General features: G+C 38.9%; 2 protein-coding genes and 4 non-coding genes across 6 annotated transcripts; 4 read left to right on the top strand and 2 right to left on the bottom strand.

Annotated features, from left to right (window-relative positions):
• Positions 1 to 37,659: 37,659 nt before the first annotated feature.
• On the bottom strand, positions 37,660 to 56,259 carry LOC147942405 (uncharacterized). The gene is made up of 6 exons (XM_087456049.1): positions 55,686 to 56,259; positions 53,469 to 53,822; positions 52,380 to 52,859; positions 51,885 to 52,234; positions 51,540 to 51,756; positions 37,660 to 38,156 (listed from the first exon to the last, which is right to left on the bottom strand). The coding sequence occupies exons 1-6, from the start codon at positions 56,257 to 56,259 to the stop codon at positions 37,660 to 37,662; spliced, it is 2,472 nt and encodes an 823-aa protein (XP_087312175.1).
• LOC147942406 (small nucleolar RNA R71) lies at positions 47,488 to 47,594 on the top strand. The gene has a single exon (XR_015560495.1). It is a non-coding gene; the product is annotated as a small nucleolar RNA R71 (small nucleolar RNA).
• Positions 56,260 to 62,884: 6,625 nt separating the features above from the next.
• On the bottom strand, positions 62,885 to 67,352 carry LOC147942404 (uncharacterized). The gene is made up of 6 exons (XM_087456048.1): positions 66,348 to 67,352; positions 65,716 to 65,744; positions 64,190 to 64,661; positions 63,817 to 64,114; positions 63,239 to 63,708; positions 62,885 to 63,010 (listed from the first exon to the last, which is right to left on the bottom strand). The coding sequence occupies exons 1-6, from the start codon at positions 67,350 to 67,352 to the stop codon at positions 62,885 to 62,887; spliced, it is 2,400 nt and encodes a 799-aa protein (XP_087312174.1).
• A 13,492-nt stretch (positions 67,353 to 80,844) lies between these two features.
• LOC147942403 (small nucleolar RNA R71) lies at positions 80,845 to 80,951 on the top strand. Its single transcript, XR_015560525.1, has one exon. It is a non-coding gene; the product is annotated as a small nucleolar RNA R71 (small nucleolar RNA).
• An 8,629-nt stretch (positions 80,952 to 89,580) lies between these two features.
• On the top strand, positions 89,581 to 89,687 carry LOC147942402 (small nucleolar RNA R71). Its single transcript, XR_015560660.1, has one exon. It is a non-coding gene; the product is annotated as a small nucleolar RNA R71 (small nucleolar RNA).
• An 18,127-nt stretch (positions 89,688 to 107,814) lies between these two features.
• On the top strand, positions 107,815 to 107,921 carry LOC147942401 (small nucleolar RNA R71). The gene has a single exon (XR_015560524.1). It is a non-coding gene; the product is annotated as a small nucleolar RNA R71 (small nucleolar RNA).
• The last annotated feature ends 36,258 nt before the right edge of the window (positions 107,922 to 144,179 follow it).

Here is a 144,179-nt window from a genome sequence, read left to right as displayed (position 1 = left end):
TGGTAAGCTCTAGATCTAGCCTTATCTATGCTTCCTAAACATTGGTGTGATGCTAAGAAGCTTGAAATCAGACTCTACCCTCTCAGATATAGAATCAGCATTAAGATCATCTACCCTAGAAGAGATCTACAACAATCAAGCTTGACCAAGTCACACAAACCACAAGATCAATCCATCCTAACCCATCCTCAAGATCCTAAGGAAACTACTCACAACAATACATGATGATCAAAGTCAAAAACCCAGAAAATATTGAAACTTGCATTATTAGAAAGATTAAACAAAGATCTTCAATATTGATGAAAGGATGAAACTCAAATTCTCAATATCTTGAAAGTTATAGAACCAACAAAATATAAGAATCTAGTCTTCTTTTTTTAGGAAGTACAAGATCTTAAAAATAAAAATGCAAAAGGAATAAAACTATAAAAGGTAAAAACTAGGTTTAGGGAATATCTAAAAAGTTGCACACTTTGGTGGCTGCAGGTACAAGGCCTTATATATGTGAGGAGGTGGAAGCCCTAAAAATAGAAAAAGTCAAAGTAGTCAACGGCTCGGTCAACTCGACCAGTGCTCGGTCGAGTCCATGGTCGAGCTGGCTTCTCTCGTGCACACTCCACTCGGTCGAGTCCATCTACCCACTCGTCGAGTCCATCTACCCACTCGGTCGAGTGCTTGGTCGAGTTGGACTCTGGACCTTGGTTCTTCAGCCTTAACTCTCTTGCTTTCCCTTCAAGATTGCTTCACTTCTCCTCAGGATTGTTTCCATGCTCCTTAAGCTCCAAAATCACCTGTTTATGCATGAAAAGATGAAAATGCAATGCAACTAAACTCTAATGAATGATTAGTCCTAAAGCTACACAATAATGATGAAAATGGCTAGAAAAAGATGCAAAAGATGTGAATAAACTAAGGGAAAACATGGTAAAATATATGAACATCAGACCCTAGAAAGAGTAACAAAGCTGTTTACTGCTTTGAATCAATGTTTTCTCGGTGTTAGCCTGTTTCGGGATAAAATGGGTATAAGTGGTGTCTAAACACTTCAAATTAAACTTGAACACTTTAATTAGTCAAATGCATTGGATTGTTACATATTTTGACCCTATAAAGAGTAACATAGCTGTTTACTGCTTTGAATCAATGTTTTCTCTCGGTTTTAGCTTGTTTTCTTGGTTTAAGCCTGTTTTGGGATAAAACGGGTTTAAGTATTGTCTAAACATTCCAAATTCATCTCGAACTCTTACTATTAGTAAAATTCATTTGACTGTCACACATTCTGACCCTAGAAAGAGTAACAAAGCTGTTTACTGCTTTAGATCAATGTTTTCTCGGTGTTAGCCTGTTTCGGGACAAAATGGGTATAAGTGGTGTCTAAACACTCCAAATTAAACTCGAACTCTTATAATTAGTCAAATGCATTGGATTATTACATATTTTGACCGTATAAAGAGTAACATAGCTGTTTACTGCTTCGAATCAATGTTTTCTCTCAGTTTTAGCCTGTTTTCTTGATTTAAGCCTGTTTTGGGATAAAACGGGTTTAAGTGTTGTCTAAACATTCCAAATTCATCTCGAACTCTTAATATTAGTAAAATGCATTTGACTGTCACACATTCTGACCCTAGAAAGATTAACAAAGCTGTTTACTGCTTTGAATCAATGTTTTCTCGGTGTTAGCCTGTTTCGGGATAAAATGGGTATAAGTGGTGTCTAAACACTTCAAATTAAACTTCAACACTTTAATTAGTCAAATGCATTGGATTGTTACATATTTTGACCCTATAAAGAGTAACATAGCTGTTTACTGCTTTGACTCAATGTTTTCTCTCGGTTTTAGCCTGTTTTCTTGGTTTAAGCATGTTTTGAGATAAAACGGGTTTAAGTGTTGTCTAAACATTCCAAATTCATCTCGAACTCTTAGTATTAGTAAAATTCATTTGACTGTCACACATTCTGACCCTAGAAAGAGTAACAAAGCTGTTTACTGCTTTAGATCAATGTTTTCTCGGTGTTAGCCTGTTTCGGGACAAAATGGGTATAAGTGGTGTCTAAACACTCCAAATTAAACTCGAACTCTTATAATTAGTCAAATGCATTGGATTATTACATATTTTGACCGTATAAAGAGTAACATAGCTGTTTACTGCTTCGAATCAATGTTTTCTCTCGGTTTTAGCCTGTTTTCTTGATTTAAGCCTTTTTTGGGATAAAACGGGTTTAAGTGTTGTCTAAACATTCCAAATTCATCTCGAACTCTTAATATTAGTAAAATGCATTTGACTGTCACACATTCTGACCCTAGAAAGAGTAACAATGCTGTTTACTGCTTTGAATCAATGTCTTCTCGGTGTTAGCCTATGTAAGACTTTGTAGAATAAAGAAGAGAATCAAGAGATTGATGAGAGATATCGGTAGACAAAGAGAATGAGGAAGAAGAAAAGATTAGGTTATTGTTCCATAAGAATACATATTACAATGTAGGCTAAAGTCTATATATATCAAGGGAAAATTAGGGCTACACCCTCTACCAACCGATCGTATAAGTGATAGGGACAAGGAGAGAGATAGAACTAATCCCAACGGTGATAGTGACCCGTCCTAGTCTCCTTAAACACAACATAACCCGTGACTCCACTTGTTCCTCCTCTCTAACGGCTACAAGCGACATTCTAGATCCTTCTCATGGGCCTAAGGAGAGCAGGCCTCCTCATTGTCTTTACACACTTACATGACTCGGCCTTATTGCTTGGTTGTACGGACGGCCCCATAATTGTACGGACGGCCATGGCTGCCTTAGGCTTATTCTCTTGATCAATACTCCCCCTCAAGCTTAGCCGAGTGAAATGGCTAAGCTTGGAACCCGTGAAGCAGCACCTCATTAAAAAAACCTTGACTTAGAAAACCTCATGGGACAAAACCAAGTCAAGGGAAAAAGAGTGTGCTGTCCACGGATTAGGGAAGCTTGATCATGGCCGTGTAATGTCTACAAGTCCAAGTTTGCTGTAGATGTGATCACAAACCTTGGAGCTTGCAGACTTGGTGAAGATGTCAGCTAGCTGATCTTGACTCCTTGTGTGGCATGGTAACACCACTCCTTCTTCAATCTTCTCTCTCACCTTGTGGCAATCGCTTTCTATGTGCTTGGTCCTCTCATGAAAGACTGAGTTTGTGGCAATGTGGATAGCCGCTTCATTGTCGCAGTGCATGGTCATGGGCTGCTTTGTCTCGATGCCTAAGTCCTTGAGTAGGCCCTTCAGCCATGTCATCTCGTTAGTGAGCTTCCTCATAGCTCTATACTCGGCCTCGGCGCTAGAGCATGAAACCACCTTTTGTTTCTTAGACCTCCATGTAACCAGGTTGCCTCCAACAAACGTGCAGTACCCAGTGGTGGATCTCCTATCCAGCGTGTCGCCATTGTAATCCGCATCACAATAGCCAACGATTTCGGTGTTGTCATTCTTGCCCATCCAAATACCTTGACCCGGACTGCCCTTGAGATAGCTTAGGATCCTTTCGACTTGACTCCATTGGTACTTGCTTGGTGCCTTCATATGTTGGCTAACCTGATTCACAGCATAGGATATGTCAGGTCGTGTGATAGTAAGGTATATCAGCTTACCTACAAGCCGGCGGTAGCGTGTGACGTCTAAGAATGGCTCGTCCATTGGTTCCTTAGGTCGGCCTTCTTTTGCCCGTAAGCTCTCCCCCTTTCGCTTGAGCTGGTAATCTTCATCAAGGGGCGTAGCAGCCGGAGACACACCAAGCTTGCCAGTCTCCTCTAACAAGTCAAGAGTAAACTTGCGTTGTGAGAGGAAGAGTCCTTCCGGTGAGCGACAAATCTCAATACCAAGAAAGTATTTGAGTTCCCCAAGGTCCTTGATGTCAAATACCGACTTGAGAGAGTCCTTGGTGTCCTGAATGGCCGCCTTATCATCACCAGTCACGATGATGTCGTCGACGTATATGAGCACCACCACCCAACCAATAGAGGTGCGACGCGTGAAGAGAGTATGATCAGCCTCCGATCGCGTAAAACCATCAGTCTTGAGAGTGGAGCTTAGTTTGTGGTACCACGCTCGTGGGGACTGCTTAAGGCCATAGATGGCCTTACGTAGCCTCAAGACTTTTCCGGGTGTAACCATGTCTTCAAGGCCGGGAGGAGGCGTCATGTACACTTCTTCATCAGGTTCACCTTGAAGGAAGGCGTTCTTCACATCCATCTGCCATAAGTCCCATGAGAGGTTAACAGCAAGAGACAGCACAACCCGAACCGTATGGAGCTTGGCCACGGGTGCAAAGGTGTCCGTGTAGTCCGCGCCATAGGTTTGGGTGAAGCCACGGGCCACTAACCTGGCTTTATGCCGTTCAATGTCACCATTGCTCAAATACTTTATGGTAAACACCCATTTGGAGCTAACTGCCCGCTTGCCTTGAGGAAGATCCGATTCGTCCCACGTATGATTCCGGATCATGGCGCCAGTTTCATTCTTGACCGCATCTAACCAAACTTGATGTTCCTTAGCTTCATCATATGTCTGCGGGATCCAATTGGCGTCCACTTGGCCGAAGAAAGCTTGGTGATCAGCAGGTAACAGCTCAAGGGAACAAACGGACTGAATGGGATGAGCGACAGCTTGGCTGTTGTAATAGACACGCTTGTTCTTCCAAGTGGAGGGATCTGATCGAGGTCTGGTGCTCCGACGCAGGACTGGTGCCGGAAGTGGATCCACGCTAGGCAACACGGTGGACGTACCGTCCGTAGGAGCCGTCTCCGTGTTTTCCTCGGTAGAGGCCGCCGCCGGAGCATGCGTGTCCGTTGTAGGGCCAGGGACGGGAACACCGGTTATGGGTAGGCCAGACCCGAGAGATTCACCATCTTGGGCTGAACCATTGTCATTTGCATCTCCTTGGTCAGACCCACCATCGGTAGAATTTTGACTTAGTGTTGGCCGCACGGCACCCGTTGGTGGAGATGGGTTGCCAAGGTGATCAAGAAGGAACCGTAGACTCGAAGCTCGGTCATTAGGTGAGTGAGAGAGATCTTTAAGGCTGTTCCAATCCCTCTTGTCATGGTAGCCCACATGTTCTAGAAACCGGACGTCTCGAGAGACATATAGTCGACTTGTGGCCGGATCATAACATTTGTACCCCTTTTGTGTGGTGGAGTAGCCAATGAACATACACTTTGTACTTTTGGCATCCAGCTTACTCCTTTGTTCTCCTGGTACTAACACAAAACAAACACAGCCGAAAACTCGTAAGTGATCAAGAGATGGTTTAAATTTGTTTAGTACTTCAAATGGAGATAAGTCATGAAGAACTCTAGTTGGTGTTCGGTTGATTAGGTAGCATGCAGTCATCACGGCATCACCCCAATATCGTTTAGGAACACTCGAATGGAACATGATTGCCCGCGCCACTTCCATGAGGTGCCGGTTCTTCCTCTCGGCCACACCATTTTGTTGTGGCGTGTAGGGACAACTAGTTTGATGGAGAATGCCATGCTTGGAGAGATGTTCTTTGAACTTGCAACTTGTGTATTCCCCCCCATTATCAGACCTAAGTACCTTAAGTTTAGCATTGAAGTGATTAGTCACATAATTTTGAAAATTGATAAAGGCATCAAATACTCTATCTTTAGATGGCAACAAGGTAATCCAAGTGTATTTTGATTTTTCATCAATAAAAGTCACAAAATACTTGTTATTATCTCTAGATAGGCATGGTGATGTCCAAACATCTGAGTGAACCAAATCAAAACAATTCTCATAAATAGTAGTTGACTTAGGAAAGATAGACTTGCAATGTTTTCCAAGAATACAAGGTTCACAAGTAGAATTATCAAAAGAAATATTAGGAAACATCAACCCTAAAGCACGTGAATGTGGGTGGCCTAGCCTAGCATGCCACACCATATTCGAATCAACAACAAAACAAGACTTAGTAGAGGATAAATTTGGATCGGTTTTCTCTAGGACATAGAGATCTCCACTCCCTTGCCCTTCTCCAAGAACCTTTCCAGTCTCAATATCCTGAAAATAAACATTGTTAGGACCAAAGATTGCATAACAATTCAAATCATTTGTGGCCCTCTTAACCGATAGTAAATTGGAGGTAAAGGTAGGCATAAAGAAAGCTTTTGAGGTTTTATCAAATAGTTTCAAGTCCCCTATTCCCTTTACTGGTATTTGTTCTCCATTTGCAATAACAACATTTCCTAAGGCCGGTTTTATGTTGTCAATTAAACTAGGGTTACTAATCATATGATGTGAGGCTCCCGAGTCAATAACAAGCGATTTGCTAGGCCTAGAAGTAAAGAAAGAGATACCAGACTCCTTAAGTGAAGCAATGGAGCGGATGAGAGCCTCAAGGTCTGACTTCCTCACCACATCTCCGTAGGCTGCGGTCATGGCCACCTCATCTCCCTGCTTTGATGATCCGGCTCCTTTATCGCTAACTGCTTCCTTTGAGAGGTTGGCTTTGAACTTGGCCGGCTTGAGATGAGGATGGAGAACCCAGCACTTGTCTTTCAGATGACCCCGCTTCTTGCAGTAGTCGCACACCAACAACTTCCTCTCCTCTTGCTTGTACATTCCTTTGTTGGCCGAAGCAAGCTCCCCCTTACCGCTAAACAAATCAAGGGATCCTTGCTCTTTCTGAATTTGGGAGCAGATATCCTCAAAGGAGGGGAGCTTCTCTGCCCTTAGGATGTGCTTCAAGAGGTCGTTGAAGGACGGGTTCAAGGTAAGTAGGAGTCCGAAGACTTTGTCTTGCTCCTTTCTTTCGTTTAGCACACTTGCCTCAAGTGTACTTGGCCGCAACATGTCAAGCTCGGACCATAGTGCACGGAACTTACCAAGATGCTTAGTGAACTCCACATCATCTTGGTTAAGATCATTTATGGCCTTCTTGACCTCAAAGACTCTAGTCATGTTAGAGACATTACCATACACGCCTTTAAGTGTTTCCCACAGTTCCTTGGCCGTCTCGCAATATGAGTAGGCCTCAAGGATAGGCGTGTCCAGAGAGTTTTGGAGAACAGATAGGACAACTTGGTCTTCTTGGAACCATTTGGCCTTCCTCTCGCTCTCTTCCTCCGCTTCCGCCTCGGAAGCGTCCTCTCCTTTGGGGTTTTTCTTTGGGACATAGTCGGACTCGACATGACTCCAAAGGCCACGACCTCCAAGGGCGGTTCTTGTGGTTCTTGTCCACAGCAAGTAGTTTGTCCCCTTTAGGACAACCGGTGAAACAATGGGCTTGGCGTTTTCCATGGTCGGATTTCTATGGACCGATGGGTAAAGCTTTTACCCGGAGAATAAATGGGATGCGAGTAAGAAGAAACGAAGATAAGGAGACTAGAGTGTAGAAATGAGTAGGAGAATGAGATTAGACTGTAGAGAATCGAAGAACTTGCTCTGATACCATGTAAGACTTTGTAGAATAAAGAAGAGAATCAAGAGATTGATGAGAGATATCGGTAGACAAAGAGAATGAGGAAGAAGAAAAGATTAGGTTATTGTTCCATAAGAATACATATTACAATGTAGGCTAAAGTCTATATATATCAAGGGAAAATTAGGGCTACACCCTCTACCAACCGATCGTATAAGTGATAGGGACAAGGAGAGAGATAGAACTAATCCCAACGGTGATAGTGACCCGTCCTAGTCTCCTTAAACACAACATAACCCGTGACTCCACTTGTTCCTCCTCTCTAACGGCTACAAGCGACATTCTAGATCCTTCTCATGGGCCTAAGGAGAGCAGGCCTCCTCATTGTCTTTACACACTTACATGACTCGGCCTTATTGCTTGGTTGTACGGACGGCCCCATAATTGTACGGACGGCCATGGCTGCCTTAGGCTTATTCTCTTGATCAATAGCCTATTTCGGGATAAAATGGGTATAAGTGGTGTCTAAACACTTCAAATTAAACTTGAACACTTTAATTAGTCAAATGCATTGGATTGTTACATATTTTGACCCTATAAAGAGTAACATAGCTGTTTACTGCTTTGAATCAATGTTTTCTCTCGGTTTTAGCCTGTTTTCTTGGTTTACGCCTGTTTTGGGATAAAACGGGTTTAAGTGTTGTCTAAACATTCCAAATTCATCTCGAACTCTTACTACTAGTAAAATACATTTGACTGTCACACATTCTGACCCTAGAAAGAGTAACAAAGCTGTTTACTGCTTTAGATCAATGTTTTCTCGGTGTTAGCCTGTTTCGGGACAAAATGGGTATAAGTGGTGTCTAAACACTCCAAATTAAACTCGAACTCTTATATTTAGTCAAATGCGTTGGATTATTACATATTTTGACCGTATAAAGAGTAACATAGCTGTTTACTGCTTTGAATCAATGTTTTCTCTCGGTTTTAGCCTGTTTTTTTGGTTTAAGCATGTTTTGGGATAAAACGGGTTTAAGTTTTGTCTAAACATTCCAAATTCATCTTGAACTCTTACAATTAGTCAAATGCATTGGATTGTCACACATTCTAACCCTATAAACAGTAATAATGCTGTTTACTGCATTGAATCAATGTTTTCTTGTGTTACCCTGTTTCGGGACAAAATGGGTATAAGTGGTGTCTAAACACTCCAAATTAAACTCGAACTCTTATAATTAGTCAAATGCATTGGATTATTACATATTTTGACCGTATAAAGAGTAACATAGCTGTTTACTGCTTCGAATCAATGTTTTCTCTCGGTTTTAGCCTATTTTCTAGATTTAAGCATGTTTTGGGATAAAAAGGGTTTAAGTGTTGTCTAAACATTCCAAATTCATCTTAAACTCTTACAATTAGTCAAATGCATTGGATTGTCACACATTCTAACCCTATAAACAGTAATAATGCTGTTTACTGCATTGAATCAATGTTTTCTTGTGTTACCCTGTTTCGTGACAAAATGGGTATAAGTGGTGTCTAAACACTCCAAATTAAACTCGAACTCTTATAATTAGTCAAATGCATTGGATTATTACATATTTTGACCGTATAAAGAGTAACATAGCTGTTTACTGCTTCGAATCAATGTTTTCTCTCGGTTTTAGCCTATTTTCTAGATTTAAGCATGTTTTGGGATAAAACGGGTTTAAGTGTTGTCTAAACATTTCAAATTCATCTTGAACTCTTACAATTAGTCAAATGCATTGGATTGTCACACATTCTGACTCTATAAACAGTAACAACGCTGTTTACTGCATTGAATCAATGTTTTCTTGTGTTAGCCTGTTTCGGGACAAAATGGATATAAGTGGTGTTTAAACACTCCAAATTCAATAGGAACTCTTATAATTACTCAAATGCATTGGATTGTTATATATTTTGACCCTATAAAGAGTAACATAGCTGTTTACTGTTTTGAATCAATGTTTTCTCTCGGTTTTAGCCTGTTTTCTTGGTTTAAGCCTGTTTTGGGATAAAACGGGTTTAAGTGTTGTCTAAATATTCCAAATTCATCTCGAACTCTTAATATTAGTAAAATGCATTTGACTGTCACACATTCTGACCCTAGAAAGAGTAACAAAGCTGTTTACTGCTTTAGATCAATGTTTTCTCGGTGTTAGCCTGTTTCGGGATAAAATGGGTAGTAGTGGTGTCTAAACACTTCAAATTAAATTTGAACTCTTATAATTAGTCAAATGCATTGGATTGCTACATATTTTGACCCTATAAAGAGTAACGTAGCTGTTTACTGCTTCAAATCAATGTTTTCTCTCGGTTTTAGCCTCTTTTCTTGGTTTAAGCCTGTTTTGGGATAAAACGGGTTTAAGTGTTGTCTAAACACTCCAAATTTATTCCAAACTCTTACAATTAGTCAAATGCATTGGATTGTCACACATTCTAACCCTATAAACAGTAATAATGCTGTTTACTGCATTGAATCAATGTTTTCTTGTGTTACCCTGTTTTGGGACAAAATGGGTATAAGTGGTGTCTAAACACTCCAAATTAAACTCGAACTCTTATAATTAGTCAAATGCATTGGATTATTACATATTTTGACCGTATAAAGAGTAACATAGCTGTTTACTGCTTCGAATCAATGTTTTCTCTCGGTTTTAGCCTATTTTCTAGATTTAAGCATGTTTTGGGATAAAACGGGTTTAAGTGTTGTCTAAACATTCCAAATTCATCTTAAACTCTTACAATTAGTCAAATGCATTGGATTGTCACACATTCTAACCCTATAAACAGTAATAATGCTGTTTACTGCATTGAATCAATGTTTTCTTGTGTTACCCTGTTTCGTGACAAAATGGGTATAAGTGGTGTCTAAACACTCCAAATTAAACTCGAACTCTTATAATTAGTCAAATGCATTGGATTATTACATATTCTGACCGTATAAAGAGTAACATAGCTGTTTACTGCTTCGAATCAATGTTTTCTCTCGGTTTTAGCCTATTTTCTAGATTTAAGCATGTTTTGGGATAAAACGGGTTTAAGTGTTGTCTAAACATTTCAAATTCATCTTGAACTCTTACAATTAGTCAAATGCATTGGATTGTCACACATTCTGACTCTATAAACAGTAACAACGCTGTTTACTGCATTGAATCAATGTTTTCTTGTGTTAGCCTGTTTCGGGACAAAATGGATATAAGTGGTGTTTAAACACTCCAAATTCAATAGGAACTCTTATAATTACTCAAATGCATTGGATTGTTATATATTTTGACCCTATAAAGAGTAACATAGCTGTTTACTGTTTTGAATCAATGTTTTCTCTCGGTTTTAGCCTGTTTTCTTGGTTTAAGCCTGTTTTGGGATAAAACGGGTTTAAGTGTTGTCTAAATATTCCAAATTCATCTCGAACTCTTAATATTAGTAAAATGCATTTGACTGTCACACATTCTGACCCTAGAAAGAGTAACAAAGCTGTTTACTGCTTTAGATCAATGTTTTCTCGGTGTTAGCCTGTTTCGGGATACAATGGGTAGTAGTGGTGTCTAAACACTTCAAATTAAATTTGAACTCTTATAATTAGTCAAATGCATTGGATTGCTACATATTTTGACCCTATAAAGAGTAACGTAGCTGTTTACTGCTTCAAATCAATGTTTTCTCTCGGTTTTAGCCTCTTTTCTTGGTTTAAGCCTGTTTTGGGATAAAACGGGTTTAAGTGTTGTCTAAACACTCCAAATTTATTCCAAACTCTTACAATTAGTCAAATGCATTGGATTGTCACACATTCTAACCCTATAAACAGTAATAATGCTGTTTACTGCATTGAATCAATGTTTTCTTGTGTTACCCTGTTTTGGGACAAAATGGGTATAAGTGGTGTCTAAACACTCCAAATTAAACTCGAACTCTTATAATTACTCAAATGCATTGGATTGTTATATATTATGACCCTATAAAGAGTAACATAGCTGTTTACTGCTTTGAATCAACGTTTTCTCTCGGTTTTATCCTGTTTTCTTGGTTTAAGCCTGTTTTGGGATAAAACGGGTTTAAGTGTTGTCTAAATATTCCAAATTCATCTCGAACTCTTAATATTAGTAAAATGCATTTGACTGTCACACATTCTGACCCTAGAAAGAGTAACAAAGCTGTTTACTGCTTTGAATCAATGTTTTCTCGGTGTTAGCCTGTTTCGGGATAAAATGGGTATAAGTGGTGTCTAAACACTTCAAAATAAACTTGAACTCTTATAATCAGTCAAATGCATTGGATTGTTACATATTTTGACCCTATAAAGAGTAACGTAGCTGTTTACTGCTTCAAATCAATGTTTTCTCTCGGTTTTAGCCTGTTTTCTTGGTTTAAGCCTGTTTTGGGATAAAACGGGTTTAAGTGTTGTCTAAATATTCCAAATTCATCTCGAACTCTTAATATTAGTAAAATGCATTTGACTGTCACACATTCTGACCCTAGAAAGAGTAACAAAGCTGTTTACTGCTTTGAATCAATGTTTTCTTGGTGTTAGCCTGTTTCGGGATAAAATGGGTATAAGTGGTGTCTAAACACTTCAAAATAAACTTGAACACTTTAATTAGTCAAATGCATTGGATTGTTACATATTTTGACCCTATAAAGAGTAACATAGCTGTTTACTGCTTTGAATCAATGTTTTCTCTCGGTTTTAGCCTGTTTTCTTGGTTTAAGCCTGGTTTGGGATAAAACGGGTTTAAGTGTTGTCTATACATTCCAAATTCATCTTGAACTTTTACTATTAGTAAAATGCATTTGACTGTCACACATGCTGACCCTAGAAAGAGTAACAAAGCTGATTACTGCTTTGAATCAATGTTTTCTTGGTGTTAGCCTGTTTCGGGATAAAATGGGTATAAGTGGTGTCTAAACACTTCAAAATAAACTTGAACACTTTAATTAGTCAAATGCATTGGATTGTTACATATTTTGACCCTATAAAGAGTAACATAGCTGTTTACTGCTTTGAATCAATGTTTTCTCTCGGTTTTAGCCTGTTTTCTTGGTTTAAGCCTGGTTTGGGATAAAACGGGTTTAAGTGTTGTCTAAACATTCCAAATTCATCTCGAACTCTTACTATTAGTAAAATGCATTTGACTGTCTCACATTCTGACCCTAGAAAGAGTAACAAAGCTGTTTACTGCTTTAGATCAATGTTTTCTCGGTGTTAGCCTGTTTCGGGACAAAATGGGTATAAGTGGTGTCTAAACACTTCTAATTAAACTTGAACACTTTAATTAGTCAAATGCATTGGATTGTTACATATTTTGACCCTATAAAGAGTAACATAGCTGTTTACTGCTTTGAATCAATGTTTTCTCTCGGTTTTAGCCTGTTTTCTTGGTTTAAGCCTGGTTTGGGATAAAACGGGTTTAAGTGTTGTCTAAACACTCCAAATTTATTCCAAACTCTTACAATTAGTCAAATGCATTGGATTGTCACACATTCTAACCCTATAAACAGTAATAATGCTGTTTACTCCATTGAATCAATGTTTTCTTGTGTTACCCTGTTTCGGGACAAAATGGGTATAAGTGGTGTCTAAACACTCCAAATTAAACTCGAACTCTTATATTTAGTCAAATGCGTTGGATTATTACATATTTTGACCGTATAAAGAGTAACATAGCTGTTTACTGCTTCGAATCAATGTTTTCTCTCGGTTTTAGCCTATTTTCTAGATTTAAGCATGTTTTGGGATAAAACGGGTTTAAGTGTTGTCTAAACATTCCAAATTCATCTTGAACTCTTACAATTAGTCAAATGCATTGGATTGTCACACATTCTAACCCTATAAACAGTAATAATGCTGTTTACTGCATTGAATCAATGTTTTCTTGTGTTACCCTGTTTCGGGACAAAATGGGTATAAGTGGTGTCTAAACACTCCAAATTAAACTCGAACTCTTATAATTAGTCAAATGCATTGGATTATTACATATTTTGACCCTATAAAGAGTAACATAGCTGTTTACTGCTTCGAATCAATGTTTTCTCTCGGTTTTAGCCTATTTTCTAGATTTAAGCATGTTTTGGGATAAAACGGGTTTAAGTGTTGTCTAAACATTTCAAATTCATCTTGAACTCTTACAATTAGTCAAATGCATTGGATTGTCACACATTCTGACTCTATAAACAGTAACAACGCTGTTTATTGCATTGAATCAATGTTTTCTTGTGTTAGCCTGTTTCGGGACAAAATGGATATAAGTGGTGTCTAAACACTCCAAATTAAACTCGAACTCTTATAATTAGTCAAATGCATTGGATTATTACATATTTTGACCGTATAAAGAGTAACATAGCTGTTTACTGCTTCGAATCAATGTTTTCTCTCGGTTTTAGCCTGTTTTCTAGATTTAAGCATGTTTTGGGATAAAACGGGTTTAAGTGTTGTCTAAACATTTCAAATTCATCTTGAACTCTTACAATTAGTAAAATGCATTGGATTGTCACACATTCTGACTCTATAAACAGTAACAATGCTGTTTACTGCATTGAATCAATGTTTTCTTGTGTTAGCCTGTTTCGGGACAAAATGGATATAAGTGGTGTCTAAACACTCCAAATTAAACTCGAACTCTTATAATTAGTCAAATGCATTGGATTATTACATATTTTGACCGTATAAAGAGTAACATAGCTGTTTACTGCTTCGAATCAATGTTTTCTCTCGGTTTTAGCCTGTTTTCTTGGTTTAAGCCTGTTTTGGGATAAAACGGGTTTAAGTGTTGTCTATACATTCCAAATTCATCTCGAACTCTTACTATTAGTAAAATGCATTTGACTGTCACACATTCTGACCCTAGAAAGAGTAACAAAGCTGATTACTGCTTTGAATCAATGTTTTCTTGGTGTTAGCCTGTTTCGGGACAAAATGGATATAAGTGGTGTTTAAACACTCCAAATTCAATAGGAACTCTTATAATTACTCAAATGCATTGGATTGTTACATATTTTGACCCTATAAAGAGTAACATAGCTGTTTACTACTTTGAATCAATGTTTTCTCTCGGTTTTAGCTTGTTTTCTTGGTTTAAGCCTGTTTTGGGATAAAACGGGTTTAAGTGTTGTCTAAACATTCCAAATTCATCTCGAACTCTTACTATTAGTAAAATGCATTTGGCTGTCTCACATTCTGACCCTAGAAAGAGTAACAAAGCTGTTTACTGCTTTAGATCAATGTTTTCTCGGTGTTAGCCTGTTTCGGGACAAAATGGGTATAAGTGGTGTCTAAACACTTCAAATTAAACTTGAACTCTTATAATCAGTCAAATGCATTGGATTGTTACATATTTTGACCCTATAAAGAGTAACATAGCTGTTTACTGCTTCAAATCAATGTTTTCTCTCGGTTTTAGCCTCTTTTCTTGGTTTAAGCCTGTTTTGGGATAAAACGGGTTTAAGTGTTGTCTAAACACTCCAAATTTATTCCAAACTCTTACAATTAGTCAAATGCATTGGATTGTCACACATTCTAACCCTATAAACAGTAATATTGTTGTTTACTGCATTGAATCAATGTTTTCTTGTGTTAGCCTGTTTCGGGACAAAATGGGTATAAGTGGTGTCTAAACACTCCAAATTAAACTCGAACTCTTATAATTAGTCAAATGCATTGGATTATTACATAGTTTGACCGTATAAAGAGTAACATAGCTGTTTACTGCTTCGAATCAATGTTTTCTCTCGGTTTTAGCCTATTTTCTAGATTTAAGCATGTTTTGGGATAAAACGGGTTTAAGTGTTGTCTAAACATTTCAAATTCATCTTGAACTCTTACAATTAGTCAAATGCATTGGATTGTCACACATTCTGACTCTATAAACAGTAACAACGCTGTTTACTGCATTGAATCAATGTTTTCTTGTGTTAGCCTGTTTCGGGACAAAATGGATATAAGTGGTGTCTAAACACTCGAAATTAAACTCGAACTCTTATAATTAGTCAAATGCATTGGATTATTACATATTTTGACCGTATAAAGAGTAACATAGCTGTTTACTGCTTTGAATCAATGTTTTGTCTCGGTTTTAGCCTGTTTTCTAGATTTAAGCATGTTTTGGGATAAAACGGGTTTAAGTGTTGTCTAAACATTTCAAATTCATCTTGAACTCTTACAATTAGTAAAATGCATTGGATTGTCACACATTCTGACTCTATAAACAGTAACAATGCTGTTTACTGCATTGAATCAATGTTTTCTTGTGTTAGCCTGTTTCGGGACAAAATGGATATAAGTGGTGTCTAAACACTCCAAATTAAACTCGAACTCTTATAATTAGTCAAAGCATTGGATTATTACATATTTTGACCGTATAAAGAGTAACATAGCTGTTTACTGCTTCGAATCAATGTTTTCTCTCGGTTTTAGCCTGTTTTCTTGGTTTAAGCCTGTTTTGGGATAAAACGGGTTTAAGTGTTGTCTATACATTCCAAATTCATCTCAAACTCTTAATATTAGTAAAATGCATTTGACTGTCACACATTCTGACCCTAGAAAGAGTAACAAACCTGTTTACTGCTTTGAATCAATGTTTTCTCGGTGTTAGCCTGTTTCGGGATAAAATGGATATAAGTGGTGTTTAAACACTCCAAATTCAATAGGAACTCTTATAATTACTCAAATGCATTGGATTGTTACATATTTTGACCCTATAAAGAGTAACATAGCTGTTTACTGCTTTGAATCAATGTTTTCTCTCGGTTTTAGCTTGTTTTCTTGGTTTAAGCCTGTTTTGGGATAAAACGGGTTTAAGTGTTGTCTAAACATTCCAAATTCATCTCGAACTCTTACTATTAGTAAAATGCATTTGACTGTCTCACATTCTGACCCTAGAAAGAGTAACAAAGCTGATTACTGCTTTGAATAAATGTTTTCTTGGTGTTAGCCTGTTTCGGGACAAAATGGATATAAGTGGTGTTTAAACACTCCAAATTCAATAGGAACTCTTATAATTACTCAAATGCATTGGATTGTTACATATTTTGACCCTATAAAGAGTAACATAGCTGTTTACTGCTTTGAATCAATGTTTTCTCTCGGTTTTAGCTTGTTTTCTTGGTTTAAGCCTGTTTTGGGATAAAACGGGTTTAAGTGTTGTCTAAACATTCCAAATTCATCTCGAACTCTTACTATTAGTAAAATGCATTTGACTGTCTCACATTCTGACCCTAGAAAGAGTAACAAAGCTGTTTACTGCTTTAGATCAATGTTTTCTCGGTGTTAGCCTGTTTCGGGACAAAATGGGTATAAGTGGTGTCTAAACACTTCAAATTAAACTTGAACTCTTATAATCAGTCAAATGCATTGGATTGTTACATATTTTGACCCTATAAAGAGTAACGTAGCTGTTTACTGCTTCAAATCAATGTTTTCTCTCGGTTTTAGCCTCTTTTCTTGGTTTAAGCCTGTTTTGGGATAAAACGGGTTTAAGTGTTGTCTAAACACTCCAAATTTATTCCAAACTCTTACAATTAGTCAAATGCATTGGATTGTCACACATTCTAACCCTATAAACAGTAATAATGCTGTTTACTGCATTGAATCAATGTTTTCTTGTGTTAGCCTGTTTCGGGACAAAATGGGTATAAGTGGTGTCTAAACACTCCAAATTAAACTCGAACTCTTATAATTAGTCAAATGCATTGGATTATTACATAGTTTGACCGTCTAAAGAGTAACATAGCTGTTTACTGCTTCGAATCAATGTTTTCTCTCGGTTTTAGCCTATTTTCTAGATTTAAGCATGTTTTGGGATAAAACGGGTTTAAGTGTTGTCTAAACATTTCAAATTCATCTTGAACTCTTACAATTAGTCAAATGCATTGGATTGTCACACATTCTGACTCTATAAACAGTAACAACGCTGTTTACTGCATTGAATCAATGTTTTCTTGTGTTAGCCTGTTTCGGGACAAAATGGATATAAGTGGTGTCTAAACACTCGAAATTAAACTCGAACTCTTATAATTAGTCAAATGCATTGGATTATTACATATTTTGACCGTATAAAGAGTAACATAGCTGTTTACTGCTTTGAATCAATGTTTTCTCTCGGTTTTAGCCTGTTTTCTAGATTTAAGCATGTTTTGGGATAAAACGGGTTTAAGTGTTGTCTAAACATTTCAAATTCATCTTGAACTCTTACAATTAGTAAAATGCATTGGATTGTCACACATTCTGACTCTATAAACAGTAACAATGCTGTTTACTGCATTGAATCAATGTTTTCTTGTGTTAGCCTGTTTCGGGACAAAATGGATATAAGTGGTGTCTAAACACTCCAAATTAAACTCGAACTCTTATAATTAGTCAAATGCATTGGATTATTACATATTTTGACCGTATAAAGAGTAACATAGCTGTTTACTGCTTCGAATCAATGTTTTCTCTCGGTTTTAGCCTGTTTTCTTGGTTTAAGCCTGTTTTGGGATAAAACGGGTTTAAGTGTTGTCTATACATTCCAAATTCATCTCAAACTCTTAATATTAGTAAAATGCATTTGACTGTCACACATTCTGACCCTAGAAAGAGTAACAAACCTGTTTACTGCTTTGAATCAATGTTTTCTCGGTGTTAGCCTGTTTCGGGATAAAATGGATATAAGTGGTGTTTAAACACTCCAAATTCAATAGGAACTCTTATAATTACTCAAATGCATTGGATTGTTACATATTTTGACCCTATAAAGAGTAACATAGCTGTTTACTGCTTTGAATCAATGTTTTCTCTCGGTTTTAGCTTGTTTTCTTGGTTTAAGCCTGTTTTGGGATAAAACGGGTTTAAGTGTTGTCTAAACATTCCAAATTCATCTCGAACTCTTACTATTAGTAAAATGCATTTGACTGTCTCACATTCTGACCCTAGAAAGAGTAACAAAGCTGATTACTGCTTTGAATAAATGTTTTCTTGGTGTTAGCCTGTTTCGGGACAAAATGGATATAAGTGGTGTTTAAACACTCCAAATTCAATAGGAACTCTTATAATTACTCAAATGCATTGGATTGTTACATATTTTGACCCTATAAAGAGTAACATAGCTGTTTACTGCTTTGAATCAATGTTTTCTCTCGGTTTTAGCTTGTTTTCTTGGTTTAAGCCTGTTTTGGGATAAAACGGGTTTAAGTGTTGTCTAAACATTCCAAATTCATCTCGAACTCTTACTATTAGTAAAATGCATTTGACTGTCTCACATTCTGACCCTAGAAAGAGTAACAAAGCTGTTTACTGCTTTAGATCAATGTTTTCTCGGTGTTAGCCTGTTTCGGGACAAAATGGGTATAAGTGGTGTCTAAACACTTCAAATTAAACTTGAACTCTTATAATCAGTCAAATGCATTGGATTGTTACATATTTTGACCCTATAAAGAGTAACGTAGCTGTTTACTGCTTCAAATCAATGTTTTCTCTCGGTTTTAGCCTCTTTTCTTGGTTTAAGCCTGTTTTGGGATAAAACGGGTTTAAGTGTTGTCTAAACACTCCAAATTTATTCCAAACTCTTACAATTAGTCAAATGCATTGGATTGTCACACATTCTAACCCTATAAACAGTAATAATGCTGTTTACTGCATTGAATCAATGTTTTCTTGTGTTAGCCTGTTTCGGGACAAAATGGGTATAAGTGGTGTCTAAACACTCCAAATTAAACTCGAACTCTTATAATTAGTCAAATGCATTGGATTATTACATAGTTTGACCGTATAAAGAGTAACATAGCTGTTTACTGCTTCGAATCAATGTTTTCTCTCGGTTTTAGCCTATTTTCTAGATTTAAGCATGTTTTGGGATAAAACGGGTTTAAGTGTTGTCTAAACATTTCAAATTCATCTTGAACTCTTACAATTAGTCAAATGCATTGGATTGTCACACATTCTGACTCTATAAACAGTAACAACGCTGTTTACTGCATTGAATCAATGTTTTCTTGTGTTAGCCTGTTTCGGGACAAAATGGATATAAGTGGTGTCTAAACACTCCAAATTAAACTCGAACTCTTATAATTAGTCAAATGCATTGGATTATTACATATTTTGACCGTATAAAGAGTAACATAGCTGTTTACTGCTTCGAATCAATGTTTTCTCTCGGTTTTAGCCTGTTTTCTTGGTTTAAGCCTGTTTTGGGATAAAACGGGTTTAAGTGTTGTCTATACATTCCAAATTCATCTCGAACTCTTACTATTAGTAAAATGCATTTGACTGTCACACATTCTGACCCTAGAAAGAGTAACAAAGCTGATTACTGCTTTGAATCAATGTTTTCTTGGTGTTAGCCTGTTTCGGGACAAAATGGATATAAGTGGTGTCTAAACACTCCAAATTAAACTCGAACTCTTATAATTAGTCAAATGCATTGGATTATTACATATTTTGACCGTATAAAGAGTAACATAGCTGTTTACTGCTTCGAATCAATGTTTTCTCTCGGTTTTAGCCTGTTTTCTTGGTTTAAGCCTGTTTTGGGATAAAACGGGTTTAAGTGTTGTCTATACATTCCAAATTCATCTCGAACTCTTACTATTAGTAAAATGCATTTGACTGTCACACATTCTGACCCTAGAAAGAGTAACAAAGCTGATTACTGCTTTGAATCAATGTTTTTTTGGTGTTAGCCTGTTTCGGGACAAAATGGATATAAGTGGTGTTTAAACACTCCAAATTCAATAGGAACTCTTATAATTACTCAAATGCATTGGATTGTTACATATTTTGACCCTATAAAGAGTAACATAGCTGTTTACTGCTTTGAATCAATGTTTTCTCTCGGTTTTAGCTTGTTTTCTTGGTTTAAGCCTGTTTTGGGATAAAACGGGTTTAAGTGTTGTCTAAACATTCCAAATTCATCTCGAACTCTTACTATTAGTAAAATGCATTTGACTGTCTCACATTCTGACCCTAGAAAGAGTAACAAAGCTGTTTACTGCTTTAGATCAATGTTTTCTCGGTGTTAGCCTGTTTCGGGACAAAATGGGTATAAGTGGTGTCTAAACACTTCAAATTAAACTTGAACTCTTATAATCAGTCAAATGCATTGGATTGTTACATATTTGGACCCTATAAAGAGTAACGTAGCTGTTTACTGCTTCAAATCAATGTTTTCTCTCGGTTTTAGCCTCTTTTCTTGGTTTAAGCCTGTTTTGGGATAAAACGGGTTTAAGTGTTGTTTAAACACTCCAAATTTATTCCAAACTCTTACAATTAGTCAAATGCATTGGATTGTCACACATTCTAACCCTATAAACAGTAATAATGCTGTTTACTGCATTGAATCAATGTTTTCTTGTGTTAGCCTGTTTCGGGACAAAATGGGTATAAGTGGTGTCTAAACACTCCAAATTAAACTCGAACTCTTATAATTAGTCAAATGCATTGGATTATTACATAGTTTGACCGTATAAAGAGTAACATAGCTGTTTACTGCTTCGAATCAATGTTTTCTCTCGGTTTTAGCCTATTTTCTAGATTTAAGCATGTTTTGGGATAAAACGGGTTTAAGTGTTGTCTAAACATTTCAAATTCATCTTGAACTCTTACAATTAGTCAAATGCATTGGATTGTCACACATTCTGACTCTATAAACAGTAACAACGCTGTTTACTGCATTGAATCAATGTTTTCTTGTGTTAGCCTGTTTCGGGACAAAATGGATATAAGTGGTGTCTCAACACTCCAAATTAAACTCGAACTCTTATAATTAGTCAAATGCATTGGATTGTTACATATTTTGACCCTATAAAGAGTAACGTAGCTGTTTACTGCTTCAAATCAATGTTTTCTCTCGGTTTTAGCCTCTTTTCTTGGTTTAAGCCTGTTTTGGGATAAAACGGGTTTAAGTGTTGTTTAAACACTCCAAATTTATTCCAAACTCTTACAATTAGTCAAATGCATTGGATTGTCACACATTCTAACCCTATAAACAGTAATAATGCTGTTTACTGCATTGAATCAATGTTTTCTTGTGTTAGCCTGTTTCGGGACAAAATGGGTATAAGTGGTGTCTAAACACTCCAAATTAAACTCGAACTCTTATAATTAGTCAAATGCATTGGATTATTACATATTTTGACCGTATAAAGAGTAACATAGCTGTTTACTGCTTCGAATCAATGTTTTCTCTCGGTTTTAGCCTGTTTTCTTGGTTTAAGCCTGTTTTGGGATAAAACGGGTTTAAGTGTTGTCTATACATTCCAAATTCATCTCGAACTCTTACTATTAGTAAAATGCATTTGACTGTCACACATTCTGACCCTAGAAAGAGTAACAAAGCTGATTACTGCTTTGAATCAATGTTTTCTTGGTGTTAGCCTGTTTCGGGACAAAATGGATATAAGTGGTGTCTAAACACTCCAAATTAAACTCGAACTCTTATAATTAGTCAAATGCATTGGATTATTACATATTTTGACCGTATAAAGAGTAACATAGCTGTTTACTGCTTCGAATCAATGTTTTCTCTCGGTTTTAGCCTGTTTTCTTGGTTTAAACCTGTTTTGGGATAAAACGGGTTTAAGTGTTGTCTATACATTCCAAATTCATCTCGAACTCTTACTATTAGTAAAATGCATTTGACTGTCACACATTCTGACCCTAGAAAGAGTAACAAAGCTGATTACTGCTTTGAATCAATGTTTTTTTGGTGTTAGCCTGTTTCGGGACAAAATGGATATAAGTGGTGTTTAAACACTCCAAATTCAATAGGAACTCTTATAATTACTCAAATGCATTGGATTGTTACATATTTTGACCCTATAAAGAGTAACATAGCTGTTTACTGCTTTGAATCAATGTTTTCTCTCGGTTTTAGCTTGTTTTCTTGGTTTAAGCCTGTTTTGGGATAAAACGGGTTTAAGTGTTGTCTAAACATTCCAAATTCATCTCGAACTCTTACTATTAGTAAAATGCATTTGACTGTCTCACATTCTGACCCTAGAAAGAGTAACAAAGCTGTTTACTGCTTTAGATCAATGTTTTCTCGGTGTTAGCCTGTTTCGGGACAAAATGGGTATAAGTGGTGTCTAAACACTTCAAATTAAACTTGAACTCTTATAATCAGTCAAATGCATTGGATTGTTACATATTTTGACCCTATAAAGAGTAACGTAGCTGTTTACTGCTTCAAATCAATGTTTTCTCTCGGTTTTAGCCTCTTTTCTTGGTTTAAGCCTGTTTTGGGATAAAACGGGTTTAAGTGTTGTCTAAACACTCCAAATTTATTCCAAACTCTTACAATTAGTCAAATGCATTGGATTGTCACACATTCTAACCCTATAAACAGTAATAATGCTGTTTACTGCATTGAATCAATGTTTTCTTGTGTTAGCCTGTTTCGGGACAAAATGGGTATAAGTGGTGTCTAAACACTCCAAATTAAACTCGAACTCTTATAATTAGTCAAATGCATTGGATTATTACATAGTTTGACCGTATAAAGAGTAACATAGCTGTTTACTGCTTCGAATCAATGTTTTCTCTCGGTTTTAGCCTATTTTCGAGATTTAAGCATGTTTTGGGATAAAACGGGTTTAAGTGTTGTCTAAACATTTCAAATTCATCTTGAACTCTTACAATTAGTCAAATGCATTGGATTGTCACACATTCTGACTCTATAAACAGTAACAACGCTGTTTACTGCATTGAATCAATGTTTTCTTGTGTTAGCCTGTTTCGGGACAAAATGGGTATAAGTGGTGTCTAAACACTCCAAATTAAACTCGAACTCTTATAATTAGTCAAATGCATTGGATTATTACATAGTTTGACCGTATAAAGAGTAACATAGCTGTTTACTGCTTCGAATCAATGTTTTCTCTCGGTTTTAGCTTATTTTCTAGATTTAAGCATGTTTTGGGATAAAACGGGTTTAAGTGTTGTCTAAACATTTCAAATTCATCTTGAACTCTTACAATTAGTCAAATGCATTGGATTGTCACACATTCTGACTCTATAAACAGTAACAACGCTGTTTACTGCATTGAATCAATGTTTTCTTGTGTTAGCCTGTTTCGGGACAAAATGGATATAAGTGGTGTCTAAACACTCCAAATTAAACTCGAACTCTTATAATTAGTCAAATGCATTGGATTATTACATATTTTGACCGTATAAAGAGTAACATAGCTGTTTACTGCTTCGAATCAATGTTTTCTCTCGGTTTTAGCCTGTTTTCTTGGTTTAAGCCTGTTTTGGGATAAAACGGGTTTAAGTGTTGTCTATACATTCCAAATTCATCTCGAACTCTTACTATTAGTAAAATGCATTTGACTGTCACACATTCTGACCCTAGAAAGAGTAACAAAGCTGATTACTGCTTTGAATCAATGTTTTTTTGGTGTTAGCCTGTTTCGGGACAAAATGGATATAAGTGGTGTTTAAACACTCCAAATTCAATAGGAACTCTTATAATTACTCAAATGCATTGGATTGTTACATATTTTGACCCTATAAAGAGTAACATAGCTGTTTACTGCTTTGAATCAATGTTTTCTCTCGGTTTTAGCTTGTTTTCTTGGTTTAAGCCTGTTTTGGGATAAAACGGGTTTAAGTGTTGTCTAAACATTCCAAATTCATCTCGAAGTCTTACTATTAGTAAAATGCATTTGACTGTCTCACATTCTGACCCTAGAAAGAGTAACAAAGCTGTTTACTGCTTTAGATCAATGTTTTCTCGGTGTTAGCCTGTTTCGGGACAAAATGGGTATAAGTGGTGTCTAAACACTTCAAATTAAACTTGAACTCTTATAATCAGTCAAATGCATTGGATTGTTACATATTTTGACCCTATAAAGAGTAACATAGCTGTTTACTGCTTCAAATCAATGTTTTCTCTCGGTTTTAGCCTCTTTTCTTGGTTTAAGCCTGTTTTGGGATAAAACGGGTTTAAGTGTTGTCTAAACACTCCAAATTTATTCCAAACTCTTACAATTAGTCAAATGCATTGGATTGTCACACATTCTGACCCTATAAACAGTAATAATGCTGTTTACTGCATTGAATCAATGTTTTCTTGTGTTACCCTGTTTCGGGATAAAATGGGTATAAGTGGTGTCTAAACACTCCAAATTAAACTCGAACTCTTATAATTAGTCAAATGCATTGGATTATTACATATTTTGACCATATAAAGAGTAACATAGCTGTTTACTGCTTCGAATCAATGTTTTCTCTCGGTTTTAGCCTGTTTTCTTGGTTTAAGCCTGTTTTGGGATAAAACGGGTTTAAGTGTTGTCTAAACATTCCAAATTCATCTTGAACTCTTACAATTAGTCAAATGCATTTGACTGTCACACATTCTGACCCTAGAAAGAGTAACAAAGCTGTTTAATGCTTTGAATCAATGTTTTCTCGGTGTTAGCCTGTTTCGGGATAAAATGAGTATAAGTGGTGTCTAAACACTTCAAATTAAACTTGAACACTTTAATTATTCAAATGCATTGGATTGTTACATATTTTGACCCTATAAAGAGTAACATAGCTGTTTACTGCTTTGAATCAATGTTTTCTCTCGGTTTTAGCTTGTTTTCTTGGTTTAAGCCTGTTTTGGGATAAAACGGGTTTAAGTGTTGTCTAAGCATTCCAAATTCATCTCGAACTCTTACTAATAGTAAAATGCATTTGACTGTCACACATTCTGACCCTAGAAAGAGTAACAAAGCTGTTTACTGCTTTAGATCAATGTTTTCTCGGTGTTAGCCTGTTTCGGGACAAAATGGGTATAAGTGGTGTCTAAACACTCCAAATTAAACTCGAACTCTTATATTTAGTCAAATGCATTGGATTATTACATATTTTGACCGTATAAAGAGTAACATAGCTGTTTACTGCTTCGATCAATGTTTTCTCTCGGTTTTAGCCTGTTTTCTTGGTTTTAGCCTGTTTTGGGATAAAACGGGTTTAAGTGTTGTCTAGACATTCCAAATTCATCCCGAACTCTTACTATTAGTAAAATGCATTTGACTGTCACACATTCTGACCCTAGAAAGAGTAACAAAGCTGTTTACTGCTTTGAATCAATGTTTTCTCGGTGTTAGCCTGTTTCGGGACAAAATGGGTATAAGTGGTGTCTAAACACTTCAAATTAAACTTGAACTCTTATAATTAGTCAAATGCATTGGATTGTTACATATTTTGACCCTATAAAGAGTAACGTAGCTGTTTACTGCTTCAAATCAATGTTTTCTCTCGGTTTTAGCCTCTTTTCTTGGTTTAAGCCTGTTTTGGGATAAAACGGGTTTAAGTGTTGTCTAAACACTCCAAATTTATTCCGAACTCTTACAATTAGTCAAATGCATTGGATTGTCACACATTCTGACCCTATAAACAGTAATAATGCTGTTTACTGCATTGAATCAATGTTTTCTTGTGTTACCCTGTTTCGGGACAAAATGGGTATAAGTGGTGTCTAAACACTCCAAATTAAACTCGAACTCTTATAATTAGTCAAATGCATTGGATTATTACATATTTTGACCATATAAAGAGTAACATAGCTGTTTACTGCTTCGAATCAATATTTTCTCTCGGTTTTAGCCTGTTTTCTAGATTTAAGCATGTTTTGGGATAAAACGGGTTTAAGTGTTGTCTAAACATTCCAAATTCATCTTGAACTCTTACAATTAGTCAAATGCATTTGACTGTCACACATTCTGACCCTAGAAAGAGTAACAAAGCTGTTTACTGCTTTGAATCAATGTTTTCTCGGTGTTAGCCTGTTTCGGGATAAAATGAGTATAAGTGGTGTCTAAACACTTCAAATTAAACTTGAACACTTTAATTAGTCAAATGCATTGGATTGTTACATATTTTGACCCTATAAAGAGTAACATAGCTGTTTACTGCTTTGAATCAATGTTTTCTCTCGGTTTTAGCCTGTTTTCTTGGTTTAAGCCTGTTTTGGGATAAAACGGGTTTAAGTGTTGTCTAAACATTCTAAATTCATCTCGAACTCTTACTATTAGTAAAATGCATTTGACTGTCACACATTCTGACCCTAGAAAGAGTAACAAAGCTGTTTACTGCTTTGAATCAATGTTTTCTCGGTGTTAGCCTGTTTCGGGACAAAATAGGTATAAGTGGTGTCTAAACACTTCAAATTAAACTTGAACTCTTATAATTAGTCAAATGCATTGGATTATTACATATTTTGACCCTATAAAGAGTAACATAGCTGTTTACTGCTTCAAATCAATGTTTTCTCTCGGTTTTAGCCTCTTTTCTTGGTTTAAGCCTGTTTTGGGATAAAACGGGTTTAAGTGTTGTCTAAACACTCCAAATTTATACTAAACTCTTACAATTAGTCAAATGCATTGGATTGTCACACATTCTGACTCTATAAACAGTAACAATGCTGTTTACTGCATTGAATCAATGTTTTCTTGTGTTACCCTGTTTTGGGACAAAATGGGTATAAGTGGTGTCTAAACACTCCAAATTAAACTCGAACTCTTATAATTAGTCAAATGCATTGGATTATTACATATTTTGACCGTATAAAGAGTAACATAGCTGTTTACTGCTTCGAATCAATGTTTTCTCTCGGTTTTAGCCTGTTTTCTAGATTTAAGCATGTTTTGGGATAAAACGGGTTTAAGTGTTGTCTAAACATTCCAAATTCATCTTGAACTCTTACAATTAGTCAAATGCATTGGATTGTCACACATTCTGACTCTATAAACAGTAACAATGCTGTTTACTGCATTGAATCAATGTTTTCTTGTGTTAGCCTGTTTCGGGACAAAATGGATATAAGTGGTGTCTAAACACTCCAAATTAAACTCGAACTCTTATAATTAGTCAAATGCATTGGATTATTACATATTTTGATCGTATAAAGAGTAACATAGCTGTTTACTGCTTCGAATCAATGTTTTCTCTCGGTTTTAGCCTGTTTTCTTGGTTAAAGCCTGTTTTGGGATAAAACGGGTTTAAGTGTTGTCTAAACATTCCAAATTCATCTCGAACTCTTAATATTAGTAAAATGCATTTGACTGTCACACATTCTGACCCTAGATAGAGTAACAAAGCTGTTTACTGCTTTGAATCAATGTTTTCTCGGTGTTAGCCTGTTTCGGGATAAAATGGGTATAAGTGGTGTCTAAACACTTCAAATTAAACTTGAACACTTTAGTTAGTCAAATGCATTGGATTGTTACATATTTTGACCCTATAAAGAGTAACATAGCTGTTTACTGCTTTGAATCAATGTTTTCTCTCGGTTTTAGCCTGTTTTCTTGGTTTAAGCCTGGTTTGGGATAAAACGGGTTTAAGTGTTGTCTAAACATTCCAAATTCATCTCGAACTCTTACTATTAGTAAAATGCATTTGACTGTCACACATTCTGACCCTAGAAAGAGTAACAAAGCTGTTTACTGCTTTAGATCAATGTTTTCTCGGTGTTAGCCTGTTTCGGGACAAAATGGGTATAAGTGGTGTCTCAACACTCCAAATTAAACTCGAACTCTTATAATTAGTCAAATGCATTGGATTATTACATATTTTGACCCTATAACGAGTAACATAGCTGTTTACTGCTTTGAATCAATGTTTTCTCTCGGTTTTAGCCTCTTTTCTTGGTTTAAGCCTGTTTTGGGATAAAACGGGTTTAAATGTTGTCTAAACACTCCAAATTTATTCCGAACTCTTACAATTAGTCAAATGCATTAGATTGTCACACATTCGGACCCTAAAAATAGTAACAAAGCAGTTTACTGCTTTGAATCAATGTTTTCTTGGTGTTAGCCTGTTTCATGACAAAATGGGTATAAGTGGTGTTGAAACACTCCAAATTCAACAGGAACTCTTATAATTACTCAAATGCATTGCAATGTTATATATTTTGACCCTAGAAAGAGTAACATAGTTGTTTACTGATTCGAATCAATGTTTTCTCTCGGTTTTAGCCTCTTTTCTTGGTTTAAGCCTGTTTTGGGATAAAACGGGTTTAAATGTTGTCTAAACACTCCAAATTTATTCCGAACTCTTACAATTAGTCAAATGCATTAGATTGTCACACATTCTGACCCTAGAAATAGTAACAAAGCAGTTTACTGCTTTGAATCAATGTTTTCTTGGTGTTAGCCTGTTTCATGACAAAATGGGTATAAGTGGTGTTGAAACACTCCACATTCAACAGGAACTCTTATAATTACTCAAATACATTGGATTATTATATATTTTGACCCTAGAAAGAGTAACATAGTTGTTTACTGATTCGAATCAATGTTTTCTCTCGGTTTTAGCCTCTTTTCTTGGTTTAAGCCTGTTTTGGGATAAAACGGGTTTAAATGTTGTCTAAACACTCAAAATTTATTCCAAACTCTTACAATTAGTCAAATGCATAAGATTGTCACACATTCTGACCCTAGAAATAGTAACAAAGCAGTTTACTGCTTTGAATCAATGTTTTCTTGGTGTTAGCCTGTTTCATGACAAAATGGGTATAAGTGGTGTTGAAACACTCCAAATTCAACAGGAACTCTTATAATTACTCAAATGCATTGGATTGTTATATATTTTGACCCTAGAAAGAGTAACATAGTTGTTTACTGATTCGAATCAATGTTTTCTCTCGGTTTTAGCCTCTTTTCTTGGTTTAAGCCTGTTTTGGGATAAAACGGGTTTAAGTGTTGTCTATACATTCTAAATTCATCTCGAACTCTTACTATTAGTAAAATGCATTTGACTGTCACACATTCTGACCCTAGAAAGAGTAACAAAGCTGATTACTGCTTTGAATCAATGTTTTCTTGGTGTTAGCCTGTTTCGGGACAAAATGGATATAAGTGGTGTTTAAACACTCCAAATTCAATAGGAACTCTTATAATTACTCAAATGCATTAGATTGTTATATATTATGACCCTAGAAAGAGTAACATAGCTGTTTACTGCTTCGAATCAATGTTTTCTCTCAGTTTTAGCCTGTTTTCTTGGTTTAAGCCTCTTTTGGGATAAAACGGGTTTAAGTGTTGTCTAAACATTCCAAATTCATCTCGAACTCTTAATATTAGTAAAATGCATTTGACTGTCACACATTCTGACCCTAGAAAGAGTAACAAAGCTGTTTACTGCTTTAGATCAATGTTTTCTCGGTGTTAGCCTGTTTCGGGATAAAATGGGTTTAAGTGGTGTCTAAACACTTCAAATTAAACTTGAACACTTTAATTAGTCAAATGCATTGGATTGTTACATATTTTGACCCTATAAAGAGTAACATAGCTGTTTACTGCTTTGAATCAATGTTTTCTCTCGGTTTTAGCCTGTTTTCTTGGTGTTAGCCTGTTTCATGACAAAATGGGTATAAGTGGTGTTGAAACACTCCAAATTCAACAGGAACTCTTATAATTACTCAAATGCATTGGATTGTTATATATTTTGACCCTAGAAAGAGTAACATAGTTGTTTACTGATTCGAATCAATGTTTTCTCTCGGTTTTAGCCTCTTTTCTTGGTTTAAGCCTGTTTTGGGATAAAACGGGTTTAAGTGTTGTCTATACATTCTAAATTCATCTCGAACTCTTACTATTAGTAAAATGCATTTGACTGTCACACATTCTGACCCTAGAAAGAGTAACAAAGCTGATTACTGCTTTGAATCAATGTTTTCTTGGTGTTAGTCTGTTTCGGGACAAAATGGATATAAGTGGTGTTTAAACACTCCAAATTCAATAGGAACTCTTATAATTACTCAAATGCATTAGATTGTTATATATTATGACCCTAGAAAGAGTAACATAGCTGTTTACTGCTTCGAATCAATGTTTTCTCTCAGTGTTAGCCTGTTTTCTTGGTTTAAGCCTCTTTTGGGATAAAACGGGTTTAAGTGTTGTCTAAACATTCCAAATTCATCTCGAACTCTTAATATTAGTAAAATGCATTTGACTGTCACACATTCTGACCCTAGAAAGAGTAACAAAGCTGTTTACTGCTTTAGATCAATGTTTTCTCGGTGTTAGCCTGTTTCGGGATAAAATGGGTTTAAGTGGTGTCTAAACACTTCAAATTAAACTTGAACACTTTAATTAGTCAAATGCATTGGATTGTTACATATTTTGACCCTATAAAGAGTAACATAGCTGTTTACTGCTTTGAATCAATGTTTTCTCTCGGTTTTAGCCTGTTTTCTTGGTGTTAGCCTGTTTCATGGCAAAATGGGTATAAGTGGTGTTGAAAAACTCCAAATTCAACAGGAACTCTTATAATTACTCAAATGCATTGGATTGTTATATATTTTGACCCTAGAAAGAGTAACATAGTTGTTTACTGATTCGAATCAATGTTTTCTCTCGGTTTTAGCCTCTTTTCTTGGTTTAAGCCTGTTTTGGGATAAAACGGGTTTAAGTGTTGTCTATACATTCTAAATTCATCTCGAACTCTTACTATTAGTAAAATGCATTTGACTGTCACACATTCTGACCCTAGAAAGAGTAACAAAGCTGATTACTGCTTTGAATCAATGTTTTCTTGGTGTTAGCCTGTTTCGGGAAAAAATGTATATAAGTGGTGTTTAAACACTCCAAATTCAATAGGAACTCTTATAATTACGCAAATGCATTAGATTGTTATATATTATGACCCTAGAAAGAGTAACATAGCTTTTTACTGCTTCGAATCAATGTTTTCTCTCAGTTTTAGCCTGTATTCTTGGTTTAAGCCTCTTTTGGGATAAAACGGGTTTAAGTGTTGTCTAAACATTCCAAATTCATCTCGAACTCTTAATATTAGTAAAATGCATTTGACTGTCACACATTCTGACCCTAGAAAGAGTAACAAAGCTGTTTACTGCTTGAGATCAATGTTTTCTCGGTGTTAGCCTGTTTCGGGATAAAATGGGTTTAAGTGGTGTCTAAACACTTCAAATTAAACTTGAACACTTTAATTAGTCAAATGCATTGGATTGTTACATATTTTGACCCTATAAAGAGTAACATAGCTGTTTACTGCTTTGAATCAATGTTTTCTCTCGGTTTTAGCCTGTTTTCTTGGTTTAAGCCTGGTTTGGGATAAAACGGGTTTAAGTGTTGTCTAAACATTCCAAATTCATCTCGAACTCTTACTATTAGTAAAATGCATTTGACTGTCACACATTCTGACCCTAGAAAGAGTAATAAAGCTGTTTACTGCTTTAGATCAATGTTTTCTCGGTGTTAGCCTGTTTCGGGACAAAATGGGTATAAGTCTAAACACTCCAAATTAAACTCGAACTCTTATAATTAGTCAAATGCATTGGATTATTACATATTTTGACCCTATAAAGAGTAACATAGCTGTTTACTGCTTTGAATCAATGTTTTCTCTCGGTTTTAGCCTCTTTTCTTGGTTTAAGCCTGTTTTGGGATAAAACGGGTTTAAATGTTGTCTAAACACTCCAAATTTATTCCGAACTCTTACAATTAGTCAAATGCATTAGATTGTCACTCATTCTGACCCTAGAAATAGTAACAAAGCAGTTTACTGCTTTGAATCAATGTTTTCTTGGTGTTAGCCTGTTTCATGACAAATGGGTATAAGTGGTGTTGAAACACTCCAAATTCAACAGGAACACTTATAATTACTCAAATGCATTGTATTGTTATATATTTTGACCCTAGAAAGAGTAACATAGTTGTTTACGGATTCGAATCAATGTTTTCTCTCGGTTTTAGCCTCTTTTCTTGGTTTAAGCCTGTTTTGGGATAAAACGGATTTAAGTGTTGTCTATACATTCTAAATTCATCTGGAACTCTTACTATTAGTAAAATGCATTTGACTGTCACACATTCTGACCCTAGAAAGAGTAACATAACTGTTTACTGCTTTGAATCAATGTTTTCTCTCGGTTTTAGCCTGTTTTCTTGGTTTAAGCATGGTTTGGGATAAAACGGGTTTAAGTGTTGTCTAAACATTCCAAATTCATCTCGAACTCTTACTATTAGTAAAATGCATTTGACTGTCACACATTCTGACCCTAGAAAGAGTAATAAAGCTGTTTACTGCTTTACATCAATGTTTTCTCGGTGTTAGCCTGTTTCGGGACAAAATGGGTATAAGTGGTGTCTAAACACTCCAAATTAAACTCGAACTCTTATAATTAGTCAAATGCATTGGATTATTACATATTTTGACCCTATAAAGAGTAACATAGCTGTTTACTGCTTTGAATCAATGTTTTCTCTCGGTTTTAGCCTCTTTTCTTGGTTTAAGCCTGTTTTGGGATAAAACGGGTTTAAATGTTGTCTAAACACTCCAAATTTATTCCGAACTCTTACAATTAGTCAAATGCATTCGATTGTCACACATTCTGACCCTAGAAATAGTAACAAAGCAGTTTACTGCTTTGAATCAATGTTTTCTTGGTGTTAGCCTGTTTCATGACAAAATGGGTATAAGTGGTGTTGAAACACTCCAAATTCAACAGGAACTCTTATAATTACTCAAATGCATTGGATTGTTATATATTTTGACCCTAGAAAGAGTAACATAGTTGTTTACTGATTCGAATCAATGTTTTCTCTCGGTTTTAGCCTCTTTTCTTGGTTTAAGCCTGTTTTGGGATAAAACGGGTTTAAGTGTTGTCTAAACATTCCAAATTCATCTCGAACTCTTAATATTAGTAAAATGCATTTGACTGTCACACATTCTGACCCTAGAAAGAGTAACAAAGCTGTTTACTGCTTTGAATCAATGTTTTCTCGGTGTTAGCCTGTTTCGGGATAAAATGGGTATAAGTGGTGTCTAAACACTTCAAATTAAACTTGAACACTTTAATTAGTCAAATGCATTGGATTGTTACATATTTTGACCCTATAAAGAGTAACATAGCTGTTTACTGCTTTGAATCAATGTTTTCTCTCGGTTTTAGCCTGTTTTCTTGGTTTAAGCCTGTTTTGGGATAAAACGGGTTTAAGTGTTGTCTAAACATTCCAAATTCATCTCGAACTCTTACTATTAGTAAAATGCATTTGACTGTCACACATTCTGACCCTAGAAAGAGTAATAAAGCTGTTTACTGCTTTAGATCAATGTTTTCTCGGTGTTAGCCTGTTTCGGGACAAAATGGGTATAAGTGGTGTCTAAACACTCCAAATTAAACTCGAACTCTTATAATTAGTCAAATGCATTGGATTATTACATATTTTGACCCTATAAAGAGTAACATAGCTGTTTACTGCTTTGAATCAATGTTTTCTCTCGGTTTTAGCCTCTTTTCTTGGTTTAAGCCTGTTTTGGGATAAAACAGGTTTAAATGTTGTCTAAACACTCCAAATTTATTCCGAACTCTTACAATTAGTCAAATGCATTAGATTGTCACACATTCTGACCCTAGAAATAGTAACAAAGCAGTTTACTGCATTGAATCAATGTTTTCTTGGTGTTACCCTGTTTCGGGACAAAATGGGTATAAGTGGTGTCTAAACACTCCAAATTCAACAGGAACTCTTATAATTACTCAAATGCATTGGATTATTACATATTTTGACCGTATAAAGAGTAACATAGCTGTTTACTGATTCGAATCAATGTTTTCTCTCGGTTTTAGCCTGTTTTCTTGGTTTAAGCCTGTTTTGGGATAAAACGGGTATAAGTGTTGTCTATACATTCCAAATTCATCTCGAACTCTTACTATTAGTAAAATGCATTTGACTGTCACACATTCTGACCCTAGAAAGAGTAACAAAGCTGATTATTGCTTTGAATCAATGTTTTGTTGGTGTTAGCCTATTTCAGGACAAAATGGATATAAGTGGTGTTTAAACACTCCAAATTAAACTTGGACACTTTAATTAGTCAAATGCATTGGATTGTTACATATTTTGACCCTATAAAGAGTAACATAGCTGTTTACTGCTTCAAATCAATGTTTTCTCTCGGCTTTAGCCTCTTTTCTTGGTTTAAGCCTATTTTGGGATAAAACGGGTTTAAGTGTTGTCTAAACACTCCAAATTTATTCCAAACTCTTACAATTAGTCAAAGCATTGGATTGTCACACATTCAAACCCTATAAACAGTAATAATGCTGTTTACTGCTTCGAATCATTGTTTTCTCGGTTTTAGCCTATTTCATGACAAAATGGGTAAAAGTGGTGTTTAAACACTCCAAATTCAATAGGAACTCTTATAATTACTCAAATGCATTAGATTGTTATATATATTTTGACCCTAGAAAGAGTAACATAACTGTTTACTGCTTCGAATCAATGTTTTCTCTCGGTTTTAGCCTCTTTTCTTCGTTTAAGCCTGTTTTGGGATAAAACGGGTTTAAGTGTTGTCTAAACACTCCAAATTTATTCCAAACTCTTACAATTAGTCAAATGCATTGGATTGTCACACATTCTGACCCTATAAACAGTAACAAATCTGTTTACTGCATTGAATCAATGTTTTCTTAGTGTTAGCCTGTTTCAGGACAAAATGGGTATAAGTGATGTCTAAACACTCCAAATTAAACTCAAACTCTTATAATTAGTCAAATGCATTCGATTATTATATATTTTGACCGTATAAAGAGTAACATATCTATTTACTGCTTCAAATCAATGTTTTCTCTCGGTTTTAGCCTGTTTTCTTGGTTTAAGCCTGTTTTGGGATAAATTGGGTTTAAGTGTTGTCTAAACATTCCAAATTCATCTCGAACTCTTACTATTAGTAAAATGCATTTGACTGTCACACATTCTGACCCTAGAAAGAGTAACAAAGCTGTTTACTGCTTTAGATCAAGGTTTTCTCGGTGTTAGCCTGTTTCGGGACAAAATGGGTATAAGTGGTGTCTAAACACTCCAAATTCAACTCGAACTCTTATAATTAGTCAAATGCATTGGATTATTACATATTTTGACCGTATAAAGAGTAACATAGCTGTTTACTGCTTCGAATCAATGTTTTCTCTCGGTTTTAGCCTGTTTTCTTGATTTAAGCCTGTTCTGGGATAAAACGGGTTTAAGTGTTGTCTAAACATTCCAAATTCATCTCGAACTCTTAATATTAGGAAAATGGATTTGACTGTCACACATTTGGACCCTAGAAAGAGTAACAAAGCTGTTTACTGCTTTGAATCAATGTTTTCTCGGTGTTAGCCTGTTTCGGGATAAAATGGGTATAAGTGGTGTCTAAACACTTCAAATTAAACTTGAACACTTTAATTAGTCAAATGCATTGGATTGTTACATATTTTGACCCTATAAAGAGTAACATAGCTGTTTACTGCTTTGAATCAATGTTTTCTCTCGGTTTTAGCCTCTTTTCTTGGTTTAAGCCTGTTTTGGGATAAAACGAGTTTAAGTGTTGTCTATGTTAAACTTAAGCGGAAATAAAGTGATAAACATGAAGGGAGAATCGACAAAGAGAATTGTATTACATAAGTGTTATTGTTACAATGTAGTCTAATGTCTTTAAATATCAAAGGAGACTAGGGCTTTCCCTTCTACACTGGAGAACTAGGTGATAGGGACATAGAGAGAGAGAATAAGCAAATCCCAATGGTGAAAGTGACTTGTCTTGGTCTCCTAACATGAAGCAACCCGTGACCTTATCCATTAACGGCTACAAGGAGACTTCGAGATCCTTCTCTTGGGCTTTAACATATGGTAAGGCCTCATCTCTACTCCATACGTCGATGGTAGTCGGCCTTATTGGACACACGTACGGACGGGCCTTATTGGACACACGTACGGACGACTGTACGGACGGCCATACGGACATAGCTAGAACATGATCAATACTCCCCCTCAATCTTAGCCTTATGAAATGGCTAAGCTTGGAACCCATGAAGCATCACCTCATTAAAAAAACCTTAACATAGAAAACCTCATGGGACAAAACTATGTTAAGGGAAAAAGAGTGTGATGTCCATGTGTTAGAGAAGTCGATCATGGGCGAGTGAGGTCTACAAGTCCAAGTTTACTATGGATGTGTGCACAAACCTTTGGACATGCAGCCTTAGTGAATATATCGGCCAGTTGATCCTCACTCCGAGTGTGGCATAGAAGTGTTATCCCCTCTTCAATCTTCTCTCGAACTTTGTGGCAATCTACTTCAATGTGCTTAGTTCTCTCATGGAAGACTGAGTTGGTTGCGATGTGAATAGCCGCTTCATTGTCGCAGTGCATGATGATTGGGTTCTTCGACTCAATACCAAGATCCTTGAGGAGTGCCTTTACCTTGGCCCGGACTTCCTTTGAGATAGCCTAGGATCCTTTCCACCATGCTCCAATGATATTTGGTTGGCGCCTTCATGAATTGGCTCACCTGGTTCACAGCATAACATAGATCAGGTCGTGTGATAGTAAGGTAAATCGACTTACCTACAAGACGCCTATATCGCGTCACATCATCATATGGTGCATCCAATGGATCAAGCGGGGCCCTCCGAGGAGCGATATATTTCAATGCCAAGAAAATATTTCAGCTCACCAAGGTCTTTAATATCAAATTGAGAATGAAGAAAAGCTTTAGTTTCCTTAATACCGTCCTTATCATCACCGGAGACAATAATATCATCAACATAGATAAGGACCACCACGAGACCACCGGTACTGCGGCGAGAGAAGAGAGTATGATCAGCTTCAGAACGACGAAAACCATTACTCCGAAGAGTGGAGCTGAGCTTGTGATACCAGGCACGTGGAGACTGTTTCAGGCCATATATGGCCTTGCGTAGCCGGAGAACCTTGCCTGGAGCGACTATGTCTTCTAGGCCAGGAGGTGGACGCATGTATACTTCATCCTCAAGCTCCCCCTGAAGAAAGGCGTTCTTGACATCCATTTGCCAAAGATCCCTAGACAAATTGGTGGCCAAAGAGACGACAACTCGAACAGTGTGAAGTTTGGCGACTGGAGCAAAGGTGTCCGTGTAGTCGGTGCCATACGTTTGAGTGAACCCCCGAGCCACCAGGCGAGCTTTGTGACGCTCAATATCACCGTTACTCAAATATTTGATAGTAAAGACCCATTTAGAACTGACAGCCTTCTTTCCTTTAGGGAGGTCGGCTTCGTCCCACGTATGGTTCCGGACCATAGCGCCAGTTTCATCCGCCATAGCATCAACCCACACTTGGTGTTCTTTTGTTTCATCATACGTCTGAGGAATGAAATGGTCGTCAAGTTTGCCTAGGAAGGCCGCATGATCAGGAGGGAACAGGGCAAGTGAACAAACAGCCTGAATTGGATGAGGGACCGCTTGATTGTTGAAGTAGACGCGCTTATTTTTCCAAGTAGATAGGTGAAACTTGAGGCGTTCACTTCTCGGAGGTACAAATTTTGGCTGTGGTCTCATAGTCGTTTGTTGGGGCCTCATGGTCGTTTGTTGGGGCCAGCTCAGCTGCTGGTGTCGTGGTGGGTACATCTGTTATTGGTACAAGTTCAGATGGAAAGATGTCCTCCATCGGTTGAGATGGAACATCCTCATGAACATCAATGTTCCCTGGTTGGGATTCACTAGGAGCCGATGAGAAGGCTGGGGAGAACTGTGTCGGATCAGGAGGTGTAGTGAGACCAAGGTGATTGAGAAGAAAGCGTAAGTTGGTGGCCCGGTCCGAAGTAGAGTGAGATAGGTCCTTCAAGCTTTCCCAATCTTTCTTTTCATAGTAACCTTGACCTTCAAGGAATTTCACATCCCTAGAGATAAGAGTACGGCCAGTGGAGGGGTCATAGCACTTATACCCCTTTTGGCTTGACGAGTACCCTACAAACATGCACCTAGTGCTCTTGGCGTCGAGCTTACTCCTTTGTTCACCTGGGATAAGAACAAAACATATGCAACCAAATACACGTAAGTGCGTAAGAGAGGGTTTAACCTTGTTCAGTACCTCATATGGAGACAGGTCTTGTAAGACTTTTGTTGGTGTCCTATTGATTAAATAACACGCCATCATCACGGCATCACCTCAAAACCGTTTGGTGACATTGGTATGGAACATCATCGATCTTGCCACCTCCATGAGATGTCGATTTTTTCTTTCAGCTACACCATTTTGTTGGGGCGTGTAGGGACAACTTGTTTGTTGGAGTATGCCATGCTTTGCTAAATGTTCTTTGAGTTTGTGACTTGTGTATTCTCCTCCATTATCTGATCTTAGTACCTTTATTTTAGCATTAAAGTGATTAGTCACATAATTATGAAAGTTAACAAAGGCATCATAGACTCTATCTTTGGAAGGTAACAATGTAAGCCATGTGTACTTAGATTTTTCATCAATAAAAGTCACAAAATACTTGTTATTATCTCTAGATAGACAAGGAGAAGTCCACACATCAGAATGCACTAAATCAAAGCAATGTTCATAGATAGTAGTAGATTTAGGAAAAATAGACTTGCAATGTTTTCCAAGAATACAAGACTCACAACTTGAATTATCAAAGGACACATTAGGCAACATTAATTCAAATGCTCTAGAGTGAGGATGGCCTAGTCTAGCATGCCACACATCACTAGAAATACTAATAAGACTCGATATAAGCGAAAATAATGTAGGTGAATTTGATGAAGCATTCTCTAAGACATAGAGATCTCCTCTAGCATCTCCTATCCTTTGAATCTTGCCAGTCTCAATATCCTGAAAATGTACACTATTAGGTCCAAAGATAGTATAACAGTTTAAATCAGTAGTTGCTCTTTTAACCGATAAGAGATTAGAGGTAAAACTAGGCATAAAGAAAGCTTTTGAATTCTTATCAAACAGTTTCAAGTCTCCTATTCCTTTAACGGGTATGCAATCCCCATTAGCAATAATAACATTTCTGAAACTGACTTTCTTTGTGGTGTATGAATGAATGATGTATGGAATGATGATGTATGGAATGAATAGAAGTCAGGGTGTTTCAATTCACCTTATGCAGTTGCAGGATAAGAGGTGTCAATCCTATCTGAGTGATTGTGAACAATTAAGATGTGCATATGAGTCTAAGTCAAGCCAATTGTAAAGATTGTTTGTCACTAACAATCCTAAAATGAGATATGAAATGCAGAAAGTAAAAACAACTAGAACAAGATACTAAATGCAAACAGAACAGACAAATTAAAGCTATAATGAAACTAGAACAGAGATAGAAACTATGCTAATGAACTAATGCAAGACAAGTAATGAACAGGAAACTACGTGAATGCAATGGAAATGAAATAGGAATGAAACAAGACAATCACAAATCAAAAACACAAGTTCTGGGGATGAACTCGAGCAGCACTCGACCGAGTGTAGGTCGAGTACATGGTTGAGCTAGACTTAAACGTGAAAACAGAGCAACACAAGAAAAACAGAGCAATGCTAAAACTAATTAAACAACAAGCAAGCAATGATATTTAGACTAAAATTTCAATAAACAAAGAAGGCCTTGAGGAGGGATTCATGGGCTGAGCTAATCATTGTGGTTATCTAACTTGGTCAACAAATCTCAAGCAAACTTTGAGCTGATCTCTAGACATACTATTCTAATACATGTTTAATCCACTCTCATGGCAAGAAACAATCAAACCTATGCATTTCTAGACTTGTTCTCACAAAGAAAAGAATCTACACAAGCAGGCATTAAGCAATACATCTCAAACCAAACAAGACTTCTAATCTCTTAGCAAGCCTAATGGTAAGCTCTAGATCTAGCCTTATCTATGCTCCTTAGACATTGGTGTGATGCTAAGATGCTTGAAATCAAACCCTACCTTCTCAGATATAGGATCAGCATTAAGATCATCTAGCCTAGAAGAGATCTACAACAATCAAGCTTGACCAAATCAAACAAACCACAAGATCAACCCAGCCTAACCCATCCTCAAGGTCCTAAACAAACTACTCACAAGAACACATGGTGAAATATGTCAAAAACCCAGAAAATAATGAAACTTGCATCATTAGAAAGATGAAACAGAGATCTACAATATTGATGAAGGAATAAAACTCGAAATCTTAATACTTTGAAAGTTATGAAACAAACAAAATATAAGAATCTAGTCTTTCTCTCTCAAACAAGTACAAAATCTAAAATAAAAGAAAAGTGCAAAAGGAATAAAACCTAAAAAAGGTAAAAACTAGGTTTTAGACTCTCTAAAAAGCTGGACTCTTTGGTGGCTGCACGTACAAGGGCTTTATATAGGAGATGAGGTGGAAGCCCTAAAAAATACAAAAAGTCAAAGTAGTCAACGGCTCGGTCAACTCGACCAGTGCTCGGTCGAGTGGCTGGTCGAGCTGGCTTCTCTCGTGCATTCTCCACTCGGTCGAGTCCTCCTCAGCACACGGTCGAGTGGTGGTCGAGTGGTGCGGTCGAGTTGGACTTCGGACCTTGATTCTACAGCCTTAACTCTCTTGTTTTCTCTTCAGGATTGCTTCACTTCTCCTCAGCATTGCTTCCATGCTCCTTAAGCTCCAAAATCACCTGTTTATGCATGAAAAGATGAAAATGCAATGCAACTATACTCTAATGCATGATTAGTCCTAAAGCTACACAATAATGGCCTAAATGGATAGCAAAAGATGCAAAAGTTGTGAATAAACTAAGGGAAAACAAGGTAAAATATATGAACATCAACACCCCCAAACTTAGTCTTTGCTTGCCCTCAAGCAAATAATCAAGACAAAAGAAGGTAGGTGAGGTTTGAAAGTGGGATCTCAGCTCCTAAAGCTTGCAAATAGACTATGTAGAATCAATGTCCAAGTTACTAGTACTATGATGCAAGTTGAATGAGCTATACTTAAAGACTTTAGACAAGCATATCACAACCTTCACTGATTTGAGCCTTAGACATCCACATGCATTCAAATCAACCATTTCCTTTAACATTCATTAATCAAGAACATGAATCAATTCTATGCAATGCTTAAACTCATTTGGCTTGGCACTAAAAGGTTTAGAGACAATGACGGTCGCTTTTTAGAGTAGGGCTTATCAATATCAAGGTTCTCTCATAAAAAATGAATTGAGCTTTAGAAGAATGCTAAAGGTAAGAACACTTAGACACATACAAGAACAAAACCTTGTCTACCCAAAGGCACCCAAAGTGTTTATCCTATCAATCTAAACCCAATTGGTCCTAGTGCTACCCTTTAACTTCTTTTCTTCTTTTTCACCCTTTTCTCTTTTGGTTTTAAAGTCTTAGGAGAGGTTTCTTATTTGATCTTTCTAGTGGAATGGGGGATTCTTACTTATTTGCTATGGTTCTCTTTTCTTCTTATTCTTAAGACATATAAGCATTTTGCTAGACTTCTCTTTCCTTTCTTTCTTTTCTTTAACTAGAACCATCTTTAAACAACCTTATTCTTCCCATTCTTTCACTAGACTTTAAATTTACTTAAACACATTCCCCTCCTAAAGACTCTAACCTTTTATTTCTCTTTTTCCTCTTTTCTTTTCATGACAGCCAAGTCCCAAACCCAACAAGTGAACCACCTAGTCCTATCTAGTTTGAAAAATGCAAACTAGAACTACACAAGGCTTTACTCTTGTCAGTTCAAACCTAACACTTTCTACCAAGCTCAATCCCAAAAATAGGCCTCACACACACAAGAATAAACATGGCTTGAAAGAAGGTTTGGTTTAGGGGTAGGGGAACTGATTCTTAATGAGGAAATCAGCTACTTGGATCAACAAGAGTGGTAAAAAGGAAGAAGATGATCCAAATATGTATGTGGTATCCATGAGTTTAAAGCATTGCACACATTGATAATTGAAAGTCAATATTAGGTTCTTATAAATAGGAAATGGTTTCAAATCTCAATATGCTTCAATTTAGACCAAATGCAATGTAGGAATTCAAGGCTTGGTTCAATCTTATTCTAACCACTCAACTAGCATCAAAGTACTATTAACTTGGGCATTGATCCTAGTCTAGTGAATAAACAAGCTAATAAGGGAATACTCATCATAGATCCCTAATGCAAGTACTATACAATCCTACCTGAAACATGCTAAACAAGATCCTAATGTGCAGTGCAAACTACATGAACACTCTTTTTTTATAAAGATTTTTGCAAAAATTTTCAAATTTTTAGGGTTTTTCTATGCCTTAGATGCTATGCAAGTATTAACATGATGATGCTAAAAATTTGAAATAAGAATCACAAAACACAATGTCAAATGCTATCTCAAACCCTCCCCCAAACTTAAATCACATAGTCCCTATGTGAAAGAAATTTGATTGAGGATTCAAGATGAAAAACAAAAAAACAAAACACAATGTCAAATGCAATGATATCTACAAGGGAAGGTGATAGTGGTACCTTAGGGATTGTGGAAGTAGTTGTCCACATCCATCTGCATGCTGTCATAGGAGTAGTTGGGGTCTTGTTGGTGACTTGGAGGTGGAGATTGGGGCAGCTCGACGATGGGGATCGACCGGGACTCGGTCGAGTACGTGCTCGAGTGGGGGGATCGAGCTGGACCACGAGTGTCAAAATGTTGACCTTGCTGCTGGTAGAACTGCTGGTAGAGTGCTGGATCCATGAAGTACTGGGGTGGGATGGGAGGGTAACCTTGATATCCTGGATAAGCAGCTGGAGGTGGGAAACCATAGGGTGATCTGGGCTGGAACTCGGCCGAGTGCATTGGGGGTGCTCGGTCGAGTGGGTGCTCGAGTGACCCGGTCGAGTACCTTGAAAAGGGTTGTTCTCGGGTACTTGAGCTCCTCTTCCTCTGATTTGGCTCATACATTGAAGCCCTAGCTGGTTCCACAGGGTTCACAACTCTAGAAAGTGCTCTAGTTGAGCTACTCCTCCTCAAAGGGCTTGATGGTGTAGGTGAAGAATTCCCACTCTTCAACTCAGCAATCTCCTTCTTTAAGCCCTTGATGGACTTAGCCATGTTGGTCACCTTCTTCTTCAGCTTATCAAACCTCTTCCCATGCCATTTGTTCCATTTTTGCAGAAGGGTTAATCTCTTGGTAGCCTCCCTCACTCCTCTACTATCTCTTGGGTTGAGCTCATAATCCTCAAAGTAAAATTGCTCCTCCCCATCAGCCATTTGCACATCTCCAGCTTCATCAACTCTAAGTTGAACTATCCCATCAAATAAATGCTCCTCAGTTGGCCAAAAGTCAATGTTGGCTCCTTCTTGAATGGTGGTGAGCTCTTGGTTAGGCAAAATCAGTTGCTTTTTCCCAAGTGTTGGAAGTTCAAAGTTGAAAATGTGATTCCCTTGATGCATCTCCTTGGCTAGGATGAGAGTAGAGGTGAGGTAGCTAGAGTCAATCCATCTTGGTGAAACCCTTTCTCCTCTAAGTGGAACCTTAGCAGCTTGAAGGATTGGAGTAATGATGCCTCCAATGGTTAGTGCTCCTCTTGATCCTTTGTTCTCCAACTTGCCTACCCAACTTCTCAAGTAAATCATGTGTTCAATGAGCACCATTGCTAGGTCAGTCTCCACAGTGCTCCCAAGAATGATGGTGCCATTTCTTGCTTGGAAGATGACTCCATTGAGAGCCAAATCAATCATTTTTAGCTCCCCCTCATTAATATTCCCAGTTTCCTTCCTAGCAAAGAAGGTGTTGGCAAGAGCTTTGTGGAAGTACCTTAGGACTGGGCTCCTTATCCTTGAACTCTTGGAATTGGAGGATGAGTAGTATTTGTTGTCCCCAATGGTTTCCCACACAGCATAGAGCTCTTCTCTTGGAATCATCAAACTCCTATTGCTCCCAACCTCAAAACCAAACACATTGGCTATCTTCTTCATTGAAAGTTCATACCTTTTCCCATTGATTGTGAAAGCAATGTGACCAGCTCCAAACTCAGCATCCTTCCTTGCATATGTATGCAGCTTGACTGTGGCTAGAAACTCACAACTCTCTTCTTTGTAGCCCTCCATGCAAAGCCCCATAAACTTTGTTAGGTTGCTCTTCTCAAAGAGATACTCCACATCTTCACCAATGGCTAGCTTCTCCATGGTTTCCTTGTGTGGATATCTAGTCCCTAAGAACTCCATTCTCATGAAAGCATCATAGAGTTGCCTCTTTGACAACCCACAGGACTCAGCTTCTCCATCATCCTCTATCTCTTCTTTTTCACTTTCTTCCTCACTCTCATTCTCACTCTCCTCTTGTTCAACCTCAACTGCTGGCCTCTTCCCTTTGGCCTTGTGTCTCCTCATGAACTCATTGAGAGTTGACTCCTTTTCCTCCTCACTTTCAGTCCTCTCAGGATCTTCCTCAACTCTCTCTCTCCTTGGACGCGGCATCTGGCTCGACCGGCTGCTCGAACCACCACTCGGTCGAGTGCATGATCGAGTGGGTCGTCGAGTGGCCCTTCCAGCTTCTCCTCTTGATTCAAGGCTAGCATCATGACGTTCCATGGAGGTTGCAGCGGTTTGTTGAGACTTCCTAGTGATTCTTGAAGACATTTTTCAAATAGAACTGAAGGGAATAGACTCAAAGCTCAAAGTTAATAGGTTAGTGAACCAAAACTTGAAAGAACTAAGCTTGAGCAAAAGATAAGCTATGAGAGAGACTTTAAAACTTGAATTCAATGGTTTTGAGAAAATGAGAGAATGTGAGAGGTATAATTTCGTGCAAAGCCTATATAAAGAAGCTAAGGGGACTAAGAGACAAGGGTGGAGCGTCCATACCATTCAAATTTGAAATGGGAATCTTTGACCTGCTTTTTGCTGCCACTCGACCCCACACTCGACTGTACACGGTCGAGCACCTTGACCCAAACTTTGAAATTTCAAAATTTTTCTTGTTGTTCTTCCCTCCACTTGATCGTTCTAGCGATTTGAAGATCAAATGGGCCTCAATTCCTTTCCAGCTCGGTCGTGTACCTCTCGTGGGTAGGTCGAGTGGGCTTGCGAGTCTCCTTCTCCAAGTGAAATTCCCTCCTTACCCAACTACATTATCACCTAAAGGCCTGTCTAACACAAATATAAAAGAAAACACATCAAAACTACAAGGAAAATAAACCATATTTACAAAGGATACCTTAGGGACTTCCTCCCTAGTGAGCTTGTTTAAAGTCACTAAGCTTGACTTTGGTGTCCTTTTTAGACTTGGTTTAGATACCAAGGAGGTGATGAAATCCTCCCTGGAACCTCTTGATCACTGTGAAGTTGATCCTTGATCACCTCACCCTTAACACACAAACCATGTTTCTTCTTGATTTTGAGCCTTGGTCTTGCCTTCCTTAAGGACCTCTTGTTCAGCTTAACTTGAAGATCCTCAACCATACTAGTCAACTCTTGAACTGACCTCTTAAGCTTTTCCACAGAATCATCTTGAAAGGAGAGCTTAGCCTTTGGAGTTGCTTCACCACTTGAACCTTCTTGACCTCCTTTGTCCTTGATAGTAAAAGGTTGATCATCAATGGTAGGAAGGTTGGTTGGGTTATAGATGTTAAACTTCATGGCTATATCTTCAGCAATGTTCAAGGTCACAAGACCCTCTTTGACATCATGTCACAAGACCCTCTTTGACATCAATAACTGCTCCAACAGTGGCTAGGAATGGCCTTCCAAGAATGATTGGATCTTCAGGTTCCTTGTCCATCTCCAACACCACAAAATCAGTGTGAACCCTTGCCTTCCCTATCTTGACTGGGACATTCTCCAACCTTCCAACTATCTCCTTGTTTGACCCATCAGCTAAACATATATGAAGGTTGGTGGACTTGAAATCAGTTCTCCCAAGCTTTTGTGCTATGGAGTATGGCATCACACTTGTTGAAGCTCCCAAATCACAAAGGCATTGGTTGTAGTGAAGATAGCTAAGTGTGCAAGGCAGATAAAATGGACCTGGATCCTTAAGCTTGATTGGAATGTTAACTCCTCCAAGGTCCTCAAGATCCTTCTCACCTTGAGCTTCAGCCTTCTTCTTTGAAAAATCAAGCAAAAAGTCTTTGTAGAGAGGATATGGATCATACTGTTCCAAGGCAGGTCCTCTCTCTTCTTCTTGGTAAGCAATGGTGATCTCTTGTATGGCCAACACTTCCTCAACCACAGCTTCTTCCTTCAAAACCCCGTCTTCTTCTTGTTGCTTAGCCATCATCTCCTTTCTCTCAATGATTTCCCTAAGCTCCTTAATCTTTTGTGCTTTGAAACGTCCTGGGAATGGAAGAGGTGGCTTGTAAGCAGGAGGAGTGTACTTAGCAGGCTTGACAGATTATGAGTCTGCAACTCGATCGACCACTCGAGCATGCACTCGATCGAGTGGCTGTTCGAGTACTTGGTCGAGTGCAATAACGGACTCCAGTTGCCTTGCACAAACGTCACTTGGGGCTTCAGTAACTAATGAATTCCCCCAAACTTGGACTTCATTGTCCTCAGTGACTTCCTCATCAGAGATATGAATGGCTTTTGCAGTGAACTCCCTTGGATTTTGAACAGCTTTTACAGGGAGTTGGTTGGGTTTAGGAGCTGAAGTAGAGGCAATGTTACTCTCCATATACTTCATTCTGGAGTTGAGACCTTCAAACTTCATGTTCAGATCATTGTACTGTGATGTGAGCCTTTGATTCAACTCAGCAAACTGCTTGGCTTCCTCAATCTTGCCTTGTGTTTGCCCAATCAACAACTGTTGCATCATTGCTCTTAAGTCTTGTTCCTGGCCTTGGTTAGTCAGAAACCCTGGTGGGGGACACAATTGGGGCTGGAACACTTGGTGTTGTTGCTTGGGGATGTAGTTTTGTTGCTGTTGAGGTTGAGGAGGTGGATAGACCTGGTCTTGAGGGTTGGCCACATTGGTGCTCCTATAAGAGAGATTGTTGTTCTTGAAACCTCCTTGGTTGTAGCCTTTGAATCCTCCCTAGTTTTGCATGTAGCACAACTCAGCAAATTCAGGCTCCCCCTCTTGAACTGGAGCTTCCTCTTCACCAATGAAGTGAATGGACTTGGATTCGCTGAGGAGGATCTTGTCAAGCTTCTCATTGACCATCTTCAAATCCTTCTTATACTTGTCCTCTTGATCAGTTGAGGAGCTCCTTATGGTCCTATCATAGTCCTCATTATAATTGCCATCAGATTGAGCAAGATTCTCAACTAATTCCCATCCTTATTCCACATTCTTGTTGAGGAAGTTGCCATTGGAGGCTGTGTCAAGAAGCATTCTTATCTTGGGAAGCACTCCTCTATACAAGGTGCTTAGAAGTGACTCATTGCTGAAGCCATGGTGAGGACACTGAGTTTGGAATCCTTTAAACCTCTCCCAAGCTTCACAAAAGCTCTCATTATTCCTTTGAGCAAACCCAGAAATCTCATTCCTCAGCCTAGCAGTCCTTGCATTGGAGAAGAACTTGGCCAGAAAAGGTTTCTTGCATGCATCCCATGTGGTGATAGCTCCAGTAGGTAGAGTCTTCTCCCAAAGGTGAGCTTTGTCTCCAAGAGAAAATGGGAAGAGCCTTAATTTGAATCCATCTTCACTCACTCCATTGATCTTTGTGAATCCACAGATTCTGTCATACTCATCAAGGTGATCTAGTGGATCCTCCATTGGCAACCCATGAAACTTGTTGGCTTGTATCATTGAGATCAATCCACTCTTGATCTCAAAGTTATTGTTTGCTACTGAAGGTGGCACAATTCGAGCCCTTTGGTTGTGGGTATTGGGTGCATCTCCTGCTCCAATGTGCCTTGGTCTTTGCTCATGGATAGCTTGTTGCTCCATGATGTCTTGACTTTGTTGTTGTTCAACTACTCTTCCTTGCTTATGTCTCAAACCCTTTTGTAGTCTGTGGATGTTGTCAATAGGCTGTTGAAGACTATCTTTGCCTTTTGACCTTGTGTGCATCAACAAACTCTACTACAGACTCGAACAGGTACACGGTCGAGCGCAGGCTCGAGTGGGTGGTCGAGTCGACTGGGAAGTAATGGCTAATTTGATCCGGCTTCTGGCTCGATCAAGTGCTCGATCACAGCACGGTCGAGTGGTGGTCGAGTAGGTGGTCGAGTGGGTACCTGAAACACAAAACAGCCAAGCAAAGGAAGATTCTAGTTCAGTAACTTCACAAGTGTTTAAAACGAACTTAATCTTAGACTAATAATGATACTAAATGTCACAAAAGACACTCAAATGGGCAACGGCGCCAAATTGAAACTGATTTTCTTTGTGGTGTATGAATGAATGATGTATGGAATGATGATGTATGGAATGAATAGAAGTCAGGGTGTTTCAATTCCCCTTATGCAGTTGCAGTATAAGAGGTGTCAATCCTATCTGAGTGATTGTGAACAATTAAGATGTGCATATGAGTCTAAGTCAAGCCAATTGTAAAGATTGTTTGTCACTAACAATCCTAAAATGAGATATGAAATGCAGAAAGTAAAAACAACTAGAACAAGATACTAAATGCAAACAGAACAGACAAATTAAAGCTATAATGAAACTAGAACAGAGATAGAAACTATCCAAATTCATCTCGAACTCTTACTATTAGTAAAATGCATTTGACTGTCACACATTCTGACCCTAGAAAGAGTAACAAAGCTGATTATTGCTTTGAATCAATGTTTTGTTGGTGTTAGCCTGTTTCGGGACAAAATGGATATAAGTGGTGTTTAAACACTCCAAATTAAACTTGAACACTTTAATTAGTCAAATGCATTGGATTGTTACATATTTTGACCCTATAAAGAGTAACATAGCTGTTTACTGCTTCAAATCAATGTTTTCTCTCGGCTTTAGCCTCTTTTCTTGGTTTAAGCCTATTTTGGGATAAAACGGGTTTAAGTGTTGTCTAAACACTCCAAATTTATTCCAAACTCTTACAATTAGTCAAAGCATTGGATTGTCACACATTCAAACCCTATAAACAGTAATAATGCTGTTTACTGCTTCGAATCATTGTTTTCTCGGTTTTAGCCTATTTCATGACAAAATGGGTAAAAGTGGTGTTTAAACACTCCAAATTCAATAGGAACTCTTATAATTACTCAAATGCATTATATTGTTATATATATTTTGACCCTAGAAAGAGTAACATAACTGTTTACTGCTTCGAATCAATGTTTTCTCTCGGTTTTAGCCTCTTTTCTTCGTTTAAGCCTGTTTTGGGATAAAACGGGTTTAAGTGTTGTCTAAACACTCCAAATTTATTCCAAACTCTTACAATTAGTCAAATGCATTGGATTGTCACACATTCTGACCCTATAAACAGTAATAAATCTGTTTACTGCATTGAATCAATGTTTTCTTAGTGTTAGCCTGTTTCAGGACAAAATGGGTATAAGTGATGTCTAAACACTCCAAATTAAACTCAAACTCTTATAATTAGTCAAATGCATTCGATTATTATATATTTTGACCGTATAAAGAGTAACATATCTATTTACTGCTTCAAATCAATGTTTTCTCTCGGTTTTAGCCTGTTTTCTTGGTTTAAGCCTGTTTTGGGATAAATTGGGTTTAAGTGTTGTCTAAACATTCCAAATTCATCTCGAACTCTTACTATTAGTAAAATGCATTTGACTGTCACACATTCTGACCCTAGAAAGAGTAACAAAGCTGTTTACTGCTTTAGATCAATGTTTTCTCGGTGTTAGCCTGTTTCGGGACAAAATGGGTATAAGTGGTGTCTAAACACTCCAAATTAAACTCGAACTCTTATAATTAGTCAAATGCATTGGATTATTACATATTTTGACCGTATAAAGAGTAACATAGCTGTTTACTGCTTCGAATCAATGTTTTCTCTCGGTTTTAGCCTGTTTTCTTGATTTAAGCCTGTTCTGGGATAAAACGGGTTTAAGTGTTGTCTAAACATTCCAAATTCATCTCGAACTCTTAATATTAGGAAAATGGATTTGACTGTCACACATTCGGACCCTAGAAAGAGTAACAAAGCTGTTTACTGCTTTGAATCAATGTTTTCTCGGTGTTAGCCTGTTTCGGGATAAAATGGGTATAAGTGGTGTCTAAACACTTCAAATTAAACTTGAACACTTTAATTAGTCAAATGCATTGGATTGTTACATATTTTGACCCTATAAAGAGTAACATAGCTGTTTACTGCTTTGAATCAATGTTTTCTCTCGGTTTTAGCCTCTTTTCTTGGTTTAAGCCTGTTTTGGGATAAAACGAGTTTAAGTGTTGTCTATGTTAAACTTAAGCGGAAATAAAGTGATAAACATGAAGGGAGAATCGACAAAGAGAATTGTATTACATAAGTGTTATTGTTACAATGTAGTCTAATGTCTTTAAATATCAAGGGAGACTAGGGCTTTCCCTTCTACACTGGAGAACTAGGTGATAGGGACATAGAGAGAGAGAATAAGCAAATCCCAATGGTGAAAGTGACTTGTCTTGGTCTCCTAACATGAAGCAACCCGTGACCTTATCCATTAACGGCTACAAGGAGACTTCGAGATCCTTCTCTTGGGCTTTAACATATGGTAAGGCCTCATCTCTACTCCATACGTCGATGGTAGTCGGCCTTATTGGACACACGTACGGACGGGCCTTATTGGACACACGTACGGACGACTGTACGGACGGCCATACGGACATAGCTAGAACATGATCAATACTCCCCCTCAATCTTAGCCTTATGAAATGGCTAAGCTTGGAACCCATGAAGCATCACCTCATTAAAAAAACCTTAACATAGAAAACCTCATGGGACAAAACTATGTTAAGGGAAAAAGAGTGTGATGTCCATGTGTTAGAGAAGTCGATCATGGGCGAGTGAGGTCTACAAGTCCAAGTTTACTATGGATGTGTGCACAAACCTTTGGACATGCAGCCTTAGTGAATATATCGGCCAGTTGATCCTCACTCCGAGTGTGGCATGGAAGTGTTATCCCCTCTTCAATCTTCTCTCGAACTTTGTGGCAATCTACTTCAATGTGCTTAGTTCTCTCATGGAAGACTGAGTTGGTTGCGATGTGAATAGCCGCTTCATTGTCGCAGTGCATGATGATTGGGTTCTTCGACTCAATACCAAGATCCTTGAGGAGTGCCTTTACCTTGGCCCGGACTTCCTTTGAGATAGCCTAGGATCCTTTCCACCATGCTCCAATGATATTTGGTTGGCGCCTTCATGAATTGGCTCACCTGGTTCACAGCATAACATAGATCAGGTCGTGTGATAGTAAGGTAAATCGACTTACCTACAAGACGCCTATATCGCGTCACATCATCATATGGTGCATCCAATGGATCAAGCGGGGCCCTCCGAGGAGCGATATATTTCAATGCCAAGAAAATATTTCAGCTCACCAAGGTCTTTAATATCAAATTGAGAATGAAGAAAAGCTTTAGTTTCCTTAATACCGTCCTTATCATCACCGGAGACAATAATATCATCAACATAGATAAGGACCACCACGAGACCACCGGTACTGCGGCGAGAGAAGAGAGTATGATCAGCTTCAGAACGACGAAAACCATTACTCCGAAGAGTGGAGCTGAGCTTGTGATACCAGGCACGTGGAGACTGTTTCAGGCCAATATGGCCTTGCGTAGACGGAGAACCTTGCCTGGAGCGACTACGTCTTCTAGGCCAGGAGGTGGACGCATGTATACTTCATCCTCAAGCTCCCCCTGAAGAAAGGCGTTCTTGACATCCATTTGCCAAAGATCCCTAGACAAATTGGTGGCCAAAGAGACGACAACTCGAACAGTGTGAAGTTTGGCGACTGGAGCAAAGGTGTCCGTGTAGTCGGTGCCATACGTTTGAGTGAACCCCCGAGCCACCAGGCGAGCTTTGTGACGCTCAATATCACCGTTACTCAAATATTTGATAGTAAAGACCCATTTAGAACTGACAGCCTTCTTTCCTTTAGGGAGGTCGGCTTCGTCCCACGTATGGCTCCGGACCATAGCGCCAGTTTCATCCGCCATAGCATCAACCCACACTTGGTGTTCTTTTGCTTCATCATACGTCTGAGGAATGAAATGGTCGTCAAGTTTGCCTAGGAAGGCCGCATGATCAGGAGGGAACAGGGCAAGTGAACAAACAGCCTGAATTGGATGAGGGACCGCTTGATTGTTGAAGTAGACGCGCTTATTTTTCCAAGTAGATAGGTGAAACTTGAGGCGTTCACTTCTCGGAGGTACAAATTTTGGCTGTGGTCTCATAGTCGTTTGTTGGGGCCTCATGGTCGTTTGTTGGGGCCAGCTCAGCTGCTGGTGTCGTGGTGGGTACATCTGTTATTGGTACAAGTTCAGATGGAAAGATGTCCTCCATCGGTTGAGATGGAACATCCTCATGAACATCAATGTTCCCTGGTTGGGATTCACTAGGAGCCGATGAGAAGGCTGGGGAGAACTGCGTCAGATCAGGAGGTGTAGTGAGACCAAGGTGATTGAGAAGAAAGCGTAAGTTGGTGGCCCGGTCCGAAGTAGAGTGAGATAGGTCCTTCAAGCTTTCCCAATCTTTCTTTTCATAGTAACCTTGACCTTCAAGGAATTTCACATCCCTAGAGATAAGAGTACGGCCAGTGGAGGGGTCATAGCACTTATACCCCTTTTGGCTTGACGAGTACCCTACAAACATGCACCTAGTGCTCTTGGCGTCGAGCTTACTCCTTTGTTCACCTGGGATAAGAACAAAACATATGCAACCAAATACACGTAAGTGCGTAAGAGAGGGTTTAACCTTGTTCAGTACCTCATATGGAGACAGGTCTTGTAAGACTTTTGTTGGTGTCCTATTGATTAAATAACACGCCATCATCACGGCATCACCTCAAAACCGTTTGGTGACATTGGTATGGAACATCATCGATCTTGCCACCTCCATGAGATGTCGATTTTTTCTTTCAGCTACACCATTTTGTTGGGGCGTGTAGGGACAACTTGTTTGTTGGAGTATGCCATGCTTTGCTAAATGTTCTTTGAGTTTGTGACTTGTGTATTCTCCTCCATTATCTGATCTTAGTACCTTTATTTTAGCATTAAAGTGATTAGTCACATAATTATGAAAGTTAACAAAGGCATCATAGACTCTATCTTTGGAAGGTAACAATGTAAGCCATGTGTACTTAGATTTTTCATCAATAAAAGTCACAAAATACTTGTTATTATCTCTAGATAGACAAGGAGAAGTCCACACATCATAATGCACTAAATCAAAGCAATGTTCATATATAGTAGTAGATTTAGGAAAAATAGACTTGCAATGTTTTCCAAGAATACAAGACTCACAACTTGAATTATCAAAGGACACATTAGGCAACATTAGTTCAAATGCTCTAGAGTGAGGATGGCCTAGTCTAGCATGCCACACATCACTAGAAATACTAATAAGACTCGATATAAGCGAAAATAATGTAGGTGAATTTGATGAAGCATTCTCTAAGACATAGAGATCTCCTCTAGCATCTCCTATCCTTTGAATCTTGCCAGTCTCAATATCCTGAAAATGTACACTATTAGGTCCAAAGATAGTATAACAGTTTAAATCAGTAGTTGCTCTTTTAACCGATAAGAGATTAGAGGTAAAATTAGGCATAAAGAAAGCTTTTGAATTCTTATCAAACAGTTTCAAGTCTCCTATTCCTTTAACGGGTATGCAATCCCCATTAGCAATAATAACATTTCTGAAACTGATTTTCTTTGTGGTGTATGAATGAATGATGTATGGAATGATGATGTATGGAATGAATAGAAGTCAGGGTGTTTCAATTCCCCTTATGCAGTTGCAGTATAAGAGGTGTCAATCCTATCTGAGTGATTGTGAACAATTAAGATGTGCATATGAGTCTAAGTCAAGCCAATTGTAAAGATTGTTTGTCACTAACAATCCTAAAATGAGATATGAAATGCAGAAAGTAAAAACAACTAGAACAAGATACTAAATGCAAACAGAACAGACAAATTAAAGCTATAATGAAACTAGAACAGAGATAGAAACTATGCTAATGAACTAATGCAAGACAAGTAATGAACAGGAAACTACGTGAATGCAATGGAAATGAAACAGGAATGAAACAAGACAATCACAAATCAAAAACACAAGTTCTGGGGATGAACTCGAGCAGCACTCGACCGAGTGTAGGTCGAGTACGTGGTCGAGCTAGACTTAAACGTGAAAACAGAGCAACACAAGAAAAACAGAGCAATGCTAAAACTAATCAAACAACAAGCAAGCAATGATATTTAGACTAAGATTTCAATAAACAAAGAAGGCCTTGAGGAGGGATTCATGGGCTGAGCTAATCATTGTGGTTATCTAACTTGGTCAACAAATCTTAAGCAAACTTTGAGCTGATCTCTAGACATACTATTCTAATACATGTTTAATCCACTCTCATGGCAAGAAACAATCAAACCTATGCATTTCTAGACTTGTTCTCACAAAGAAAAGAATCTACACAAGCAGGCATTAAGCAATACATCTCAAACCAAACAAGACTTCTAATCTCTTAGCAAGCCTAATGGTAAGCTCTAGATCTAGCCTTATCTATGCTCCTTAGACATTGGTGTGATGCTGAGATGCTTGAAATCAAACCCTACCTTCTCAGATATAGGATCAGCATTAAGATCATCTAGCCTAGAAGAGATCTACAACAATCAAGCTTGACCAAATCAAACAAACCACAAGATCAACCCAGCCTAACCCATCCTCAAGGTCCTAAACAAACTACTCACAAGAACACATGGTGAAATATGTCAAAAACCCAGAAAATAATGAAACTTGCATCATTAGAAAGATGAAACAGAGATCTACAATATTGATGAAGGAATAAAACTCGAAATCTTAATACTTTGAAAGTTATGAAACAAACAAAATATAAGAATCTAGTCTTTCTCTCTCAAACAAGTACAAAATCTAAAATAAAAGAAAAGTGCAAAAGGAATAAAATCTAAAAAAGGTAAAAACTAGGTTTTACACTCTCTAAAAAGCTGGACTCTTTGGTGGCTGCAGGTACAAGGGCTTTATATAGGAGATGAGGTCGAAGCCCTAAAAAATACAAAAAGTCGAAGTAGTCAACGGCTCGGTCAACTCGACCAGTGCTCGGTCGAGTGGCTGGTCGAGCTGGCTTCTCTGGTGCATTCTCCACTCGGTCGAGTCCTCCTCAGCACACGGTCGAGTGGTGGTCGAGTGGTGCGGTCGAGTTGGACTCCGGACCTTGATTCTACAGCCTTAACTCTCTTGTTTTCTCCTCAGGATTGCTTCACTTCTCCTCAGCATTGCTTCCATGCTCCTTAAGCTCCAAAATCACCTGTTTATGCATGAAAAGATGCAAATGCAATGCAGCTATACTCTAATGCATGATTAGTCCTAAAGCTACACAATAATGGCCTAAATGGATAGCAAAAGATGCAAAAGTTGTGAATAAACTAAGGAAAAACAAGGTAAAATATATGAACGTCAATTTCCTAGGGCAGGTTTTATGTTGTGTATGAGACTAGGATTACTTATCATATGGTGAGAAGCCCCTGAATCAACAACAAGATATTTACTAGGTTTTGAAGCAAAGAAAGAGGTACCCGATTCCTTTAGTGCGTTGATGGATCTGATAAGAGCCTCCAAGTCAGATTTTCTCACAAGATTTCCATAGGAGGCTGCCATGGCCGTAGCTGCTGCGCCTCCTTGGTTCATAGGACCGGTACTGTGACCACTCGCCCCTTCTTGTGAGAGATTTGCCTTGAACTTCGCCGGCTTAAGATGAGGGTGAAGGATCCAACATTTGTCCTTCACATGACCCCTTTTCTTACAATGGTCGCACACCACCACTTTCCTGTCCTCATGCTTGTAGACTCCTTTGTTGGCAGTGAGTAATTCTTCCTTGCCGCTGAAGAGACCAAGCGAGCCTTGTTCTTTCTGAACTTGAGAGCACACATCTTCGAGTGTTGGGAGCTTATCACTTCTAAGTATGTGTTTAATGAGGTCGTTAAATGCCGGATTGAGAGTTAGTAGGAGGCCAAATACCTTATCTTGCTCTTTTCTCTCATTCAGGATAGCCAGATCGATGGTGCTTGGTCGGAACATCTCTAGTTCTGCCCATAAGGACCTAAACTTCCCAAAATGTTTCGTGAACTCCAAGTCTTCTTGGTGGAGACTGTTGATAGCCTTCTTGACTTCAAATACTCGATTCAAGTTGGTTACGTTCCCATAAACGTTAGCAAGTGTCTCCAACAACTACTTGGCCGTCATAGATCGAGAAACTTGCTCTGCTACCATGTTAAACTTAAGCAGAAGTAAAGTGATAAACATGAAGGGAGAATCGACAAAGAGAATTGTATTACATAAGTGTTATTGTTACAATGTAGTCTAATGTCTTTAAATATCAAGGGAGACTAGGGTTTTCCCTTCTACACTCGACAACTAGGTGATAGGGATATAGAGAGAGAGAATAAGTAGATCCCAATGGTGAAAGTGACTTGTCTTGGTCTCCTAACATGAAGCAACCCGTGACCTTATCCATTAACGGCTACAAGGACACTTCGAGATCCTTCTCTTGGGCTTTCATATATGGTAAGGCCTCACCTCTACTCCATACGTTGATGGTAGTCGGCCTTATTGGACACACGTACGGACGGGCCTTATTGGACACACGTACGGACGACTGTACGGACGGCCATACAGACATAGCTAGAACATGATCAATAGTCTAAACACTCCAAATTTATTCCAAACTCTTACAATTAGTCAAATGCATTGGATTGTCACACATTCTGACCCTATAAACAGTAACAAAGCTGTTTACTGCTTCGAATCATTGTTTTCTCGGTTTTAGCCTATTTCATGACAAAATGGGTAAAAGTAGTGCTTAAACACTCCAAATTCAACAGGAACTCTTATAATTACTCAAAGCATTAGATTGTTATATATATTGACCCTAGAAAGAGTAACATAGCTGTTTAGTGAGAATGTCAGTTGTACGAACGGCCCAGTTGGTTGGTTGTACGGTCGTCCGTACGGCCGTACGACAGTGGTGTGCCACTTCATACTCCCCCTCAAGCTTGACGTCAGATATTGGTCAAGCTTGACAGCATAGGCACCCACCTCATTAAAAACCTTAGTATAGAAAACCTCTTGGGAGAAACTATACATAAGGGAAAAAGAGTGTAGGTGCCAAGCAAGGAACTCATGGCCGAGTTAGGTCCATGAGACCAAGTTTCGAGTGAATGTATTGACACACTTGTGGACTTGCTGCTATGAGAACTCACACACACACACCGTCCGTACAAGCACCATCCGTACCATTCCGTCCGTACAAGCACCGTCCGTACAATGCGATGGGCCATCCGTACCATGAGGCGTCTTAACAAAGTCCAGCCCATGTTGAGAAGCCTTCTAAAGCAAAGGAACATCTAGATCCTTCTCCTATTAGCCGTTGGCGAGTTAGAGGCAAGTGGGAGGTTTTAAGTCAAACATATATCACATGTGTAGGTTAAGGAAGGAGATGTCGCTATCCTTATGTAAAATCGTGTACAGCATCTTCTTAGAATATCCTCTTTGTAAATGACTATAGTTAGGTTGTATCTAGGTACCATATCAAGTAAGAAGCTATTTTCTTCTTCTATACTTCTCTCTCTACTCACTTACACTCTTATTCAATCACTAAACCTAAAACAGCAAACTCACTTACCCTCAATACACTTCGTCTTCCTCTCTTCCTCTTTGAATCTAAAACTTACATGGTATCAGAGCCAAGTTGCTCCTAGTTCTCAATCTCTCACCCATTCATCACTTCCACTCTTCTTACTCTCTTCACTTCTGTTTCAATCGTAAGAAGCGATTCCTTTTAACCGTTGGATAATACTATTGACCAGCGGACAAAACACTATGGAAGGCACCAAGACCTTGATTGTTCCAGTTACTCTCAAAGGAGAGAACTACTTGTTGTGGGCAAGGACCACAAAGACGGCACTATGCGGTCGAGGGCTTTGGACCCATATTACAAAGGGTGAGGCTCCAAAGGAAGAGCTCATCATAGACGGCAAAGAAGCGGTCACAAGCGGTGGAGACAAATGGTTTCAAGAAGACCAAAGTGTTCTTGCCATCATTCAAAACTCTCTTGCTGCTCCAATACTTGAGGCCTACTCATATTGCGAGATGGCCAAGGATCTGTGGGACACATTACAAAATGTGTTTGGTAACACCACTAATTTCAACCGACTATTTGAGATCAAGAGGGCCATTAATAACCTAAGCCAAGAAGACATGGAGTTCACCAAACACTTTGGGAAGTTTCGGTCTCTTTAGGCTGAACTTGAGATGCTTAGGCCGGCCACACTTGATCCGGCCATACTGAACGAAAGGCGAGAGCAAGATAAGGTGTTCGGCCTACTCCTCACCCTAAATCCTTCTTACAATGACCTCATCAAACATATCTTGAGATCAGATAAGCTCCCTAGCCTAGATGATGTGTGTAGCCAGATCCAAAAGGAGTATGGCTCCATGGGGTTGTTTGGGAGCAAATGAGAGCTTGTAACGGCCAACAAGGTGGGGATAGCTTCCGCAAATAAAGGCTACTTCAAACATGATGACAAAAACCCACCTATATGTGACCATTGTAAGAAGGTTGGCCATTTCAAGAGTTGGTGCTGGATCCTTCACCCTCATCTCCGAGTCAATCGGTCCATGAACAACCGAGGAGGGCCACCACGAGCGCATCATGCAACAATGGTGGGAGAAGCAACGACTTCCGATTCAGGCCACCAAGTCTCTGGAGGTAATGGAGTTGCTCTAGCTGCCTCTTCCGAATTGGTGAAGCCCTCAAGGAGGCCTCCGATAACTCATTTCTTGCTCTAAAAACAAACAAACCTCTCATTGTAGATTCTGGTGCATCACACCATATGATTAGTGACCCTAAGTTAATTAGTGACATTAAACCTGCCATAGGGAATGTGACTATAGCTAATGGTGAGAAAGTACCTGTAAAGGGAATAGGAAACTTAAAATTATTTGATAAATCCTCTAAAGCGTTTTATATGCCTAACTTTACCTCCAATCTCTTATCGGTTAAAAGAGCCACCACTGATTTAAATTGTTATGCTATATTTGGTCCTATTAATGTGTATTTTCAGGATATTGAGACAAGTAAAGTTCTTGGCCAAGGTGTCACTCAAGATGACCTCTACTTGCTTAAGGACCTAAATCTATCTTCTTCTTCAAATTCATCCTGTTTTAGTTCAGTTAAGGTTCAAGAAAACAATGTTATGTGGCATGCTAGACTAGGACATCCTCATTCTCGAGCTCTAGAATTAATATTTCCAAATATTTTTTTTTAAAAATGATGAGTGTGAGGCTTGTATACTTGGTAAACATTGCAAATATGTTTTTCCTAGGTCATTGACTATTTATGAAAATTGCTTTGATTTGGTTCACTCTGATGTGTGGACATCCCCTTGCTTGTCTAGAGAAAATCAAAAGTATTTTGTTACATTTATTGATGAGAAATCTAAATATACATGGCTCACACTTCTTCCTACTAAAGATAGAGTTCTTGAAGCATTTATTAGTTTTCAAAATTATGTGACTAACCACTATAATGCAAAAATAAAGATTTTGAGATCAGATAATGGTGGAGAGTACACAAGTCATACCTTCAAAAACCACCTCACCAACCATGGCATAATTCATCAAACAAGCTGTCCGTATACTCCACAACAAAATGGTGTAGCTGAACGAAAGAATAGACACTTAATGGAGGTGGCCCGCTCAATGATGTTCCATACAAATGTCCCAAAACGTTTTTGGGGAGATGCAGTTCTTGCGGCATGTTATCTCATCAACCGCATTCCAACAAAAATTCTACAAGACCAATCACCATTTGAGGTACTAAACAAAGAGAAACCCACTGTTGATCACTTACGTGTTTTTGGTTGTGTGTGTTTTGTGTTAAAACCACGAGAATTACGTGACAAGCTTGACACCAAGAGTACCAAGAGCATGTTTCTTGGTTACTCTACCACACAAAAAGGCTATAAATGCTATGATCCTGAAGCTAGACAAGTGTTGGTGTCTCGTGATGTGAAGTTTGTGGAAACTCGAGGATATTATGACCAGAAAAATTGGGATGAACTTAGAGAATTGTCGACCTCACCATCCGATCGTGCTAAGAACCTTCGGATCATACTTGAAAGGCTAGGGGTCGAAACCAATCGGGACGCTGACAATCCCTCCGGGCCAAACGCACCAGAAGAAGGTGTTCCACCTACTGACTTCAACCCAACTGTTTCAGATACAGTCCCTACTCAGCCCACTTCCGGTGACTCGTCCGCGCCCAATGACGAACTATCACAAAGCCTCGAGGGGGAAATGCATCCTGAGGAAACAACCGGCCAAAACGAGGATGACCATGAAGACAATGATCATGAGGAAGTCATACCACTACGGTGGAGCCAGCGTCTCAAGTTTGACCCATCACACTGGAAGAACACTCGCGTGTACTACAACAACATGGCCGTTGCACATCCCATTCAAGCAGTGTGCACTCTTGCTCATTTTCCTATGGAACACCAAGTCTTTCTTGGACAAATTGATAAGCATTGGGTTCCAAAAACTTATGATGAGGCTAAGGAACACAAGGTGTGGCGCGATGCAGTTCATGCGAAGAAACTGGCCATGGAGAAAAATCACACATGGGATGAAGCTGACTTACCCAAAGGGAAGAAGGCAGACACATCACGCTGGATCTTTACTATCACATACAAGAGTGACGGGGAGATTGAACGCCATAAGGCCCGCCTAGTTGCACGTGGGTTCACGCAAACGTACGGGGAGGACTATCTTGATACGTTTGCTCCGGTGGCCAAACTACACACCATTCGAGTTGTTCTATCACTGGCCACCAACTTGGACTGGGAGCTTTGGCAAATGGACGTTAAAAATGCGTTCTTACAAGGGGAACTTGAAGATGAGGTCTACATGAGACCACCACCTGGTTTGGAAGACACCATTGGCCCGGGAAAAATCTTCAAGCTCCACAAGGCCATCTATGGTTTAAAACAGTCACCAAGAGCATGGTACCACAAATTGAGCACTACCCTACTTAGAAGAGGCTTTCGCAAATCGGAAGCTGATCATACCCTCTTCACACTACCAAGTGATAAAGGTATTGTTGTCATTCTAGTATATGTTGATGATATCATCATAACTGGAAATGACAAGGTAGGTATTAAAGATACTAAAGATTTCCTTAAATTAGTTTTTGACATTAAAGACCTTGGAGAGCTCAAATATTTTCTTGGGATAGAGGTATATAGGACTAATGAGGGATTATTCTTATCACAAAGAAAATATGCACTTGATCTCTTAAGTGAAGCAGGAAAGCTTGGTTCAAAGGCTGTGACAACTCCACTTGAAGAAAACTATAAGGCAGGAGGCAAGGGGGAGCTTAAGGCGGCTCCATTTGAAGATGTCACGCGATATCGGAGATTAGTGGGTAAGCTTATATACCTTACCATTACTCGACCTGATATTTGTTTTGTTGTGAACCAGGGTAGCCAACACATGCAAAACCCTACTGTCCATCATTGGAACATGGTGAATCACATCCTCAAATATATCAAAGGAGCACCAGGACAAGGAATTTGGATGGGACGCAATGAGAACACGGAGTTGGTAGGATATTGTGATGCGAATTACGCCGGAGACCGTCACGATCGCCGATCAACCATAGGATATTGCACGTTCTTAGGAGGAAACCTTGTCACCTGGAAGAGCAAGAAGCAAAAGGTGGTATCCCTTTCAAGCGCCGAAGCCGAGTATAGGGCCATGAGAAAACTGACTACCAAACTGATGTGGCTTAAAGCTTTACTAAAGGATCTTGGAGTTGAGTCATCAAAACCTATCACAATGCATTGTGATAATGAGGCAGCCATTCACATAGCCATTAATTCTGTGTTTCACGAAAGGACAAAACACATAGAGGTTGATTGTCACAAGGTACGAGAGCAAATTCAACTTGGTGTCACTCTCCCTTGCCACACTAAAAGCTCTGAACAGCTAGCTAACATTCTCACCAAGGCGGCCAGTCCACAAGTGTGTGAGTATATTCACTCTAAACTTGGTATTATAGACCTCACTCGACCATGAGCACCCTCACATGGCACCTACACTCTTTTTCCCTTAAGTATAGTTTTTCCCAAGTGGTTTTCTATACTAAGGTTTTTAATGAGGTAGGTGTTCGTGATCTTCAAGCTTTATCGACAATAAGTCGCTTAAGCTTGAGGGGGAGTATGAGAACTCACACACACACACCGTCCGTACAAGCACCATCCGTACCATACCGTCCGTACAAGCACCGTCCGTACAATGCGATGGGCCATCCGTACCATGAGGCGTCTTAACAAGTCCAGCCCATGTTGAGAAGCCTTCTAAAGCAAAGGAACATCTATATCCTTCTCCTATTAGCCGTTGGCGAGTTAGAGGCAAGTGGGAGGTTTTAAGTCAAACATATATCACATGTATAGGTTAAGGAAGGAGATGTCGCTATCCTTATGTAAAATCGTGTACAGCATCTTCTTAGAATATCCTCTTTGTAAATGACTATAATTAGGTTGTATATAGGTACCATATCAAGTAAGAAGCTATTTTCTTCTTCTATACTTCTCTCTCTATTCACTTACACTCTTATTCAATCAGTAAACCTAAAACCGCAAACTCACTTACTCTCAATACACTTCGTCTTCCTCTCTTCCTCTTTGAATCTAAAACTTACAGCTGCTTTGGTGAGAATGTCAGCAAGCTGTTCCTTGCTTTCGGTATGACACGGTAGGACCACTCCAAGCTTGATTTGCTCTCGAACTTTATGGCAATCCACTTCAATATGCTTTGTTCTCTCATGGAACACCGAATTGGTTGCGATATGAATGGCGGCCTCATTATCACAATGCATTGTGATTGGTTTTGTTGACTCAATTCCAAGATCCTTGAGAAGAGCCTTGAGCCACATCAGTTCTGGTGTAAGTTTCCTCATAGCTCTATATTCGGATTCGGCACTTGAAAGTGATACAACCTTTTGCTTCTTGCTCTTCCAAGTGACCAAGTTCCCTCCAAGAAACGTGCAATAGCCAGTGGTAGAGCGGCGGTCTCCACGATCTCCGGCATAGTCAGCATCACAATAGCCTACTAGTTCTATGTTGTTGTTGAGGATTCGAGTCACCATGTTCCAGTGATGGACCGTCAGATTCTTCATATGTTGGCTCGCCTGGTTCACAGGAAAGCAAATGTCAGGCTGAGTGATGATTAAGTAGATAAGCTTACCTACTAGACGCCGATAGAGGCTAACATCCTTGAATGGGGCTGTATTGAGCTCCCCCTGTCCTCCAGCCTTGTAGTTTTCTTCAAGAGGTGTTGAAACTGCCTTTGATCCTAATTTACCTGTCTCATTCAACAAATCAAGTGCATATTTCCTTTGTGGTAAGAATAGACCTTCATCCGATCTATACACTTCTATCCCAAGGAAATATTTCAATTCTCCAAGATCTTTTATGTCAAAGACTGATTTCAAGAAGGTTTTAGTGTCTTGAATACCTACCGTGTCACTTCTAGTGATGATGATATCATCAATATACACTAGAATGACTACTATACCTTTGGTGCTTGATAATGTGAATAGGGTGTGGTCAGCCTCGGATTTGCGAAATCCTTTGTCAATAAGTGTGGTGCTTAGCTTATGGTACCATGCCCTTGGAGACTGTTTCAAGCCATAAATCGCTTTGTTGAGCTTTAAGACCTTTCCCGGACCGATGGTGTCTTCTAAACCTGGTGGTGGCCGCATGTATACTTCGTCTTCAAGTTCTCCTTGTAAGAAGGCATTCTTAACATCCATTTGCCACAGCTCCCAATCGAGGTTTGTGGCGAGGGAGAGTACCACTCGAACAGTATGAAGCTTAGCCACCGGAGCAAACGTATCAAGATAGTCCTCCCCATACGTTTGCGTGAATCCCCGAGCTACAAGACGCACCTTATAGCGTTCGATCTCCCCATTACTTTTATACTTGATAGTGAAGATATATCGTGACGTGACAGCCTTCTTGCCCTTGGGTAAATCGGCTTTGTCCCATGTGTGGTTTTGTACCATGGCTGTGTTTTCGGTATTGACCGCTTCTCGCCATACCTTATGGTTCTTAGCCTCATCATAGGTCTGTGGAATCCAGTTTTCATCAATATGGCCAAGAAAGGCTTGATGATTCTGAGGAAAGTGCGCAAGGGAACATACGGATTGAATAGGATATGCGACGGCCATGTTGTTGTAATAGACGCGAGTGTTCTTCCAATTGGTGGGAGGAAACTTGAGGTGCTGGCTTCGTCGAAGAGGAATTATAGTCCCAGCATCAGACTCATCATGTTCGTGTGTGACTGGTTCCTCGGCCGGAACTTCATTGATAAGAGACTGGTTCCTCGGCCGGAACTTCATTGATAAGAGGCGGCTAAAGCTAAGGAGAACATAGAGAAAAGAACCAAGCAGTACGAGAAACATGCGAACAAGAGCAGAAAGGAGATTGTTTTCAAAGAAGGAGACTTGGTGTGGATTCATCTACGCAAGGATAGGTTCCCAGAAGAGAGGAAAATCAAGCTTCTACCACGAGCTAATGGTCCATTTGAAGTCATCAAGAAGATCAACGACAACGCCTACCAGATTGATCTTCAAGGTAAGTATAATATATCTTCAACATTCAATGTTTCTAACTTGCTTCCTTATTATGCAGATCCCGATTTGAGGACAAATCCTTTTGAAGATGGGGAGGATGATATGATCGTGGCCAGCAAGGAGACAAAAGCTGCAGAGAAACCGGAGATCGTGGGAAGGATCACTCGTTCAAGAGCTAAGGAGATGGCCAAGGAAGCTCATGCACTCATAGCTGACGGGTCATTCAATCTACCGAGGATCCAAGTCTTCAACATATCCACCCTGAAGACTTCACCCGGTAATGATAACTAGATAACTTAGGTGTGAAGTTTGTACTATTTTTCCCATAGCTGAGTTTTGTCCCAATGGTTTTTCTCGGTATGGTTTTTAATTAGGCAAATGGATCACTACGTCGAGTTATCTAGAAGTCATTACCAATGGGGAATAATGTACTAATACAAGTGACTTCTGTACTACTACAAATCACCTAGACGCTTCGTTGTTTTCTTATTTCCTTTACACGCCTTGATGTTTTATTTTGAACTTCCTGTTGTTTGGAGTGTCGAACCCTAAGGTTGATTATAAAACCCAAAAGCGACGCCTCCTTGTTTGGTAGCGAAGAAGTTTTATGTAACAAGTATTGTTGAATCTTTCTTCTCTCAATCCGAACTCGTGAATGCGTTCATGATTCCGAGTTTCTAAACACTTTGTGATTAATAAACTCTTCACTTTATTTTCGAATCCATATAACCATCTAACACTTCTCACCATCGAATCATTGCTTTTCTCTCTCGATCATCACCTGCCGTCACTCGCAATCCACTTGTGCATCATCACCATCAATTCACGTCGCCACTTACCTGTCATCAGCCTCCATCAGAGTTTCATCCTAGGGAGTTCGTATTAAAACACAACCAAACACCCTTAAATGATCAAACGTAGGTTTTTCCTTGTTTAATACCTCAAATGGGGATATGTCGTTAAGGATCTTTGTTGGTGTGCGGTTGATGAGATAACAGGCTGCGAGTATGGCATCTCCCCGAAAACGCTTTGGAACCCTTGTGTGAAACATCATAGACCTTGCTACCTCCATGAGATGCCTGTTCTTCCTCTCAGCCACTCCATTTTGTTGTGGTGTGTATGGACAACTAGTTTGGTGAATGATTCCATGTTTGGCTAGATATTGTTTGAAGGCATGGCTTGTGTACTCTCCACCATTATCTGATCTCAAAATTTTAATCTTTGCATTGTAGTGGTTAGTAACATAATTTTAAAAATCAGTAACAGCCTCAAGAACTCTATCCTTGGAGGGAAGTAAAGTCAACCAAGTATATTTTGATTTTTCATCAATAAAAATAACAAAATACTTTTGATTTTCTCTAGATAAGCTAGGAGATGTCCAAACATCAGAATGAACCAAATCAAAACAATTCTCATAAATAGTAATAGACTTGGGAAAAACAGATTTGCAATGTTTACCAAGGATACAGGCCTCACAATTTTCATTCTTAAATGACATATTAGGCAACATAAGTTCTAATGCCCTAGAGTGAGGATGTCCTAGTCTAGCATGCCAAATAGCACTATTAGCCTTAACAATAATTGAACTAAAACAAGAGGAACTAGAAGGAGCTAAGTTCAAATCCTCAAGCACATAGAGGTCGTCTTTCGATGTTCCTTGGCCGAGGACTTTACTTGTGTCAATATCCTGAATAGCTCTCTTGACTGATAATAAATTTGAAGTGAAGGTAGGCATGAAAAAGGCTTTAGAGTTTTTGTTAAACAGTTTCAAGTTACCAATGCCTTTAACTGGAACTTTATCACCATTAGCAATAACTACATTACCATTTGCGGATTCAATTTCACTAATCAACCTAGAGTCACTAATCATGTGATGTGATGCTCCAGAGTCAATAATAGGAGGTTTAGAGGAGTTTGAGGCAAGATTAGAGTTACCGGACGCCTCTTTGAGGGCTTTGATGAGAGCGTCAAGGTCCGACTTCCTCACCAGCTCCGAAGACGCCGCTAACGCCGCTCCATTCCCCTCAAGGGTTTGGCCACTTGGTGTCGAGGTATTTGCCTCTCCGACCATGTTCGCTTGTTGAGCTCTTGGTCCACCTTGTCTTGTTCCTCCACGGTTTATGCGGACGTGTGGGTGGAGAATCCAGCAGCGACTCTTGAAATGGCCAGCCTTCTTAGAATGCTCGCAAAATGGTGTGTTCTTGTCATCATGCTTGTAGAAGCTTCTGTTTGCGGAGGCCACCTCTTCCTTGTTGGCGGTTACTAGCTCCCCCTTGCCTCCAAATAGCCCCATGGAACCATGTTCCTTTTGAATTTGTTTGCATACGTCGTCTAGGCTAGGGAGCTTATCGGATCGCAGGATGTGCTTGATAAGGTCATTGTAGGAAGGGTTTAAGGTCAAGAGTAAGCCAAACACCTTATCTTGTTCATGCCTTTCGTTTAAGATGGCCGGATCTATCGTCGCCGGCCGGAGCATCTCTAGTTCAGCCCAAAGAGACCTAAACTTCCCAAAGTGCTTGGTAAACTCCATGTCTTCTTGGTTGAGATTGTTGATGGCTCTCTTAATTTCAAAGATTTGGTTCACATTGGTAACATTCCCAAAGACATTCTTGAGAGTGTCCCACAAGTCCTTTGCGGTTTCGCAATAGGAGTAAGCTTCAAGGATAGGAGCATCTAGAGAGTTTTGAATAATGGCTAGAACTCCTTGATGTTATTGAAACCAGTTGCTTCTTTCATCTGTGACAAGATCCTTGTCGTCTTTGGTGGTCTCACCACTTGGAGCTTCGCTCGTTTCAACATGGGACCAAAGTCCTCGGCCACATAGGGCTGTCTTCGTGGTCCTTGCCCACAGTAAGTAGTTCTCTCCTTTGAGAGTAACCGGAACAATCATGGTTTTGGTGTGTTCCATAGTAAACTCATTGGTTTAAGTGTTTGTCCAACGATTAAAAGAAAAGAGAGTTTTAAGAACAAAGATTTTGAGAACAAAGCGAGTTGATGCGGAAGATGGTGATGGAAATGGAGTCAAGAAACAGGAACAATCTGCTTTGATACCATGTAAGAATTAAAGAAGAGAGATTTGTGAGTATAACCAAGAGTTTGAAATCGTATAGTGTGGGAAGATTGTGAGGAGAGTGAGGGATTTAGAGAGAGTGTTGGAGAAAGAGAGATAAACTCTTTTCTTGCTTTATTTAGATTATACTTACAATACATATATAGAGAGTTACAAATGGTATATTCTCTCTAGGATACTATGCACACATATACATGGAGATAGCGACATCTCCTTAACTCAACATGTGATCTCTCATTGACTTCCCACTTGTGCAACTCGCCCAACGGCTCTCCATGGAAGGTTCTCGAGGATATGCGACCGTTGGATGCTTTCCTTAATGGACTGGACTTGTGAGAATGTCAGTTGTACGGATGGCCCAGTTGGTTGGTTGTACGGACGGTGGTGTGCCACTTCATAACATAGCTGTTTACTGCTTCGAATCAATGTTTTCTCTCGGTTTTAGCCTGTTTTCTCGGTTTAAGCCTGTTTTGGGATAAAACGGGTTTAAGTGTTGTCTAAACATTCCAAATTCATCTCGAACTCTTACTATTAGTAAAATGCATTTGACTGTCACACATTCTGACCCTAGAAAGAGTAACAAAGCTGTTTACTGCTTTGAATCAATGTTTTCTCGGTGTTAGCCTGTTTCGGGACAAAATGGGTATTAGTTGTGTCTAAACACTTCAAATTAAACTTGAACTCTTATAATTAGTCAAATGCATTGGATTGTTACATATTTTGACCCTATAAAGAGTAACATAGCTGTTTACTGCTTCGAATCAATGTTTTCTCTCGGTTTTAGCCTCTTTTCTTGGTTTAAGCCTGTTTTGGGATAAAACAAGTTTAAGTGTTGTCTAAACACTCCAAATTTATTCTGAACTCTTACAATTAGTCAAATGCATTGGATTGTCACACATTCTGACCCTGTAAACAGTAACAAAGCTGTTTACTGCTTCGAATCATTGTTTTCTCAGTTTTAGCCTATTTCATGACAAAATGGGTAAAAGTGGTGTTGAAACACTCCAAATTGAACAGGAACTCTTATAATTACTCAAATGCATTAGATTGTTATATATTTTGACCCTGGAAAGAGTAACATAGCTGTTTACTGCTTCAAATCAAGGTTTTCTCTCGGTTTAGCCTGTTTTCTAGATTTAAGCATGTTTTTGGATAAAACGGGTTTAAGTGTTGTCTAAACACTCCAAATTCATCTCAAACTATTACTATTAGTAAAATGCATTTGACTGTCACACATTCAAACCCTAGAAATAGTAACAAGGCTGTTTACTGCTTCAAATCAAAGTTTTCTTTGTTTTAGCCTGTTTCGGGACAAAATGGGTATAATTGGTGTCTAAACACTCCAAATTCAACCTGATCTCTTATAATGAGTCAAATGCATTGGATTGTTACATAATTTGACCCTAGAAAGAGTAACATAGCATTTTACTGCTTCGAATCAATGTTTTCTCTTGGTTTTAGCCTGTTTTCTCGGTTTAAGCCTGTTTTAGGATAAAATGGGTTTAAGTGTTGTCTAAACACTCCAAATTCATCCCAAACTCTTACTATTAGTAAAATGCATTAGATTGTCACACATTCTGACCCTAGAAAGAGTAACAAAGCTGTTTACTGCTTTGAATCAATGTTTTCTCGGTGTTAGCCTGTTTCGGGACAAAATGGGTATTAGTTGTGTCTAAACACTTCAAATTAAACTTGAACTCTTATAATTAGTCAAATGCATTGGATTGTTACATATTTTGACCCTATAAAGAGTAACATAGCTGTTTACTGCTTCGAATCAATGTTTTCTCTCGGTTTTAGCCTCTTTTCTTGGTTTAAGCCTGTTTTGGGATAAAACAAGTTTAAGTGTTGTCTAAACACTCCAAATTTATTCTGAACTCTTACAATTAGTCAAATGCATTGGATTGTCACACATTCTGACCCTGTAAACAGTAACAAAGCTGTTTACTGCTTCGAATCATTGTTTTCTCAGTTTTAGCCTATTTCATGACAAAATGGGTAAAAGTGGTGTTGAAACACTCCAAATTGAACAGGAACTCTTATAATTACTCAAATGCATTAGATTGTTATATATTTTGACCCTGGAAAGAGTAACATAGCTGTTTACTGCTTCAAATCAAGGTTTTCTCTCGGTTTAGCCTGTTTTCTAGATTTAAGCATGTTTTTGGATAAAACGGGTTTAAGTGTTGTCTAAACACTCCAAATTCATCTCAAACTATTACTATTAGTAAAATGCATTTGACTGTCACACATTCAAACCCTAGAAATACTAACAAGGCTGTTTACTGCTTCAAATCAAAGTTTTCTTTGTTTTAGCCTGTTTCGGGACAAAATGGGTATAATTGGTGTCTAAACACTCCAAATTCAACCTGATCTCTTATAATGAGTCAAATGCATTGGATTGTTACATAATTTGACCCTAGAAAGAGTAACATAGCATTTTACTGCTTCGAATCAATGTTTTCTCTTGGTTTTAGCCTGTTTTCTCGGTTTAAGCCTGTTTTAGGATAAAATGGGTTTAAGTGTTGTCTAAACACTCCAAATTCATCCCAAACTCTTACTATTAGTAAAATGCATTAGATTGTCACACATTCTGACCCTAGAAAGAGTAACAAAGCTGTTTACTGCTTTGAATCAATGTTTTCTCGGTGTTAGCCTGTTTCGGGACAAAATGGGTATAAGTGGTGTCTAAACACTTCAGATTAAACTTGAACTCTTATAATTAGTCAAATGCATTGGATTGTTACATAATTTGACCCTATAAAGAGTAACGTAGCTGTTTACTGCTTCGAATCAATGTTTTCTCTCGGTTTTAGCCTCTTTTCTTGGTTTAAGCTTGTTTTGGGATAAAACGGGTTTAAGTGTTGTCGAAACACTCCAAATTTATTCCAAACTCTTACAGTTAGTCAAATGCATTGGATTGTCACACATTCTGATCCTATAAACAGTAACAAAGCTGTTTACTGCATTGAATCAATGTTTTCTTGGTGTTAGCCTGTTTCGGGACAAAATGGGTATAAGTGGTGTCTAAACACTCCAAATTAAACTCGAACTCTTATAATTAGTCAAATGCATCGGATTATTACATATTTTGACCGTATAAAGAGTAAAATAGCTGTTTACTGCTTCGAATCAATGTTTTCTCTCGGTTTTAGCCTGTTTTCTCGGTTTTAGCCTGTTTTGGGATAAAACGGGTTTAAGTGTTGTCTAAACACTCCGAATTCATCCCGAACTCTTAAAATTAGTAAAATGCATTAGATTGTCACACATTCTAACCCTAGAAACAGTAACAAAGCTGTTTACTGCTTTGAATCAATGTTTTCTCGGTGTTAGCCTGTTTTGGGACAAAATGGGTATAAGTGGTGTCTAAACACTCAAAATTAAACTCAAACTCTTATAATTAGTGAAATGCATTGGATTGTTACATATTTTGACTCTATAAAGAGTAACATAACTGTTTACTGCTTCGAATCAAGGTTTTCTCTCGGTTTTAGCCTGTTTTGTAGATTTAAGCATGTTTTTGGATAAAACGGGTTTAAGTGTTGTCTAAACACTCCAAATTCATCTCAAACTCTTACTATTAGTAAAATGCATTTGACTGTCACACATTCAAACCCGAGAAATAGTAACAAAGCTGTTTAATGCTTCAAATCAATGTTTTCTTTGTTTTAGCCTGTTTCGGGAAAAAATGGGTATAATTAGTGTCTAAACACTCCAAATTCAACCTGATCTCTTATAATGAGTCAAATGCATTGGATTGTTACATAATTTGACCCTAGAAAGAGTAACATAGCGTTTTACTGCTTCGAATCAATTTTTCTCTCGGTTTTAGCCTGTTTTCTCGGTTTAAGCCTGTTTTGGGATAAAATGGGTTTAAGTGTTGTCTAAACACTCCAAATTCATCCTGAAATCTTACTATTAGTAAAATGCATTAGATTGTCACACATTCTGACCCTAGAAAGAGTAACAAAGCTGTTTACTGCTTTGAATCAATGTTTTCTCGGTGTTAGCCTGTTTTGGAACAAAATGGGTATAAGTGGTGTCTAAACACTCCAAATTAAACTCGAACTCTTATAATTAGTCAAATGCATTGGATTGTTACATATTTTGACCCTATAAAGAGTAACATAGTTGTTTATTGCTTCGAATCAATGATTTCTCACGGTTTTAGCCTCTTTTCTTTGTTTAAGCCTGTTTTGGGATAAAACGGGTTTAAGTGTTGTCTAAACACTCCAAATTTATCCCGAACTCTTACAATTAGTAAAATTCATTAGATTGTCACACATTCTGACTCTGGAAAGAGTAACAAAGCTGTTTACTGCATTGAATCAATGTTTTCTTGGTGTTAGCCTGTTTCAGGACAAAATGGGTATAAGTGGTGTTTAAACACTACAAATTAAACTCGAACTCTTATAATTAGTCAAATGCATTGGATTATTACTTATTTTGACCGTATAAAGAGTAACATAGCTGTTTAGTGCTTCGAATCAATGTTTTCTTATTAGAGAGGAAGATGCAATGAGATTGATGGAGTTCAAAGAAGTCTCATGAAGCTTCAAGCTTAACCTCCGATCTCTCTACACTTAAGCTTGAGGGGGAGTATTGAACCAGATGAAGAAGTCACACACCCAGGAGTTCACTCGCCACTCTCCATCAAGAAACAAATGTGCAAATGTAGGGTGAAACGTGTCTTTTTGTGGGTGTGGTGATGATTGATGTATGGAATGATGACTTATGAATGAATGGATGGCAGGGTGTTTCAATTCCCCTTATGCAATTGTAGTATAAGAGGTGTCAATCCAATCTGAGTGTTTGTGATCAATCAAGATGTGCATATGAGTCTAAGTCAAGCCAGATGTAAAGGTTGTTTGTCACTAACAATCCTATGATGAAATGTAAAATGCAGAAAGTAAAACTACTAGAACTAGGAGCTAAATGCAAATGGAACAGAATGATTATGACAATTATGAAGCTAAAACAGAAATAGAAACTATGTAATGCAAGTATTGAACTAATGCAAGGTAAGTGATAAAAAGGATACTAAATGAATGCAACATAAATGCAACTAGAGTGAAACAGGACAAACACAAATCATAAACACAAGTTCTGGGTTGGAACTCGAGCAAGCACTCGACCGAGTGCTGATCGAGTGCAGGGTCGAGCTGGAGAAATACGCAAAACAGAGCAACACAAGAAAAACAGAGCAATACCAAAAGCAAATCAAACAACATGATTTAAGCTAAGAAATCAATAAACAAGGAAGGTCTTGAGGAGGGATTCATGGGCTGGACTATGATTGAGGTCATCTAACTTGGTCAACAAATCTCAAACAACTTGAGCTAATCTCTAGACATATATTTCTTAGACCTGTTTAATTCACTCTCATGGCAAGAAACAATCAAACTCATGCATCTCTAGACTTGTTCTCACAAAGTAAAGAATCTACACAAGCAGACATTAAGCAATATGTCAAAAATCAAACAAGACTTCTAATCTCTTAGCAAGCCTAATGATAGTCTCTAGATCTAGCCTTATCTATGCTCCTTAGACATTGGTGTGATGCTAAGAGGCTTGAAATCAGATCCTACCCTCTCAGATATAGGATCAGCATTAAGAACATCTAGCCTAGAAGAGATTTACAACAATCAAGCTTGACCAAATCAAACAAACCTCAAACACAAACGAGCCTAACCCATCCTCAAGATCCTAAGCAACTACTCACAAGAACACATGATGAACAACAAAGTCATAAACCCAGAAAATACTGAAACTTGCATCATTAGAAAGATAAATCAAAGATCTACAATATTGAAGAAAGAACCAAACTCAAATTCTCAATATTAAAAAAGTTATGAAACCAACAATATTGAAGAATTTAGTCTTTTTCTCCTTTTAAAAGAAGTACAAGATCTAAGAAAATAAAAGTGCAAAAGGAATAATTCTAAAAAAAGTAAAAACTAGGTTTTTGACTCTCTAAAAAGCTGGACTCTTTTGGTGGCTCCAAGTACAAGCCCTTATATAGAAAAAGTAGTGGAAGCACTAAAAACGCTAAAAGACAAAATAGCCTGGCGGCTCGACCAACTCGACCTGGTGCTCGGTCGAGTGACCGGTCGAGTTGGCTCCTCTTGTGCTCCTCCCACTCGGTCGAGTCCCTCTCAGCACACGGTCGAGTGTCTGGTTTAGTGGACAGTCGAGTTGGACTCCGGACCTTGGTTCTTCAGCTTTAGCTCTCTTGCTTTCTCCTCATGATTGCTTCATTTCTCCTCAGCATTGCTTCCATGCTCCTTAAGCTCCAAAATCACCTGTTTATGCATGAAAAGATGCAAATGCAATGCAACTAAACTCTAATGCAAGAACAACCCTAAAGCTATGCAATAATGGTCAAAATGGATAGCAAAAGATGCAAAAGATGTGAATATATTAAGGGAAAACAGGGTAAAATATATGAACATCAACACCGCCAAACTTAGTCTTTACTTACCCTCAAGCAAATGAACAAGACATAAGAAGGTAGGTGAGGTTTGAAAGTGAGATCTCAGCTCCTAAAGCTTGCAAATAGACCATCTAGAATCAATGTCCAAGTTACTAGTACTATGATGCAAGTTGAATGAGCTGTACTTAAAGATTTTAGACAAGTATATCACAACCTTTACTGATTTGAGCCTTAGATGTCCTCATGCATTCAAATCAACCATTTCCTTTAACATTCATTAATCAAGAACATGAATCAATTATATGCAATGCTTAAATTCATTTGGCTTGGTAGTAAAAGGTTTAGAGACAATGATGGTCTCTCTTTAGAGTGGGGCTTATCAATATCAAGGTTCTCTCATAAAAATGGATTGAGCTTTAGAAGAATGCTAAAGGTAAGAACACTTAGACACATACAAGAACAAAACCTTGTCTACCCAAAGGCACCCAAAGTGTTTATCCTATCAATCTAAACCCAATTGATCCTAGTGCTACCCTTTAACTTCTTCTCTTCACTTTCACCCTTTTCTCTTTTGATTTTAAAGTCTTAGGAGAGGTTTCTTATTTGATATTTCTAGTGGAATGGGAGATTCTTACTTATTTGCTATGGTTTTCTTTTATTCTTATTCTTAAGACATAAAAGCATTTTGCTATACTCTTCTTTTTCTTTCAATATTTTCTTTGACTCAAACCATCTTTAAACAATATCATACTTCCCATTCTTTCACTAGACTTTGATTTTACTTAACACATTCCCCTCCTAAAGACTCTAACCTTTTCTTTCTTTTTTCCTCTTTTCTTTTCTTTCTTTTTCAAAAAACCAAATCCCAAACCCAACAATGAAATCACCTAGTCCTATCTAGTTTGGAAAATGCAAACTAGAACTACACAAGGCATTATTCTTGTCAGTTCAAACCTAACACTTTCTACCAAGCTCAATCCCAAAAAGGCCTCACACACTCAAGAATAAACATGGCTTGAAAGAAGGGTTGGATCAGCTACTTGGATCAACAAGAGTGGTAAAAAGGAGAAAGATGATCCAAATATGTATATGATATCCATGAGTTTAAAGCAATGCACACATTGATATTTAACAGTCAATATTAAGTTCTTATAAGTAGGAAATGGTGTCAAATCACAACATGTTTCAATTTAGACCAAATGCAATGCAGGAATTCAAGGTTTGGTTCAATCTTATGCTTCTAACCACTCAACTAGCATCAAAGTACTATTAACTTGGGCATGATCCTAGTCTAGTGAATAAAACAAGCTAACAAGGGAATACTCATCATAGATCCCTAATGCAAATATTATACAATCCTACATGAAACATGCTAAACAAGATCCTAATATGTAATGCAAACTACATGAACACTCTTTTTTTATAAAGATTTTTGCAAAAATTTTCAAATTTAGGGGTTTTCTATGCCTTAGATGCTATGCAAATACTTACATGATTATGCTAAAAAAATGAAATAAGAAAACAAAACACAACATCAAATGCTATCTCAAACCCTCCCCAAACTTAAATCACACAGCCTCTGTGTGAAAGAAATTTGTAAGAGGATTCAAGATCAAAAACAAAATACAACATCAAATGCAATGGTATTTACAATGGAAGGTGATAGTGGTACCTCAAGGATTGGAGAAGAAACTGTCCACATCCTCTTGCATGCTGTCAAAAGTGTAGTTGGGGTCTTGTTGATGACTTGGAGGTGGAGATTAAGGCAGCTCGACGATGGGAATCGACCGGGACTCGGTCGAGTACGTGCTCGAGTGGGGGGTCGAGCGGGACCGCGAATGTCAAAATTCGGACCTTGCTGCTGGTAGAACTGCTGGTAGATTGCTGGATCCATGAAGTACTAGGGTGGGATGGGAGGGTAACCTGGATATCCTGGATAAGCAGCTGGAGGTGGGAAGCCATAAGGTGATCTGGGCTAGAACTCGGCCGAGTGCATCTCGGGTGCTCGGTCGAGTGGGTGCTCGAGTGACCCGGTCGAGTGCCTCGAAAATTGTTGTTCTCGGCTACTTGAACTCCTCTTCCTCTGATTTGGCTCGTACATTGAAGCTCTAGCTGGTTCCACAGGTTTTGCAACTCTTGAGAGTGCTCTAGTTTAGCTACTCCTCCTCAAAGGGCTTGAATGGCTTGGAGATGAGTTTTCACTCTTCAGCTCAGCAATCTCTTTTTTTAGGCCCTTGATAGACTTAGCCATATTGGTCACCTTCTTCTTAAGCTTATTAAACCTCTTCCCATGCTACTTGCTCCACTTTTGTAGGAGAGGCAACCTCTTGCTAGTCTCTCTCACTCCTCTACCATCCCTTGGGTTGGACTCATAATCTTCAAAGTAAAATTGCTCCTCCCCATCAGCCATTTGTACATCTCCAGCTTCATAAACTCTAGGTTGAACTATCCCATCAAACAAGAACTCATCTGCTGGCCAAAAGTCAATTTTTGCTCCTTCTTGAATGGTGGTGAGCTCTTGGTTAGGTAAGATCAACTGTTTTTTCCCAACTGTTGGAAGCTCAAAGTTGAAGATGTGATTTCCTTGATGCATTTCCTTGGCCAATATGAGAGTAGAGGTGAGGTAGCTTGAGTCAATCCATCTTGGCAAAACCTTCTCTCCTCTAAGTGGGACCTTGGCAGCTTGTAGTATTGGAGTGATGATGCCTCCAATGGCTAAGGCTCCCCTTGACCCTTTGTTTTGTAGCTTGCCTACCCAACTTCTCAAATATATCATGTGGTCAATGAGCACCATTGCAAGGTCAGTCTCCACAGTGGTCCCAAGAATGATGGTTCCATTTCTTGCCTCAAGGATGATTCCATTGAGAGCCATGTCAATTATCTTGAGCTCACCCTCATTGAGATTTCCAGTCTCCTTCCTAGCAAAGAATGTATTTGCTAAGGCCTTGTGGAAGTACCTTAGGACTGGGCTTCTTATCTTTGAACTCTTGGTCTTGGAGGATGAATAGGTGATGTTGTCTCCAATGGTTTCCCAAATGGCATAGAGCTCCTCTCTTGGTATCATCAAGCTCCTATTACTACCAACTTCAAAACCAAACACATTTGCTATCTTCTTGAATGAAAGCTCATAGTTCTTCCCTTTGATTGTGAAAGCAATATGACCAGCTCCAAACTCATCATCCTTCCTTGCATATGTGTGCAGCTTGATTGTGGCTAGAAACTCACAACTTTCTTCTTTATACCCCTCCATGCAAAGCCCCATGAACTTGGTTAGGTTGCTTTTCTCAAAAAGATACTCCACATCTTCATCAATGGCTAGCTTCTCCATAGTTTCCTTGTGTGGATACCTAGTTCCCAGGAACTCCATTCTCATGAAGGCCTCATAAAGTTGCCTCTTTGTCAATCCACAAGATTCTGCTTCTCCATCATCCTCTCCCTCTTCTTCTTCATCTTCTTCTTCACTCTCACTCTCAACCTCCTCTTGTTCAATCTCAACTACTGGCCTCTTCCCTTTGGCCTTGTTTCTCCTCATGAACTCACTAAGAGTTGGCTCCCTTTCTTCTTCAGTTTCAGTTCTCTCAGGATCTTCCTCAACTGACTGATTTCTTGAACACGGCATCTGACTCGATCGACCGCTCGGACCACCACACGATCGAGTGCATGCTCGAGTGGGGCGTCGAGTGGTTCTTCCAGCTTCTCCTCCTGATTGTAGGCGATCATCAAAACATTCCATGGAGCTTGCAGCCGCTTGTTGAGACTTCCTTGTAATCCTTGAAGACATTTTCGAATAGAACTGAAGGGAATAGACTCAAAGCTTAAGTTTAATAGGTTAGTGACCCAAAAACTTAAAAGAGCTAAGTTTGAGCAAAAGATGAACTTTGAGAGAGATTTTAAAACTTGATTTTAGTTGTTTTGAGCAAATGAGAGAGTGTGAGAGACATAGGATCGTGTAAGGCTTTATTTAAAGATGCTAAGGGGGCAAGGAGACAAGGGTGGAGCGTCCATACCATTCAAATTTGAAATGAGAATCTTTGACCTGCTTTTTGCTGCCACTCGACCAGCACGTGGTCGAGCTCCTTGACCAAAGTTTGAAATTTCAAAATTTTTCTTCTTTTTCTTCCGTCCACTCAATCATTCTAGAGAAATGAGAATCGAGTGGGCCTTAGTTCTTTGCCAACTCGGTCGAGTACCTCTCGTGGGCTGGTCAAGTGGGCTTGCGAATCTCCTTCCCCAAGTCCAAATCTCTCCATACTCATCTACACTTTCATTGAAAGGCCTGCCCAACACAAACATAAAAGAAAACACATCAAAACGACTAAGAAAATAAAGCATATTTACAAAGGATACCTTAGGGACTTCCTCCCTAGTGAGCTTGTTTAGAGTCACTAAGCTTGACTTTGGCTGCCTTCTTAGGCTTTGTTTAGATACCAAGGAGGTGATGAAATACTCCCTGACACTTCTTGATCACTGTGAGTCTGAACCTTGATCACCTCACCCTTAACACACAAACCATATTTCTTCTTGATTTTGAGCCTTGGTCTTGCTTTCCTCAAAGACCTCTTGTTTAGCTTGACTTGGAGATCCTTAACCATACTAGTCAACTCTTGAACTGACCTCTTAAGCTTTTCCACAGAATCTTCTTGAAGAGAGAGATTGTCCTTTGGAGTTGTCACTTCACTTAAACCTTCATGACCACCTTTGTCCTTGATAGTAAAAGGTTGATCATCAATGGTAGGAAGGTTGGTTGGGTTATAGATGTTAAACTTCATAGTTATACCCTCAGAAATGTTCAAGGTCACAAGATCTTCCTTAACATCAATAACAGCTCCAACTGTGGCTAAGAATGGCCTCCCAAGGATGATAGGATCTTCAGGTTCCTTGTCCATCTCCAATACCACAAAATCTGTATGAACCCTTGCTCTTCCTATCTTGACTGGAATATTCTCCAACTTGCCAACCACATCTCTGTTTGAACCATCAGCTAGGCATATATGAAGGTTGGTGGACTTGAAGTCAGTGTGCCCAAGCTTTTATGCTATAGAAGAGGGCATCAGACTGATAGATGCTCCCAAGTCACATAAGCACTGGTTGTAGTGAAGATAGCTAAGTGTGCAAGGCAGATAGAATGGACCTGGATCCTTAAGCTTAATTAGGATGATTACTCCTCCAAGGTCTTCAAGATCCTTCTCATCTTGAGCTTGAGCCTTCTTCTTTGATAAATCAAGCAAAAAATCCTTATAGAGAGGATATGGATCATACTGTTCCAAGGCAGGTCCTCTCTCTTCTTCTTGGTAAGCAATGATGATCTCTTGTATGGCCATCACTTCTTCTTGTTTCTCAATCACAACCTCTTCCTTCAAAGCCTTCTCTTCCTCTTGTTGCAAAGCCAACATTTGTTTTTTCTCAATGATTTCCCTTAATTTCTTAAGCTTCTGTGCCTTGAAACGTCCTGGGAATGGTAGAGGCAGTTTGTAAGCAGGAGGGATGTACTTAGCCGGCTTGACAGCTTCTGACTCTTCAGCTCGATTAGCCACTCGAACACACACTCGGTCGAGTGCATGCTCGAGCACCTGGTCGAGTGCAATACCGGAGTCAGTCTGCTTTGCACAAACTTCACTGTCCTCAGTGACTTCTTCTTCAAAGATATGAATGGCTTTGGCAGTAAACTCCCTTGGGTTTTGAACTGCTTTTCCAGGGAGTTGGGTGGGTTTTGGAGCTGAAGTGGATGCTATATTGCTCTCCATATACTTGACTCTTGAGTTCAGACCTTCAAACTTCATATTGAGATCATTATACTGTGATGTTAACCTTTGATTCAACTCAGCAAACTGTTTGGCTTCCTCAATCTTTCCATTGGTTTGCCTAATCAACAGCTGTTGTATCATTGCTCTTAGGTCTTGTTCTTGGCCTTGGTTAGTCTGAAACCCTGGTGGGGGACACAATTGGGACTGGAACACTTGTTGCTGCTGCTTGGGTGCATAGTTGTTCTGTTGTTGAGGCTGAGGAGGTGGATAGACTTGGTCTTGAGGGTTGGCAACATTGGTGCTCCTATAAGAGAGGTTGTTCTGCTTGAACCCTCCACCTTGGTTGTAGCCTTTGTATCCTCCTCCTTGGTTCTGCATATAACACAACTCAGCAAACTCCCTATCTCCTTCTTGGACTGGGGCTTCTTCTTCACCAATGAAGTGAATGGTTTTTGACTGGCTTAGGCGAATCCTGTCAAGCTTCTCATTGACCATCTTTAAATCCTGCTTGTATTTGTTGTCTTGATCAGTGGAGGGGATCCTCATGGTTCTATCATAATCTTCATTATAATTACCATCTGACTGAGCAAGGTTCTCAACCAATTCCCATCCTTCTTCCACATTCTTGTTGAGGAAGTTGCCATTTGAAGCTGTATCAAGAAGCATTCTTATCTTGGGAAGCACTCCTCTATACAAAGTGCTTAGAAGGGACTCATTGCTGAAGCCATGGTGAGGACACTGAGTCTGGAATCCTTTAAACCTCTCCCAAGCTTCACAAAAGCTCTCATTATTCCTTTGAGCAAACCCAGAAATTTCATTCCTCAACCTAGCAGTCCTTGCATTGGAGAAGAACTTGGCCAGAAAAGCTTTCTTGCATGCATCCCATGTGGTTATAACTCCAGTAGGAAGAGTCTTCTCCCATAGATGAGCTTTGTCTCCAAGGGAAAATGAGAATAGCCTTAATTTGAAGCCATCTTCACTTACTCCATTGATTTTTGTGAGTCCACATATTCTGTCAAACTCATCAAGGTGATCTAGAGGATCCTCCATTGGCAACCCATGGAATTTGTTGGCTTGTATCATGGAGATCAATCCACTCTTGATTTCATAATTATTATTGGCCACAGCAGGAGGCACAATACCAGCTCTTTGGTTGTGTGTGTTAGGTGCATCCCTGAAACTGACTTTCTCTTTGGTGTATGAATGAATGATGTATGGAATGATGATGTCAGGGTGTTTCAATTCCCCTTATGCAGTTGCAGTATAAGAGGTGTCAATCCTATCTGAGTGATTGTGAACAATTAAGATGTGCATATGAGTCTAAGTCAAGCCAATTGTAAAGATTGTTTGTCACTAACAATCCTAAAATGAGATATGAAATGCAGAAAGTAAAAACAACTAGAACAAGATACTAAATGCAAACAGAACAGACAAATTAAGGCTATAATGAAACTAGAACAGAGATAGAAACTATGCTAATGAACTAATGCAAGACAAGTAATGAACAGGAAACTACGTGAATGCAATGGAAATGAAACATGAATGAAACAAGACAATCACAAATCAAAAACACAAGTTCTGGGGATGAACTCGAGCAGCACTCGACCGAGTGTAGGTCGAGTACGTGGTCGAGCTAGACTTAAACGTGAAAACAGAGCAACACAAGAAAAACAGAGCAATGCTAAAACTAATCAAACAACAAGCAAGCAATGATATTTAGACTAAGATTTCAATAAACAAAGAAGGCCTTGAGGAGGGATTCATGGGCTGAGCTAATCATTGTGGTTATCTAACTTGGTCAACAAATCTCAAGCAAACTTTGAGCTGATCTCTAGACATACTATTCTAATACATGTTTAATCCACTCTCATGGCAAGAAACAATCAAACGTATGCATTTCTAGACTTGTTCTCACAAAGAAAAGAATCTACACAAGCAGGCATTAAGCAATACATCTCAAACCAAACAAGACTTCTAATCTCTTAGCAAGCCTAATGGTAAGCTCTAGATCTAGCCTTATCTATGCTCCTTAGACATTGGTGTGATGCTAAGATGCTTGAAATCAAACCCTACCTTCTCAGATATAGGATCAGCATTAAGATCATCTAGCCTAGAAGAGATCTACAACAATCAAGCTTGACCAAATCAAACAAACCACAAGATCAACCCAGCCTAACCCATCCTCAAGGTCCTAAACAAACTACTCACAAGAACACATGGTGAAATATGTCAAAAACCCAGAAAATAATGAAACTTGCATCATTAGAAAGATGAAACAGAGATCTACAATATTGATGGAGGAATAAAACTCAAAATCTTAATACTTTGAAAGTTATTAAACAAACAAAATATAAGAATCTAGTCTTTCTCTCTCAAACAAGTACAAAATCTAAAATAAAAGAAAAGTGCAAAAGGAATAAAATCTAAAAAAAGTAAAAACTAGGTTTTAGACTCTCTAAAAAGCTGGACTCTTTGGTGGCTGTAGGTACAAGGGCTTTATATAGGAGATGAGGTGGAAGCCCTAAAAATACAAAAAGTCAAAGTAGTCAACGGCTCGGTCAACTCGACCAGTGCTCGGTCGAGTGGCAGGTCGAGCTGGCTTCTCTCGTGCATTCTCCACTCGGTCGAGTCCTCCTCAGCACACGGTCGAGTGGTGGTCGAGTGGTGCGGTCGAGTTGGACTCCGGACCTTGATTCTACAGCCTTAACTCTCTTGTTTTCTCCTCAGGATTGCTTCACTTCTCCTCAGCATTGCTTCCATGCTCCTTAAGCTCCAAAATCACCTGTTTATGCATGAAAAGATGCAAATGCTATGCAACTATACTCTAATGCATGATTAGTCCTAAAGCTACACAATAATGGCCTAAATGGATAGCAAAAGATGCAAAAGTTGTGAATAAACTAAGGGAAAACAAGGTAAAATATATGAACATCAACACCCCCAAACTTAGTCTTTGCTTGCCCTCAAGCAAATAATCAAGACAAAAGAAGGTAGGTGAATTTTTAAAGTGGGATCTCAGCTCCTAAAGCTTGCAAATAGACTATCTAGAATCAATGTCCAAGTTACTAGTACTATGATGCAAGTTGAATGAGCTATACTTAAAGACTTTGGACAAGCATATCACAACCTTCACTGATTTGAGCCTTAGACATCCACATGCATTCAAATCAACCATTTCCTTTAACATTCATTAATCAAGAACATGAATCAATTATATGCAATGCTTAAATTCATTTGGCTTGGTAGTAAAAGGTTTAGAGACAATGAAGGTCTCTTTTTAGAGTAGGGCTTATCAATATCAAGGTTCTCTCATAAAAATGGATTGAGCTTTAGAAGAATGCTAAAGGTAAGAACACTTAGACACATACAAGAACAAAACCTTGTCTACCCAAAGGCACCCAAAGTGTTTATCCTATCAATCTAAACCCAATTGGTCCTAGTGCTACCCTTTAACTTCTTTTCTTCTTTTTCACCCTTTTCTCTTTTGGTTTTAAAGTCTTAGGAGAGGTTTCTTATTTGATCTTTCTAGTGGAATGGGGGATTCATACTTATTTGTTATGGTTCTCTTTTCTTCTTATTCTTAAGACATATAAGCATTTTGCTAGACTTCTCTTTCCTTTCTTTCTTTTCTTTAACTAGAACCATCTTTAAACAACCTTATTCTTCCCATTCTTTCACTAGACTTTAAATTTACTTAAACACATTCCCCTCCTAAAGACTCTAACCTTTTCTTTCTCTTTTTCCTCTTTTCTTTTTATGACAGCCAAGTCCCAAACCCAACAAGTGAACCACCTAGTCCTATCTAGTTTGAAAAATGCAAACTAGAACTACACAAGGCTTTACTCTTGTCAGTTCAAACCTAACACTTTCTACCAAGCTCAATCCCAAAAATAGGCCTCACACACACAAGAATAAACATGGCTTGAAAGAAGGTTTGGTTTAGGGGTAGGGGAACTGATTCTTAATGAGGAAATCAGCTACTTGGATCAACAAGAGTGGTAAAAAGGAAGAAGATGATCCAAATATGTATGTGGTATCCATGAGTTTAAAGCATTGCACACATTGATAATTGAAAGTCAATATTAGGTTCTTATAAATAGGAAATGGTTTCAAATCTCAACATGCTTCAATTTAGACCAAATGCAATGTAGGAATTCAAGGCTTGGTTCAATCTTATTCTAACCACTCAACTAGCATCAAAGTACTATTAACTTGGGCATTGATCCTAGTCTAGTGAATAAACAAGCTAATAAGGGAATACTCATCATAGATCCCTAATGCAAGTACTATACAATCCTACATTAAACATGCTAAACAAGATCCTAATGTGCAGTGCAAACTACATGAACACTCTTTTTTTATAAAGATTTTTGCAAAAAGTTTCAAATTTTTAGGCTTTTTCTATGCCTTAGATGCTATGCAAGTATTAACATGATGATGCTAAAAATTTGAAATAAGAATCACAAAACACAATGTCAAATGCTATCTCAAACCCTCCCCCAAACTTAAATCACACAGTCCCTGTGTGAAAGAAATTTGATTGAGGATTCAAGATGAAAAACAAAAAAACAAAACACAATGTCAAATGCAATGATATCTACAAGGGAAGGTGATAGTGGTACCTTAAGGATTGTGGAAGTAGTTGTCCACATCCATCTGCATTCTGTCATAGGAGTAGTTGGGGTCTTGTTGGTGACTTGGAGGTGGAGATTGGGGCAGCTCGACGATGGGGATCGACCGGGACTCGGTCGAGTACGTGCTCGAGTGGGGGGGTCGAGCTGGACCACGAGTGTTAAAATGTTGACCTTGCTGCTGGTAGAACTGCTGGTAGAGTGCTGGATCCATGAAGTACTGGGGTGGGATGGGAGGGTAACCTTGATATCCTGGAGAAGCAGTTGGAGGTGGGAAACCATAGGGTGATCTGGGCTGGAACTCGGCCGAGTGCATTGGGGGTGCTCGGTCGAGTGGGTGCTCGAGTGACCCGGTCGAGTACCTTGAAAAGGGTTGTTCTCGGGTACTTGAGCTCCTCTTCCTCTGATTTGGCTCATACATTGAAGCCCTACCTGGTTCCACAGGGTTCGCAACTCTAGAAAGTGCTCTAGTTGAGCTACTCCTCCTCAAAGGGCTTGATGGTGTAGGTGAAGAATTCCCACTCTTCAACTCAGCAATCTCCTTCTTTAAGCCCTTGATGGACTTAGCCATGTTGGTCACCTTCTTCTTCAGCTTATCAAACCTCTTCCCATGCCATTTGTTCCATTTTTGCAGAAGGGTTAATCTCTTGGTAGCCTCCCTCACTCCTCTACTATCTCTTGGGTTGAGCTCATAATCCTCAAAGTAAAATTGCTCCTCCCCATCAGCCATTTGCACATCTCCAGCTTCATCAACTCTAAGTTGAACTATCCCATCAAACCAATGCTCCTCAGCTGGCCAAAAGTCAATGTTGGCTCCTTCTTGAATGGTGGTGAGCTCTTGGTTAGGCAAAATCAGTTGCTTTTTCCCAAGTGTTGGAAGTTCAAAGTTGAAAATGTGATTCCCTTGATGCATCTCCTTGGCTAGGATGAGAGTAGAGGTGAGGTAGCTAGAGTCAATCCATCTTGGTGAAACCCTTTCTCCTCTAAGTGGAACCTTAGCAGCTTGAAGGATTGGAGTAATGATGCCTCCAATGGTTAGTGCTCCTCTTGATCCTTTGTTCTCCAACTTGCCTACCCAACTTCTCAAGTAAATCATGTGGTCAATGAGCACCATTGCTAGGTCAGTCTCCACAGTGCTCCCAAGAATGATGGTGCCATTTCTTGCTTGGAAGATGACTCCATTGAGAGCCAAATCAATCATTTTTAGCTCCCCCTCATTAATATTCCCAGTTTCCTTCCTAGCAAAGAAGGCGTTGGCAAGAGCTTTGTGGAAGTACCTTAGGACTGGGCTCCTTATCCTTGAACTCTTGGAATTGGAGGATGAGTAGTATTTGTTGTCCCCAATGGTTTCCCACACAGCATAGAGCTCTTCTCTTGGAATCATCAAACTCCTATTGCTCCCAACCTCAAAACCAAACACATTGGCTATCTTCTTCATTGAAAGTTCATACCTTTTCCCCTTGATTGTGAAAGCAATGTGACCAGCTCCAAACTCAGCATCCTTCCTTGCATATGTATGCAGCTTGACTGTGGCTAGAAACTCACAACTCTCTTCTTTGTAGCCGTCCATGCAAAGCCCCATAAACTTGGTTAGGTTGCTCTTCTCAAAGAGATACTCCACATCTTCACCAATGGCTAGCTTCTCCATGGTTTCCTTGTGTGGATATCTAGTCCCTAAGAACTCCATTCTCATGAAAGCATCATAGAGTTGCCTCTTTGACAACCCACAGGACTCAGCTTCTCCATCATCCTCTATCTCTTCTTTTTCACTTTCTTCCTCACTCTCATTCTCACTCTCCTCTTGTTCAACCTCAACTGCTGGCCTCTTCCCTTTGGCCTTGTGTCTCCTCATGAACTCATTGAGAGTTGACTCCTTTTCCTCCTCACTTTCAGTCCTCTCAGGATCTTCCTCAACTCTCTCTCTCCTTGGACGCGGCATCTGGCTCGACCAGCTGCTCGAACCACCACTCGGTCGAGTGCATGATCGAGTGGGGCGTCGAGTGGCCCTTCCAGCTTCTCTTCTTGATTCAAGGCTAGCATCATGACGTTTCATGGAGGTTGCAGCGGTTTGTTGAGACTTCCTAGTGATTCTTGAAGACATTTTTCAAATAGAACTGAAGGGAATAGACTCAAAGCTCAAAGTTAATAGGTTAGTGAACCAAAAACTTGAAAGAACTAAGCTTGAGCAAAAGATAAGCTATGAGAGAGACTTTAAAACTTGAATTCAATGGTTTTGAGCAAATGAGAGAATGTGAGAGGTATAATTTCGTGCAAAGCCTATATAAAGAAGCTAAGGGGACAAAGAGACAAGGGTGGAGCGTCCATACCATTCAAATTTGAAATGGGAATCTTTGACCTGCCTTTTGCTGTCACTCGACCCCACACTCGACTGTACACGGTCGAGCACCTTGACCAAACTTTGAAATTTCAAAATTTTTCTTCTTGTTCTTCCCTCCACTTGATCGTTCTAGCGATTTGAAGATCAAATGGGCCTCAATTCCTTTCCAGCTCGGTCGAGTACCTCTCGTTGGTAGGTCGAGTGGGCTTGCGAGTCTCCTTCTCCAAGTCAAATTCCCTCCTTACCCAACTACATTCTCACCTAAAGGCCTGTCTAACACAAATATAAAAGAAAACACATCAAAACTACAAGGAAAATAAACCATATTTACAAAAGATACCTTAGGGACTTCCTCCCTAGTGAGCTTGTTTAAAGTCACTAAGCTTGACTTTGGTGTCGTTTTTAGACTTGGTTTAGATACCAAGGAGGTGATGAAATCCTCCCTGGAACCTCTTGATCACTGTGAAGTTGATCCTTGATCACCTCACCCTTAACACACAAACCATGTTTCTTCTTGATTTTGAGCCTTGGTCTTGCCTTCCTTAAGGACCTCTTGTTCAGCTTAACTTGAAGATCCTCAACAATACTAGTCAACTCTTGAACTGACCTCTTAAGCTTTTCCACAGAATCATCTTGAAAGGAGAGCTTAGCCTTTGGAGTTGCTTCACCACTTGAACCTTCTTGACCTCCTTTGTCCTTGATAGTAAAAGGTTGATCATCAATGGTAGGAAGGTTGGTTGGGTTATAGATGTTAAACTTCATGGCTATATCTTCAGCAATGTTCAAGGTCACAAGACCCTCTTTGACATCAATAACTGCTCCAACAGTGGCTAGGAATGGCCTTCCAAGAATGATTGGATCTTCAGGTTCCTTGTCCATCTCCAACACCACAAAATCAGTGTGAACCCTTGCCTTCCCTATCTTGACTGGGACATTCTCCAACCTTCCAACTATCTCCTTGTTTGACCCATCAGCTAAACATATATGAAGGTTGGTGGACTTGAAATCAGTTCTCCCAAGCTTTTGTGTTATGGAGTATGGCATCACACTTGTTGAAGCTCCCAAATCACAAAGGCATTGGTTGTAGTGAAGATAGCTAAGTGTGCAAGGCAGATAGAATGGACCTGGATCCTTAAGCTTGATTGGAATGATAACTCCTCCAAGGTCCTCAAGATCCTTCTCATCTTGAGCTTCAGCCTTCTTCTTTGACAAATCAAGCAAAAAGTCTTTGTAGAGAGGATATGGATCATACTGTTCCAAGGCAGGTCCTCTCTCTTCTTCTTGGTAAGCAATGGTGATCTCTTGTATGGCCAACACTTCCTCAACCACAGCTTCTTCCTTCAAAACCCTCTCTTCTTCTTGTTGCTTAGCCATCATCTCCTTTCTCTCAATGATTTCCCTAAGCTCCTTAATCTTTTGTGCTTTGAAACGTCCTGGGAATGGAAGAGGTGGCTTGTAAGCAGGAGGAGTGTACTTAGCATGCTTGACAGCTTCTGAGTCTGCAACTCGATCGACCACTCGAGCATGCACTCGATCGAGTGGCTGTTCGAGTACTTCGTCGAGTGCAATAACGGACTCAAGTTGCTTTGCACAAACGTCACTTGGGGCTTCAGTAACTAATGAATTCCCCCAAACTTGGACGTCACTGTCCTCAGTGACTTCCTCATCAGAGATATGAATGGCTTTTGCAGTGAACTCCCTTGGATTTTGAACAGCTTTTCCAGGGAGTTGGTTGGGTTTAGGAGCTGAAGTAGAGGCAATGTTACTCTCCATATACTTCTTTCTAGAGTTGGGACCTTCAAACTTCATGTTCAGATCATTGTACTGTGATGTGAGCCTTTGATTCAACTCAGCAAACTGCTTGACTTCCTCAATCTTGCCTTGTGTTTGCCCAATCAACAACTGTTGCATCATTGCTCTTAAGTCTTGTTCCTGGCCTTGGTTAGTCTGAAACCCTGGTGGGGGACACAATTGGGGCTGGAACACTTGGTGTTGTTGCTTGGGGATGTAGTTTTGTTGCTGTTGAGGTTGAGGAGGTGGATAGACCTGGTCTTGAGGGTTGGCCACATTGGTGCTCCTATAAGAGAGATTGTTGTTCTTGAAACCTCCTTGGTTGTAGCCTTTGAATCCTCCCTGGTTTTGCATGTAGCACAACTCAGCAAATTCAGGCTCCCCCTCTTGAACTGGAGCTTCCTCTTCACCAATGAAGTGAATGGACTTGGATTGGCTGAGGAGGATCTTGTCAAGCTTCTCATTGACCATCTTCAAATCCTTCTTATACTTGTCCTCTTGATCAGTTGAGGAGCTCCTTATGGTCCTATCATAGTCCTCATTATAATTGCCATCAGATTGAGCAAGATTCTCAACTAATTCCCATCCTTCTTCCACATTCTTGTTGAGGAAGTTGCCATTGGAGGCTGTGTCAAGAAGCATTCTTATCTTGGGAAGCACTCCTCTATACAAGGTGCTTAGAAGTGACTCATTGCTGAAGCCATGGTGAGGACACTGAGTTTGGAATCCTTTAAACCTCTCCCATGCTTCACAAAAGCTCTCATTATTCCTTTGAGCAAACCCAGAAATCTCATTCCTCAGCCTAGCAGTCCTTGCATTGGAGAAGAACTTGGCCAGAAAAGCTTTCTTGCATGCATCCCATGTGGTGATAGCTCCAGTAGGTAGAGTCTTCTCCCAAAGGTGAGCTTTGTCTCCAAGAGAAAATGGGAAGAGCCTTAATTTGAATCCATCTTCACTCACTCCATTGATCTTTGTGAGTCCACAGATTCTGTCAAACTCATCAAGGTGATCTAGTGGATCCTCCATTGGCAACCCATGAAACTTGTTGGCTTGTATCATTGAGATCAATCCACTCTTGATCTCAAAGTTATTGTTTGCTACTGAAGGTGGCACAATTCCAGCCCTTTGGTTGTGGGTATCTCAAAGTTATTGTTTGCTACTGAAGGTGGCACATCTCCTGCACCAATGTGCCTTGGTCTTTGCTCTTGGATAGCTTGTTGCTCCATGATGTCTTGACCTTGTTGTTGTTGAACTACTCTTCCTTGCTTATGTCTCAAACCCTTTTGTAGTCTGTGGATGTTGTCAATAGGCTGTTGAAGACTATCTTTGCCTTTTGACCTTGTGTGCATCAACAAACTCTACTACAGACTCGAACAGGTACACAGTCGAGCGCAGGCTCGAGTGGGTGATCGAGTCGACTGGGAAGTAATGGCTAATTTGATCCGGCTTCTGGCTCGATCAAGTGCTCGATCACAGCTCGGTCGAGTGGTGGTCGAGTAGGTGGTCGAGTGGGTACCTGAAACACAAAACAGCCAAGCAAAGGAAGATTCCAGTTCAGTAACTTCACAAGTGTTTAAAACGAACTTAATCTTAGACTAATAATGATCCTAAATGTCACAAAACACACTCAAATGGGCAACGGCGCCAAATTGAAACTGACTTTCTTTGTGGTGTATGAATGAATGATGTATGGAATGATGATGTCAGGGTGTTTCAATTCCCCTTATGCAGTTGCAGTATAAGAGGTGTCAATCCTATCTGAGTGATTGTGAACAATTAAGATGTGCATATGAGTCTAAGTCAAGCCAATTGTAAAGATTGTTTGTCACTAACAATCCTAAAATGAGATATGAAATGCAGAAAGTAAAAACAACTAGAACAAGATACTAAATGCAAACAGAACAGACAAATTAAAGCTATAATGAAACTAGAACAGAGATAGAAATTATGCTAATGAACTAATGCAAGACAAGTAATGAACAGGAAACTACGTGAATGCAATGGAAATGAAACATGAATGAAACAAGACAATCACAAATCAAAAACACAAGTTCTGGGGATGAACTCGAGCAGCACTCGACCGAGTGTAGGTCGAGTACGTGGTCGAGCTAGACTTAAACGTGAAAACAGAGCAACACAAGAAAAACAGAGCAATGCTAAAACTAATCAAACAACAAGCAAGCAATGATATTTAAACTAAGATTTCAATAAACAAAGAAGGCCTTGAGGAGGGATTCATGGGCTGAGCTAATCATTGTGGTTATCTAACTTAGTCAACAAATCTCAAGCAAACTTTGAGCTGATCTCTAGACATACTATTCTAATACATGTTTAATCCACTCTCATGGCAGGAAACAATCAAACCTATGCATTTCTAGACTTGTTCTCACAAAGAAAAGAATCTACACAAGCAGGCATTAAGCAATACATCTCAAACCAAACAAGACTTCTAATCTCTTAGCAAGCCTAATGGTAAGCTCTAGATCTAGCCTTATCTATGCTCCTTAGACATTGGTGTGATGCTAAGATGCTTGAAATCAAACCCTACCTTCTCAGATATAGGATCAGCATTAAGATCATCTAGCCTAGAAGAGATCTACAACAATCAAGCTTGACCAAATCAAACAAACCACAAGATCAACCCAGCCTAACCCATCCTCAAGGTCCTAAACAAACTACTCACAAGAACACATGGTGAAATATGTCAAAAACCCAGAAAATAATGAAACTTGCATCATTAGAAAGATGAAACAGAGATCTACAATATTGATGAAGGAATAAAACTCGAAATCTTAATATTTTGAAAGTTATGAAACAAACAAAATATAAGAATCTAGTCTTTCTCTCTCAAACAAGTACAAAATCTAAAATAAAAGAAAAGTGCAAAAGGAATAAAATCTAAAAAAAGTAAAAACTAGGTTTTAGACTCTCTAAAAAGCTGGACTCTTTGGTGGCTGTAGGTACAAGGGCTTTATATAGGAGATGAGGTGGAAGCCCTAAAAATACAAAAAGTCAAAGTAGTCAACGGCTCGGTCAACTCGACCAGTGCTCGGTCGAGTGGCAGGTCGAGCTGGCTTCTCTCGTGCATTCTCCACTCGGTCGAGTCCTCCTCAGCACACGGTCGAGTGGTGGTCGAGTGGTGCGGTCGAGTTGGACTCCGGACCTTGATTCTACAGCCTTAACTCTCTTGTTTTCTCCTCAGGATTGCTTCACTTCTCCTCAGCATTGCTTCCATGCTCCTTAAGCTCCAAAATCACCTGTTTATGCATGAAAAGATGCAAATGCTATGCAACTATACTCTAATGCATGATTAGTCCTAAAGCTACACAATAATGGCCTAAATGGATAGCAAAAGATGCAAAAGTTGTGAATAAACTAAGGGAAAACAAGGTAAAATATATGAACATCAATCCCCAGCACCAATGTGTCTAGGTCTATGATCATGGTGATCTTGCTGCTCCATGACTAGTTGTTCTTCTTGTTCTTGAACTACTCTTCTTTGCTTATGTCTCAAACCCTTTCGTAGCATGTGGATGTTGTCAATAGGCCTTTGAAGACTGTCTTTGCGTTTTGACCTTGTGTGCATCAACAAACTCGAGTCAAGACTCGAACAGGTACACGGTCGAGCGCAGGCTCGAGTGGGTGGTCGAGTCGATTGGGAAATGATGGCTATTTGGATCCGGCTTCTGACTCGATCAGGTGCTCGATCACTACACGGTCGAGTGGTGGTCGAGTGGGTGGTCGAGTGGGTACCTGAAACTCAAGACAGCCAAGCAAAAGAAGATTCAAGTTCAGTAACTTCACAAGTGTATAAACGAACTTAATCTTAGACTAATAATGATCCTAAATGTCACAAAACAAACTCAAATGGGCAACGACGCCAAATTGAAACATGTCTTTTTGTGGGTGTGGTGATGAATGATGTATGGAATGATGACTTATGAATGAATGAATGGCAGGGTGTTTCAATTCCCCTTATGCAATTGTAGTATAAGAGGTGTCAATCCAATCTGAGTGTTTGTGATCAATCAAGATGTGCATATGAGTCTAAGTCAAGCCAGATGTAAAGGTTGTTTGTCACTAACAACCTATGATGAAATGTAAAATGCTGAAAGTAAAACTACTAGAACTAGGAGCTAAATGCAAATGGAACAGAATGATTATGACAATTATGAAGCTAAAACAGAAATAGAAACTATGATAATGCAAGTATTGAACTAATGCAAGGTAAGTAATAAACAGGATACTAAATGAATGCAACATATATGCAACTAGAGTGAAACAGGACAAACACAAATCATAAACACAAGTTCTGGGTTGGAACTCGAGCAAGCACTCGATCGAGTGTTGATCGAGTGCAGGGTCGAGCTGGAGAAATACGCAAAACAGAGCAACACAAGAAAAACATAGCAATACCAAAAGCAAATCAAACAACATGATTTAAGCTAAGAAATCAATAAACAAGGAAGGTCTTGAGGAGGGATTCATGGGCTGGACTATGATTGAGGTCATCTAACTTGGACAACAAATCTCAAACAACTTGAGCTAATCTCTAGACATATATTTCTAAGACATGGCAAGAAACAATCAAACTCATGCATCTCTAGACTTGTTCTCAAAAAGTAAAGAATTTACACAAGCAGGCATTAAGCAATATGTCAAAAATCAAACAAGACTTCTAATCTCTTAGCAAGCCTAATGATAGTCTCTAGATCTAGCCTTATCTATGCTCCTTAGACATTGGTGTGATGCTAAGAGACTTGAAATCAGATCATATCCTCTCAGATATAGGACCAGCATTAAGAATATCTAGCCTAGAAGAGATCTACAACAATCAAGCTTGACCAAATCAAACAAACCTCAAACACAAACTAGCCTAACCCATCCTCAAGATCCTAAGCAACTACTCACAAGAACACATGATGAACAATAAAGTCTTAAACCCAGAAAATATTGAAACTTGCATCATTAGAAAGATAAATTAAAGATCTATAATATTGAAGAAAGAACCAAACTCAAATTCTCAATATTAAGAAAGTTATGAAACCAACAATATTGAAGAATTTAGTCTTTTTCTCCTTTTAAAAGAAGTACAAGATCTAAGAAAATAAAAGTGCAAAAGGAATAATTCTAAAAAAAGTAAAACTAGGTTTTTGACTCTCTAAAAAGATGGACTCTTTTGGTGGCTGCAGGTACAAGCCCTTATATAGAAAAAGTAGTGGAAGCCGTAAAAACGCTAAAAGACAAAATAGCCAGGCGGCTCGACCAACTCGACCTGGTGCTCGGTCGAGTGACCGGTTGAGTTGGCTCCTCTTGTGCTCCTCCCACTCGGTCGAGTCCCTCTCAGCACACGGTCGAGTGTCTGGTCGAGGGGGCAGTCGAGTTGGACTCCGGACCTTGGTTCTTCAGCCTTAGCTCTCTTGCTTTCTCCTCATGATTGCTTCACTTCTCCTCAGCATTGCTTCCATGCTCCTTAAACTCCAAAATCACCTGTTTATGCATGAAAAGATGCAAATGCAATGCAACTAAACTCTAATGCAAGAACAACCCTAAAGCTATGCAATAATGGTCAAAATGGATAGCAAAAGATGCAAAAGATGTGAATATATTAAGGGAAAACAGGGTAAAATATATGAACATCAACACCGCCAAACTTAGTCTTTGCTTACCCTCAAGCAAATGAACAAGACATAAGAAGGTAGGTGAGGTTTGAAAGTGAGATCTCAGCTCCTAAAGCTTGCAAATAGACCATCTAGAATCAATGTCCAAGTTACTAGTACTATGATGCAAGTTGAATGAGCTGTACTTAAAGATTTTAGACAAGTATATCACAACCTTTACTGATTTGAGCCTTAAATGTCCTCATGCATTCAAATCAACCATTTCCTTTAACATTCATTAATCAAGAACATGAATCAATTATATGCAATGCTTAAATTCATTTGGCTTGGTAGTAAAAGGTTTAGAGACAATGATGGTCTCTCTTTAGAGTGGGGCTTATCAATATCAAGGTTCTCTCATAAAAATAGATTGAGCTTTAGAAGAATGCTAAAGGTAAGAACACTTAGACACATACAAGAACAAAACCTTGTCTACCCAAAGGCACCCAAAGTGTTTATCCTATCAATCTAAACCCAATTGATCCTAGTGCTACCCTTTAACTTCTTCTCTTCACTTTCACCCTTTTCACTTTTGATTTTAAAGTCTTAGGAGAGGTTTCTTATTTGATCTTTCTAGTGGAATGGGAGATTCTTACTTATTTGCTATGGTTTTCTTTTATTCTTATTCTTAAGACATAAAAGCATTTTGCTATACTCTTCTTTTTCTTTCTTTATTTTCTTTGACTCAAACCATCTTTAAACAATATCATACTTCCCATTCTTTCACTAGACTTTGATTTTACTTAAACACATTCCCCTCCTAAAGACTCTAACCTTTTCTTTCTTTTTTCCTCTTTTCTTTTCTTTCTTTTTCAAAAAACCAAATCCCAAACCCAACAATGAAATCACCTAGTCCTATCTAGTTTGGAAAATGCAAACTAGGACTACACAAGGCATTATTCTTGTCAGTTCAAACCTAACACTTTCTACCAAGCTCAATCCCAAAAAGGCCTCACACACTCAAGAATAAACATGGCTTGAAAGAAGGGTTGGTTAAGGGTTTTGGAAACTGATTTTCATGATTCAATCAGCTACTTGGATCAACAAGAGTGGTAAAAAGGAGAAAGATGATCCAAATATGTATATGATATCCATGAGTTTAAAGCAATGCACACATTGATATTTAACAGTCAATATTAAGTTCTTATAAGTAGGAAATGGTGTCAAATCACAACATGTTTCAATTTAGACCAAATGCAATGCAGGAATTCAAGGCTTGGTTCAATCTTATGCTTCTAACCACTCAACTAGCATCAAAGTACTATTAACTTGGGCATGATCCTAGTCTAGTGAATAAAACAAGCTAACAAGAGAATACTCATCATAGATCCCTAATGCAAATATTATACAATCCTACATGAAACATGCTAAACAAGATCCTAATATGTAATGCAAACTACATGAACACTCTTTTTTTATAAAGATTTTTGTAAAATTTTTCAAATTTTTAGGGGTTTTCTATGCCTTAGATGTTATGCAAATACTAACATGATTATGCTAAAAATTTGAAATAAGAAAACAAAACACAACATCAAATGCTATCTCAAACCCTCCCCAAACTTAAATCACACAGTCCTCTGTGTGAAAGAAATTTGTAACAGGATTCAAGATCAAAAACAAAACACAACATCAAATGCAATGGTATTTACAATGGAAGGTGATAGTGGTACCTCAAGGATTGGAGAAGAAACTGTCCACATCTTCTTGCATGCTGTCAAAAGTGTAGTTGGGATCTTGTTGATTACTTGGAGGTTGAGATTCGGACAGCTCGACGATGGGAATCGACCGGGACTCGGTCGAGTACGTGCTCGAGTGGGGGGGTCGAACGGGACCGTGAATGTGAAAATTCGGACCTTGCTACTGGTAGAACTGCTAGTAGAGTGCTGGATCCATGAAGTATTGGGGTGGGATGGGAGGGTAACCTGGATATCCTGGATAAGCAGCTGGAGGTGGGAAGCCATAAGTTTATCTGGGCTGGAACTCGGCCGAGTGCATCAGGGGTGCTCGGTCGAGTGTGTGCTCGAGTGACTCGGTCGAGTGCCTCGAAAATTGTTGTTCTCGGCTACTTGAACTCCTCTTCCTCTGATTTGGCTCGTACATTGAAGCTCTAGCTGCTTCCATAGGGTTTGCAACTCTTGAGAGTGCTCTAGTTGAGCTACTCCTCCTCAAAGGGCTTGAATGGCTTGGAGAGTTTGCACTCTTCAGCTCAGCAATCTCTTTTTTTAGGCCCTTGATAGACTTAGCCATATTGGTCACCTTCTTCTTAAGCTTATCAAACCTCTTCCCATGCCACTTGCTCCACTTTTGTAGGAGAGGCAACCTCTTGGTAGTCTCTCTCACTCCTCTACCATCCCTTGGGTTGGGCTCATAATCTTCAAATTAAAATTGCTCCTCCCCATCAGCCATTTGTACATCTCCAGCTTCATCAATTCTAGGTTGATTTATCCCATCAAACAAGAACTCATCAGCTGGCCAAAAGTCAATGTTTGCTCCTTCTTGAATGGTGGTGAGCTCTTTGTTAGGTAAGATCAACTGTTTTTTCCCAACTGTTGGAAGCTCAAAGTTGAAGATGTGATTTCCTTGATGCATTTCCTTGGCCAATATGAGAGTAGAGGTGAGGTAGCTTGAGTCAATCCATCTTGGCAAAACCTTCTCTCCTCTAAGTGGGACCTTGGCAGCTTGTAGTATTGGAGTGATGATGCCTCCAATGGCTAAGGCTCCCCTTGACCCTTCGTCTTGTAGCTTGCCTGCCCAACTTCTCAAATAAATCATGTGGTCAATGAGCACCATTGCAAGGTCAGTCTCCACAGTGGTCCCAAGAATGATGGTTCCATTTCTTGCCTCAAGGATGATTCCATTGAGAGCCATGTCATTTATCTTGAGCTCACCCTCATTGAGATTTCTAGTCTCCTTCCTAGCAAAGAATGTATTTGCTAAGGCCTTGTGGAAGTACCTTAGGACTGGGCTTCTTATCTTTAAACTCTTGGTCTTGGAGGATGAATAGGTGATGTTGTCTCCAATGGTTCCCAAATGGCATAGAACTCCTCTGTTGGTATCATCAAGCTCCTATTACTACCAACTTCAAAACCAAACACATTTGCTATCTTCTTGAATGAAAGCTCATAGTTCTTCCCTTTGATTGTGAAAGCAATATGACCAGCTCCAAACTCATCATCCTTCCTTGCATATGTGTGCAGCTTGACTGTGGCTAGAAACTCACAACTTTCTTCTTTATACCCCTCCATGCAAAGCCCCATGAACTTTGTTAGGTTGCTTTTCTCAAAAAGATACTCCACATCTTCATCAATGGCTAGCTTCTCCATAGTTTCCTTGTGTGGATACCTAGTTCCCAGGAACTCCATTCTCATGAAGGCTTCATAAAGTTGCCTCTTTTTCAATCCATAAGATTCTGCTTCTCCATCATCCTCTCCCTCTTCTTCTTCATCTTCTTCTTCACTCTCACTCTCAACCTCCTCTTGTTCAATCTCAACTGCTGGCCTCTTCCCTTTGGCCTTGTTTCTCCTCATGAACTCACTAAGAGTTGGCTCCCTTTCTTCTTCACTTTCAGTTCTCTCAGGATCTTCCTCAACTGACTGATTTCTTGAACATGGCATCTGACTCGATCAACCTGAGAGAGTGTGAGAGACATAGGATCGTGTAAGGCTTTATTTAAAGAAGCTAAGGGGGCAAGGAGACAAGGGTGGAGCGTCCATACCATTCAAATTTGAAATGAGAATCTTTGACCTGCTTTTTGCTGCCACTCGACCAGCACGTGGTCGAGCTCCTTGACCAAAGTTTGAAATTTCAAAATTTTTCTTCTTTTTCTTCCCTCCACTCGATCATTCTAGGGAAATGAGAATCGAGTGGGCCGTAGTTCTTTTCCAACTCGGTCGAGTACCTCTCGTGGGCTGGTCAAGTGGGCTTGCGAATCTCCTTCCCCAAGTCCAAATCTCTTCATACCCATCTACACTTTCATTGAAAAGCCTGCCCAACACAAACATAAAAGAAAACACATCAAAACTACTAAGAAAATGAAGCATATTTACAAAAGATACCTTTGGGACTTCCTCCCTAGTGAGCTTGTTTAGAGTCACTAAGCTTGACTTTGGCTGCCTTCTTAGGCTTTGTTTAGATACCAAGGAGGTGATGAAATCCTCCCTGGCACTTCTTGATCACTGTGAGTCTGATCCTTGATCACCTCACCCTTAACACACAAACCATATTTCTTCTTGATTTTGAGCCTTGGTCTTGCTTTCCTCAAAGACCTCTTGTTTAGCTTGACTTGGAGATCCTTAACCATACCAGTCAACTATTGAACTGACCTTTTAAGCTTTTCCACAGAATCTTCTTGAAGAGAGAGATTGTCCTTTGGAGTTGCACTTCACTTAAACCTTCATGACCACCTTTGTCCTTGATAGTAAAAGGTTGATCATCAATGGTACGAAGGTTGTTTGGGTTATAGATGTTAAACTTCATAGCTACATAATACGAACTCCCTAGGATGAAACTCTGATGGAGGCTGATGACCGGTAAGTGGCGACGTGAATTTGATGGTGATGATGCACAAGTGGATTGCGAGTGACGATAGGTGATGTTCGAGAGAGAAAAGCATGATTCGATGGTGAGAAGTGTTAGATGGTTATATGGATTCGAAAATAAAGTGAAGAGTTTCTTAATCACAAAGTGTTTAGAAACTCGGAATCATGAACACATTCACGAGTTCGGATTGAGAGAAGAAAGATTCAACAATACTTGTTACATAAAACTTCTTCGCTGCCAAACAAGGAGGCGTTCTTTTGGGTTTTATAATCAACCCTAGGGCTCGACACTCCAAACAACAGGAAGTTCAAAATAAAACAACAAGGCGTGTTAAGAAAATAAGAAAACAACGAAGCGTCTAGGTGATCTGTAGTAGTACAGAAGTCACTTGTATTAGTACATTATTTTCCATTGGTAATGACTTCTAGATAACTCGACGTAGTGATCCATTTGCCTCATTAAAAACCATACCGAGAAAACCCATTGGGACAAAACTCATCTATGGGAAAAAGAGTACAAACTTCACACCTAAGTTATCTAGTTATCATTACCGGGTGAAGTCTTCAGGGTGGATATGTTGAAGACTTGGATACTCGGTAGATTGAATGACCCGTCAGCTATGAGTGCATGAGCTTCCTTGGCCATCTCCTTAGCTCTTGAACGAGTGATCCTTCCCACGATCTCCGGTTTCTCTGCAGCTTTTGTCTCCTTGCTAGCCACGATCATATCATCCTCTCCCTCTTCAAAAGGATTTGTCCTCAAATCGGGATCTGCATAATAAGGAAGCAAGTCAGAAACATTGAATGTTGAAGATATATTATACTTACCTTGAAAATCAATCTGGTAGGCGTTGTCGTTGATCTTCTTGATGACTTCAAATGGACCATCAGATCGTAGTAGAAGCTTGCTTTTCCTCTCTTCTGGGAACCAATCCTTGCGTAGATGAATCCATACCAAGTCTCCTTCTTCGAAAACGATCTCCTTTCTGCCCTTGTTCGCATGTTTCTCGTACTGCTTGGTTCTTTTCTCTATGTTCTCCTTAGCTTTAGCATGTATCCTCCTGACCTGTTCAGCCTTTTCTAAAGCTACACTTCACACTTAAAGGTAAAGGAATCAAGTCTAAAGGTGATTGTGGATTAAAACCATAAACAATTTCAAAAGGAGAGAATAGAGTAGCAGAATGCTTAGCGTGATTATATGCGAACTCTACGTGTGGTAAACATTCTTCCCATGACTTGAGATTGCTTTTCACTAAGGTCCTGAGGAGTGTAGATAGCGTCCTGTTCACCACTTCGGTTTGCCCATCTGTTTGCGGATGACATGTGGTTGAGAATGATAGCTTGGTTCCGAGTTTGGCCCATAGCGTTCTCCAAAAGTGTCCTAGAAACTTAGTATCTCGGTCTGAAACGATTACTTGAGGTATTCCATGCAGACGTACTACTTCCCTGAAAAACAAGTTAGCTACAATAACAGCATCATCCGTCTTGTGACTGGCAATGAAGTGAGCCATTTTGCTAAACCTGTCAACCACAACGAAAATCGAATCTCTACCATTTCTGGTTCGAGGTAAGCCAAGAACAAAATCCATAGAAATATGAGTCCAAGGTTGAGAAGGGATAGGGAGAGGAGTGTACAAGCCGTTTGGCTGTACTTTACCCTTGGCCATTTTGCAGATGTGGCACCTAGAACAGACTTTCTCAACGTCTTTCTTCATTTGAGGCCAATAGAAGTGTTCTTGCAGTCCAAGTAGAGTCTTTGACACTCCGAAATGTCCAGCTAGTCCACCTCCGTGAGCTTCTCTAATCAACAGTTCCCTTATGGATCCTCTTCGTATACACAATCGTTTCTTATAAAATAGATATCCATCCTGCCTATAGTAGTTTTCAAAAGAAAACTTATGGCATTTGCCATAGCTCTCAGAAAAATCGATGTCAGTCTCATAAAGTTCTACTATTTTATCAAAACCTTCAAGCTTAGAAGACAAGGTAGAAACGAGAGTGTACCTCCTGGATAATGCATCTGCGACTACATTATCCTTACCTTTCTTGTATTTAACCGTGTAGGGAAAAGTCTCTATGAACTCCATCCATATGGCATGTCTCTTGTTGAGCTTCTGTTGTCCTTTGAGATGCTTCAAGAACTTATGATCAGTATGAATAACGAACTCCTTTGGCCACAGGTAATGCTGCCACGTTTGAAGAGCCCGAACCAAGGCGTACAGCTCCTTGTCATATGTAGGATAGTTTAGCATCGATCCTCCTAGCTTCTCACTGAAGTAAGCTACTGGTTTCCTATCCTGCATCAAAACAACACCTATACCCACTCCGGAGGCATCACATTCAATCTCAAAAGTTTTCATAAAATCAGGAAGTAAGAGAATAGGGGCAGTGATAAGCTTCTCCTTTAAGGCTGAAAACGCCTTCTCTTGTGCTTCCTCCCATCTGAATCCTACATCCTTCTTGATAACTTCTGTAAGTGGCGCTGCAATAGTACTGAATTCTTGGACAAATCGCATGTAGAATCCTGCTAATCCATGAAAGCTCCTGACTTCTGCCACGTTTTTGGGTGTTGGCCACTCCTTAATAGCCTTGACCTTCTCATCGTCTACTCTAACTCCTTCTGCACTGACAACAAAGCCTAGAAAGACAACCTCAGTAGTACAAAACGAACATTTAGAAAAATTAGCAAAGAGGGATTGGGAACGAAGAACATTTAGAACTTGGCGGATGTGTTCTAAGTGTTCTTCTAGATCTTTGCTGTAGACGAGGGTGTCGTCGAAGTACACAACCACGAAGACGCCAATGAAAGGTCTGAGAGCATGATTCATTAAACGCATGAAGGTGCTAGGAGCATTGGTGAGACCAAACAGCATGACTAGCCATTCGTAGAGCCCTTGCTTGGTCTTGAAAGCTGTTTTCCATTCATCTCCTTCCTTCATTCTAATCTGATGATACCCACTCTTCAAATCGATCTTTGAGAAGACTGTTGACCCACATAGCTCGTCCAGCATGTCATCTAATCTCGGGATCGGATGTCTGTACTTCACTGTGATATTGTTAATAGCTCTACAGTTAACACACATCCTCCATGAACCATCTTTCTTTGGTACGAGCAAGACTGGTACTGCGCATGGACTGAGGTCTCTCTGATGTGTCCCTTGTTCATCAACTCTTCTACTTGTTTCTGCAGCTCTTTAGTCTCTACAGGATTGGTTCTGTAAGCTGGTCTGTTCGGTAGAGCTGAACCTGGTACCAAATCGATCTGATGCTCTAGCCTGGAGGTATCTCTTCTGGAAATACATCTTTGTACTCCTCTATAATCTCTATCATCTCGCGTGGAAGCTCTTCTGCTGGCTTGGTACTAGCGAGTGTCTCTTTGTAGACAAACAAGAATGTGGTCATTTCTGGGTCAAATAGCTTATTGACCTCGCTGTGATTGATGTACAGGCTGTGAGACACCTTCTCTATATCCTTGCGGTTCATGTGAAGCTGATCCTTGTAGATCTCGCTGGGTGTTAGTGGTAGAAGAGTGACCTTGCGTCCTTTGAACTCAAATGACTCCCTGTTGGTGTAGCCATCATGGAACACTCCTCTGTCAAACTGCCATGGTCATCCCAAAAGAATATGACTGGACTTCATCGGAATCACATCACAAAGCAGCTCATCTTCATACTTCCCAATTGTGAGTTTCACTACCACTTGCTGCGAAACTGTTAAAGCTCCTTTAATACGATCTCCCTAGGATAGAACTCCGATGAAAGGCTGAGGATAGGGGATAGGTGACGAGATCTGGTTGATGATGATGGGCGAATGACTTTGAGTGATGATGTGAGAAGATCGAATGATGTGAACAGTGGTTCGATGGAAATAGATGTTTAGGTGGTTGTATGGATTGGAACAAGTGAAGAGTTTCTGAATCACAAAGTGTATAGAAACCCAGAAATCAAGAACGCATTCTAGAATTCAAAGTGAGGAAAAAGTGTGACAATACTTGTTCATACAACTTCTTCGCTACCAAACAAGGAGGCGTGGCTTTTGGGTTTTATAATAAACCCTAGGGTTTGACACTCCAAATAAAACAACAAGGCGTGTAAAGGAAATAAGAAGAACAACGAAGCGTCTAGGTGATCTATAGTAGTACAGAAGTCACTTGTATTAGTACATTATTCCCCATTGGTAATGACTTCTAGATAACTCGACGTAGTGATCCATTTGCCTCATTAAAAACCATACCGAGAAAACCCAGTGGGACAAAACTCAGCTATGGGAAAAAGAGTACAAACTTCACACCTAAGTTATCTAGTTATCATTACCGGGTGAAGTCTTCAGGGTGGATATGTTTAAGACTTGGATCCTCGGTAGATTGAATGACCCGTCAGCTATGAGTGCATGAGCTTCCTTGGCCATCTCCTTAGCTCTTGAACGAGTGATCCTTCCCACGATCTCCGGTTTCTCTGCAGCTTCTGTCTCCTTGCTGGCCACGATCATATCATCCTTTGTTATTCAACCACAGTAGCTGATAAGGTCTTGGATGTGAAGTGGTCTTGAGATTAAGCTTCTGTACCATCTCTTCACTAGCAGCATTAGTACAGCTACCACCATCAATGATCAAGGTGCAGACCTTGTCTTGAACCATACACCGGGTGTGGAAGAGATTCTCACGCTGCCCTCGATCATCTGGATGAGTCTGAACACTTAAAGCTCTGCGTGCTACTAACATCTCTCCCATGACTGCTGGTTCACCTTCTTCACCTAAATCAGACTCTGGTTCACTCTCTGAACTGTCTACAGGCATAATCTCTCCTCCTTCTTGAAGAAGAAACATCTTCTTGTTAGGGCAGTCTCTGGAATAATGCCCCATCCCTTGGCATTTGAAACACGTAATATGACTTGTAGAGGTGCTACTCTTGGGCTTGAAATCGATCTTAACATCCTCTTTGACTGTGGCTGTCGCGGGTTTGCTGTCCTTGGTGAAGGCGGATTTACTGAACTCTCTTGGCTTGGGAATGTTAGGCGTAAACGTTGACCTCACTCCCTTTCTCTTGATCTGTGATTCAATTAGCTCTGCCTTATGTACCATTTCTTGCACATCTTCATAGTTCTGCAGCTCTATCTTATCTTGAATCTCTCTGTTCAAACCTCCAAGAAACCTAGACATAACCATGTCTTCACTTTCTCTCAGATCAGCCCTGATCATAAGCGTTTCCAGCTCTTGATAGTAGTCTCTTACAGACTTAGTGCCTTGAGTGAGACGCCTCAGCTTGTTAAGAATCTCTCTCTGGTAGTGTGTAGGCACAAACTTCTTTCTCATTTGCGTGACTAATTGTTCCCATGTAGTGATAGCAGGCTCTCTCTTTCGATGTCTAGTGAGTCCCAACTGCTCCCAACACAACAAAGCATAGCCATTGAATTCAGATATGGCTATCTTCACCTTGTTCAACTCATAGGTGCCTTGAACTTGAAAGTTCGACTCCATGTTCCTTTCCCAGTCTAGATAAGTCTCTGGATCATTGGTACCATGGAACGAAGGATACTGAATCTTGAGATGATTCAACTATTGCCTCAAAGGATTATAATCCCTGCCGTGATCTTTGTTTCTGTTTCTCCTCATTGTCTCTTGGCTATGATCTGAGGCTTCCTCTTCTTCTGAATACTCCCCAGTAGGTGACTTAGCTGTTCTGATCCGTGTATGTTTGGAAGAAGCTCCCACGTGTGTATTTCCTTTAGCTAAGCGGAGAGCCTCATTAGGACTAGGCGGTTCTGAAGAACTCTGATCTGAAGCGCTAGTTGCTTGAGCTATATCTTTGATCTGCTTCTCAAACTTGTTACTGAGCTGTTCCATCTATTGCTGGAACTGAGTAGACATTGTCTTGTTTGCTTCTGTTATTTTCTTAGCCATGGCTTGGTTCAAAGCCTCCATAGCTTCTAGAGAAAGCTCCATTGTACCTACAAAATAAAGAAGAAAACTCGAAGTAAAACGTTCCTTGAGTGAAAGAACAAAATAAACTCTAAGACTCGTAATCTAGTCACAAACGAACAACAAAAAAAAACAAATCCTGAAACTAAACAAGACTCACAACGAAAGCTAAAACAGCAAAAACTAACACAACAAAGGATTAAACAAATGAACAAAATCAAAACAACACAAAACGAGATTAAGGTTTAGAATCGCTCAGCCTTTGGCACAGAGTTGGTTCTGATACCACATAATACAAACTCCCTAGGATGAAACTCCGATGGAGGCTGATGACATGTAAGTGGCAACGTGAATTTGATGGTGATGATGCACAAGTGGATTGCGAGTGACGACAGGTGATGTTCGAGAGAGAAAAGCAATGATTTGATGGTGAGAAGTGTTAGATGGTTATATGGATTCGAAAATAAAGTGAAGAGTTTTTTAATCACAAAGTGTTTAGAAACTCGGAATCATGAACGCATTCACGAGTTCGGATTGAGAGAAGAAAGATTCAACAATACCTGTTACATAAAACTTCTTCGCTGCCAAACAAGGAGGCGTCGCTTTTGGGTTTTATAATCAACCTTAGGGCTCGACACTCCAAACAACAGAAAGTTCAAAATAAAACAACAAGGCGTGTAAAGAAAATAAGAAAACAACGAAGCGTCTAGGTGATCTGTAGTAGTACAGAAGTCACTTGTATTAGTACATTATTCCCCATTGGGAATGACTTCTAGATAACTCGACGTAGTGATCCATTTGCCTCATTAAAAACCATACCGAGAAAACCCATTGGGACAAAACTCAGCTATGGGAAAAAAAGTACAAACTTCACACCTAAGTTATCTAGTTATCATTACCGGGTGAAGTCTTCAGGGTGGATATGTTGAAGACTTGGATCCTCAGTAGATTGAATGACCCGTCAGCTATGAGTGCATGAGCTTCCTCGGCCATCTCCTTAGCTCTTGAACGAGTGATCCTTCCCACGATCTCCGGTTTCTCTGCAGCTTCTGTCTCCTTGCTGGCCACGATCATATCACTATACCCTCAGAAATGCTCAAGGTCACAAGACCTTCCTTAACATCAATAACAGCTCCAACTGTGGCTAAGAATGACCTCCCAAGGATGATAGGATCTTCAGGTTCCTTGTCCATCTCCAATACCACAAAATCTGTATAACCCTTGCTCTTCCTATCTTGAGTGGAATATTCTCCAAATTGCCAACCACATCTCTGTTTGAACCATCAGCTAGGCATATATGAAGGTTGGTGGACTTGAAGTTAGTGTGCCCAAGCTTTTGTGCTATAGAATAGGGCATCACACTGATAGATGCTCCCAAGTCACCTAAGCACTGGTTGTAGTGAAGATAGCTAAGTGTGCAAAGCAGATAGAATGGACCTGGATCCTTAACCTTAATTGGGTTGATTACTCCTCCAAGGTCTTCAAGATCCTTCTCATCTTGAGCTTGAGCCTTCTTCTTTGATAAATCAAGCAAAAAATCCTTATAGAGAGGATATGGATCATATTGTTCCAAGGCAGGTCCTTTCTCTTCTTCTTGGTAAGCAATGATGATCTCTTGTATGGCCATCACTTCTTCTTGTTTCTCAATCACAACCTCTTCCTTCAAAGCCTTCTCTTCCTCTTGTTGCAAAGCCAACATTTGTTTTTTCTCAATGATTTCCCTTAATTCCTTAAGCTTCTGTGCCTTGAAACGTCCTGGGAATGGTAGAGGCAGTTTGTAAGCAGGAGGGATGTACTTAGCCGGCTTGACAGCTTCTGACTCTTCAGCTCGATTAGCCACTCGAACACACACTCGGTCGAGTGCATGCTCGAGCACCTGGTCGAGTGCAATACCGGAGTCAGTCTGCTTTGCACAAACTTCACTCTGAGCTTCAAGAAATGACCAATCCTCCCCAACTTGAACTTCACTGTCCTTAGTGAGTTCTTCTTCAAAGATATGAATGGCTTTGGCAGTAAACTCCCTTGGGTTTTGAACTGCTTTTCCAGGGAGTTGGGTGGGTTTTAGAGCTGAAGTGGATGCTATATTGCTCTCCATATACTTGACTCTTGAGTTCAGACCTTCAAACTTCATATTGAGATCATTATACTGAGATGTTAACCTTTGATTCAACTCAGCAAACTGTTTGGCTTCCTCAATCTTTCCATTGGTTTGCCCAATCAACAGCTGTTGTATCATTGCTCTTAGGTCTTGTTCCTGGCCTTGGTTAGTCTGAAACCCTGGTGGGGGACACAATTGGGGCTGGAACACTTGTTGCTGCTGCTTGGATGCATAGTTGTTCTGTTGTTGAGGCTGAGGAGGTGGATAGACTTGGTCTTGAGGGTTGGCTACATTGGTGCTCCTATAAGAGAGGTTGTTCTGCTTGAACCCTCCACCTTGGTTGTAGCCTTTGTATCCTCCTCCTTGGTTCTGCATATAACACAACTCAGCAAACTCCCTATCTCCTTCTTGGACTGGGGCTTCTTCTTCACCAATGAAGTGAATGGTTTTTGACTGGCTTAGGAGAATCCTGTCAAGCTTCTCATTGACCATCTTTAAATCCTGCTTGTATTTGTCGTCTTGATCAGTGGAGGGGATCCTCATGGTTCTATCATAATCTTCATTATAAATACCATCTGACTGAGCAAGGTTCCTAACCAATTCCCATCCTTCTTCCACATTCTTGTTGAGCAAGTTGCCTTTTGAAGCTGTATCAAGAAGCATTCTTATCTTGGGAAGCACTCCTCTATACAAAGTGCTTAGAAGGGACTCATTGCTGAAGCCATGGTGAGGACACTGAGTCTGGAATCCTTTAAACCTCTCCCAAGCTTCACAAAAGCTCTCATTATTCCTTTGAGCAAACCCAGAAATTTCATTCCTCAACCTAGCAGTCCTTGCATTGGAGAAGAACTTGGCCAAAAAAGCGTTCTTGCATGCATCCCATGTGGTTATAGCTCCAGTAGGAATAGTCTTCTCCCATAGATGAGCTTTGTCTCCAAGGGAAAATGGGAATAGCCTTAACTTGAAGCCATCTTCACTTACTCCATTGATTTTTGTGAGTCCACATATTCTGTCAAACTCATCAAGGTGATCTAGAGGATCCTCCATTGGCAACCCATGAAATTTGTTGGCTTGTATCATGGAGATCAATCCACTCTTGATTTCATAATTATTATTGGCCACAACAGGAGGCACAACACCAGCTCTTTGGTTGTGTGTGTTAGGTGCATCCCCAGCACCAAAGTGTCTAGGTCTATGATCATGGTGATCTTGTTGTTCCATGACTACTTGTTCTTCTTGTTCTTGAACTACTCTTCTTTGCTTATGTCTCAAACCCTTTTGTAGCCTGTGGATGTTGTCAATAGGCCTTTGAAGACTGTCTTTGCCTTTTGACCTTGTGTGCATCAACAAACTCGAGTATAGACTCGAACAGGTACACGGTCGAGCGCAGGCTCGAGTGGGTGGTCGAGTTGACTGGGAAGTGATGGCTATTTGGATCCGGCTTCTGACTCGATAATGTGCTCGATCACTACTCAGTCGAGTGGGTGGTCGAGTGGGTACCTGAAACTCAAGACAGCCAAGCAAAAAAAGATTTAAGTTCAGCAACTTCACAAGTGTATAAACGAACTTAATCTTAGACTAATAATGATCCTAAATGTCACAAAACAAACTCAAATGGGCAACGACGCCAAATTGAAACATGTCTTTTTGTGGGTGTGGTGATGAATGATGTATGGAATGATGACTTATGAATGAATGGATGACAGGGTGTTTCAATTCCCCTTATGCAATTGTAGTATAAGAGGTGTCAATCCATTCTGAGTTTTTGTGATCAATCAAGATGTGCATATGAGTCTAAGTCAAGCCAGATGTAAAGGTTGTTTGTCACTAACAATCATATTATGAAATGTGAAATGCAGAAAGTAAAACTACTAGAACTAGGAGCTAAATGCAAATGGAATATAATGATTATGACAATTATGAAGCTAAAACAGAAATAGAAACTATAATAATGCAAGTATTGAACTAATGCAAGGTAAGTAATAAACAGGATACTAAATGAATGCAACAGAAATGCAACTAGAGTGAAACAGGACAAACACAAATCATAAACACAAGTTCTGGGTTGGAACTCGAGCAAGCACTCGATCGAGTGCTGATCGAGTGCAGGGTCGAGCTGGACAAATACGCAAAACAGAGCAACACAAGAAAAACAGAGGAATACCAAAAGCAAATCAAACAACGATCAAACAACATGATTTAAGCTAAGAAATCAATAAACAAGGAAGGTCTTGAGGAGGGATTCATGGGCTGGACTATGATTAAGGTCATCTAACTTGGTCAACAAATCTCAAACAACTTGAGCTAATCTCTAGACATATATTTCTAAGACATGTTTAATCCACTCTCATGGCAATAAACAATCAAACTCATGCATCTCTAGACTTGTTCTCACAAAGTAAAGAATCTACACAAGCAGGCATTAAGCAATGTGTCAAAAATCAGACAAGACTTATAATCTCTTAGCAAGCCTAATGATAGTCTCTAGATCTAGCCTTATCTATGCTCCTTAGACATTGGTGTGATGCTAAGAGGCTTGAAATCAGATCCTACCCTCTCAGATATAGGATCAGCATTAAGAACATCTAGCCTAGAAGAGATCTATAACAATCAAGCTTGACCAAATCAAACAAACCTCAAACACAAACCAGCCTAACCCATCCTCAAGATCCTAAGCAACTACTCACAAGAACACATGATGAACAACAAAGTCATAAACCCAGAAAATACTGAAACATGCATCATTAGAAAGATAAATCAAAGATCTATAATATTGAAGAAAGAACCAAACTCAAATTCTCAATATTAAGAAAGTTATGAAACCAACAATATTGAAGAATTTAGTCTTTTTCTCCTTTTAAAAGAAGTACAAGATCTAAGAAAATAAAAGTGCAAAACGAATAATTCTAAAAAAAGTAAAAACTAGGTTTTTGACTCTCTAAAAAGCTGGACTCTTTTGGTGGCTGCAGGTACAACCCCTTATATAGAAAAAGTAGTGGAAGCCCTAAAAACGCTAAAAGACAAAATAGCCAGGCGGCTCGACCAACTCGACCTGGTGCTCGGTCGAGTGACCGGTCGAGTTGGCTCCTCTTATGCTCCTCCCACTCGGTCGAGTCCCTCTCAGCACACGGTCGAGTGTCTGGTCGAGTGGGCAGTCGAGTTGGACTTCGGACCTTGGTTCTTCAGCCTTAGCTCTCTTGCTTTCTCCTCATGATTGCTTCACTTCTCTTCAGCATTGCTTTCATGCTCATTAAGCTTCAAAATCACCTGTTTATGCATGAAAAGATGCAAATGCAATGCAACTAAACTCTAATGCAAGAACAACCCTAAAGCTATGCAATAATGTCAAAATGGATAGCAAAAGATGTGAATATATTAAGGGAAAACAGGGTAAAATATATGAACATCATAGGGTCAAGATATGTTGATAAATATGTACAAACCTAGGGCCAATGAATGGAGTGAAGAAGGCCCTAGGATTCAAATAGAGTTTGGGCGGCAAAAGGTGGTCCCATGTGAGTTTGGAGTCAATGCAAGTTGAAAGGAGTCACATGTGACATAAAGATCCGTTTATAAGGTGTCCCTATCACTCTTGGGCGTCCAACAACATTCAAATATCACAAGTTTCTATTAGAGAAAGAAGGAACAAGTGTGAGAGTCACATGTTGGCTTAAGAGGTCACATTGGAGCTGTCACTATCTACATGTTTGGGACCAGCTCTCCTCTCTCTTCATGTCACTTTCTACACACCCAAATATGTATATGTGTATGTATATGTGGCCGTTGTAATTAGGTTTAGAAGGGAGACACATAACCCATTCTCTCCTTGTATGTAACACATATCACTCATATCACTCATAAATATGTAACACATATCACTCATAAAATTAAGCTCTCCAATGGGGGGTTTTTCCCTTTACCAAAATCGTTTCTTATATATCCAAATGGGTAGATTCTAGTCTCTATACTCTCATGGAGAGACCAAGCTTTGGCAATGCTTGGTCTCTACCTCTCTTTCATTCTATACTCTTCACTATTCTCTAAACTATTCTAAAAGGTTATTTGGGTTATCTTTGGTGTGAGAGAGCTGTTGCCTCTCATACTTATTCTTGAGTATACACAGCTTATATTGGAGTGTATAACTCCTTCTTTACCTTAAGAATACTCTTATTGAGTTGTATCTTAAAGGCTTTACACATGAACACACAAATTCCGCTTTAAGTGTTCTTGTGAGTTTATATTGGAGTAGAGTGTATCTTGCAGCTCACTCTCTCCAAATTCTAACATGGTATCAGAGCAGGCTCAAGATCTGAGCTGCTAGTATTCAATTCTGCAAAAGAAGCCACAAAGTTGGCGTTTTGAAGCTGTTCTTGGAGCCATTGGAGTAGATACTCTATATGGAGGTTATCAAGGCAGTTTGAAGTTTCAGTTTGGAGTAGCCATGAAATCCACAAGGGAGAACTGTTAATCTACTTGTTGGAGGTTTATGGTGTCTTGAAGTCAGTCCTTAAAGGGGAGCTGCTTCATTTCCTTTGCTCATTCTGTTTACTAAACACTAAACACTCAAACACTCATACACTCTTGGTTACTAAACTCTCATTCTTGGTTACTAAAATCTTTCACTCTTGGTTACTAAACTCTCATTCTTGGTTACTAAATCCCTCACTCTTGGTTACTAAAACTCTCATTCTGGTTACTAAACTCTCATTCTGGTTACAAACACTTTCGGTTACTAAGTTACAAGTTCTGGTTACTCTATTCTCGGCAACAAGTAAAATCTCCGCCGAAACGTCTCAAAGATCGACTCGTACGAAAGCCTTCCACTGCGATGCAGCTTACGCGTTCTTCACAAAAGTTCTAGACGATAGAGTCGTATTTCCAGTGGAAGTGAAATCATATCAATCCGAGCAACCTTTAAAAAGTTATGCCCGATTAAGTGGGCATATATCATTCCGGCGCATCATCAATGCTTGGAGTTAGAACCAATGGCCATCAAGCTTCAAAGACCGCATACAAGCCCAACCATAGTACTAAGCCGGATGACTTGAAGATGTCAGTCCAGAGAGGCTGACCGGAGGAAGCAGACCGGAGTTGACCATGGTAGAAGATCTAGTGGAGAGGAAAGCTGGTGGAAAGCATGTGTGGTAGTGTCAAAGTTGTTAAGAGCTGATTGAATGTGCACTAGTTGAGATCTTCTAGGCACAAAGTTTCAAGACTCAAGACATGGTCCAAACCATGACCAAGTCAAGAGAGTGGTCCCAAAGATGATTCAAACCACATCTCTACTTTAAAAGGCTATCCTCTAAACTCTATCTTTTAATTAATTTAAATTCATCTTAATTCAAGTTTTTAAAATTTGAATTTCAAGTTTGAATTTATTTAATTCTATATTTATCTAAAAATATTTTAAATTCGTTTTTTAAAAATATTTTAAATTCGTTTTTAAATATTTTTTCTTAAAATAAATATAGTATTTTTCATTACCTTAGTTATCTTAATTCTTCATTTGGTTTCTCAAGTTTTATTAAGTGTTTTCTTAAAACCCCACAATATGTACTTTAAATTTTTTCTTTAAATCTCATGATGAAGGTTTAAAGGAGACGAGACATGTGTGAACACTCTAATGAGAAACACAAGATAAAGCAAAGAGATCCATGAGAAGAGAAATCAAGTCATGAAGGAGTAGAAGGAATGGAAACACTTAGAGGATGGAGCCAATTTTTATGAAGTCAAAGAAGTGACAAGAAGGGTGTGCACAAACCTTCAAGATTGGTTCTCATTAATTATTCAAGCCAATCTTGAGGAGGAGAAAGGTGTCAACAACCCTCATGGAGCTTTAGAAGCAGTTTGAAGCAACACATTCCAACAAAGAAGATCAAAGGCTATCTCTAAACCCTTAACTCTTTCAATATATTCATTAATCATATTTGCATCAGATTAGTCATGCATTTAGTGAATTTGTCATGCTTAGAATCTGAATTTAGAGAACAAATATTAGGTTGTGGTTTTAGAGAATTGCCTTGTGATAAAAACAGATTATTAATGTTTAATTTGTCATTTTCAAATATTGACTTTAGGAATTAAATTCATGATTAAAATCTGAAATTTATCTAGGTGATTTTTAGATTTATAAACTGAATATTAAACCGGATTTAGCATAATTTAAAATTTAATTTGCATGTTTAAAATATGATTTTTAATCATGTGTTAAACTGAATTTAGACTTAGTAAATGCTAGTTCATTTTCCAGTTTATTCTCTCATGTCTCAATCTAAGATAAATATTATTCTTATGGCAAATATACTTAAGAATCTCTTTACATCTTTAGTTGAAGGTGTAAAAGAAACAAAGCCATTTGTAAGCTAGATGAGAAGAAGAGGTTCACTTGGATAATGGAGCTATGGTGTGTAAGAGAAAGAAGCAAGAAGCCAAAGCCATCCCACATTCAAACCAAGGTCAAAGCTACAAAATTCAACCATGAAGGCTATACTCTTTTTCCCTTAGCAAAGTTTTATCCCAAGTGGTTTTCTTTGCTAAGGTTTTTAATGAGGTGGTTATTTGTGTGTTGCAAGCTTGGTCTTTGGTACCCACCGCCCAAGCTTGAGGGGGAGTATTAGAGAGGAAGATGCAATGAGATTGATGGAGTTCAAAGAAGTCTCATGAAGCTTCAAGCTTAACCTCCGATCTCTCCACACTTAAGCTTGAGGGGGAGTATTGAACCAGATGAAGAAGTCACACACCCAGGAGTTCACTCGACACTCTCCATCAAGAAACAAATGTGCAAATGTAGGGTCAAGATATGTTGATAAATATGTACAAACCTAGGGCCAATGAATGGAGTGAAGAAGGCCCTAGGATTCAAATAGAGTTTGAGCGGCAAAAGGTGGTCCCATGTGAGTTTGGAGTCAATGCAAGTTGCAAGGAGTCACATGTGACCTAAAGATCCGTTTATAAGGTGTCCCTATCACTCTTGGGAGTCCAACAACATTCAAATATCACAAGTTGCTATTAGAGAAAGAAGGAACAAGTGGGAGAGTCACATGTTGGCTTAAGAGGTCACTTTCGAGCTGTCACTATCTACATGCTTGGGACCAGCTCTCCTCTCTCTTCATGTCACTTTCTACACACCCAAATGTGTATATGTGTATGTATATGTGGCCGTTGTAATTAGGTTTAGAAGGGAGACACATAACCAATTCTCTCCTTGTATAAATATGTAACACATATCACTAATAAAATTAAGCTCTCCAATGGGGGGGTTTTCCCTTTACCAAAATCGTTTCTTATACATTCAAATGGGTAGATTCTAGCCTCTATACTCTCATGGAGAGACCAAGCTTTGGCAATGCTTGGTCTCTACCTCTCTTTCATTCTATACTCTTCACTATTCTCTAAACTATTCTAAAGGGTTATTTGGGTTATCTTTGATGTGAGAGAGCTGTTGCCTCTCATACTTATTCTTGAGTATACACAGCTTATATTGGCGTGTATAACTCCTTCTTTACCTTAAGAACACTCTTATTGAGTTGTATCTTAAAGGCTTTACACATGAACACACAAATTCCGCTTTAAGTGTTCTTGTGAGTTTATATTGGAGTAGAGTGTATATTGCAGCTCACTCTCTCCAAATTCTAACATTTCTCTCTGTTTTAGCCTGTTTTCTTGGTTTAAGCCTGTTTTGGGATGAAACAGGTTTAAGTTTTGTCTAAACATTCCAAATTCATCTCGAACTCTTACTATAAGTAAAATGCATTTGACTGTCACACATTCTGACCCTATAAAGAGTAACAAAGCTGTTTACTGCTTTGAATCAATGTTTTCTCGGTGTTAGCCTGTTTCGGGACAAAATGGGTATAAGTGGTGTCTAAACACTTCAAATTAAACTTGAACTCTTATAATTATTCAAATGCATTGGATTTTTACATATTTTGACCCTATAAAGAGTAACATAGCTGTTTACTGCTTCGAATCAATGTTTTCTCTCTGTTTTAGCCTCCTTTCTTGGTTTAAGCCTGTTTTGGGATAAAACGAGTTTAAGTGTTGTCTAAACACTATAAATTTATTCTGAACTCTTACAATTAGTCAAATGCATTGGATTGTCACACATTATGACCCTATAAACAGTAACAAAGCTGTTTACTGCTTCGAATCATTGTTTTCTCGGTTTTAGCCTATTTCATGACAAAATGGGTAAAAGTGGTGTTTAAACACTCCAAATTCAACAGAAACTCTTATAATTACTCAAATGCATTAGATTGTTATATATTTTGACCATAGAAAGAGTAACATAGCTGTTTATTCTCTCAATTCTACCTAAGTTAATTCCGCAATTCTAACATGGTATCAGAGCTTGGTTTCTGTCCTTGACAAAACCAACTCCATTCTCTATTTTCTAAGTCTTGATTCTCTATTCTTGTTGTTCGCTTTCCACTCTTGTTCGTTTTTCTCGTGTTTAACCACCGGTCAAAAGTTTTAGCCGGCGGTCAATAGCATTCTACCATGGAGAACACCAAGCCGCTTGTTCTACCGACTGTCCTCAAAGGAGGAAACTACCTATTGTGGTCAAGGACCACCAAAACCGCGTTGTGTGGCTGTGGACTTTGGAGCCACATCGAAGGTGGAAGAGTTTCAAAGAAAGTCATCAAAGAAGATGGAAAAGAAACCATCAAAGAAGATGAAGAAGAGGCTAAGCTCGAGGAAGACGCTAAATGGTTCCAAGAAGACCAAACTGTCCTCTCCATACTTCAAAACTCTCTTGAAGCTCCCATACTAGAAGCCTATTCTTATTGTGAAACGGCTAGCGAACTCTGGAGACTCTTAAGAATGTATTTGGCAATGTCTCCAACCTCACTCGAGTCTTTGAAGTAAAGAAGGCCATCAACGACCTGAATCAGGAGGATATGGAGTTCAACAAACACTTTGGGAAGTTTAGGTCACTTTGGGCTGAATTCGAGATGCTCCGACCAAACACCATGGACCCGGTCGTGCTTAACGAACGAAGGGAACAAAATAAGGTCTTCGCTTTGCTCCTCACCCTTAATCCTACCTTCAATGACCTCATAAAACACATCCTACGGTCAGACAAGCTCCCAAGCCTCGATGATGTGTGTGCACAGATTCAAAAAGAACAAGGCTCTCTCGGTCTCTTTAGTGGTAAGGGGGAGCTTGTCACGGCAAACAAAGGGGTATTCAAACTGGAGAAGCGGAGGTCAAAGGGTGGATGTGAGCATTGTAAAAGGAAGAACCACACTAAGGAGAAGTGTTGGTTCCTACACCCTCACTTACGCCCAAGTCAACACCACAAGGAACCACGAGCCAACCTCACTCACACCAAAGACGAGCAAGGTCAGACCGGCGGTTCTTCAAGGAATGGTGACGAGGCGGCATTAGGGGACTATCTGAGGATATCGGACTTAGAAGCTTTCTTCAAGTCATTGGCTCTCAAGGAGCCTTCCGGTAAGACCTTCTTGACCCGAACGTCCGAGAACTCTCTTGTTGTAGACTCGGGTGCTTCTCACCATATAATTAGTAATTCGAGTCTCTTAAACAACATAGAACCGGCTAGGGGTGAGGTCATTATAGCAAACAGAGATAAGATTCCTGTTCAAGGAATTGGTAACCTTAGGTTATTTAACAAAGAGTCTAAGGCCTTTTAGATGCCAAAGTTTACTTCTAATCTCTTATCGGTTAAGAGGGCTATTAATGATCTAAATTGATATGCTATATTTGGACCTAATGATGTGCATTTTCAGGATATTGAGACAGGAAAACTGATTGGTGGAGGTGGAACCAAAGATGATCTTTATATACTTGAAGAAAGTTCACCAAAGTCACCAAAATCTTTTTCTCTTAGTTCTTGTCTTGGAATTTCTTTTAATGCCATGTGGCATGCTAGGCTAGGTCATCCTCATTCTAGGGCTCTTGAATTGATGATACCTAATGTTTCTTTTGATCACTCTAGTTGTGAAGCTTGTATTCTTGGCAAACATTGTAAAACCGTTTTCACTAAGTCCACTACTTGTTATGAAAAATGTTTTGACTTAGTTCATTCGGATGTTTGGACATCTCCATGTGTCTCTAGGGATAATAACAAGTACTTTGTGACTTTTATAGATGAAAAATCAAAGTATACTTGGGTAACTTTACTTCCCTCCAAGGACCGTGTGATTGATGCCTTTATAAACTTTCAAAACTATGTCACTAATCAGTTTAATGCTAAAATTTAAAGTGTTTAGAACAGACAATGGAGGCGAGTATACAAGCAATCGCTTCAAAGAGCACCTAGCAAAGCATGGCATTGTTCATCAAACAAGTTGTCCCTACACCCCTCAACAAAATGGTGTGGCCGAAAGAAAGAACCGACACTTGATGGAAGTAGCAAGGTCAATGATGTTTCACACCAATGTCCCAAGAAGATATTGGGGAGATGCGGTGATGACGGCCTGTTACCTAATCAACTGGACTCCGACTAAGATCTTGGAAGATCGATCTCCTTTTGAGATATTGAATCAATTTAAACCATCACTAATCACCTAAAAGTGTTTGGATGTGTTTGTTTTGTTCTAGTACCAGGTGAACTACGGAACAAACTGGAAGCCAAGAGCACCAAGTGTATGTTTCTCGGCTATTCGATCACTCAAAAAGGCTACAAATGCTTTGATCCGGTCACCAACCGCACCTTTGTCTCTCGTGACGTTAAGTTCCTTGAAGACCAAGGCTACTTTGACAAGAAGGATTGGGCAGGCTTGAGAGACTTGGCGACACTGATGGATCAGTCTGCCGGCCTCAAGTTCTTACTTGATCATCTCGGCGCCCCCTCTACTCAACCTCCGCCGTTGTCCCAGGATACTACACCTGACTCACTTACCGGTCCGCCGCCGTCCCAATCGCAGCCTGTGCCCGAACAGCCTTACACCCCGGCTGATGTTGGGGCTCCGGAGCCGGAGGGGGAGAACAACAGTAGGCCAGAGGAACCAGGGTCTGAGGAACCCCTACAAGGGACTGAGCCAGCTCCAGACCCACAACCAGGGACTGCGCCAGCTCCAGCTCCATAGCCGCGTCGGAGTACACGCGTCCGGTCACATCCGTCTACATGGAAGGACAAACGAGTGTACTACATCAACCAAGCCATAGCGCATCCTATACGAGCCTTGTGTTCGTTTGCACGTCTACCAGCGGATCATCAGGTGTTTCTTGGGAAGTTAGACGCACAGCCGATACCAAGCACCTATGAGGAAGCAAAAGAAAGTGAAGAATGGCTTGGAGCGGTAGACGATGAGGTTGATGCTATGATACATAATCACACTTGGGACGAAGCTGATCTGCCACCAGGGAAAAAGGCAGTGAGCTCAAAATGGATTTTCACAATCAAACACCTAAGCAATGGAGACATCGAGAGATACAAGGCACGTCTAGTGGCTCGTGGCTTCACTCAAACGTATGGCCAGGACTACAAAGACACGTTTGCACCGGTGGCCAAGCTTCATACAGTGAGAGTAGTCTTATCATTAGCTACTAACCTATCTTGGGAGTTGTGGCAAATGGATGTCAAGAACGCATTCTTACAAGGAGAACTAAAGGAAGAAGTCTACATGACACCACCACCAGGCCTTGAAAACACCATTACTCCCGGGAAGTTATTGAGGCTAAGGAAAGTAATATATGGTCTAAAACAATCCCCACGAGCCTGGTACCACAACTTGAGCACCACACTCATAGGATATGGCTTTAAGAAGTCTCACTCGGATAACTCTCTCTTTAGCCTTCAAAGCGATAAAGGTATAGTGGTTGTACTCATTTATGTAGATGATCTTATCATCTCTGGAGACAACCAGGAAGGTATTAAAGACATTAAAACTCACCTAAACTCTGTTTTTTATATCAAAGATCTTGGTGAGCTTAAGTACTTTCTTGGGATTGAAGTGTGCCGCTCTCCGGAGGGCTTATTTCTTTCACAAAGAAAGTACACTCTTGATTTACTTTGCGAAACAGGAAAACTAGGGGCCAAACCAGTTGACACTCCACTTCCTGATGGTTACCAAGTTGAACGAAAGGGGGAGAGGAATGATCCTCCATACGAAGATCCTTCTCGCTATCGTCTTCTTGTGGGTAAGCTTATCTATTTAACACTCACTCGACCTGATATTTGCTACGCTGTGAATCAGGTTAGTCAGTACATGAAAGCTCCAACAACCTACCACAAGAGTATCTTGGAAAGAATCCTTCACTATCTCAAGAAGAGCCCAGGCCAAGGCATATGGATGGGCAAGAATGACAACACCGAGCTTGTAGGATATTGTGATGCGGATTGGGGCGGTGATTGGACAGATAGACGGTCTACAACGGGCTATTGCACCTTCATAGGAGGCAACTTAGTGACGTGGAAGACCAAGAAGCAAAAGGTGGTGTCGATGTCAAGTGCCGAGTCCGAATATAGAGCGATGCGGAAGCTAACCACCGAGCTCACATGGCTTAAGGCATTACTAGAAGAACTAGGCATCAAGTCATCAACACCAATTCCTATGCACTGTCACAATGAGGCCGCAATCCACATAGCTACCAACTCGGTGTTCCATGAAAGAACCAAACACATCGAGTTGGACTGCCACAAGGTTCGAGAGAAGATTGAAGAAGGAGTCACACTTCCATACTATAAACCAAGTGCAGACCAACTCGCTGACATCTTCACCAAGGCCGCAAGTCGTCAAGTTTGTAATCACATTCACAACAAGCTTGGACTGGTGGACTTGACCCGGCCCATGACCAATACATTCTTTTTCCCTCAAGGTAGTTTTGTCCCATGTTGTTTTCTACTTTGAGGTTTTTAACGAGGTGTTGGCTTACGGGGCTCCAAGCTTAACCATTTTACCTGGTTAAGCTTGAGGGGGAGTATTGATCTAGGGCTTGAGAACAAGACCGGCCGTACGAGTGTCCGTACAAGCGTCTGTACGGCTTAGGTCTTTAGGCCTTGGATCGGTTGGTGAAATAGAGAAGAGGCTTGGGGTGTTAAGGCCCAAGGAGAAGAAGGATCGAGAAGATGGAAGATAAATATCTAGTGAAGAGAAGAGTCACATGTTTAACTTGGTGGACGAGTAGGAGGCGAGTCAACCAAGGGAAGGGCAGGTCGCTTCCACCATTAAGAATGATCAAGACATGCCCAAACAAGTCACTATCCTCCTTCCTTTTGTATCCAACGGCTATATGCCCTTTTTCTTTCTATATTAAGCCATGTAACAAACCTAAGAACTATTCTATTCAAGTCTTTTACCTTACATTCTCTCTTCTTGTGTATTCTCTCAATTCTTCCTAAGTTAATTCTGCAATTCTAACACGAATCAATGTTTTCTCTCGGTTTTAGCCTGTTTTCTAGATTTAAGCATGTTTTTGGATAAAACGGGTTTAAGTGTTGTCTTAACACTCCAAATTCATCTCAAACTCTTACTATTAGTAAAATGCATTTGACTGTCACACATTCAAACCCTAGAAATAGTAACAAAGCTGTTTACTGCTTCAAATCAATGTTTTCTTTGTTTTAGACTGTTTCGGGACAAAATGGGTATAATTGGTGTCTAAACACTCCAAATTCAACCTGAACTCTTATAATGAGTCAAATGCATTGGATTCTTACATAATTTGACCCTAGAAAGAGTAACATAGCGTTTTACTGCTTCGAATCAATGTTTTCTCTCGGTTTTACCCTGTTTTCTCGGTTTAAGCCTGTTTTGGGATAAAACGGGTTTAAGTGTTGTCTAAACACTCCAAATTCATCCCGAACTCTTACAATTAGTAAAATGCATTAGACTGTCACACATTCTGACCCTAGAAAGAGTAACAAAGCTGTTTACTGCTTTGAATCAATGTTTTCTCGGTTTTAGCCTGTTTCGGGACAAAACGGGTATAAGTGGTGTCTAAACACTCTAAATTAAACTCGAACTCTTATAATTAGTCAAATGCATTAGATTATTACATATTTTGACAGTATAAAGAGCAGCATAGCTGTTTACTGCTTCGAATCAATGTTTTCTCTCGGTTTTAGCCTGTTTTCTTGGTTTAAGCCTGTTTTGGGATAAACCGGGTTTAAGTGTTGTTTAAACATTCGAAATTCATCTCGAACTCTTACTATTAGTAAAATTAATTTGACTGTCACACATTATGACCCTAGAAAGAGTAACAAAGCTGTTTACTGCTTTAAATCAATGTTTTCTCGGTGTTAGCCTGTTTCGGGACAAAATGGGTATAAGTGGTGTCTAAACACTCTAAATTAAACTCGAACTCTTATAATTAGTCAAATGCATTGGATTATTACATATTTTGACAGTATAAAGAGTAGCATAGCTGTTTACTGCTTCGAATCAATGTTTTCTCTCGGTTTTAGCCTGTTTTCTTGGTTTAAGCCTGTTTTGGGATAAACCGGGTTTAAGTGTTGTTTAAACATTCGAAATTCATCTCGAACTCTTACTATTAGTAAAATGAATTTGACTGTCACACATTATGACCCTAGAAAGAGTAACAAAGCTGTTTACTGCTTTAAATCAATGTTTTCTCGGTGTTAGCCTGTTTCGGGACAAAATGGGTATAAGTGGTGTCTAAACACTCTAAATTAAACTCGAACTCTTATAATTAGTCAAACGCATTGGATTATTACATATTTTGACCGTATAAAGAGTAGCATAGCTGTTTACTGCTTCGAATCAATGTTTTCTCTCGGTTTTAGCCAGTTTTCTTGGTTTAAGCCTGTTTTGGGATAAAATAGGTTTAAGTTTTGTTTAAACATTCCAAATTCATCTCGAACTCTTACTATTAGTAAAATGCATTTGACTGTCACACATTCTGACCCTAGAAAGAGTAACAAAGCTGTTTACTGCTTTGAATCAATGTTTTCTCGGTTTTAGCCTGTTTCGGGACAAAATGGGTATAAGTGGTGTCTAAACACTCTAAATTAAACTCGAACTCTTATAATTAGTCAAATGCATTGGATTATTACATATTTTGACCGTATAAAGAGTAGCATAGCTGTTTACTGCTACGAATCAATGTTTTCTCTCGGTTTTAGCCTGTTTTCTTGGTTTAAGCCTGTTTTGGGATAAAACGGGTTTAAGTGGTGTCTAAACACTTCAAATTAAACTTGAACTCTTATAATGAGTCAAATGCATTGGATTTTTACATATTTTGACCCTATAAAGAGTAACATAGCTGTTTACTGCTTCGAATCAATGTTTTCTCTCGGTTTTAGCCTTTTTTCTTGGTTCAAGCCTGTTTTGGGATAAAACGGGTTTAAGTGGTGTCTAAACACTCCAAATTTATTCTGAACTCTTACAATTAGTCAAATGCATTGGATTGTCACACATTCTGACCCTATAAACAGTAACAAAGCTGTTTACTGCTTCGAATCATTGTTTTCTCGGTTTTAGTCTATTTCATGACAAAATGGGTAAAAGTGGTGTTTAAACACTCCAAATTCAACAGGAACTCTTATAATTACTCAAATGCATTAGATTGTTATGTATTTTGACCCTAGAAAGAGTAACACAGCTGTTTACTGCTTCGAATCAATGTTTTCTCTCGGTTTTAGCCTGTTTTCTAGATTTAAGCCTGTTTTTGGATAAAACGAGTTTAAGTGTAGTCTTAACACTCCAAATTCATCTCAAACTCTTACTATTAGTAAAATGCATTTGACTGTCACACATTGAAACCCTAGAAATAGTAACAAACCTGTTTACTGCTTCAAATCTATGATTTCTTTGTTTTAGCCTGTTTCGGGACTAAATGGGTATAATTGGTGTAAACACTCCAAATTCAACCTGAACTCTTATAATGAGTCAAATGCATTGGATTGTTACATAATTTGACCCTAGAAAGAGTAACATAGCGTTTTATTTCTTCGAATCAATGTTTTCTCTCGGTTTTAGCCTGTTTTCTCGGTTTAAGCCTGTTTTGGGATAAAACGGGTTTAATGTTGTCTAAACACTCCGAATTCATCCCAAACTCTTAAAATTAGTAAAATGCATTAGATTGTCACACATTCTGACCCTAGAAACAGTAACAAAGCTGTTTACTGCTTTGAATCAATGTTTTCTCGGTGTTAGCCTGTTTTGGGACAAAATGGGTATAAATGGTGTCTAAACACTCAAAATTAAACTCGAACTCTTATAATTAGTGATATGCATTGGATTGTTACATATTTTGACCCTATAAAGAGTATCATAGCTGTTTACTGCTTCGAATCAATGTTTTCTCTCGGTTTTAGCCTGTTTTCTTGGTTTAAGCCTGTTTTGGGATAAAACAGGTTTAAGTTTTGTCTAAACATTCCAAATTCATCTCGAACTCTTACTATTAGTAAAATGCATTTGACTGTCACACATTCTGACCCTAGAAAGAGTAACAAAGCTGTTTACTGCTTTGAATCAATGTTTTCTTGGTGTTAGCCTGTTTCGGGACAAAATGGGTATAAGTAGTGTCTAATCACTCTAAATTAAACTCGAACTCTTATAATTAGTCAAATGCATTGGATTATTACATATTTTGACCGTATAAAGAGTAGCATAGCTGTTTACTGCTTCGAATCAATGTTTTCTCTCGGTTTTAGCCTGTTTTCTTGGTTTAAGCCTGTTTTGGGGTAAAACGGGTTTAAGTGTTGTCTAAACATTCCAAATTCATCTCGAAATCTTACTATTAGTAAAATGCATTTGACTGTTACACATTCTGACCCTAGAAAGAGTAACAAAGCTGTTTACTGCTTTGAATCAATGTTTTCTCGGTGTTAGCCTGTTTCGGGACAAAATGGGTATAAGTGGTGTCTAAACACTTCAAATTAAACTTGAACTCTTATAATGAGTCAAATGCATTGGATTGTTACATACTTTGACCCTATATAGAGTAAAATAGCTGTTTACTGCTTCGAATCAATGTTTTCTCTCGGTTTTAGCCTCTTTTCTTGGTTTAAGCCTGTTTTGGGATAAAACGGGTTTAAGTGTTGTCTAAACACTCCAAATTCATCTCACAATCTTACTATTAGTTAAATGCATTTGACTATCACACATTCTAACCCTAGAAATTGTAACAAAGTTGTTTACTGCTTCGAATCAATGTTTTCTTTGTTTTAGCCTGTTTCGGGACAAAATGGGTATAATTGGTGTCTAAACACTCCAAATTCAACCTGAACTCTTATAATGAGTCAAATGCGTTGGATTGTTACATTTTTTGACAGTGTAAAGAGTAACACAGCTGTTTACTGCTTCGAATCAATGTTTTCTCTCGGTTTTAACCTGTTTTCTTGGTTTAAGCCTGTTTTGGGATAAAACGGGTTTAAGTGTTAACTAAACATTCCAAATTCATCTCGAACTCTTACTATTAGTAAAATGAATTTGACTGTCACACATTATGACCCGAGAAAGAGTAACAAAGCTGTTTACTGCTTTAAATCAATGTTTTCTCGGTGTTAGCCTGTTTCGGGACAAAATGGGTATAAGTAGTGTCTAATCACTCTAAATTAAACTCGAACTCTTATAATTAGTCAAATGCATTGGATTATTACATATTTTGACCGTATAAAGAGTAGCATAGCTGTTTACTGCTTCAAATCAATGTTTTCTCTCGGTTTTAGCCTGTTTTCTTGGTTTAAGCCTGTTTTGGGGTAAAACGGGTTTAAGTGTTGTCTAAACATTCCAAATTCATCTCGAAATCTTACTATTAGTAAAATGCATTTGACTGTTACACATTCTGACCCTAGAAAGAGTAACAAAGCTGTTTACTGCTTTGAATCAATGTTTTCTCGGTGTTAGCCTGTTTCGGGACAAAATGGGTATAAGTGGTGTCTAAACACTTCAAATTAAACTTGAACTCTTATAATGAGTCAAATGCATTGGATTGTTACATACTTTGACCCTATATAGAGTAAAATAGCTGTTTACTGCTTCGAATCAATGTTTTCTCTCGGTTTTAGCCTCTTTTCTTGGTTTAAGCCTGTTTTGGGATAAAACGGGTTTAAGTGTTGTCTAAACACTCCAAATTCATCTCACAATCTTACTATTAGTTAAATGCATTTGACTATCACACATTCTAACCCTAGAAATTGTAACAAAGTTGTTTACTGCTTCGAATCAATGTTTTCTTTGTTTTAGCCTGTTTCGGGACAAAATGGGTATAATTGGTGTCTAAACACTCCAAATTCAACCTGAACTCTTATAATGAGTCAAATGCGTTGGATTGTTACATTTTTTGACAGTGTAAAGAGTAACACAGCTGTTTACTGCTTCGAATCAATGTTTTCTCTCGGTTTTAACCTGTTTTCTTGGTTTAAGCCTGTTTTGGGATAAAACGGGTTTAAGTGTTAACTAAACATTCCAAATTCATCTCGAACTCTTACTATTAGTAAAATGAATTTGACTGTCACACATTATGACCCGAGAAAGAGTAACAAAGCTGTTTACTGCTTTAAATCAATGTTTTCTCGGTGTTAGCCTGTTTCGGGACAAAATGGGTATAAGTAGTGTCTAATCACTCTAAATTAAACTCGAACTCTTATAATTAGTCAAATGCATTGGATTATTACATATTTTGACCGTATAAAGAGTAGCATAGCTGTTTACTGCTTCAAATCAATGTTTTCTCTCGGTTTTAGCCTGTTTTCTTGGTTTAAGCCTGTTTTGGGGTAAAACGGGTTTAAGTGTTGTCTAAACATTCCAAATTCATCTCGAAATCTTACTATTAGTAAAATGCATTTGACTGTTACACATTCTGACCCTAGAAAGAGTAACAAAGCTGTTTACTGCTTTGAATCAATGTTTTCTCGGTGTTAGCCTGTTTCGGGACAAAATGGGTATAAGTGGTGTCTAAACACTTCAAATTAAACTTGAACTCTTATAATGAGTCAAATGCATTGGATTGTTACATACTTTGACCCTATATAGAGTAAAATAGCTGTTTACTGCTTCGAATCAATGTTTTCTCTCGGTTTTAGCCTCTTTTCTTGGTTTAAGCCTGTTTTGGGATAAAACGGGTTTAAGTGTTGTCTAAACACTCCAAATTCATCTCACAATCTTACTATTAGTTAAATGCATTTGACTATCACACATTCTAACCCTAGAAATTGTAACAAAGTTGTTTACTGCTTCGAATCAATGTTTTCTTTGTTTTAGCCTGTTTCGGGACAAAATGGGTATAATTGGTGTCTAAACACTCCAAATTCAACCTGAACTCTTATAATGAGTCAAATGCATTGGATTGTTACATTTTTTGACTGTGTAAAGAGTAACATAGCTGTTTACTGCTTCGAATCAATGTTTTCTCTCGGTTTTAACCTGTTTTCTTGGTTTAAGCCTGTTTTGGGATAAAACGGGTTTAAGTGTTAACTAAACATTCCAAATTCATCTCGAACTCTTACTATTAGTAAAATGAATTTGACTGTCACACATTATGACCCGAGAAAGAGTAACAAAGCTGTTTACTGCTTTAAATCAATGTTTTCTCGGTGTTAGCCTGTTTCGGGACAAAATGGGTATAAGTGGTGTCTAAACACTCTAAATTAAACTCGAACGCTTATAATTAGTCAAACGCATTGGATTATTACAAATTTTGACCGTATAAAGAGTAGCATAGCTGTTTACTGCTTCGAATCAATGTTTTCTCTCGGTTTTAGCCTGTTTTCTTGGTTTAAGCCTGTTTTGGGATAAAACAGGTTTAAGTTTTGTCTAAACATTCCAAATTCATCTCGAACTCTTACTATTAGTAAAATGCATTTGACTGTCACACATTCTGACCCTAGAAAAAGTAACAAAGCTGTTTACTGCTTTGAATCAATGTTTTCTCGGTGTTAGCCTGTTTCGGGACAAAATGGGTATAAGTGGTGTCTAAACACTTCAAATTAAACTTGAACTCTTATAATGAGTCAAATGCATTGGATTGTTACATATTTTGACCCTATAAAGAGTAACATAGCTGTTTACTGCTTCGAATCAATGTTTTCTCTCGGTTTTAGCCTCTTTTCTTGGTTTAAGCCTGTTTTGGGATGAAACGGGTTTAAGTGTTGTCTAAACATTTGAAATTCATCTCGAACTCTTACTATTAGTAAAATGAATTTGACTGTCACACATTATGACCCTAGAAAGAGTAACAAAGCTGTTTACTGCTTTAAATCAATGTTTTCTCGGTGTTAGCCTGTTTCGGGACAAAATGGGTATAAGTGGTGTCTAAACACTCTAAATTAAACTCGAAGTCTTATAATTAGTCAAACGCATTGGATTATTACATATTTTGACCGTATAAAGAGTAGCATAGCTGTTTACTGCTTCGAATCAATGTTTTCTCTCGGTTTTAGCCTGTTTTCTTGGTTTAAGCCTGTTTTGGGATAAAATAGGTTTAAGTTTTGTTTAAACATTCCAAATTCATCTCGAACTCTTACTATTAGTAAAATGCATTTGACTGTCACACATTCTGACCCTAGAAAGAGTAACAAAGCTGTTTACTGCTTTGAATCAATGTTTTCTCGGTTTTAGCCTGTTTCGGGACAAAATGGGTATAAGTGGTGTCTAAACACTCTAAATTAAACTCGAACTCTTATAATTAGTCAAATGCATTGGATTATTACATATTTTGACCGTATAAAGAGTAGCATAGCTGTTTACTGCTACGAATCAATGTTTTCTCTCGGTTTTAGCTTGTTTTCTTGGTTTAAGCCTGTTTTGGGATAAAACGGGTTTAAGTGGTGTCTAAACACTTCAAATTAAACTTGAACTCTTATAATGAGTCAAATGCATTGGATTTTTACATATTTTGACCCTATAAAGAGTAACATAGCTGTTTACTGCTTCGAATCAATGTTTTCTCTCGGTTTTAGCCTGTTTTCTTGGTTTAAGCCTGTTTTGGGATAAAACGGGTTTAAGTGTTGTCTAAAGACTCCAAATTTATTCTGAACTCTTACAATTAGTCAAATGCATTGGATTGTCACACATTCTGACCCTATAAACAGTAACAAAGCTGTTTACTGCTTCGAATCATTGTTTTCTCGGTTTTAGCATATTTCATGACAAAATGGGTAAAAGTGGTGTTTAAACACTCCAAATTCAACAGGAACTCTTATAATTACTCAAATGCATTAGATTGTTATGTATTTTGACCCTAAAAAGTGTAACATAGCTGTTTACTGCTTCGAATCAATGTTTTCTCTCGGTTTTAGCCTGTTTTCTAGATTAAAGCCTGTTTTTGGATAAAACGAGTTTAAGTGTAGTCTTAACACTCCAAATTCATCTCAAACTCTTACTATTAGTAAAATGCATTTGACTGTCACACATTCAAACCCTATAAATAGTAACAAACCTGTTTACTGCTTCAAATCAATGATTTCTTTGTTTTAGCCTGTTTCGGGACAAAATGGGTATAATTGGTGTAAACACTCCAAATTCAACCTGAACTCTTATAATGAGTCAAATGCATTGGATTGTTACATAATTTGACCCTAGAAAGAGTAACATAGCGTTTTATTTCTTCGAATCAATGTTTTCTCTCGGTTTTAGCCTGTTTTCTCGGTTTAAGCCTGTTTTGGGATAAAACGGGTTTAATGTTGTCTAAACACTCCGAATTCATCCCGAACTCTTAAAATTAGTAAAATGCATTAGATTGTCTCACATTCTGACCCTATAAACAGTAACAAAGCTGTTTACTGCTTTGAATCAATGTTTTCTCGGTGTTAGCCTGTTTTGGGACAAAATGGGTATAAGTGGTGTCTAAACACTCAAAATTAAACTCGGACTCTTATAATTAGTGATATGCATTGGATTGTTACATATTTTGACCCTATAAAGAGTATCATAGCTGTTTACTGCTTTGAATCAATGTTTTCTCGGTTTTAGCCTGTTTCGGGACAAAATGGGTATAAGTGGTGTCTAAACACTCTAAATTAAACTCGAACTCTTATAATTAGTCAAATGCATTGGATTATTACATATTTTGACCGTATAAAGAGTAGCATAGCTGTTTACTGCTACGAATCAATGTTTTCTCTCGGTTTTAGCCCGTTTTCTTGGTTTAAACCTGTTTTGGGATAAAACGGGTTTAAGTGGTGTCTAAACACTTCAAATTAAACTTGAACTCTTATAATGAGTCAAATGCATTGGATTTTTACATATTTTGACCCTATAAAGAGTAACATAGCTGTTTACTGCTTCGAATCAATGTTTTCTCTCGGTTTTAGCCTTTTTTCTTGGTTCAAGCCTGTTTTGGGATAAAACGGGTTTAAGTGTTGTCTAAACACTCCAAATTTATTCTGAACTCTTACAATTAGTCAAATGCATTGGATTGTCACACATTCTGACCCTATAAACAGTAACAAAGCTGTTTACTGCTTCGAATCATTGTTTTCTCGGCTTTAGCCTATTTCATGACAAAATGGGTAAAAGTGGTGTTTAAACACTCCAAATTCAACAGGAACTCTTATAATTACTCAAATGCATTAGATTGTTATGTATTTTGACCGTAGAAAGTGTAACATAGCTGTTTACTGCTTCGAATCAATGTTTTCTCTCGGTTTTAGCCTGTTTTCTAGATTAAAGCCTGTTTTTGGATAAAACGGGTTTAAGTGTAGTCTTAACACTCCAAATTCAACTTGGACTCTTATAATTAGTGATATGCATTGGATTGTTACATATTTTGACCCTATAAAGAGTATCATAGCTGTTTACTGCTTCGAATCAATGTTTTCTCTCGGTTTTAGCCTGTTTTCTTGGTTTAAGCCTGTTTTGGGATAAAACAGGTTTAAGTTTTGTCTAAACATTCCAAATTCATCTCAAACTCTTATATTAGTAAAATGCATTTGACTGTCACACATTCTGACCCTAGAAAGAGTAACAAAGCTGTTTACTGCTTTGAATCAATGTTTTCTCGGTTTTAGCCTGTTTCGGGACAAAATGGGTATAAGTGGTGTCTAAACACTCTAAATTAAACTCGAACTCTTATAATTAGTCAAATGCATTGGATTATTACATATTTTGACCGTATAAAGAGTAGCATAGCTGTTTACTGCTTCGAATCAATGTTTTCTCTCGGTTTTAGCCTGTTTTCTTGGTTTAAGCCTGTTTTGGGATAAAACGGGTTTAAGTGTTGTCTAAACATTCCAAATTCATCTCGAACTCTTACTATTAGTAAAATGCATTTGACTGTCACACATTCTGACCCTAGAAAGAGTAACAAAGCTGTTTACTGTTTTGAATCAATGTTTTCTCGGTTTTAGCCTGTTTCGGGACAAAATGGGTATAAGTGGTGTCTAAACACTTCAAATTAAACTTGAACTCTTATAATGAGTCAAATGCATTGGATTGTTACATATTTTGACCCTATAAAGAGTAACATAGCTGTTTACTGCTTCGAATCAATGTTTTCTCTCGGTTTTAGCCTCTTTTCTTGGTTTAAGCTTGTTTTGGGATAAAACGGGTTTAAGTGTTGTCTAAACACTCTAAATTTATTCCAAACTCTTAGAATTTGTCAAATGCATTGGATTGTCACACATTCTGACCCTATAAACAGTAACAAACCTGTTTACTGCTTCGAATCAATGTTTTCTCTCGGTTTTAGCCTGTTTTCTCGGTTTAAGCCTGTTTTGGGATAAAACGAGTTTAAGCATTGTCTAAACACTCCAAATTTATTCTGAACTCTTACAATTAGTCAAATGCATTGGATTATCACACATTCTGACCCTATAAATAGTAACAAAGCTGTTTACTGCTTCGAATAATTGTTTTCTCGGTTTTAGTCTATTTCATGACAAAATGGGTAAAAGTGGTGTTTAAACACTCCAAATTCAACAGGAACTCTTATAATTACTCAAATGCATTAGATTGTTATGTATTTTGACCCTAGAAAGTGTAACATAGCTGTTTACTGCTTCGAATCAATGTTTTCTCTCGGTTTTAGCCTGTTTTCTAGATTAAAGCCTGTTTTTGGATAAAACGAGTTTAAGTGTAGTCTTAACACTCCAAATTCATCTCAAACTCTTACTATTAGTAAAATGCATTTGACTGTCACACATTCAAACCCTATAAATAGTAACAAACCTGTTTACTGCTTCAAATCAATGATTTCTTTGTTTTAGCCTGTTTCGGGACAAAATGGGTATAATTGGTATAAACACTCCAAATTCAACCTGAACTCTTATAATGAGTCAAATGCATTGGATTGTTACATAATTTGACCCTAGAAAGAGTAACATAGCGTTTTATTTCTTCGAATCAATGTTTTCTCTCGGTTTTAGCCTGTTTTCTCGGTTTAAGCCTGTTTTGGGATAAAACGGGTTTAATGTTGTCTAAACACTCCGAATTCATCCCGAACTCTTAAAATTAGTAAAATGCATTAGATTGTCACACATTCTGACCCTATAAACAGTAACAAAGCTGTTTACTGCTTTGAATCAATGTTTTCTCGGTGTTAGCCTGTTTTGGGACAAAATGGGTATAAGTGGTGTCTAAACACTCAAAATTAAACTCGGACTCTTATAATTAGTGATATGCATTGGATTGTTACATATTTTGACCCTATAAAGAGTATCATAGCTGTTTACTGCTTTGAATCAATGTTTTCTCGGTTTTAGCCTGTTTCGGGACAAAATGGGTATAAGTGGTGTCTAAACACTCTAAATTAAACTCGAACTCTTATAATTAGTCAAATGCATTGGATTATTACATATTTTGACCGTATAAAGAGTAGCATAGCTGTTTACTGCTACGAATCAATGTTTTCTCTCGGTTTTAGCCCGTTTTCTTGGTTTAAACCTGTTTTGGGATAAAACGGGTTTAAGTGGTGTCTAAACACTTCAAATTAAACTTGAACTCTTATAATGAGTCAAATGCATTGGATTTTTACATATTTTGACCCTATAAAGAGTAACATAGCTGTTTACTGCTTCGAATCAATGTTTTCTCTCGGTTTTAGCCTTTTTTCTTGGTTCAAGCCTGTTTTGGGATAAAACGGGTTTAAGTGTTGTCTAAACACTCCAAATTTATTCTGAACTCTTACAATTAGTCAAATGCATTGGATTGTCACACATTCTGACCCTATAAACAGTAACAAAGCTGTTTACTGCTTCGAATCATTGTTTTCTCGGCTTTAGCCTATTTCATGACAAAATGGGTAAAAGTGGTGTTTAAACACTCCAAATTCAACAGGAACTCTTATAATTACTCAAATGCATTAGATTGTTATGTATTTTGACCGTAGAAAGTGTAACATAGCTGTTTACTGCTTCGAATCAATGTTTTCTCTCGGTTTTAGCCTGTTTTCTAGATTAAAGCCTGTTTTTTGATAAAACGGGTTTAAGTGTAGTCTTAACACTCCAAATTCAACTCGGACTCTTATAATTAGTGATATGCATTGGATTGTTACATATTTTGACCCTATAAAGAGTATCATAGCTGTTTACTGCTTCGAATCAATGTTTTCTCTCGGTTTTAGCCTGTTTTCTTGGTTTAAGCCTGTTTTGGGATAAAACAGGTTTAAGTTTTGTCTAAACATTCCAAATTCATCTCAAACTCTTATATTAGTAAAATGCATTTGACTGTCACACATTCTGACCCTAGAAAGAGTAACAAAGCTGTTTACTGCTTTGAATCAATGTTTTCTCGGTTTTAGCCTGTTTCGGGACAAAATGGGTATAAGTGGTGTCTAAACACTCTAAATTAAACTCGAACTCTTATAATTAGTCAAATGCATTGGATTATTACATATTTTGACCGTATAAAGAGTAGCATAGCTGTTTACTGCTTCGAATCAATGTTTTCTCTCGGTTTTAGCCTGTTTTCTTGGTTTAAGCCTGTTTTGGGATAAAACGGGTTTAAGTGTTGTCTAAACATTCCAAATTCATCTCGAACTCTTACTATTAGTAAAATGCATTTGACTGTCACACATTCTGACCCTAGAAAGAGTAACAAAGCTGTTTACTGTTTTGAATCAATGTTTTCTCGGTTTTAGCCTGTTTCGGGACAAAATGGGTATAAGTGGTGTCTAAACACTTCAAATTAAACTTGAACTCTTATAATGAGTCAAATGCATTGGATTGTTACATATTTTGACCCTATAAAGAGTAACATAGCTGTTTACTGCTTCGAATCAATGTTTTCTCTCGGTTTTAGCCTCTTTTCTTGGTTTAAGCTTGTTTTGGGATAAAACGGGTTTAAGTGTTGTCTAAACACTCTAAATTTATTCCAAACTCTTACAATTTGTCAAATGCATTGGATTGTCACACATTCTGACCCTATAAACAGTAACAAACCTGTTTACTGCTTCGAATCAATGTTTTCTCTCGGTTTTAGCCTGTTTTCTCGGTTTAAGCCTGTTTTGGGATAAAACGAGTTTAAGCATTGTCTAAACACTCCAAATTTATTCTGAACTCTTACAATTAGTCAAATGCATTGGATTATCACACATTCTGACCCTATAAACAGTAACAAAGCTGTTTACTGCTTCGAATCATTGTTTTCTCGGTTTTAGTCTATTTCATGACAAAATGGGTAAAAGTGGTGTTTAAACACTCCAAATTCAACAGGAACTCTTATAATTACTCAAATGCATTAGATTGTTATGTATTTTGACCCTAGAAAGTGTAACATAGCTGTTTACTGCTTCGAATCAATGTTTTCTCTCGGTTTTAGCCTGTTTTCTAGATTAAAGCCTGTTTTTGGATAAAACGGGTTTAAGTGTAGTCTTAACACTCCAAATTCAACTTGGACTCTTATAATTAGTGATATGCATTGGATTGTTACATATTTTGACCCTATTAAGAGTATCATAGCTGTTTACTGCTTCGAATCAATGTTTTCTCTCGGTTTTAGCCTGTTTTCTTGGTTTAAGCCTGTTTTGGGATAAAACAGGTTTAAGTTTTGTCTAAACATTCCAAATTCATCTCAAACTCTTATATTAGTAAAATGCATTTGACTGTCACACATTCTGACCCTAGAAAGAGTAACAAAGCTGTTTACTGCTTTGAATCAATGTTTTCTCGGTTTTAGCCTGTTTCGGGACAAAATGGGTATAAGTGGTGTCTAAACACTCTAAATTAAACTCGAACTCTTATAATTAGTCAAATGCATTGGATTATTACATATTTTGACCGTATAAAGAGTAGCATAGCTGTTTACTGCTTCGAATCAATGTTTTCTCTCGGTTTTAGCCTGTTTTCTTGGTTTAAGCCTATTTTGGGATAAAACGGGTTTAAGTGTTGTCTAAACATTCCAAATTCATCTCGAACTCTTACTATTAGTAAAATGCATTTGACTGTCACACATTCTGACCCTAGAAAGAGTAACAAAGCTGTTTACTGTTTTGAATCAATGTTTTCTCGGTTTTAGCCTGTTTCGGGACAAAATGGGTATAAGTGGTGTCTAAACACTTCAAATTAAACTTGAACTCTTATAATGAGTCAAATGCATTGGATTGTTACATATTTTGACCCTATAAAGAGTAACATAGCTGTTTACTGCTTCGAATCAATGTTTTCTCTCGGTTTTAGCCTCTTTTCTTGGTTTAAGCTTGTTTTGGGATAAAACGGGTTTAAGTGTTGTCTAAACACTCTAAATTTATTCCAAACTCTTACAATTTGTCAAATGCATTGGATTGTCACACATTCTGACCCTATAAACAGTAACAAACCTGTTTACTGCTTCGAATCAATGTTTTCTCTCGGTTTTAGCCTGTTTTCTCGGTTTAAGCCTGTTTTGGGATAAAACGAGTTTAAGCATTGTCTAAACACTCCAAATTTATTCTGAACTCTTACAATTAGTCAAATGCATTGGATTATCACACATTCTGACCCTATAAACAGTAACAAAGCTGTTTACTGCTTCGAATCATTGTTTTCTCGGTTTTAGTCTATTTCATGACAAAATGGGTAAAAGTGGTGTTTAAACACTCCAAATTCAAGAGGAACTCTTACAATTACTCAAATGCATTAGATTGTTATGTATTTTGACCCTAGAAAGTGTAACATAGCTGTTTACTGCTTCGAATCAATGTTTTCTCTCGGTTTTAGCCTGTTTTCTAGATTTAAGCCTGTTTTTGGATAAAACGGGTTTGAGTGTAGTCTTAACACTCCAAATTCATCTCAAAATCTTACTATTAGTAAAATGCATTTGACTGTCACACATTCAAACCCTAGAAATAGTAACAAACCTGTTTACTGCTTCAAATCAATGATTTCTTTGTTTTAGCCTGTTTCGGGACAAAATGGGTATAATTGGTGTAAATACTCCAAATTCAACCTGAACTCTTATAATGAGTCAAATGCATTGGATTGTTACATAATTTGACCCTAGAAAGAGTAACATAGCGTTTTATTTCTTCGAATTAATGTTTTCTCTCGGTTTTAGCCTGTTTTCTCGGTTTCAGCCTGTTTTGGGATAAAACGGGTTTAATGTTGTCTAAACACTCCGAATTCATCCCGAACTCTTAAAATTAGTAAAATGCATTAGATTGTCACACATTCTGACCCTAGAAACAGTAACAAAGCTGTTTACTGCTTTGAATCAATGTTTTCTCGGTGTTAGCCTGTTTTGGGACAAAATGGGTATAAGTGGTGTCTAAACACTCAAAATTAAACTCGAACTCTTATAATTAGTGATATGCATTGGATTGTTACATATTTTGACCCTATAAAGAGTATCATAGCTGTTTACTGCTTCGAATCAATGTTTTCTCTCGGTTTTAGCCTGTTTTCTTGGTTTAAGCCTGTTTTGGGATAAAACAGGTTTAAGTTTTGTCTAAGCATTTCAAATTCATCTCGAACTCTTACTATTAGTAAAATGCATTTGACTGTCACACATTCTGACCCTAGAAAGAGTAACAAAGCTGTTTACTGCTTTGAATCAATGTTTTCTCGGTGTTAGCCTGTTTCGGGACAAAATGGGTATAAGTGGTGTCTAAACACTCTAAATTAAACTCGAACTCTTATAATTAGTCAAATGCATTGGATTATTACATATTTTGACCGTATAAAGAGTAGCATAGCTGTTTACTGCTTCGAATCAATGTTTTCTCTCGGTTTTAGCCTCTTTTCTTGGTTTAAGCCTGTTTTGGGATAAAACGGGTTTAAGTGTTGTCTAAACACTCCAAATTTATTCCAAACTCTTACAATTTGTCAAATGCATTGGATTGTCACACATTCTGACCCTATAAACAGTAAAAAAGCTGTTTACTGCTTCGAATCATTGTTTTCTCGGTTTTAGCCTATTTCATGACAAAATGGGTAAAAGTGGTGTTTAAACACTCCAAATTCAACAGGAACTCTTATAATTACTCAAATGCATTAGATTGTTATATATTTTGACCCTAGAGAGAGTAACATAGCTGTTTACTGCTTCGAATCAATGTTTCTCTTGGTTTTAGCCTGTTTTCTAGATTTAAGCATGTTTTTGGATAAAACGCGTTTAAGTGTTGTCTTAACACTCCAAATTAATCTCAAACTCTTACTATTAGTAAAAAGCATTTGAATGTCACACATTCTGACCCTAGAAATAGTAACAAAGCTGTTTACTGCTTTGAATCAATGTTTTCTCGGTGTTAGCCTGTTTCGGGACAAAATGGGTATAAGTGGTGTCTAAACACTTCAAATTAAACTTGAACTCTTATAATGAGTCAAATGCATTGGATTGTTACATATTTTGACTGTATAAAGAGTAACATAGCTATTTACTGCTTCGAATCAATGTTTTCTCTCGGTTTTAGCCTGTTTTCTTGGTTTAAGCCTGTTTTGGGATAAAACGGGTTTAAGTGTTGTCTAAACACTCCAAATTCATCTCAAAATCTTACTATTAGTAAAATGCATTTGACTGTCACACATCCTGACCGTAGAAAGAGTAACAAAGCTGTTTACTGCTTTGAATCAATGTTTTCTCAGTGTTAGCCTGTTTTGGGACAAAATGGGTATAAGTGGTGTCTAAACACGCCAAATTAAACTCGAACTCTTATATGTTAGAATTAGCGAAAGACTTGAGCATTTAGAAGAATAGAATCGAGAGAGAGTTTAGGTGAACAAAGAGAATAAGAAGAAAAAGAATCGGTTCCACTAGAAATTAGTTCTTACAACTTATGTCTACAACCTTAAATAGAGAACTAAAATAGGGCAACCCCTTTTTACAAGAATAAAAAACATAGGATGTCGACATTAAGAGAGAGGAAGGAGCGTTTCCCAAGCGATAGTGACATCTCCTAAGTCAACTTGTGCACCCGTGGCTCTTCCTTCTTCTCACCGATCTCCAACGGCTAGATTAGAGTGTTCTAGAACACTTAATGGGCTTGATGGACCTAGCTTACTTTCCTCCCTTGCTCTTATGTATTAGGTAGAGAACTCGGCCTTATTGTGAACCTGTACGGACGTCTGTACGGTCGAGCGTCGGACACAACCTTGATCAATACTCCCCCTCAAGCTGAGCCGAATGCAATGGCTAAGCTTGGACCCCGTGAAGCAGCACCTCATTAAAAACCTTGACTTAGAAAACCTCATGGGACAAAACTAAGCCAAGGGAAAAAGAGTGTGCTGTCCACGGAGTAGAGAAGTCGATCAAGGTCTTGTGATGTCTACAAGCCCTAGTTTGTTATGAATATAGTCACAAACCTTAGGACTTGCAGACTTGGTGAATATATCAGCCAACTGATCTTGACTCCGAGTGTGACACGGTAAGACCACTCTTTCTTCAATCTTTTCCCGAACTTTGTGACAATCGCTTTCAATGTGCTTGGTTCTCTCATGAAAGACGGAGTTAGTGGCTATGTGTATTGCAGCCTCATTGTCACAATGCATAGTGATCGGTTGCTTTGATTCAATACCAAGATCCTTGAGCAGCCCCTTTAACCAAGTCAACTCGTTTGTTAGGTTCCGCATCGCTCGATACTCGGCCTCAGCGCTTGAACAAGATACCACCTTTTGCTTCTTCGACAATCATGTAACTAGATTTCCACCAATGAAAGTACAATATCCAGTGGTTGACCTCCTATCCAAGGTATCTCCATTGTAGTCCGCATCACAGTAGCCCAATATCTCAGTGTTATCATTCTTGCCCATCCATATGCCTTGACCCGGACTGCCCTTGAGATAGCTGAGAATCCTCTCGACCATGCTCCATTGATACTTGGTTGGAGCCTTCATGTGTTGACTGACCTGATTCACAGCATAACATATGTCAGGTCGCGTGATGGTAAGATATATCAACTTACCTACAAGCCGGCGATAGCGCGTGACGTCCGGGAATGGCTCGTCCATGGGTTCCCTTGGTTGACCTTCTTTTGCCCGAATGCTTTCCCCCTTTCGCTTGAGCTGGTAGTCCTCATCAAGTGGTGTAGGAGCCGGAGACACGCCAAGCTTGCCCGTTTCAGCCAATAAATCAAGAGTATATTTGCGTTGAGAAAGGAAGAGCCCCTCCGGAGATCGACAGATTTCAATGCCAAGGAAGTATTTGAGTTCCCCTAGGTCCTTAATATCAAAGGCAGATTTGAGGGACTGTTTGGTGTCTTCAATACCAGCCTTATCATCACCAGTCACAATGATGTCTTCGACATAGATAAGCACCACCACAAGGCCAAGAGAGGTTTGAAGTGTAAAAAGAGTGTGATCGGCCTCCAATCGGCGAAAACCTTGAGTCTTGAGGTGGAGCTCAGTTTGTGATACCAGGCACGCGGAGACTGTTTGATTCCATAGATGGCCTTACGAAGCCGCAAGACTTTCCCGAGAGCAACCAAGTCTTCAAGGCCCGGAGGAGACGTCATATAAACTTCTTCGTCTAACTCGCCTTGAAGAAACGCGTTCTTGACATCCATCTGCGATAAATCCCATGAGAGGTTGAGTGCAAGGGAAAGCATGACCCGAACCGTGTGGAGTTTGGCCACCGGTGCAAACGTCTCCGTGTAGTCGGCACCATACGTTTGGGTGAAGCCACGTGCGACCAGCCGAGCTTTATGTCGTTCAATGGCGCCGGTGCTTAGGAACTTGATGGTGAAAACCCATTTGGAGCTCACAGCCTTTTTGCCTTTGGGAAGGTCGGCTTCGTCCCACGTGTGGTTCCGGATGATGGCACCAGTTTCGTCATCGACAGCCTCTAACCATTCCTTGTGGTTCTTAGCCTCGTCATAGGTGTGAGGTACCCAGTGAGCGTCAATTTGGCCAAAGAAAGCTTGGTGATCACGTGGGAGCAGCTCAAGTGAACAGACGGCCTGGATAGGATGGGCAACAGCTTGGTTGTTGTAGTAGACGCGCTTGTCTCTCCAGGTGGACGGATGAGATTTAACACGGTCACTCCATCGTAGGGCCAGTTGCATAGGCAGCGCGACGCCAGGAGACCCAATACTGCCTCCGTCCGTAGTGGCCCCATCCGAGTGACCCTTGGTACCGGCCAAGGGTTCTGCGGTAGGCGGCATAGGGGTAGGGGCACCATGGCCGCCGGCTAAGGGTGGGCTCGGCTCAGGAATAATGTGGTCTGAAAGGGAGTCATCCTCTGGGACAGTAGCATGATCCTGCCTCCCTTCAGTAGGTGGCAGACGGGGCGCGGACCGGATAGGGCCTGTCGGTGGAGACGTTTGACCAAGATGATCTAGAAGAAACTTTAAGCTGGAGGCCCGATCATTTGGTGAATGTGAGAGATCCTTAAGGCTGTTCCAGTCCTTGTTATCGAAGTAGCCAATATTCTCCATGAACCGAACATCTCGAGAAACATATAACCGACTGGTGGTTGGGTCATAGCACTTGTACCCCTCTTGAGTCGTTGAATAACCGATGAACATACACTTTGTGCTTTTCGCATCCAGTTTACTTCGCTGCTCTCCAGGCACTAACACAAAACAAACACAACCAAAAACGCGCAAGTGATCGAGAGATGGTTTAAATTTGTTTAATACCTCGAATGGTGACAAATCATTTAGAACTTTGGTTGGTATCCGGTTGATCAAGTAACATGCATTCATCACAGCATCCCCCCAATATCTCTTTTATAATGTGAATGGAACATCATTGATCGTGCTATTTCCATGAGGTGTCGGTTCTTCCTCTCGGCCACATGATTAGTAAACCTAGTCTAATTAACAACATAAAACCGGCTTTAGGGAGTGTTATTATTGCTAATTGAGAACAAATACCTGTGAAAGGAATAGGGGACTTGAAACTGTTTGATAAAGACTCAAAAGCTTTCTTTATGCCTACCTTCACCTCTAATCTTTTATCGGGTTAAGAGGGCCACTAATGATTTGAATTGCTATGCTATCTTCGGTCCTAATAGTGTTCATTTTCAGGATATTGAGACTGGGAAAGTTCTTGGAGAAGGACAAGGGAGTGGAGATCTCTATGTCCTAGAGAAAACTTCACCAAACTTATCTACATCTATTAAATCTTGTTTTGTTGTTAATTCGAATATGGTGTGGCATGCTAGGCTAGGTCATCCACATTCTCGTGCTCTTGGTTTAATGTTTCCTAGTGCTTCTTTTGATAACTCAAGTTGTGAGTCTTGTATCCGAGGCTCGACCGTCCGTACAGTCTTCTTAAAAAAAAAAAAAAAAACGAGTTACCGGATTCTTTGAGTGAGGCAATGGAACGAATAAGGGCCTCTATATCAGACTTCCTCACCACCTCCCCATAGGACGCAGTCATGGCCGTCTCTTCTCCTTGCCTCGATGGCCTGGCCCCTTTTTCACCTACCGCTTCCTTGGAGAGATTTGCTTTGAACTTTGCTGGTTTAAGGTGGGGGTGAAGAATCTAGCATTTGTCCTTCATGTGACCCTTCATCTTGCAGTGGTCACACACCCAGACCTTCCTATCTTCCTGCTTGTACACTCCCTTATTTGCCGTGACTAGCTCCCCCTTACCGCTAAATAGATCGAGTGAGCCTTGATCCTTTTGAACTTGGGAACACACTTCTTCAAAGCTAGGAAGCTTGTCTCCTCTTAGAATGTGCTTCATGAGATCGTTAAAGGCTGGGTTGAGCGTGAGTAGGAGACCAAAGATCTTATCTTGCTCTTTCCTCTCATTAAGGACCGTCGGGTCTAGGGAACTTGGTCGTAATGCCTCAAGCTCCGACCAAAGGGCCCTGAACTTACCAAGGTGCTTAGTAAACTCCAAGTCATCTTGGCTCAGGCTGTTGATGGCTCTCTTAACTTCAAAGACTCGGGTCAAGTTAGAGACATTACCATACACGCTTTTAAGCGTTTCGCAAAGCTCCTTGGCCGTCTCGCAATAGGAGTAGGCTTCAAGGATTGGCGTATCTAGAGAGTTCTGGAGAACAGATAGGAAAACTTGGTCTTCTTGAAACCACTTGGCCTTCCTCTCGCTCTCTTCCTCTACTTCCACCTCGAAAGCGCCTTCATCTTCTCCTTTGAGGTTTTGCTTCGGAACATGGTCGGTTTCGACATGACTCCAAAGACCACGGCCTCCAAGGGCGGTTCTTGTGGTTCTTGTCCACAGCAAGTAGTTTGTTCCCTTAAGAACAACCGGTGTAACAATGGGCTTAGCGTTTTCCATGGTTTGAATGCTATGGACCGTTGGATAAAACGTTTATCCGGAGAATAAAAACGGTACGAATGAGAAGTCGAGTAAGAAGAGTTGGAGAATAAGAGAATAGTGGAGTTAGATTGTCAAGAACAACAACCTAGCTCTGATACCATGTTAGAATTAGCGAAAGACTTGAGCGTTTAGAAGAATAGAATCAAGAGAGAGTTTAGGTGAACAAAGAGAATAAGAAGAAGAAGAATCGGTTCCACTAGAAATTAGTTCTTACAACTTATGTCTACAACCTTAAATAGAGAACTAAAATAGCGCAACCCCTTTTTACAAGAATAGAAACATAGGATGTCAACATTAAGAGAGAGGAAGGAGCGTTTCCCAAGCGATAGTGACATCTCCTAAGTCAACTTGTGCTCCCGTGACTCTTCCTTCTTCTCACCGATCTCCAACGGCTAGATTAGAGTGTTCTAGAACACTTAATGGGCTTGATGGACCTAGCTTCCTTTCCTCCCTTGCTCTTATGTCTTAGGTAGAGAACTCGGCGTTATTGTGAACATGTACGGACGTCCGTACGGTCGAGCCTCGGACACAACCTTGATCAATAGAATTTGGAGTGTTTAGACACCAATTATACCAATTTTGTCCCGAAACAGGCTAAAACCAAGAAAACATTGATTTGAAGCAGTATACAGCTTTGTTACTATTTCTAGGGTTTGAATGTGTGACAGTCAAATGCATTTTACGAATAGTAAGAGTTTAAGATGAATTTGGAGTGTTAAGACAACACTTAAACCTGTTTTATCCAAAAACATGCTTAAATCTAGAAAACTGGCTAAAACCGAGAGAAAACATTGATTCGAAGCAGTAAACAACTATGTTTCTCTTTCTAGAGTCAAAATATGTAACAATCTCATGCATTTGAGTAATTATAAGAGTTCCTGTTGAATTTGGAGTGTTTAAACACCACTTTTACCCATTTTGTCCTAAAATAGGCTAAAACTGAGAAAACAATGATTCGAAGCAGTAAAAAGCTTTGTTACTGTTTATAGGGTCAGAATGTGTGACAATCCAATGCATTTGACTAATTGTAAGAGTTCGGAATAAATTTGGAGTGTGTAGACAACACTTAAACCCTTTTTTATCCCAAAACAGGCTTAAACCAAGAAAACATGTTAAAACCGAGAGAAAACATTTATTTATAGCAGTAAACAGCTATGTTACTCTTTATACGGTGAAAATATGCAACAATCCAATGCATTTGACTAATTATAAGAGTTCAAGTTTAATTTGGAGTGTTTAGACACCACTTATACCCATTTTGTCCCGGAACAGGCTTACACCGAGAAAACATTGATTCAAAGCAGTAAACAGCTTTGTCACTATTTCTAGGGTCAGAATGTGTGACAATCTAATGTATTTTACTAATTGTACGAGTTCGGGATGAATTTGGATTGTTTAGACAACACTTAAACCCGTTTTATCCCAAAACAGTCTTAAACCGAAAAAACAGGCTAAAATCGAGAGAAAACATTGATTTGAAGCAGTAAACAACTATGTTAATCTTTCTAGGGTCAAAATATGTAACAATCCAATGCATTTGATTCATTATAAGACTTCAGGTTGAATTTGGAGTGTTTAGACACCAATTATACCCATTTTGTCCCGAAACAGGTTAAAACCAAGAAACAATTGATTCGTTTAGACAACATTTAAACCCGTTTTATCCCAAAACAGGCTTAACCGAGAAAACAGGCTAAAACCGAGAGAAAACATTGATTCGAAGCAGTAAATCACTATGTTACTCTTTCTAGGGTTAAAATATGTAACAATCCAATGCATTTGACTCATTATAAGAGTTCAGGTTGAATTTGGAGTGTTTAGACACCAATTATACCCATTTTGTCCCGAAACAGACTAAAACCAAGAAAATATTGATTCAAAGAAGTAAACAGCTTTGTTACTATTTCTAGGGTTAGAATGTGTGACGGTCAAATGCATTTTACTAATAGTAAGATTTCGAGAAGAATTTGGAGTGTTTAGACAACACTTAAACCCGTTTTATCCAAAAGCAGGCTTAAATCTAGAAAACAGGCTAATACCGAGAGAAAACATTGATTCGAAGCATTAAACAGCTATGTTACTCTTTTTAGGGTCAAAATATGTAACAATCTAATGCATTTGAGTAATTATAAGAGTTCCTGTTGAATTTGGAGTGTTTAAACACCACTTTTACCCATTTTGTCCTGCAATAGGCTAAACACGAGAAAACAATGATTCAAAGCAGTAAACAGCTTTGTTACTGTTTATAGTGTCAGAATGTGTGACAATCCAATGCATTTGATTAATTCTAAGAGTTCGGAATAAATTTGGAGTGTTTAGACAACACTTAAACCCGTTTTATCCCAAAACAGGCTTACACCAAGAAAAGAGGCTAAAACCGAGAGAAAACATTGATTCGAAGCATTAAACAGCTATGTTACTCTTTATAGGGTTAAAATATGTACCAAGCCAATGCATTTGACTAATTATATGAGTTCGAGTTTAATTTGGAGTGTTTAGTCACCACTTATACCCATTTTGTCACGAAACAGGCTAACACCGAGAAAAACATTGATTCAAAGCAGTAAACA

This window comes from Camelina sativa, chromosome 6 (assembly GCF_030686135.1).
Source record: "Camelina sativa cultivar CO46 ecotype springtype chromosome 6, ASM3068613v1".
Classification (NCBI taxonomy): Eukaryota; Viridiplantae; Streptophyta; class Magnoliopsida; order Brassicales; family Brassicaceae; genus Camelina; species Camelina sativa.
Note: the sequence above shows the minus strand (reverse complement) of the source record. Positions and strands in the feature narration are given on the sequence as shown.

Bases quoted from the DNA above. Each gene is read 5' to 3' on its own strand.
- LOC147942405 (XM_087456049.1), bottom strand. From the start codon at position 56,259: ATGTTCCGACCAAGCACCATCGATCTGGCTATCCTGAATGAGAGAAAA. The intron at 52,860-53,468 runs GTGAGTCTTGTA...TTCTTATCCCAG, and splicing joins GTCCTTTGATAATTCAAGTT to GTGAACAAAGGAGTAAGCTC. The intron at 51,757-51,884 runs GTCAAGAACGCC...GGCCTGAAACAG, and splicing joins GGGATCTTTGGCAAATGGAT to TCTCCACGTGCCTGGTATCA.
- LOC147942404 (XM_087456048.1), bottom strand. From the start codon at position 67,352: ATGCTCCGGCCGGCGACGATAGATCCGGCCATCTTAAACGAAAGGCAT. The intron at 64,115-64,189 runs GTGCGTCTTGTA...CCGGTGGCTAAG, and splicing joins GGGAGATCGAACGCTATAAG to CTTCATACTGTTCGAGTGGT. The intron at 63,709-63,816 runs GTATAGTAGTCA...TTGACATAAAAG, and splicing joins CACATTATCAAGCACCAAAG to ATCTTGGAGAATTGAAATAT.